This window comes from Giraffa tippelskirchi, chromosome Y, assembly GCF_054371585.1.
Source record: "Giraffa tippelskirchi isolate mGirTip1 chromosome Y, T2T-mGirTip1v1.2.pri, whole genome shotgun sequence".
Lineage (NCBI taxonomy): Eukaryota > Metazoa > Chordata > Mammalia > Artiodactyla > Giraffidae > Giraffa > Giraffa tippelskirchi.
In genome coordinates this window covers 17,802,973-17,947,151 of record NC_137290.1, presented here as the reverse complement: position 1 = coordinate 17,947,151, position 144,179 = coordinate 17,802,973, and positions in this window count along the sequence as shown.

Here is a 144,179-nt window from a genome sequence, read left to right as displayed (position 1 = left end):
CAGGCTCTGGCGTGTCCTTGCTGTCGTCTGGGATGCATCCACAACTCCCTCCTGACTCCTGGGCATCAGCACCCTCCCTGTCACTGGACACTTGGTTGCAGAGGTAATGGTTTCCTCTCCATTTCTCTACTGTTGGCCCTCAGCAGCCTCACTTTGGTGACTAGACTCTATGGCCTCTCCGTTTGCCTGGTTGGTGGCTCCGGAAGTCCCTTTTCAGACCTCACTTCTCAACCTGCTCCCACAGCTGACATAGAAGGCTCATTAATAATTCTCAGAATAATTTGTGCATGCACATGTGTGTCCTAAATCGCTTCAGTCATGCCCGACTCTGTGTGGCCCTATGCACTGTAGCCCACTTCTGGCTTCCTCTGTCCATAGAATTCTCCAGGCAAAAATACTGCAATGGGTTACCATGTCCTCCTCCAGGGAATCTTCTCCACACAGAGAGAAGATAAACTCACATCTTTTGCATCTCCTGCACGTGGCTTCTTCATCACTAGTACCATACCCCAAACACATGGGCTGGATCTAGCTTCCCTTCTTGGGTGTGACTGATTGTTGTTCAGTCAGTAAGTCTTTCCAATTCTTTCAATCCAGTGGACTGCAGCATCTCAGGCTCCTCTCTCCTCCACTTTCTCCGTGACTTTGTTCAAATTTCCTAGGGCATGAATGATAACGTTATGAGTATTTGCAGACTCACAGGAAGGCTCAGGAAGACACACCGCAGGACTGGGCCCCAAGGGACCACTGCCACAGGATCACGAGGCCCTGCTCCTCTCCCCAGCAATTTTTCCTTTCTTAACTTTGCATAAGTGCAGTTGTCTCATGGACACAGCTGATGAGTGGACCCTTAAAGGCTTCAGATCCCTGGCTGCAAGGGAGTCTGGGAAATGGAATTTTCATCGCTCCAGCCTCTTCAATTCAGGAGGGTGAGCAGCAAGAGGAATGCATGTTGAAAAGCCATTTCTCACACAGAGATATGCCTGGGGATCGAATCTTTGACGTTACCATCTGGCCCAGGGTTTCCTTGTCAGGCCATGATGGTAGTGGAAGATCTTTGCCTCCCCAGCCCTGCAGATAATCCAAGGCCAGGCTAACTGGTCACCAGACTCGTTAATATGAACCAGTACTCACCTTGGTTCACCTTGATGAAATGAAGGAGGAGACGTGAACTTTATTTACCCAGCGTTATTCACATTCCTGGTCACTTATGTACATAGCGCCTCATCCCAGGCATTTTGTAGCTGAGGACGCATCAGACCCAAAGAGACTGAGGAAACTACCTCAGGTCACACAGCTAGTTATGGCAGAAGCTGGACCTGAGCCATCCTGTGGACCAAAGAATGCCTGCTCCTCACCATTACTGTATGCCTGCTGATATTGGGAGAAGCTTTTGTATAAAAGCCGTTCATTCTAATTAGGCACTTTTTCTTGGCTGAGCAGTTTCAGGTGCTGGGGACATGATGGTGGGCAAAACAGGTGGCGGTAGATAAAGGGTATTGGTTGAGATGGGGTTTGTAAATGCTCAACAAGTCAGGGACTAGAAACAGATTTGGGGTTAAGTTGATATTGATGTGGTTTCTTTGTATTTAAATATGTGAGACAAGATTTGTGCATCTACTTTTTTTGTTTTGAAATGTAGGTCCCTTGGTTTAGCTTTTGTTTTTCCTTTTTTGGAAAATATATTTATTTTGGACTGTGCCAGATCTTCGTTGCCAAGAGAGAGCTTTCTCTAGTTGCGGTGCATGGGCCTCTCCTTGTGGTGGCTTCTCTTGTTCCAGGGTATGGGCTCTAGAATGCAAGTTCAGTAGTTTTCATGGGCTTAGTTGTCCCACAGCATGTGAAATCTTCCAGATCAATGGTCGAACCTGTGTCCTCTATACTGGCAGGCAGATTCTTAACCACTCGACCACCAGGAAAGTCCTGTCTTTCCTTCTTGAAAAATATTTCTCCCGTCTGAAAAAAACACAGACTATGGCAATTGATGGTTTGTCTCAGTGTCTGGGACACAAAATGGCATCGTGATTGTTGTTTTTTAGTTGCTAAGTTGTGTCCGACTCTTTGAGATGCCATGGACTGAAACTTGCCAGGACCCTCTGTCCATGCACGGTGGGGACTGTGGCAAAGTAATGAACCTGGAGAGCAGCTGGAAGTGGCAGTTTGGGTGTGGCTCCTGCTGGTCACGTGCATACATAGGTCCACGTGTTGCCAGATTGCCCACTTTCAATGATAAGTTGAAAATTCATATTTTGAGTTATGTCTTCCAATGATACATTTTATATAGTTGTAACAAAACTTGCAAACCTATTGTGAAAATTAGGCCAACGTCTCTGTGGGTCAGATCTGGCCTGTGAGCTGTCAGTTTGCATCTTGTGTGAAAGAGCCTTAATTCAGGCATCAGAGATGCTGGGTTGCAGTCTGGGCTCTGCTGCCTTCCAGTAGCTGGGGTCAGAGGCAAGCCACAACACTTTCTGGACCTCAGTTTCCCATTCTGTAAAATGGGACTTCTGAGAACCACATGGTCTGCCGAACCCTTTACTAAACCAATATTTTCTAAACGGTGTGTCGTAGAGTCAATTTAGTAGATTGTTACTTGCATCTTTTAAATAGAAAAGAGGACAGGATGGAAACTAAGTGGATATATCATGGTATTATAGCTTAGCATTGCCTTGTGGAACATATTTTAGCTTACACACATAATATGCACACACATGTATCTATATCATACTGGGTCTTGATGTAATATTCATTTCTTATGCAGAGGGACTGAAAGGGAAGCTTTCAAACAAAGTGTTGTTCATGTCTTAATGCGCTCAATGCTGGCAACATTTCTGTGAGGTGGGTTTTCACCTCAACCCCATTTTACAGGTGAGAACGCTGAAGTGCAGGGAGTGAAGTTCCCACAAACAGGAAAAGGAATAGCTGGGACTTGACCCCAGGCCACATCTGAACCATGTGCTATCTGACCTCTCCAGACAGCAACTGTGTGATCACGATGAAGGAGTTAACGCAAGTCAAGGGCTTAGCTGGGTGCCTGGGACAGAGCAGGTGTTGAATAAATGTAGAAGCCAGACTTGTGTGAGCAGCTCCTTATTCAGCCACACCATGTGGTGTATAGGAACCCATGGGCTATGAGAGAGAGGGGGGCTGGGCTTCTGCGGTCCTGATACCCGTCGGGCGGTGAAGAGGGTATAAGGGCAAAGAGACACCCCCACCCTGTAGTCCGAGTTCCCCCAATACACATTGTTGCCCAAACACTTGATGGTTACGTTTTAAAATCACTATTTGGTTGCAGCTGGCTTATCCGTCATCCTTGAATGAACTGCTACATATTTTACTATCTTGAATTTATGGATTACCCCCACACACACACACACACCATTTTGTCAAACAATTTAAACTATCACGGCGACGGTGGTATTAAACATTAGAGCAGTTATGTTTTATAGTCGGGCTGAGTGTGGCAAGAAGTGCTTCCGGGGTCGTGGCTGCTGATGGCTCTTGAGGCACCACAGCAGGTCACTTAATCCTTAACTTTGGGGCCTGAACAGATCCTCGAAGGTGCTGCAATATCAGGGAAGCACTCCCGCAAAGCAGGCGCGCAGCCCAAGAACATACTTCTGGAATCCTTGCAGTCCTATTTCCATGCCTAACTTTGGGTGGCCCCTGCGGGCAGTTCGGGCCGATGGCGGGGTCGCACTGCCCTCTGGTGGTCACTGGCGAGCACAGCTTCACGGGTGCTGATCCGGCCCCATCGTCGGTGCTGTGGGCGCTGCAGCAGAATGGCGGAGCGCTCTGAGCTCAGATTTCCCTTTACCCAGAAAGAATTGTCTGTCTATCCCCATCCTAGGAGTTTCCCCAAATCCCTGTGAGTAAAAATGGCAGGCTGTATTGTCTATGGGTCCCTTTATAAGGGCTTGGAGATCTGGGGTGACAGAAATCAAAAGCAAGGTGGAAGGCACGGGAGAAGCTAGGAAGGACCACGAGGGGCCCTTTACGGGACCTGGGGACGTCGTCCGTCCTCATCTGTGTCGGGAGAGAATGGTTTCCAGCGGGAAGGATGGAAGCACGGTGTCTGGTCAAAAACAGCTGGTTATGGGCTGTCTCAGGAACGTGAAGGCATTTTCTCATTTGATACCCTACACACAGTGTACTGAACCAAGCTCAAGTGGTTATCATCATGATATTTTCTTACAGATGATTAAACTTGGGTACCCATCCCCCAGATCAGGATGATTCTTCAAGATAGAAGTCGGATTATGCCCGTCTCCTCCTTTAAACTCTCTGGCGTCTTCTCACTGGATTTGGAAGAAGATCCAAACTCCAACCGAATAAAAAGTCCCACAGCCAATAAATATCAGTCCACTGCTGGTGGATATTCCGCTTGTTTTCATTCTTTGCTATTACAGACGGTGTTGTAGAAAAGAACTCTATACAGAATATGCATGCTCACTTAAATATATCTGTCGATAGATACTCAGAAGTGGAATTACTGAGTCGAACTTACAAATTGCATAGATATTGCCAACTTTTCTCCTTAGGAGTTGTACCAGTTTCAGCTTCCACAAGCAATGCACGAAGCCCCACAGCTCAACCAGCACTGTGAGTCATTAAACATTCAAACGTTTGTCAATCCGATGCGAAAAGTTGTATCTCAGTATATTTGCGTTTCTCTTACGATGAGCGAACTTGGACATCTTTGTATAAGTTTAAGGAACAGTTGCACTTTTAACAAATATATTAAAATGTATGTACATGCCCTAGGATCTTTTTTTTTTATTTGGGTTGCTGGTTTACTCTTTATTTGTAAGAGATTTTTATATATCAAGGGGGGTTAACACTTGCTGTTGTCTGTGATTTGAATTTCAATTTGACTTTTGTCTCATATCTTTATTTGTATAATAGTATCTATTTATGGTTGTGCTGGGTCTCATTGCTGCCAGGGCTTACCTCTAGTTGGGGAATGCAGGCCTCCTCTCTAGTTGTGGTGCACAGGCTTCTCATTGCAGTGGCTTCTCTTGTTGTGGAGCACAGGCTGTAGGGCAAGTGGGCTTCAGTAGCTGGGGCTCCTGGGCTCTGAGCACAGGATCAGTAAGTTGTAGTGCATGGGTCTAGTTGCCCCTGGACATGTAGTAACTTCCCAAGCCTGATATCGAACTGGCATTTCCTGCATTGGCAGGTGGATTCTTTGCCACTGAGGCACCAGGGAAGCTTTACTTATGTAGTTTAGTAACTTTTTTAAGGTGTCAAATGTCTCAACTTTGTTTTGTTTTGTTTTAAAGCACCATGTCTTATTCAAATATGCGTCTATTGTTCTTGGGACACTGCCGGTGCATTGTAGATGCTCAATTAATATCTGATGGAGTAAAAATATCTTCTCCACTTGAATGATTGGTTTTGTAAGTAGACATCTGAGTCCATGAGATATAATACTACTATTTATTATGTGTTATATATACTGGGATGCTTTTGGCTGCAAATAACTAAGGAAGAAGAGACTCAAAATATTTCAACCATAAGGACATTTTAATCTCACAGCATAAATTTAACCTATCTTTCCTAAGCACTTGTCCTTCGAAGAATTAACCAATGTTCAATTAATAGAAATCTTTGTTTAATCATTTCTGCCACATCTTTTACCTCATGTAGATTATTGTCTACAAATGAAGCCAAGTTAGAGGAAACAGTGTCCAGGGATAGAGACAAAGAGACTGAATTTAAAAGAATTTAAAGATACTCCTTGAATTCTGCATTTGGGGTGTTGGTGGTCATGGGGTCTGAGATCACACATTCCTCAACCTTTCAGCCAAGTAGGCCAATTTCTTTTAAAGTCACTTTGATGGTACTTATGCTATTTGCCATTGAAAAATTCCCATGTTAGCTCTCTGACTTCTAACTCCCTTGTGAAACAAACACCTTCATCCCTGGAGTTTGACCTGAAAACTTCTTTGATTTTCTGTCCTTCTGCTGAGCTAGCCAGGAAGTTCTGGTGTCATGCTCACACTTCTAGAAAGCCAAGGGTTTTTGTTTGGGAGTTTTGCATAGTGCAGCTCCTCTACTTCTAAGAGGATTCCAGAGGCCCGCAAGATACTGTTGGATAAAGAGTGAAGGCAAGAAGCCTGGGACCACTGAATCTTAGCTACCCATCCATTCATCCATCCATCCATCCATCCATCCTTCCATCCATCTACCCAACACCCTCCAATCCATCCATCATCCATTCATCCATCCATCTATCATCCAACATTCATTAATTGCTATCTCTCTTATACATTGAGAAAGATAGTGCCTTTGTCCCCTGAGAGCTCTGAGTCATCCCAGAATTCAGAATGAAACATTTACAGACTGTGGACTGTCAGCACCAGCCTTTAACATTCAATCATCACAATAGAAAAGTAGGTGACCACCTAGGCAGTTAATTTCAGAAATAAAGAACAGGTCTGTTTCACCCCAAACCTCTCTCTGTGTGGAGAGCTTCAAGAGTCTACTATTCGTGACACTAATGGAAGCCTTTTAAAATACAATTTCTTTTTTTATTAAGTGATTTAGTCTTTGTTAATTTTCAACAGAATTTTTCTTGAAAGAATTTGTTTCTTTTTTTTTGTTTCTCTTTTATCAGTAGGGCTGAAAAAAGGTAGGAGAACTTTATTCTTGGTTTGTTTTTTTTTTTCAATTTGTTAAAATATTCTTGATTTACACTGCCGTGTCAGTCTGCAAATCAGCAAAGTGTCTCAGTTATACACATGTACACATTCTTTTTCTACATTCTTTTCCATTACGGTTTATCACAGGATACTGAATATTGTCCCCTGTGCTATCCATTAGGACCTTGTTGTGTATCCACTGTAAACGTAGTAGTTTGCATCTACCAACCCCAGATTCCCAGCCCATCCCTATCCCCTCCATCCTTGGCAACTACAACTCTGTTCTCTATCTGACAGCAGGTGTGATGGTGGCTGGAAGGGACGAGTGGATAGCACGTGGTTAAAAGTGGGTACCGAGGTGCCTAGGTTATCAAACAATGAGAAAACAGGGAGGATCCAGGAGCACATGACTGATTCCCTGGATGGTTCTGCTGCAGTCTCTTTCTTCTCGAGCCAGAAGTCAATTCATTCAGTACAACATTTACACTCATTAGAAGAAACTAATTCAGCAGATTACAGTGAGGTTGATCCGTGTTTTTGCCAGCTAACTCGAGGGATTCTTTACCTTCATTTAACTATCTGTCTGTCTAACCATTATACCATTCTTGCAACTACATATCCAACCATCGCAGTATTACTATCAATCACCCATCAACCATTAGTCATTCTATCCACCTACCCATTCCATTACTCATCCATCCATTTAGCCACTCATTCATCCACTTAAGCATCTATCCAACTTTCCATCTCACCATACAACCACTCACACATCCAGACAAGCATCCATCCGTCCACCTCACCGTATCACCATTTAGTCATCAATACACTTCAGTCACTCTGTGTTATATGATGAATTAAGACACTGTGAACCACAGCACACCAGGTCTCCCTGTCCATCACCAACTCCCGGAGTCCACCCAAGCCAATGTCCATAGAGTCAGTAATGCCATCCAACCAGGTCATCCTCTGTCGACCCCTTCTCCTCCCGCCCTCAATCTTTCTCAGCATCAGGGTCTTTTCTAGTGAATCAGCTCTTCGCCTGAGATGGCCAAAGTATTGGAGTTTCAGCTTCAACATCCGTCCTTCCAGTGAACACCCAGGACTGATCTCCTTTAGGATGGACTGGTTGGATTTCCTTGCAGACCACGGGACTCTCAAGAGGCTTCTGCAACACCACAGTTCAAAAGCATCAATTCTTCTGCGCTCGGCCCTCTTTATACTCCAACTCTCACTTGTTTACACGACCCCTGGAAAAACCATAGCCTTGACTGAACAGAACTTTGTTGGCAAAATAACTTCACTGCTTTTTAATATGCTGTCTAGGTTGGTCATAACTTTCCTTCCAAGGAGGAAGCGTTTTTTAATCTCATGGCTGCGGTCACCATCTTCAGTGATTTTGGAGTCCAGCAAAAGAAAGTCAGCCAATGTTTCTACGGTTTCCACATCTGTTTGCCATAAAGTGATAGGACCAGATGCCATGATCTAAGGCTTCTGAATGTTGAGCTTTAAGCCAACTGTTTCACTCTCCTCTTTCACTTTCATCAAGAAGCTCTTAGGTTCTTCTTCAGGTTCTGCCATATAGGGGGTGTCATCTGCGTATCTGAGGCTATTGATATTTCTCCCGGTAATTTTGATTCCATCTTGTGCTTCCTTCAGCCCAGCGTTTCTCTTGATGTACTCTGCATACAAGTTAAATAAGTAGGGGGACAAATTAAAGCCTTGACGTACTCCTTTTCCTATTTGGAACCAGTCTGATATTCCATGTCCATTTCTAACTGTTGCTTCCTGACCTGTATACAGATTCCTCAAGAGGCAGGACAGGAGGTCTGGCGGATAGGGATGCTTGATGAATTTTTGGACCAACTGAAACAACACTGCAGATGGTGATGGCAGCCATGAAATTAAAAAACACTTAGTCCTGGGAATGAGTGTTATGAGCAGCCTAGGCAGCATATTAAAAGACAGAGATGTTACTTTGTCAACAAACGTCCGTCTGGTCTGCTGCTGCTGCTGCTCAGTCGCATCGGGCATGCCCGACTCTGTGCGACCCCATAGACGGCAGCCGACCAGGCTCTGCCGTCCCTGGGATTCTGCAGGCAAGCACACTGTAGTGGATTGCCATTACTTTCTCCAGTGCATGGGAGTGAAAGGTGAGAGTTCGCTCATCCGTGTCGAACTCTTTGCAACCCTATGGACCGAAGCCTACCAGGCTCCTCCATCCGTGGGATTTTCCAGGCAAGAGTACTGGAGTAGGGTGCCACCTCCTTCTCCACCATCTAGTCAAGGCTATGGTTTTTCCAGTGGTCATGCATGGATGTGGATGGCATCATTGACTCTTTGTACCTGGGTTTGGGTGGACTCTGGGAGTTGGTGATGGGCAGGGAGGCCTGGTGTGCTGTGCTTCATTGGGTTGCAAAGAATCGGATATGACTGAGCGACTGAACGGAACTGAACTCAACTGAATCAACCTAAGGTACACCTAGGTCTAATCTTGTTAGGTGAGCAAGTGTTTACGTCTTCATTACAGCTAAAAGATACTCAAGGCCAGCTCAAGATAGTCACCGGCCTTCAATTTTTTACTGAGTGGATAGAGGGTGCTTGATGAATATACATGAATGCCCCCAGTTCCGTGCATTGTGAGGTTATATGCCTACAGGGTAGAAACTATACAAGTGTCCTTTTGGTTCCAGGAGCACCATACACACTTTCCTGCCTCTGGGGGCTCTACACTTTTGATAGCTGGGTCAGGACAGCCTCTCTGGAGGGGTGACATTTAAGTAAGTGCCAGAGAAGGGGAAGGCTGGGGCCATGCAAATAGAAGGGTAGGTAGTCAAAGCTGGAAGAAGCACAAGCTGGAGTCAAGATTGCCGGGAGAAATATCAATAACCTCAGATATGCATACGACACAACCCTCATGGCAGGAAGTGAAGAAGAACTAAAGAGCCTCTTGATGAAAGTGAAAGAAGAGAGTGAAAAAGTCGGCTTAAAGCTCTACAAGTTTAGAAAACTAAGATCATGGCATCTGGTCCCATCACTTCATGGGGAAAAATGGGGAAACAGCGGAAATTGTGTCATACTTTGGGGGTGGGGGAGCTTCAAAATCACTGCTGATGGTGATGGCAGCCATGCAATTAAAAGAAGCTTACTCCTTGGAAGGAAGGTGATGACCAAACTAAATAGCATAGTTAAAAGCAGAGACATTACTTTGCCAACAAAGGTGCATCTAGTCAAGGCTATGGTTTCTCCAGTGGTCATGTAAGGACGTGAGAGTTGGATGGGGAAGAAAGGTGAGCTCCGAAGACTTGATGCTTTTAAACTGTGGTGCTGGAGAAGACTCTTGAGAGTCCCTTGGACTGCAAGCAGATCCAACCAGTCCATCCTAAAGGAGATCAGTCCTGAGTGTTCATTGGAAGGACTGATGTTGAAGCTGAAACTCCAATACTTTGGCCACCTAATGTGAAGGGTTGACTCAATGGAAAAGACAATCGTGCTGGAAATGAAGCAAAAAGTGATCCATCATGGGCAACAGATGCCCTCTCTTTAATGCCTTTCAGCTCCCCCACTCTCCTCCCCTCAGCCTGGCTGAGCCTTTCATTCTCTGCAAAGATGGATGTTGGTGGCTGCATGGCCAATCCAGTCCCTGTTTAAACTATGTAATTTATTTTTCCTGGAGGAAATGAGCAAAGGGGAAGAGACTATCTCAGCAGCCTCCCTGCCAGGCCTGGTGGCTGCAGAACCCAGGTGGATTTGCAACTGGTGGAGAGGTGGAGACAAATAACCTGCTAAAATGGAGATATTAACAATACCGTCAGCCGGAACAGCCAAAGCCCCCTGTCCTGTCACCGTGTTTCACACGGCTCAGGTGCCCATGGCCTGGGCTAATGAGGCCCATCCATCAGGCTGGGAGAGCTGCTGGCACACAGACTTTCTCATTAGCGGGCTGAAGCTGCTGCTTGAGACACTGGTGGGAATTTTCAGGGGAGCTTGTCATATGGGGGTGCTGTATCCTAGTTTTCTTTGGTGGACTCCACTCTCTTCTAACCAGCTCAGGGGTGCAGAACAACAGTGTTTGATATTCCTAAGTCCACCTCCTTCCTACCAGGTGTATGCAGCAAAACACATAGCAGTTTACCTGTACCAGCTGTGTGACTTTAAAGAAATTAATTAATCTTTCTGAATCTCAAACATGTCCTTTATAAAATGAAGTGGGATGGTGCCCACTTTGTCAGGGGAGGGATTGGAGGATTAAATAAATAAATATTTATTCGTAAATAAAGAGTAATGGGTAAGGCCTGGGATTAGGTAGGGTGGCAATTACAACCCCCCCACCCCCCGCTGGCTGTGATGGAGCCTACTGGCTGGCTCCCTACATTCGTTCTCCCCTTCTCTCTCAGAAAATGCTCCCGTATTTGTTTGTTTCCTCGCTAGGCAGGAGTGGCTGAGAATAAAGGCTACATCTTCCAGCTCCTTTTGTGGTAAGGTGTGATTTTCTGATGCACAAATCTGGCCATTGGTATTTGAGCAACAGCAATGTTGAACTGTGTCAGCTGTGCTCTTAAAGGGAAGAAGAGTCCGTCCCTCTCCCGTCCCCCTTTACTTTCCTGGTGCAGGGGGAGTGCACAACTTGAGGGCTGAGAAGCCACCTTGGACTGTGTGGTAAGAACAGTACTTGGATTGGCAGAGCATCAAGACAGAGGGCGCCTGTTTCCCTGGTGCTGTTCCAGCTCTATAGGCAGCTAATGAGACAAAGAGACAGCTCTCGATTTTTTAAGCTACTGGCTGGCATCTCTGGCAACACAAAGTCAATTTGACAGAAACTGGCCCTGTTGGGGACTACCTCATCCACCCCCTCAGCCTGCATTCAGTGACACACTGCTCCTGTGGACTTTGCACAAACAAGACGTTGAGGTGAGTTTTCGTTATGAGGGCAGATTTTTTTTTCTTCTTATTTAATTATTCAGTTCAGTTCAGTCGCTCAGTCGTGTCCAACTCTTTGCAACCCCATGAATTGCAGCACGCCAGGCCTCCCTGTTCATCACCAACTCCTGGAGTCCACCCAAACCCATGTTCATTGAGTCAGTGATGCCACCCAACCATGTCATCCTCTGTGGTCCCCTTCTCCTCCCGCCCCCAACCCTACCCAGCATTAGGGTCTTTTCCAATGAGTCAACCCTTCGCATGAGGTGCCAAAAGTATTGGAGTTTCAGCTTCAACATCAGACCTTCAAATGAACGCCCAGGGCTGATCTCTTTTAGGATGGATTGATTGGATCTCCTTGCAGTCCAAGGGACTCTCAAGAGTCTTCTCCAACACCACAGTTCAAAAGCATCAATTCTGTGGTGCTCAGCTTTCTTCACCGTGCAACTCTCACATTCATACATGACCAGTGGAAAAACCGTAGCCTTGACTAGATGGATTTTTGTTGGCCAAGTAATGTCTCTGCTTTTAAATATGCTTTCTAGGTTGGCCATAACCTTCCTTCCAAGGAGTAAGCGTCTTTTAATTTCAGTCACCATCAGCAGTGATTCTGGAGCCCAGAAAATAAAGTCTGACACTGTTTCCACTGTTTCCCCATCTATTTCCCATGAAGTGATGGGACCAGATGCCATGATCTTAGTTTTCTGAACGTTGAGCCTTAAGCCAACTTTTTCACTCTCCTCCTCCACCTTCATCAAGAGGCTCTTTACTTCTTCTTCACTCTCTGCCATAGGGTAGTGTCATCCGCATATCTGAGGTTATTAATATTTCTCCTGGAAATCTTGATTCCAGCTTGTGTTTCTTGCAGCCCATCATTTCTCATGATCTACTCTGCATGTAAGTTAAATAAGCAGGGGGACAATATACAGCCTTGATGTACTCCTTTTCCTATTTGGAATCAGTCTGTTGTTCCATGTCCAGTTCTAACTGTTGCTTCCTGACCGGCATACAGGTTTCTCAAGAGACACGTCAGATGGTCTGGTACACCCATCTCTTTCAGAATTTTCCACAGTTTATTGTAATCCACACAGTCAAAGGTTTTGGCATAGTCAATAAAGCAGCAATATATGTTTTTCTGGAACTTTCTTGCTTTTTCCATGATCCAGCGGATATTGGCAATTTGATCTCTGGTTCATCTGCCTTTTCTAAAACCAGCTTGAAGATCTGGAATTTCACGGTTCAGGTATTGCTGAAGCCTGGCTTGGAGAATTTTGAGCATTTCTTTACTAGCATGTGAGATAAGTGCAATTGTGCTGTAGTTTGAGCATTCTTTGACATTGCCTTTCTTTGGGATTGGAACGAAAACTGACCTTTTCCAGTCCTATGGCCACTGCTGAGTTTTCCAAATGTGCTGGCATATCGAGTGCAGCACTTTCACAGCGTCACCTTTGAGGATTTGAAATAGCTCAACTGGAATTCCATCACCTCCACTAGCTTTGTTTATAGTTATGCTTTCTAAGGCCCACTTGATTTCACATTCCAGGATGTCTGGCTCTAGGTCAGTGATCACACCATCATGATTATCTGGGTCGTGAAGATCTTTTTTTGTACAGTTCTTCTGTGTATTCTTGCCACCTCTTCTAAATATCTTATGCCTCTGTTAGGTCCGTACCATTGCTGTCCTTTATCGAACCTATCTTTGCATGAAATGTTCCTTTGGTATCTCTAATTTTCTTGAAGATATCTCTAGTCTTTCCCAATCTGTTGTTTTCCTCTATTTCTTTGCACTGATCGCTTTCTTATCTCTCCTTGCTATTCTTTGGAACTCTGCATTGAGATGGGAATATCCTTCCTTTTCTCCTTTGCTTTTTGCTTCTCTTCTCTTCTCTTCCCAGCTATCTGTAAGGCCTCCTCAAACAGCCATTTTGCTTTTTTGTGTTTCTTTTCCATGGGGATTTTCTTGATCCCTGTCTCCTGCACAATGACACGAACCTGTGTCCGTAGTTCATCAGGCACTCTGTCTATCAGGTCTAGTCCCTTAAATATATTTGTCACTTCCACTGTATACTCATAAGGGATTTGATCTAGGTCATACCTGAATGGTCTAGTGGTTTTCCCTGCTTTCTTTAATTTAAGTCTGAATTTGGCAATAAGCAGTTCATGATCTGAGCCACAGTCTGCTCCCGGTCTTGTTTTTGCTGACTGTATAGGTACTTGCAAATTTAGCTCAAATGAATCCTTTTATACTTCTAAATTTTAGTAATGCTTTTTCACCTTAAAATCCATTTGCTTGACAGTAATAAACTGGGGAAAATTCTGAAAGAGATGGGAATACCAGACCATCTGGCCTGTCTCTTGAGAAACCTGTATGCATGTCAGGAAGCAACAGTTAGAACTGGACATGGAACAACAGACTGGTTCCAAATAGCAAAAGGTGTACGTCAAGGCTGCCTATTGTCACCCTGTATATTTAAGTTATATGCAGAGTAGATCATGAGAAACGCTGGGCTGGAAGAAACACAAGCTGGAATCAAGATTGCCAGGAGAAATATCAATGACCTCAGATATGCAGATGACACCACCCTTATGGCAGAAAGTGAAGAAGAGCTAAAGAGGCTCTTGATGAACGTGAAAGAGGAGAGTGAAAAAGTTGGCTTAAAACTCAACATTCAGAAAATCAAGATCATGGCATCTGGTCCCATCACTTCATGGGAAATAGATGGGGAAACAGTGGAAACAGTGTCAGACTTTATTTGGGGGGGGCTCAAATATTACTGCTGATGGTGATGGCCCCCATGAAATTAAAAGACGCTTACTCATTGGAAGGAAGCTTATGTCCAATTTAGATAGCATATTTAAAAGCAGAAACATTTCTTTGCCAACAAAGTTCCATCTAGTCAAGGCTATGGTTTTCCCAGTGGTCATGTATGGATTGAGAGTTGGACGGTGAAGAAAGCTGAGAGCGGAAGAATTGATGTCTTTGTACAGTGGTGCTGGAGAAGACTCTTGAGAGTCCCTTGGACTGCAAGGAGATCCAACCAGTCCATGCTAAAAGAAACCAGTCCTAAGTGTTCATTGAAAGGTCTGATGTTGAAGGTGAAACTCCAATACTTTGGCCTCCTCATGTGAGAGTTGACTCATTGGAAAAGACCCTAATGCTGCGTAGGATTTGGGACAGGATAAGAAGACGAAGACAGATGATGAGATGTTTGGATGGCATGACCGACTCGATGGAGATGTGTTTCGGTAAACTCCGACAGTTGGTGATGGACAGGGAGGCCTGGTGTGCTGCGATTCATGGGGTCACAAAGAGTCAGAGATGATTGAGCAACTAAACGATACTGAGTACAGCTGCATTGGCTTTCATTGTCAGTATATATATATATATATTCTTATTGTGTATTTTTCAACTGTTGTATATATTAGGAATCTTTCATATTTAGCCAGCTTTAAACAAACAAAGAAAAAAGAAACTGTCAGAAAATCTCTTGCGTTGAAACTTTGCCTTATTCCCATTTATTGTGATGAAATTTGGCTTTTTTGGATATCAGTTTACTTTGTGTCTTCTATTTGTCAGACTTCCCTTGTTTCCTTGTATCACTTCTTTGCCATATTTTAAAAATGTATTTATCTTTGCATGTGTTGGTTTTCATTTCCATGAGGGCTTTCTCTAGCTTAAGGTGGCAGGGGCTACTCTTTAGTTGTGGCGTTGAGGCTTCTCATTGCAGTGGCTTCTGTTGTTGTCCAGCATTGGCTCAGGTCAAGTGGACTCAGTAATTAAGCCTCCCGTGCTCTAGAACACAGACTCAGTAGTTGGAATGCATGAGCTCAGCTGCTCCATGGCATATGGGATTCTCCTGGATCAGGGATGGAACCAGTGATTCCTGCATTGGCAGGTGGATTTTTTACCACTGAGCCCCCAAGGAATTCCCCTCTTCTTTGCTTTATTTTTAATTACATTCTTTGCTCATTCAGTCTTTCCCCTTGGTTATGTGCAAAGTCAGGTTCCTGTTTTCTTTCTCTGCTGACTCCCCTGGAGAGAGACCCTCCTCTGAGTTTCTGCAGATGGATGTAGCTTTCTCCCCCACACCCACAGGCCCAGGGAGTATTAATGACACCCTCTTTGGGTTCCTGAGGGCTAACTCTGCACAGGTCCTCTGCTGGCCCCCTTGGCATCTGTTCTCTGTAGGTGTGACAGAGAAAAAGGCAGTTCAGAGAGGGTTGCCACTGGCTGAAGGCCACACAGCTAACAATGGCAGAGCAGGGATTCAGGGCAAAATGCGCTCTCCTTGTCACCTGTTTCTGTGAGAGGCAGGTGGCTGTAGGGTGAAGTGAGGGAGAGACCTGGGACACAGAATTGAAAGAAGCACCTTCAGGACTTCCCTGGGTGTCCAGGGGTTAAGACTCTGTGCTTTCACTGCAGGGGGCATGGGTTCAAGCTCTGCTTGGAGAACTAAGGTCTCAAAAAAAAAAAAAGTGAACTATTTTATTCATCTTTCCTCATAACTCTGTTGGTAAAGAATCTGCCTGCAATGCAGGAGACCCCAGTTCCTGGGTTGGGAAGATCCCCCGGAGAAGGGATAGGCTACCTAATCCAGGATTCTTGGGCTTCCCTGGTGGCTCAGCTCGTAAGGAAACTGCCTGCCATGCAGAAGACCTGGGTTTGGTCCCTGGGTCAGGAAATCCCCTGGAGAAGAGAAAGGACACCCCCTCTAGTATTCTGGCATGCAGAATTCCATGAACAATATAGCCTAAGGGGTCACAAAGAGTTCGATATGACTGAGCGAATCCACTTCACTTCACTTCAGTTTATAAAGCGGCATCTCTGTCAGCTCTACCTCTTCGTGGCTCACTAAGGGAGGGCGGCCTTAGACCAGCAGTTCTTGAAGAAGGAGGAGTGACTGTGACAAATTCTAGGGGTGTGGTTTTTGACTGTTGTCATGATATGGGGGGGCCACTACACATGGGGGCAGGTGCCTGCTTCATGGCATACACGTTAGATGTGAATGATTCTCAAATGTCCTGCCAGATATTTAGGTAAGTCCAAACCCATTCATAATACCCCGAGTGGAGGCCCTTATCTGCACTTTGTCCCATAAGTTTAATAAAAGATTTCCAGGGCTGCAATTATGGTGCAAACTGGAGAAGTCAATATTTTGTTTTATTCAGAGCCTAACCATGGGTTGCTTTGCAGTTTGTGGCAATCACATGATGGCCACAGTACCTCGATGGCTTTGTGAATGGCCGAGACTGCACACTTGTGTCCTCCTGCATTTGCCAGGCTGAATCCTCAGTGAGGGCACATTTGGGTGCAAGTGTGAGTGCTCAAACATTTACCTACGGGAGCATGCATTGTTGTGAGTATAAATACATGTGTGTGCTCAGTTGTGTTCAACTCTTCGTGATACTATAGACCCCAGGCTCTTTTGTCCTAGGATTCTCCAGGCAAGAATACTGGAGTGGGTTGCCATGGCCTCCTTCAGGGGACCTTCCTGACCCAGGGATCAAACCTGTGTCTCTTATGTCTGCTACATAAGGTCTGCCTAAGTAGACCTTATGTCTACTGCATAAGGTGGAATCTTTACCACTACCGCCACCTGAGGAACTGAATCCTTGAGTATAAATCCTTGAGTATAATCCCGCACCTACTCTTAGTTCTTAAAAAAAAAAAAAATATGTGGACCATTTTTAAGCTCTGTATTTAATTTGTTATCACTTCCTTTATGTTTATGATAACATAAACACTTGTTTTATGTTTCGGTCTTGAGACACGTGGGATCTTAGCTCCATGTGGATAGAAGCTGCACCCGCTGCATTGGAAGGTAAAGTCTTAAGCACTGGACCACCAGGCAGTTCACTCCCTATTTCACTTTGTGTTACTGGATGTTGATCTCCGGGACAGTTTTTTTTTTTCTCTTTTTTAATTTCCTGGGACAGAACATTTTGGTTTTAAGATGGTTTTATTATCCATCAGTATTTCATTTCAGGATAGTAAATGATCATTTCAAAACATCTGCTACACCACCCTAGGAAACCCCCTTTAATGTGAGAAGGCAAGTGAATAGCAGTGACAGCTCTATGGACTTCTCTGTCATTCTCCAGCTAAGAATGAGAGGGCAGGTAGTGGGGTGTCCACCACCAGGAGCCTAAGCAGGTCCTCAATCTAACTGATAGAAGCAAAGTTTCTTTTGATCACTCTCACATGCTCAGGGTAGAGTTTCTTCTCAATTAGATCTGTACTTGGAAAAGGGGCTCTAGACTCCCCCTCCTACCCCAGCAGAGGGCATCACATAGGCTCACCTGAGACCAGCTCTCGACCCGGTACACCAGTTCTGGAACCATGTGGTAATTCATTAGGGTCGCACCACTGATTTGTTCAGACCCTGGTATATCACCCTTATCAGTCAGTTCACTCTCTTAGTCATGTCTGATTCTCTGCGACCCCATGGAATGCAGTACGCCCTTCTGTACACTTCCCTGTCCATCACCAAGTCCCAGAGGTTGCTGAAACGCCTGTCCATTGAGTCAGTGACACCATCCCACCAGCTCATCCTCTGTCGTCCCCTTCTCCTCCTGCCTTCAATCTTTCCCAGCATCAGAGTCTTTTCCAATCAGTCACTACTTCCCATCACGTGGCCTAGGTATTGGAGCTTCAGCATCAGTCCTTCCAATGAATATTCCAAATGGATTACCTTTAAAATGGACTGGTTGGATCACATTGCAGTCCAAGGGAGTCTCAACAGTCTTCTCCAGCAACACAGTTCACAAGCATCAATTGTTCGGTGCTCAGCTTTTCTCATGGTCATCCTTATAGCTATTATTAATATTGTCTCCTCCAAACTGAATATATGCCATGCCATATCATGTGGCATGCAGAATCTCAGTTCCCCAAGCAGGCGTCAAACCTGTGCCCCTGCATTGGGGTCCCTGAACCACCAGTGTTAAGGACAGACAGGTAACAAAATTCCTCTATATCAATTCACTGTTAAAGTTAAAGAAATCTTCTTTAAAAAGAAGTGCTTGGACAAAAAGTTGAAGTGCCTGTGAAGGCCCCAGGCACCTCCATGACCCCACCATCCCCACCCCACCCCTTGCCTTTTGCTTGGTGCATCCTTGAGGGCACTCTGGCTCTCCACAGGAAGCTCCAGCCTTTGGACCTTTGAACTCCTTGCTTCCTCTCAGGAAATTCCGTCCTTCTTATGCTCACTGGGCTTACTTCCTCTCCTCCCACCTGTGTCCTGCTGTCACCTCGAAACCAGGCCGGCCTTGATCATCACCTACCCTCCCATCCCGACCACCCCTAGACACTCCTCTGTTCTCCATTCTCCACTTTATTTTTCTCCAAAGATCTGGTGGTCAATTGACACACTTGTTACACTTAGGTGCTGACTGCTTGTAGCCAGGCTGTGAGCTTAGTGAAGAATGAGATGGCCTGTGTGTTCTGCTCACTGCCCATGCACAGTGACTGTGCATGAGAGGCCAGCACACAGTAGGTGCTCAGCTAATGGAACTTACATTCCACATGGAGGGTCGTTGATGAAACCATGTGTCACAAAGGTAAATGTTTCTTGACAAGAGAGGAGGAGAAATATTGGGAGCTGGTGGAGGGAATTGCAGGCAGGCCTGGCTGAGCTGTAGGGTGGGAGTGCGAGCTGGGAGGGAATGCTTCCTCTAGAGTGAGCCGGAGCTGGAAAAGGATGAGTCCAAAGAGCTGGGCAAGGGGAGGAGCCTTCCAGGAGGCTGGAACGGTATATGTATTTTTATCCCCATTTCACCGACTTAGAAACTAAGGCTTGGGGAGTAAGAAAGTGGCAGCATTGGGACTAGAAATGGGTTTTATCCAGTCAGAGGCCCGAAGTTCTTCCTGGGACTTTACTCTTTCTGAGAACGGGGTCAAGGTGTAGATGGCACATTTTATTATCCGCCTACTCAAATTGTATTCCCTTTACCAGCCAGTAGCTGCTTAGAGTCATCATGATAATCAAAAACATCCCCATGTGCCTCCTGGGGGAGAAGCAGCCTCACCTGTAAAGAGTCAAAGACTTAGAGAACTCCAGAAATAGTGATCAAGGGTCATTGGTGAATCAACCCTGCCTCCAGCACCTTCCAGGTTTCTTGTACAATATGATAAACCAATCCTCTCCTGACACTGAAGCTGGTGGCTTTCATAACTTGTCCACACATTAGAATCCCCCAGGGAACTCAGTAAGTCCCAATGCCAAGCAGCAGCTAGGCCAAAAAAGCAGAACGGTAAATTCATCAGGGGATCCCAATAGGAGTCAAGCTTGAGAACCAATGTTTTCACGAATCACCTGGGAGTCTTGTTAAAGACACAGATCTGACCCAGATGCCTTGGGAGGGGCTTGGAGTCCACATTTCTAACAAGCTCCCAGGAGATGAACTCGTGTGGCTGCTCCAGGGACCACAGTCTGAGTAGTCAGGGCGAAGCCCGAAGTCCTCAACTTCCAACAAGCATCAGAATCACCTGGAGGTCCAGTTAAGATTCAGAGGGCCAAATCCCACCCCAGAGCTGTCAATCTGACACGTTTGAGATGGGGACCAAAGAATCTGCATTTCCAAGACCCTGCATGTGACCCTGATGCTGCTGGTCCAAGGACCACATGTGGAGCACCACGGTGGGGCTGGAGGCATAATCATGGACGGGCAACACAAGTCATCTCTCCGTCAGCTTCCCCAGACCCAAAGTGGGGATGATGAGATCCTCTCCCAGAGGGTGTCATGAGGGCAACACTGAGTGAGCTAGGATTTGTAAGCCTCTTGGAAGCTGGCACCGAGCAGGTGGGATATGAATGATAGCATCCATTCTTAATGAATTTCCCTTGGTCCCGGGGTGCTCCTGGAGCCCAGGCAGACAGACCCTTCAACCACCATGGATGGCCCTCTCCCTGGCCCACTCACTGCCGACACTGTTTCTGTAGGCATTGTATATCTCCTTCACCCAATGGTCGCAGAAGGCCAGCTTTCTGATCCAGTCCACAGCATAGTGCACACTGGAACCTAGGCACAAGCTGGCTCCCGGGGCGGAACCGTGGAAGCCATCAGTGGAGAAGTTGCAAGTGCTGGGGAGACGGAAGAGGGCAGGGGGATGGAGAAGAGACAGTGTCACTGTGGGGAGCTGGGAGCTTTTTACCAGGAGACCCATGGGTGGGCTTAGGGCTGTGTTTCACTCTGTCCCCGAGTGCGTGAGAGTACTGTGAGTATCTGTCTTCTGGGAGAAGCAGGATCAGAGCTTCCATTAACTTCCCTAACAACAGTGGCTCCCTGTGCTCATGCCCAGTCAGCCTCCATTCTCTTTTCTTCCGGTATCAAAGAACATCTTTGGTTTTTTGAGGGGCAGTCATCCAGTCCCCTGCATGCACTGAGTGACCAAGCCAAAGAAAATCCCTCTATCTCCCACTTTGGGCTTTGGGGCACGAACACAATTACAAAATGTGGTTGGCCTTAGTTCACCCCAAGAGTAGGGTGCAGAAGAAAATACCAGTGGGCTCTTGATATTTTGATCCCCAAATTTGCTTGTTTCACATGCCTTGAAAGGCCTGGCTGCTAACCCTTTCTTCCTATTTTGTGAGCACCTCCGTATCTTTCTATAGGCATTCCTCATGTTAATTTTATCTTTTCAATTAGGCGGAGTCAGACTTCTCTGCTGGCCCAGTGGTTGGGAATCCAGTTGGCAATGCAGGGGGACACAGGTTCAATCCCTGGCCCCAGGAGATTTCACATGCTATAGAGTAGTTAAGCCCCCAGGCCACAACTACTGACAACATATTCTAGAGCCTTTGCTCCGCAACAGGAGAAGCTACCTCAATGAGAAGACTGCACTCTGCAATGAGGAGTAGCTCCTGCTTGCTCTAACTATAGAAAGCCTGTTCACAGTGTTGAGGCAAAAAAGAAAAAAAAGTAATAATAATAATAACAATAATAATAATCAGGCAGAGTCAATTGCATACGTACAGAGTACTTTGCATACAGTACCCTCCTTCAGCATGAAGCATGCCCTGGGAACACATCCGAGTGTCATGGGAAGTTAATGACAGGAGTGGCAGCTGAGAGCCAGAAAGGGAGTTGTGGGAAATTTGTCACCAATAGCAGCTAGAGTATGAAAATGAAAATCCCAGCTCTCATGGAACACCGGTGATTTTCTTTCCCTCCACCAGAAGCCTGGTATAGGTCTGCAAAATCACTGGATATCCCAAGGCAATGTGTAGACCAAAAACTTCAAAAAAACTTTTCAGAGAGTAAAAGCCTGGGTGGGGAGCAGTCAGCATGGTACACCAGGGCCTCTTAATGGGTGGATTTGGCTGACACTTTTCTTTTTCTCTTATTTTGCTGTTTCTGGATTTTCTGTGATGAGTTTAAGGGTAGAGATATGATGTACTAGGAATGAAAAAAAATGCTTGGGAATTGTACCTAAGGTATTCCCAGATTAATGCCAGTGCTGCCACAGAGAAAATGAATTTGGAAATGGGAAGCACAGGATCATTCTCTCCTGTGCTTTAGGCTCAGCTTGAATATCAAACCGGAGACAACAAAATCCCTGCAGGATCCACAGAGATGCCTTGAGTGATACCTCAACTTCGAAAGCAAATTTCACCACTGGGGCAGGCAGACCAGAAGAACGCTGACTTAATCTGAAATGGCTCAGTGGCAGACTCTAGCGTTCTCTCCAGGAGAGGCTGGAAAGACAATCACAGAGATACCAACGGGCTGACAGAAGCTGTTCTTCAGATATCTTCAAATTCTTGCCAATATGCCCAGTAAACATACACTCAAGCACATACACTTTCACTTTAGTCGTTTTTCACAGACATTTGTGAGTGTGTACAAGATTGGAAGCAAGAAAGTGATAATGTCAGGAAGCGGTGTTTTGGAGATGGTGGGAATAGGGGTGATCACAGTCTCTGCTCTGCTCTTTACCGAATTACTCAGATTTAAAAAGATGAGGAATTCTCTGGTAATCCAGTGGTTAGGATTCCGTGCGTTCCCTGCTGAGGGTGTGGGTTCATTCTCTGGTCAGGGTACAGGGAGCCCATAAGCTCAGTAGCATGACAAAAAAAAAAAAAAAAGAATAATCAAACAAAAATCGTGTGCAATTAACTTGATAGACCACTAGCTTAATATCATGGTATTGAACATCCTAACTTCTGAGATCTTGAGAAGATCACCAAAAAATGTTTTCTGCATGAAGATAAGTTGTGGCTGTTCTAATAACTTGCCGGTATGACTCTGTTCCCAGAGCTGACCGCCTGTGTCTCCCAGAGACACTTGGGTTAACACGCCCACTGCTGTTCTGTGTGCAGACTCTCCTCCCCACCATCCATGCACCACAAGGGAGCCTCCACAGTGGATCTGATGTAGTGGATGCTGGCCAGGAAGCCCTGCCTATGCTGGGACCATCTTCCTTGAGTACTAGAAAGTGAAATTATGAAATCCTTCTTCTTCTCCACGAAAGATACCAGTGGGTTTATTACACAGAGGTGTTGCTGTCACTTTTTTCTCATCCCCTCCCTTGGGTGGCAGTAATCTGGGGCTAAAGAGAAAGAAAATACCCCCAACTACTGAAAGGGAGCAGACAACATCTAATCAGAAAGACAGAGAGCCATTTAGTGAGGATTACTCACTGTGCTTGTCACTTTTTGAGCACATTCTTAACTTTATGAGGAAGGGGTTATGTGACTTTATCCCATCAGGGCTTCTCTTTTCCAGAACCTATGAGTTTTCTTTTCACCTGAGAATTTTGATTTATTGGATGTTTTGAAAAATATAAGGTTACTTCTCATTAGAGTGACCACCACTATGACTAACGTAAAATGGAAATCATCACCTAGCTTCTTGTATATAGACAACTACAAGGCCTCTTACTCTTTTTTTTTCACTTTTAACTCATTATTTTATCAAGTAAAGGGAATTTTATGTTTTTGTATCCGTTGATACAGTAAGGGAAAGTTTTTGGATATTTCATGATGCTTTATAAAAATATTAAAACCCTTTTTCCTGAAATTTAATATTTTCCGTTTTGAAATAGTATTTAAAACCATGGATATGACTAACCTAATGAGTGAGATTTGACTAGAATTTTTTGCATATGTTGTAAAAATTCATACTTTTTATGAAAGTCAGTGGATTTTGATAAATTACAATACAAGGACCATGTCCCTAGGAAGATACATTATAAGACGCCACGTTCCTAAGTTTTGAAATGCAAATGTCGTTACTAAGGACAATCCTATTCCCCAAGAACCTATGCTTTTTGCCACATGCTCCTCCTTCTCTACTGTCAAGGTCCTCATCTTGCTACATGACTTTGTTTTTTTTTAATTTCTTTCAACCTCTTTTCTGTGGATTTTTTTTTTTTTTAAGAGACTGTGGAAGAGTAGCTTCAGATCATTTCCCATCCAGTGGTCTGAGCACTGATGTCTCTGGTAGGGAGCCGCTGGGCAGGCATAGACGATATCTGTGTGCCTCTAGACCACAAGATATTAAGAAGAGGTGGCAAGAATACACAGAAAAACTGTACAAAAAGATGTTCACGATGCAGATAATCACAATGGTGTGATCACTCTCCTAGAACCAGACATTCTGGAATATGAATTCAAGTGGGCCTTACGAAGCATTACTAGGAACAAAGCTAGTGGAGGTGCTGGAATTCCAGTAGAGCTATTTTGAAATCCTGAAAGATGATGCTATGAACGTGCTGAACTCAATATGCCAACAAATCAGGAGAACTCCGCAGTGGCCACAGGATTGGAAAAGTTCAGTTTTCATTCCAATCCCAAAGAAAGGCAGTTGCAAAGAATGCTCAAACTACCGCACAATTGCACTCATCTCCCACACGAGTAAATTAATGCTCAAAATTATCCAAGCCATGCTCCAGCAATATGTGAACCATGAACTTCCAGATGTTCAAGCTGGTTTTACAAAAGGCAGAGGAATAGCATAGTCGAAGCTATGGTTTTTCCAGTAGTCATGTATGGATGTCAGAGCTGGAGTAGTAAGAAAGTTGAGAACCAAAAGAATTCATGCTGTGAAACTGTGGTATTGGAGAAGACTCTCGAGAATCCCTTGGACTGCAAGGAGATTCAACCAGTTCACCCTAAAAGACATCAGTCCTGAATATTCATTGGAAGGACTGATGCTGAGCTGAAACTCCAATAGTTTGGCCATCTGACATGAAGGACTGACTGATTCGAAAGACCCTGATGCTGGGAAAGATCGAAGGTGGGAGGAGAAGGGGACAACAGAAGACGAGTTGGTTGGATGGCATCACCAACTCAATGGACACGAGTTTGAGTAAACTGCGGGGTGTTGATGATGGACAGGGAGGCCTGACTTGAAGCAGTCCATTGGCTCGCAAAGAAATGGACACAACTACGCCACTGAACAGACTGACTGAACTCAAAATCAAAGAAAGGGATTCTAGGAAATGTAGAACTAGCCTAGACAAATTAACACAGCAGAGCACAGACCACTTGACTTACTAAACCCTTCCGCTTTACTTAGTAGGATGAATTGAGCTTTGAAAAGCTGACCTGACTGATAAAGAGACTGTGGACAAGTCTGCAGGGAGGAGACTTTTTAGTCAATGCTTTAATTGTCCATCTTACAAATCTGCACTAGAAACAGTCAGAATCTCATTTTTGCCACCTCCTTTGCAGTCAGAATGCAACCATGTGATATAGGCTCAATCAATTAGATGCACCTAGATGGTACCCAGGCTCAGCCAATCAAATACATCCAGATGGCACCTAAGACTCAATTACTACAGCCACATGGAATGCAGGCTTAACCAATGGATACACCTACAGGTGAAAGCAATGCAAGTGGATTCTGATGCATGGAATTCAATCTAGCAGAGGTGCAAGAGACATAAGCCATCTCACTAGTGACAGCCGCTGTGTCTGAAGCCAGTGGTAGTGACAGTTCAGTTCAGTTCAGTCACTCAGTCGAGTCCGACTCTCTGCGACCCCATGAACTGCAGCATGCCAGGCCTCCCTGTCCAACACCAACTCCCAAAGTCCACCCAAACCCATGTCCATTGAGTTGACGATGCCAACCCACCTTCTTATCCTCTGCCATGCCCTTCTTCTCCTGCCCTCAATCTTTCCCAACGTCAGGGTCTTTTCCAATGAGTGACAGAAGATCCTGCAATTAATTTCTACATTGTCATGGCTGCCTCTCCAGCCTTCCCTCCCAGAAATCTGTGTCACTTAATATTCTTAATAAGTTTCTTTCCTGCTCAAAGTTACCTGTAATGGATTTTATTCTTTTCAAGTAGAAAGCTGACACCCCTCTAACTTCATTTAACCATCAAGCCTCTTTGCAAAACTAGACTAAGTAAGGAACAATGTCCAACCCCATGGGCAGTGGAGTCAGGGAGAGGCATTTTGTCAAATTATTATAGTGCCACAGACTCTGGGCCAGTGTCCCTCTGAGGGGGTCACTGACCTGGGTTGTGAGTCGGGTAGACCCATTTGAATCCAGGCTGTGCTGACTGACCTGTTGTGTGACATGGAGCATATCACTTTCCTCATCTTGACAGTGGACTATGATTAGTACTTGCCTCCTCGGGTTGTCATGGAGACCAAAAGATTCCTGTACGGAGCAATCTCTCAACCACACAGCTCAGCACGTGGGATACACCCACACCAGTGATGCTAGAAGGAATGAGAGTCACCTTTCTTTTGCTGGATTAAAAAAAAAATCAGTAATAATAGAGGTGGTGTCCTCATGTAGTCCAAGATGAAGATGGTCTGTGAACACTGCAGTTTAGAAAACAGTTACATGTTTTTCGTTTTGAATTTTTTAGTTTTCTTTCTTTTTTTAATTTATTTATTTTAATTGGAGGCTAATTAGTCTACAATATTGTAGTAGTTTTGCCACACATTGACATGAATCAGCCACGGTTGTGCATGTGTTTCCCATCCTGAACCCCTCACCCATCCAATCCTATCCCTCAGGGTCACCCCAGTGCCACAGCCCTGAACACTCTATCTCATGCATCGGACTTGGACTGGAGGTCTGTTTCATATATGGAAATATACATGTTTCAACACTATTCTCCGAATCCACCCCACACTTGCCTTCTCTCACAGAGTCCAAAACACTGTTCTATACATCTGTATCTCTTTTCCTGTCTTGCATATAGGGTTATCATTACCATCTTTCTGAAGCCCATATATATATATATACATATGGCATAGGTATGTGTGTGTGTGTGTGTGTGTGTGTGTGTGTGTGTGTGTGTGTGTGTTATTGGTGCTTTTCTTTCTGGCTTACTTCACTCTGTATAATAGGGTCCAGTTTCATCCACCTCGTTAACACTGATTCAAATGCATTCTTTTGGATATATGAGTAATATTCCATTGTCTATATATACCACAGCTTTCTTATCCATTCTTCTGCTGATGGACATCTGGGTTGCTTCCGTGTCCTGGCTATTATAAACAGTGCTGCGATGAACATTGGGGCACATGTGTCTCTTTCAGTTCTGGTTCCCTTGGGGCTTACGTCCAGGAGTAGGACTGCTGTTACATATGGCTGTTCCATTTCCAGTTTTTTTTTTAAGGAATCTCCACACTGTTCTCCATAGTAGCTCTGCTAGTTTGTATTCCCAACAACAGTGTAAGAGGGTTCCCTTTTCTCCACACCCTCTCCAGGATTTATTGTTTGTAGACGTTTGGATAGCAGCCTTTCTGCCTGGTGTGAGATGGTACCTCATTATGGTTTTGATTTGCATTTGCCTGATAATGAGTGATTTGAGCATCTTTTCATGTGTTTGTTAGCCATCTGTATGTCTTCTTTGGAGAAATGTCTGTTTAGTTCTTTAGCCCATTTTTTGAATGGCTCGCTTATTTTTCTGGAATTGAGCTGCAGGCATTGCTTGTATAGTTTTGAGATTTATTCATTGTCAGTTGCTTTGTTTGCTATTATTTTCGCCCATTGTGAAAGCCATCTTTTCCCCTTGCTTAGAGTTTCCTTCTTTGGGCAAAAGCTTTTAAGTTTAATGAGGTCCCATTTGTGTATTTTTGCTTCTATTTCCATTACTCTGGGATATGGGTCATAGAGGATCCTGCTGTGATTTCTGTCAGAAAGTATTTTGCCTGTGTTTTCCTCTAGGAGTTTTATAGTTTGTGGTCTTACGTTTAGATCTTTAATCTATTTTGAATTTATTTTTGAGTACGGTGTTAGAAAGTGTTCTAGTTTCATTCTTTAACAAGTGGTTGACCAGTTTTCCCGGCATGCTTGTTAAAGGGATTGTCTTGTCTTCATTGGACATTCTTGCCTCCTCTGTCAAAGATAAAGTATCCATAGGTGCGTGCATTTATCTCTGGGCTTGCTATTTTGATTCATTTATCTATATATCTTTTTTGTGTGTGTGCCAGGACCACGCTGTCTCGATGACTGTAGCTTTGTAGTATAGCCTGAAATCAGGCAGGGCATTTCCTCCAGGTCCATTCTTCTTTCTCAAGATTGCTTTGACTATTAGAGGTTTTTTGTAATTCCATACAAATTGTGAAAGTATTTCTTCTAGTTCCCTGAAAAATACCGTCGGTAGCTTGATAGGGATTGCATTGAATCTATAGTTTGCTTTGGGTAGTATAGCTATTTTCAGTATATTGATTCTTTCAATGCATGTACATGGTCTATTTCTCCATCTCTTTGTGTCCTGTTTGATTTCTTTCACCAGTGTTTTCTAGTTTTCTATATGTAGGACTTTTCTTTCTCTAGGTAAATATAGTCCTCACTATTTTATTCTTTTCGGTGCAATGGTGAATGGAATTGTTTCTTTAATATTTCTTTCAGTTTTCTCCTTGTTAGTGTACAGGAATGCAAGGGATTTCTGCGTGTTCATTTTGTATCCTGCAACTTTACTATATTCGTTGATTAGCTCTAGTAATTTTCTGGTGGAGTGTTTCGGGTTTTCTATGTAGAGGATCATGGCATCTGCAAACGGTGAGAGTTTTACTTTTTCTTTTCCAATCCGGATTCCTTGTATTTGTTTTTCTGCTCTGATCCCTCTTGGCCAAAACTTCCAAAACTATGTTGAATAGTAGTGGTGAGAGTGCACATCCTTATCTTGATCCTGACTTTCGGGGCAATGCTTTCAATTTTTCATCATTGAGGATAATGTTTGCTGTGGGTTTGCCATATATAGCTTTAATTATGTTTAGGTATGTTCTTTCTATGCCTGCTTTCTGGAGTGTTTTGATGATAAATGGATGTTGAATTTCGTTCAAGACTTTCTCTGCAGCTATTGTGATAACCATATGTTTTTTTATCTTTCAATTTGCTAATGTGGTGTATTATGTTGATTGATTTGTAGATATTGAAGAACCCTTGTATCCCTGGGATAAAGCCCACTTGGTCATGATATATGATCGTTTTAATATGCTGTTGGATTCTGCTTGCTAGAATTTTGTTAAGGATTTTGCGTCTATGTTCATCAGTGATATTGGCCTGTAGTTATCTCTTTTTTTGTGGCATCTTTGTCTGGCGTTGGTAGTAGGGTAATGGTGGCTTCATAGAATGAGTTTGGAAGTCTGCATTCCTCTGCAACTGGAAGAGTTTGAGTACTATAGATATTAGCTCTTCTCTCAATTTTTGGTATAATCCAGCTGTGAAGCCGTCTGGTCCTGGGCTTCTGTTTGCTGGAAGATTACTGATTACACTTTCCATTTCCGTGCTTGTGGTGGGTCTGTAAAGATTTTCTGTTTCTTTCTGACTCCGTTTTCGAAAGTTGTACTTTTCTAAGAATTTGTCCACTTCTTCCAAGTTGTCCATTTTATTGGCATATAATTACTGATAGTAGTCTCTTATAATCATTTGTATTTCTGTGTTGTCTGTTGTGGTCTCTCCATTTTCATTTTTAATTTGTTGATTAGATTCTTCTCCCTTTGCCTCTTGATGAGTCCGGCTAATGGTTTGTCAATTTTATTTATCTTCTCAAAGAATCAGCTTTTAGCTTTGTTGATTTTTGCTCTAGTCTTTTTTGTTTCTTTTACATTTATTTGTGCCCTATTTTATGATTTCTTTGCTTCTATTAACCCTGGGGTTCTTCATTTCTTACTTTTCTAGTTGCTTTAGGCAGAGGGTTAGGTTATTTGTTTAACTTTTTTCTTGTTTCTTGAGGTAAGGCTGTTTTGCTCTGAACCTTCGCCTTAGCAGTGATTTTACAATGCCGCATAGGTTTTGGCTTGTTGTGTTTTCATTTTCAATTGCTTCCATGCATGTTTTGATGTCTTTTTGATTTCCTCTGTGATTTGTTGGTTATTTACCAGCGTGACATTCAGCCTCCATATGTTTGAATTTTTAACAGTTTTTCTCCTGCAGTTGACATCTAGTCTTACTGCATTGTGATCAGAAAATATGCCTGGAATGATTTCAAGGTTTTTTGAATTTATCAAGGCTGGACTTATGGCCAAGGATGTGATCTCTTCTGGAGAAGTTTCCATGTGTACTTGAGAAAAAATGTGAAATTCATTGTTCGGTGTAAAATTAGTATAGATATCAATTATGTTTCTCTGTTCTAATGTATCATTTAAAGTTTGTGTTTCCTTGTTGATTTTCTGTTTACTTGATCCATCCATAGGTGTGAGTGTGGTATTAAAATCTTCCACTATTATTGTGTGATTGTTAATCTTCCCTTTCATGCTTGTTAGCATTTTCCTTACATATTGCTGTTCTCTTATGTTGGGTGTTTATGTATTTTTAATCATTACATTTTCTTCTCGGTTTGATGTTTTGATCATTATATAGTGTATTTCTTTGTCTCTTCCACAGGCTTTATTTTAAAGTGCATTTTATATGATATGAGTATTGCTACCCCTGCTTTCTTCTGTTTTTTTTCCCCCCAACCTTTCACTTTCAGTCTGTATGTGTCCCATGTTTTGAGGTGGGCCTTTTGTAGACAACATAAGTAGCGGTCTTGTTTTTGTATCCATGCAGCTAGACTCTGTCTTTTGATTGCGGCATTCAACCCATTTACATGTAAGGTAATTATTGACAGGTATGATCCTGTTGCCATTTGCTTTACTATTTTCGGTTCAGGTTTATGCAGCCATTCTGTTTTTCCTGCCTAGAGAAGATCTTTAGTATTTGTTGAAGAGCTAGTTTGGTGGTGCTGAATTCTCTCCGCTTTTACTTGTCTGTAAAGCTTTTGATTTCTCCTTCATATTTGAATGTGATCCTTGCAGGGTACAGTAATCTGGGTTGAAAGTTTTTCTCTTTCATCACTGGAAGCATGTCCTGCAATTCCCTTCTGGCCTGAAGAGTTTCTGTTGAAAGATCAGCTGTTATTCTTATGAGAATCCCTTTGAGTGTAATGTGTTGTTTTTCCCTGGCTGCTTTTAATATTTGTTCTTTGTGTTTGATCTTTGTTAATTTGATTAATATGTGTCTTGGGGTGTTTCACTTTATGTTTATCCAGCCTGGGACTTTCTGGGTTTCTTGCATGTGGGTGACTATTTCCTTTCCCTTTTTAGGGAATTTTTCAACTATTATCTTCTCAAGTATTTTCTCATGGCATTTCTTTTTCTCTTCTCCTTCTGGGACTCCTCTGATTCAAATGTTGGGGCCTTTAACATTGTCCCAGAGGTTTCTGAGGTTGTTCTCTATTCTTTTAATTCTTTTTTTTTCTATTTTCCTCTCTGCTTCATTTATTTCTACCATTCAATTCTACCTCAGTTATCCTATCTTCTGCCTCTGTTATTCTACTTTTCTTTCCCTCCAGAGAGTTTTTGATCTCATATATTCCATTATCCATTATTGATTGGCTCTTTTTTTTTTCCCATCTAGGTCCCTGTTCAATGATTCACCATCATCTCAATCCTTGTCTGCAGGCTATTTATCTGTAACTCCATTTTGTCTTCCAGATCTTGGATCTTTTTTAACCTCCTTATTCTGAATTCTTTTTCCGGAAGACTCTCTATCTCCTCCTCTTTTGCTTGGTTTGGTGCACATTTATCATGTTCCTTTCCTGCTGATTTACATGTTTAAACCCCAACCTTGACTAACACACTTAAAAAATGATGAAAAGGACAAATTTTGTTACATCTCATTTACCATATTTAAAAAAAAATGTGAAATACCCAAAGCAATTATACACTTTAAATGCTATCTCAATAAATCCGTTTTAAAATGTCAACCAACCTGGCTTCCCAGTTCCTTCTGATCATAATTCAGCCCCCATACCCCTTGATTTCTTTTCATTCTCTGATCTCATCAGCTCCATCTCCAATGCTGAATCCCTCATTCTGGCCCCCTCAACTTTCTCCTATTCTGAGAAGATCCAGAAGCCCCCTCAGGTTTTTTTAGTTGCTCTCCCTTCTACCTTGGGTGTTCTTCCAATAAAGGTACAGGCTCTGAGATCTAGCTGCCCAGCAGAATCACCTGAAGAACTTATGAATGCCCCAACCCCACCTGAGAGAGTCAGATATCGTTACTTGGGGAAAGAGGGTGGCACCTGAACATTTATTGTTGTTTTAATACTTGCCAGGCACTTCTAACATTCAGCCGGCACTACTAAATCACTGCTGAAGACATCGTGCTCAGTTCCCACATAAAGGTTTCAGTTCAAAGGCCAGTTCTACAAGAGGCCATCCCCAATCACACCAACTACTTCCCTTCCATATGCTACATATTTGATTCTGTCCCACCTAAGATTCTATCATATACAGATCTGCTTCCCAGTGAGAATGTCAGATGGATGAAGGCAGAGCCTGTGTCCTCAGTGCTTGGTTCCCCACAGATGCTCAGCACACAACTGTTTCATGAATGACCCTCCACCGGTGCCCTCCTGGGTCTAGCTTCCGCTCTAAGGGCTGCAGTTCTCCATGACGACCATTAGGTGGCGATAGTGCCTGGCTGCATTAAAGGTCATCTCTAGACCCACCAATGGAGAAGACAATGGCAACCCAATCCAGTGCTCTTGTCTGGAAGATCCCATGGATGGAGGAGCCTGGTAGGCTGCAGTCCATGGAGTCGTGAAGAGTCAGACACGACTGGGCAACTTCATGTTCACTTTTCGCTTTCATGCATTGGAGAAGGAAATGGCAACCCACGTCAGTGTTCTTGTCTGGAGATTTCCAGGGACAGGGGAGCCTGGTGGGCTGCCATCGATGGGGTCCCACAGACTCAGGCACAGCTGAAGGGACTTAGCAGCAGCAGGAGACCTACCAGGCCAACTGTGCAGGTCGGGGCAGTGGTAGAAGGGGGTAGGTGGTGGGGCCCATCCTGCCCTGTGCTTAGCCATTGCTCAGAGAAAGGAGAAAGGACCACGGCAGACAGTTGGTGGCCTCCCTCTCCTCCTCATTTCTAGACTCTGAGCCACTGAGCCCTGAAAACAGCCCACTCAGACTAAAGTAAGAGGCAGAAGGTCCTGCTTCCCTGTCTGGAACCTCCAAGTCCTGGCCAGTCCCCGAGCCCCGGATGTAACCTCCTGAGATGAATTCCATAGGTCCCTCACCTAGCTGATGACTTGCACACAAGGCTGGTCTGCTGGCCATGGCTGGTATCAGCAGACAACCTGAATATCCATCAACTGGGAGTTGTGACACACACTGCCACCTTCCACGTGGCAGGCTCCCATACCCCGAGAGAAGAATAAGGAAGCTCTTGTAAGGTCTTCTCTAAACCAGTTCCATTCCATTCCTTTCACAACACCAGCCAGGGATGGCTTGAGGGGCCAAACATGCCCTGCTTTTGTCTAGCCATGGAGCTGAGGAGTGTTCCCATGTTTAAATGATGGGAAAAAAAATACTTATGTGACCCATGAAGATGAAATGACCAGGATGTGCCTGGGCAGAGTCAAGGTCACACGTTGCCCGCAGAGCTCCTTGTAGCTCAGGTTGCCATCTTGGCTACTGAAAGGCAAATTCATTCCCTGCCAGTGTTCTTCTGAGACTGACCCCAGATTTCCCTTCTGTCTCCATCTCTGTCAGTAAATTCTCTAGAACTGAACTTCCCAGGAAAGCTGCAAGTGGGGACATTTATTTATAATGTGGAGAGAAACCTTCCTGACCTCATGTGACCCCGTCTCCGTCTTTGGCCCAAACCTGATACATCCATCCTGACCAAATGGAAAACTGTCAGTTCGAGGAAGAGCAAGGCATATTTTTTCCAAAACAGCTTCATTTAAAAAAGGTGAAGATTCTGAAAAAATTAGGGGGTGGGGAGAACCCATAAGAACATACCTCGTGAATCTACTGGTTCAGTCACAAAGAAACACCCTCATCAGAGAAGATATTTAAGTTTCATACAAATGTTATACAAAGAAATTGTGAAAAAAATACTTCCGTATGCGAAAAGCAATTATGCTTCACAAATAAGGCTAGGTTTTTGTTTCTTTTGACAACTGCAATTGACAAATGTTCTTTCTTGTTTTCCTCTAGTACCCTCTTTTTTATTTCTTTTTATTATGAGTAACTAGCTGGAAACTATACAGTTCACATCCTCTTATCAATAATGAAGAGAAAGGAAGCAAGATTAAAGTGTACAACAAAATGTACTGAAATGAAACCGTACAATTAATTTTTATCCTATACATACATCACCTTTTTGCTTTGTTCAATGCTTCTTGAACATACATACAAAATGGTACTATAGCATACAGAGTATAACGGCAGAGTGGTGTCCTGTTTCCCCTCAAACTGCTTTTGTTTCATATTGACATATAAACCTAAAATTCCATCGTATAAATATTACCTACATGCTTCATCTCAGGCTCAAATGTCCTCCGAGTGTGTCTCGCCTTTGACTTTTCACTTCTATGAAGCATGGCCATCTCTTACCAAGAAGGTGTGAGTGTCTTTAAAGGAACCACAAAGCAAAGAAAATCTCTGTTTTGGAGCTTCGGACTTGAATGCTTTCTACGGTCTTCTCTTCTGCAAACTGCGGTGAGCGGGGTTGTTTCTAGTTAATCATCTGTAAACAAAGATATGGGTTTTTCCTTTTTTTCTTTTGTCCCTTTTATTGGAGTAGAGTCATCATGGAAATCACATCAGATTAATGAGCACATCTATGTGCTCGTCTGGTCCAGAGAGCTTCCCTTTTAAAACATGGTAAAATAGCACTTGAAATGGGCCAGTGGGTGCATGTGATGTGTCCATAGCAGCACTAAACTCCGTGCTGGAAATTCCTGATCCCAATGTGCTGTGTACAGACATAAAATGGAAACAGCTCACAGGGTGTCACAGAGAAGGAGCTGTGCACCGTAAAGCAACCCCTGTCCCCTCTCTGTACCCCTGTGACAGACTGGCTGGGTGACCATCCTTTCTCCAGCATCCAAACAGTCTTTTTGTTGTTGTGTGTGTCTTTTGTTTTGTTTTGTTTTGCTTTTCTCTTTCGCTCTCTCTCTCTCTCTCTCTCTCTCTCTTTTAAAGAAGTTAAAGTTAGTACAAGTGTGAAAAGGGGAAGGTACTCTAGGCTTGATGACAGTCACAAATTGTATATTATTTACATCTAAAGCAAAGATTTCATGTGGGTGGAACATTCCACAGTGAAGGGTAATGCCAGACATGATATAATGTGCCCTGCCCTCCATGCCAGTTGCAGAGGCCAAGTCAGAGGGTGGCAGTCCTCCTGTCTCATGTTTCTTTGCCATTTCTGGTTTCCCTGGTGTCTGGATTTTTTCCCTCTATGGAGTGGGTGGTGTGTGTCCTAGCATGTCCCTAGGCACAGAAGGTGTCCAGGTGGGACTCTTTCAGGATGAGGCTCCTTGAACTGGTACGAGTGTTCTGCTCAGAGCGGGCTGAGCCTCGCTTCTCCTCACTGCCGCTCCAGCAAGGGGATTTACAGCTCTGGGAATGGTCTTGGAGGGGGAAAGCCAAGGGGAAAGGGAGATTTAGCTTTCCTGCCCATCCCTGGCCATTCCTGCCCACCCCCTTCTACTTGATCTGCACCTGCTTCCCCAGGAAGCCACCTTCCCCTCCCAACTCTCCAACACACAGGGGGGAAATCCTGCCACTGTTTACTGATCTGGATTTTTGGGTCTTTAAGGATTTAACAAGAGCTGGTTGGAAAAACAGAAGGGCTTTGTGCTCAGAAAAAATAAAGATGAGGGGGGAAACGTACTAACGTATCGAGAAAGGGGTTTCTTATGCAGTAATTGGGACCAGACACTCTTACTGCATGTGTAGACACAAAGAACCCCAAGCTCTTGTTATATTTAACCTTGGGCACCAAGAAAGGCACTGAGATTTGGTGTTCAGTCTACTTAATCCTGTTAACGGAGTTTCTTTCATCACTGTATACACAACTTGAAAGCAGACTTATACCTCAACCAGCCAAAGGAAAAAGAGTGAAGACCAGAATGGTTAAGCCCACCTGGGCTTAACGGTTAACCCCAACTGGCTCCGAGTATGGACAAGCTAATGGGTCAACAGAGGATGAAAGAACCACAGTAAGGGCTAAGGGAGTTTCAAGGACACGTGCACCATAAGGAGCTTACTCATCGTGGATGAGTAAGACATGAGGACACTGAAGGAAGAGCCAAATGAGGTGTCTGTCCAGCGGGGAGACACCCAGCCTGCAGGCTCAGTGGGATGGCCCACTCTGAGAGACCCACCAGCACATCACTGAGATCTCATCATATATTAGATCGTTTACCAAGTTCAGACAGATTGGGACAAAACTTTTTTTTTAACTTCTTGAGGTGGGATGATAATATATGAACACAAGAGGTCGACTATCAAGCTTAGAGACAGAATCAGAGTGGGGGAGCAAGGGACCAGATCATCACCTAGAAGGGTAAGTACTCTTATCATCGCCTAGTGATAGGCAGAATGTGTGTGGTTCTGAGCTCTGGTTTGAGAAGAGAAGCAGCAAAGACAGTGATAAGGATCTCCCAAGTCACATATTCACTCAGGAGAGAACACATTCTCGTCACTTGTATCTATGACCCAAAGGGAGCGCTATTGTGGTGGGCAGAGCTGGGTTCCAGGGTGGAGCTATCTTAGGGTTCTTGAGTCCAAATCCACCCCTTCTTAGACATTCTTCCCTACTCGTGACACCTACATTGTTAGTCCTCTGGAAAGTCGGTGATTGAGCTGGTCATCACGACACGGAAACTCTGACAACAATGTACTCAAGTCACATCGAATCTCCCCAGCTCTGCTGAAGGCAGAGAACAGCTAGGCAGCGGGGCTAGGCTTACTTAGCACAGGAGCCACATCCCAGAGCCAGGCCACCTGAGTAAGTGCAGAGCCTGACCTCTCCCATGGACAGGACAGGGCACGCTGGCTGATTCAGCCAATCACTGCAGAGGAAATGGGTGTTACTTCAGCACTCACCATGAAAATAGCAAGGATGAAGCCCCTTCAAGAAGCCAGATCGGGAATTCCCTGGCAGTTCGGTGGTTAGGACCTCGTGCTTTCACTGCCAAGGGTACAGGTTCAATCTCTGCTTGGGGAACTAAGATCTCATGAGCTGGTTAGCATGGTCAAAAAATAAATAAATAAATAAATAAAATAAAAGCAGGAGAGAGAGAGAGAAGCCAGACCATCCATCCTCTCTCTCTCATATCCTCCTGCTGTTTCCAATGGCCATCAGGAGCACAGTGAGGAAGAAACCAGGCAAAGCCAAGACCCATCACTCAGAAACATACATGCTCACAAAGAAAACACACACACACACACACATTCACTCAGGAGACGAGCACACTGCCTGCTGGGAAAAGATCCCCGTTGGCTGTCATGAAGTTGGTTCATACTTCCACTTCTGCACTGGGTAGTTTGTGTGAGGCTGGTGCTCTGTGATGTTTGGGGGCAGAGGCAGGTGGTTTGTCACACCTGTTGCTAACTGAAGATACAGCAAGGCAACGTCAGAGACTGGCGGAGAGCTAGAGTCTGGAAGAGAGCTCAAGTCCGTACAAACCCACCAGCTCTCTATCCTGCTGTCCAACAGGCTACTGATCTTAGAACTGGAGAGCTTCTGAGTCAGTGTTGCCATTTTCCAAATTGAGGCAGTCATAGAAGACTAAGGCTTTTACAAATGTATATTAAACCATGAACTAAGATCACTGGACGCTGAACGAGATTACAGGTGGAAATAAGGCATACCATGATGTAAAAGCCATAAATTCCCAGAAGTTTGAAAGCAAATTTCCTTCAGAACCACTCTGCCAAGAGCTTAGTTCATCCAGGGAAACTGTAGGCGCTGGCTCCACCACACTTAGGTGGCAAGGCTCCATCAAAGGAACCTAGATTATTTAGGCTAAGTATAATCATGAATCTACTGCCAAGGCTGATGAGAGATCAGGAAAGAGAGTGTGATGGAGGTACATGGAGTGACAAGGGATGAGGAAGGAGCCACAGGTGAGATTTTACTGGACCATACCTCAGCCATGATGGTAGGACTCAGACACATACTTATTTGAAATGGAAGAGCCCAAAATGTGCGCCATGAAGTGTCTCAAGAAAACAACCCTTATGGCAAAGAATTTGGCAGGGAAATGGTTGAAGATATGCGAGTGGTGAGCGGGGAGAAAAAACACCCAGGGAAAAGTAAGGCTATACAGAGATGGAAATGTAATCACAGTGCACTAGTTGACTCTGAGACCAACAGCACGACCATAATGATGGACACACAGATGGTCATCTGGCAACGTTTATGACTCAGCCAACAGCCGGAACTGAGGTGGACCATCTGCAGTTATAGAATAGAATGCACAAGATCTCTCCACCTTGGTGATGGGAACTCAGAGCAGGAAAATGGAAAAGTCTGAAAATGACAGTGGAGGAGAGGTGAGGGAATAAATGTGCACCAAGAGAGGGGTCCAGAGACAGTTTCCTCCAGCTGGGAGAACAAGGACTAAGGAATAAGTGTTGTACTGGAGCAAGGAAGCCTACAGAGCACGTCAAACAGTGACAGAGTGGTCTTGGAGAGAGGGGAGAAGAGAGGTGATAAGTGACCCCAATTCTCATCTTCAAAAGTCACAAGTCAACACACAACGTCTAGATAAAGTCAAGAAACAGCAATATGAGGAAATAAGTTATCTATAAATAAGTACAGGATGCAAAAAATAGCCATGAAGACTGGGGCAAGGAATTGTTTTTCCCTATGTGATTTTACTTTCTCTGACTACACACATCCCGTCGTATCAGGGATGGTACAGGGGATTCATCCCACGACCCACCATGGACACCAGATTGCATGGAAACTTAATCTCATGGCCAGCCCTCCATAGCCACATCCACAGATTCAACCAGCTACAGATTGTGTAGAAATTCATTCATTACAGGAACGTAATTCCGCTCAGATTTGGACTGCATAATCCAAACCCATGTTGTTCAAGGGTCAACTCGATATGCATGCATCACTTTAAAATCTTAAGATGAAGAGACAAGTGAACAGGAGAGTGGTATGGACACCCAAAGGAAGTTCCTAACTCCTGTTTAACCTTTCTTTCTCTCAACTAGACCCTCATCTTAACCAGCCTGGTTCCAGAGGTTGATAAAGAGCACAGGAACCTCCATGTTTGTAACGCTCAGCTTTCCTCCAGCTTCCACCTACACTATCAGCAAGCAGTGAGCACATACAGAAGTCGTCAGGCATATGAGGAATGAGAAAATGAGCTGGTCTGTCTGCTTTGACACAAGCCTTCAGCCAGAAGGCTGCGGAGTGGAAAAAAAGGGGGAAATGAACAGGCGTGAGCTCACAGTCCTGATCAGGCATCCAGGAACCTCCAGCTAAGCTCACACTCTAGAATAATCCTGAAACACTCCCTAATAAATGCTGACAATTGAGGCTCCTTCCCTCTGTCCCCTCTAGTCATCAGGCTCCCTGAGATGTTCTTCTCCTACTCCAGCCTCTGCACCAACTCACCAGCATCTCTAGACCCTTACCTCTTCTCTCCACCCTCCCTTTTCATCCCCTCACACACTAGGGTGCTTCAGGTCAGGTGGTCAACCAATGATGGTCCACAGCAAAATCCAGCCCAATGCCTGCTTTCCCAAGTGCAAGTTCACTGCAGCACAGGAACGTCTCTTTATGTGCCATCTCTGGCTGCTTTCATCTGACAACAGCAGTTCTGATAAAAACTGGTGGTCCACCAACCCCTAGGCCAGGAAACACCTCATTCACCTCACAACTGCCAGATGCTGTATCTCCCAACCACGTTTGTACATGCAAGCCTCCTTGTCACACCAGATTCTGTACCCCACAGCATCACCAATCCTCCTCTTCCCATGTGGATGACACCACTGTGCTGCTCCAAATCCCCAACAGGGCTCCCTGCCTGCAGCAGTGTTTTCCCAACTTGAACCCTTCCACCGACCAACCACCTCCACGGCTTTGACACATCCAAAGTCCCCCTACTTATGGCTCAGCTAATGTTTCTAAACTCACTTTCCACTTAAGTCAAACAAAAACTCTTCTATCAACACCAAAAGCAGGAAATCAGAATACCTGCCCTACACAGACGGCAACTCTACAAATCAACATAACGAAAACCCAACTGTAGCAGAAAACTCGAGGTGGGTGCTGTGCTGCTGTTGAAGTCTCAAGTCTCCTCTGCCATTGTTAAAAAAGAGAAGCTAGAAGAAGGGATGAGGAAGACACCTCAGCTCCAAACTCAACGTGTCCTCCAGATGCAGTCACAAGACCCGAGTGAGAGTGAGAAGGAAATTGACAGGCGGTTCAGTCATACTTCCATGCCTATTCATCTTCATATTCCCCTGAAAATCAGCTCATGCCACTCTCTCATCATGTCTCCTGGATCTAAACCCCGCTTCCAGTGCCACTGGGAAACCTCCAGCCACTCTAACAAGATACATCATTTCTTGCTCTAAGTACTCAATATGCAGAAACTAACTAACAAACAAAAGTTTGGTTTTCAGCTGAAGACAATGATCTGGGAGAGAGAAAGACCCTGGAGCTGAAGGACCCTGAAAGAAGCAGAACTGTTCTCACTGAGGATGAACCATTTTAGAATGCCCTAAAACTTACTTGAGAGGTTGCAGGGGAAAGCCTAAAGAACACAGCTCAAACTCCACAGAAGAGAACTAGAAAAGTTAGTGCCAGATAATCTACCCAAAACAGCCTGCCAGGTTATTCCTCGATAAGAAATATTTCTACAGAAAGATCACTTCCGTAGAAATGCTTTTCTCCTCTGAAGGACTCCACGGAATGTGGATGCTGGGACCTCAGGGACAAGTTCACACAGTTTAATTTACTATGGTCATTTCTGAGGGCAGAAGAACTGTCCAAACCAAATGTATCTTCTGCCCCACCTCAGTTCAGCAATAGAAACTCTCTCTGTCTTTGATTCAGAACTGAAAAAAACAAAACAAAACACAGCAAAAAAAAAAAAAAAACTGACACAAATAAGGTAAATTCTCAACTTGGAGAAATGCCTCAAAGCTGCTTGCTAAGCCATCCTTCACCTCTACTGACCAGCCCAGGGTTCCCTCAAAGATCCCTAAGGAACCACAGTTTGCAAACCACTTCCCTGAACCCTTCAGACTCCCCTGGAGGAGACGGCTCCCCTGCCCCTGCGGAACATGAGAGTACATACAACCATCAGGGGGCCATGTACCAGAGTCTAGCTTGGAGCATAAGAGAAAGGAGAGGGTATTTCCTTGGACCCAGAGAGGTCAAGGATCTAGAAACACAGAAAAAGACAGATGGAGCCAAGGCACTGTTTTAAACAGGGCCTCCCCAGTACCCCGCCCCAGGGAAGCCCGGGGATCCATAGGGGTGCTCATCATGGCCCCGACAACACCTTAACGCCCTCTGCCTGGCATGCTCAGGGAGGGAAGGCCAGGCCAGTCAGTGTGGCCTAAGCCCTGTGCCCTTTTCTGCTCCATCTCCCTGGACACAGAACTAGGGAGGCCCCTTGCTCAATGCTAGAGCCTCAGCTTCAAGAACACTGTTTGTCAACTCCCCCCTCTCTGACCTATTCTACTTTCTGGATTTCTATCCTATCCCCAAAGGATGTACAGCCATCCCCCAGTACCCAAGGTGGAATGGTTCCAGGACCCCTCAAGGATACTAAAATCCAAGGACGTGCAAGTTCCTTATATAAAATGGCCTAGAAGGATGAATACAACTGTGCCTTTGTATCCAGCGGTTCCACATTCATGTATTCAACCAAACAGAGGTGGAATTTTGGTTGTTTGCATGTACACATGAGAAATCCATGGATAGAGAAGGCTACCTATATACTAAATCATATTATATCAATTCACTTTTATTCCACAATAACCTCTTCCAAGGCAATGATATCAATAAAGTCAAAGAGGTTTGACTTCTGGGATGAATTGATGTTTTTCCCTGATACACACGAATTAAAATCATAATGACTACAAATGTAAAAAATGACCAATGTGTCCTGTAAAATAACATCTGCATGCAATCAATATGGCACCCCCTGGGAAAATCAGAAATTTGATGTCTGTGTCCAATATGGCAATCACCAGCCACCCATGGCTATTGTATCTACATTCATTATCATTAAATTAACCTGAAATCCAGGTTTTGGTCACACTAGCCCCAGTTCAAGTGTTCATTGTTCAAGTGCCATATGAGGCTGGTCGCAGGTTTTCACAATGGGCAAAGGGGATGTAGAACATTCCCATCATCACAGAAGGTTCTACTAGACAACACTTGTCCTCTACATGCAGCCTAAAGACAGACAACTTCCCACATCATGGGAATCACCATGGTATTGGGAGGGGGCTGCTCTGAGATTCTGTTTGGCCCTAGGTGTGTGCGATGGATACTCACCGAGCCACTGTCCTTGCATTTCTCAGCTGGCGTCCCCTTCGCTTTCAAGGCGCTGGTTTACAGGGGGGCTGCCTGAGTTTCGGAGGAAGTGCCCTGGGATAACTTATTTAGTGTTTCCGTGTTCACATCGGGGTCTACTTCCTGCTGAGGGGTGGTAGTTGAGTGCAGAGGGGGACAGAAGTCACATATACGCTGAGCATAGTAGTTCCCAGGACTGCAGGGAACCCTGCTCTGTGCAAACCACCATGTGTTAAGACATGCCAACCAGCTCCACCCAGGTTACAGTGTGGTCCCTGAATAGCTGGATCGAAGCCTTCCCAGACACAGGAATTCCAGACTGTGTTTGAAGATATGTTCATTTTTAAGAGTGAGAGAGAAGAGTGAAATGGTTGACTGAAAGCTCAACGTTCAGAAAATTAAGATCACGGCAACTGGTCCCATCACTTCATAGGAAATGGATGGGGAAACAGTGTCAAACTTTTTTTTTTTTTTTTGTGGAGCTCCAAAATTACTGAAGATGGTGATTGCAGCCATGAAATTAAAAGACACTTATTCCTTGGAAGGAAATTTAGGACCAACCTAGATAGCATATTAAAAAGCAGAGACATTACTTTGCCAACCAAAGTCCATCTAGTCAAGGCTATGGTTTTTCCAGTAGTCAGGAATGAATGGGAGAGTTGGACTGTGAAGAAACCTGAGCCCCGAAGAATTGATGCTTCAGAACTGTAGTGCTGGAGAAGACTCTTGAGAGTCCCTTGGACTGCAAGGAGATCCAACCAGTCCATCCTAAAAATCAGCCCTGGGTGTTCAATGAAATTATTGATGTTGTAGCTGAAACTCCAATTCTTTGGCCACCTGATACTAACGGTTGACTCACCAGAAAAGACCCTAACGCTGGAATAACTGGGAGCAGGAGGAGAAGGGGACAACAGGAGATGAGGATGGCATCACCACCATCCAGCAGAGTTTGGGTAAACTCTGGGAGTTGCTGAACGACAGGGAGTCCTGGTGTGGTGCCGTTCTAGGGGTCGCAAAGAGTGGGACATGACAGATTGACTGAACTGAAAGTCGCTCATTCGTGTCTGACTCTCTGCGACCCCATGAATTGCAGCACGCCAGGCCTCCCTGTCCATCACCAACTCCCGGAGTCCACCCAAACCCATGTTTATCGAGTAGGTGATGCCATACAACCATCTCATCCTCTGTCGTCCCCTTCTCCTCCCGCCCCCAATCCTACCCAGCATTAGGGTCTTTTCCAATGAGTCAACACTTCGCATGAGGTGGCCAAAGTATTGGAGTTTCAGCTACAACATCAGACCTTCCAATGAACACCCAGGATTCATCTCTTTTAGGATGGATTGATTGGATCTCCTTGCAGTCCAAGGGACTCTCAAGAGTCTTCTCCAACACCACAGTTCAAAAGCATCAATTCTGTGGCACTCAGCTTTCTTCACCATCCAACTCTCACATCCATACATGACCACTGCAAAAACCATAGCCTTGATTAGACGGACTTTTGTTGGCAAAGTAATGTCTCTGCTTTTAAATATGCTATCTAGGTTGACCATAACCTTCCTTCCAAAGAGTAAGTGTCTTTTAATTTCATGGCTGCAGTCACCATCAGTTTTATGAAATCATTCTGGAGATATAAGCATGTTCGTGAAGCAAATAGTACGACTGTTCCAATTTCATAATTTCCTTTTTTAGACGAGTGTGCACCCCCATGCACTTGCTATCACCCTGTTACAGCATAGTTGAAAGGTTTTCACAGACCACATGGACCACAAATCCTAAAACGTTTATTCTCTAGACCTTCTTAAAAAAAGCTTACGAACCCCTGCCTAAGCGTCTCAAACTTGGGTCATTTATCTACCACCCTTGAAAAATTTAGCAATCCACTGACACATTTCCTTGTCACATTATTTATGTTATTTGTGTTTAAATATATTCTTTGAAGTGGAGACTTCTTCTAAACACAGAAATCTAGTATTGGCCATAAATGAGCACTAAGTATAAAATATTACTAATACATATTATTAATCACGTCTTACTAGGTGGTGTCTCCAGCTAGAGTTTCTTGGCCTGGGATCTGCTTGCTGTGTTTTGGAAAGAGATTTAAAAGGCAGATTAGTTCCAAAGCAGCACTTTGTCCTTCACATAAGCACTAGTGATTGTTATAGCCTTGAGTCCAAGATGGGCTCCATGGTGGGGGCTGTCTAGTATATTGTACATTGTGCATTGCAGAATGGGGTAGAAGATGTGTTTGATTTGTGTGTGTGTGTGTGTGTGTGTCTGCTTAGTCACTCACATTTCCGATGCTTTGCAACCCCAAGAAATGAAGCCTGCCAGACTCCTCTGTCTGTGGCCTTCTCCAGGCAAGAATACTGGAGTGTGTTGCCATTTCGTTCTTCAAGGGATGTTCTCGACCCAGGGATCAAATCCAGGTCTCCTGCATTGCAGGCAGTTTCTTTACCACCTTAGCTACCAGGGATGACCACATTGCTTGGGGCAGAGACAAATATTGCCCCAAGCAGGGAACCACAGCAAACCACATGAAGCTAAAGTCATCTGGGCTGTCATTACAAGCTCCATTCACACAAGTGAATGCATCCAAGTAAACTGGAGGGTGGAGACAATGGTGCCTGGAGACTCGGCTATGTGTCTGCCTGCTACTCTCGTGTATGTAGGAGTCATTTGTGGTGAGTGAGCGTGGCAAGCGCCCTGTGATCCAGGAGGAGCCAAGGACCCGTCCACCACAGTCGGGTCCAGGGGACACTCTTAGTCCCACCTGACTGGGTGCAAGACTTCATGTGCTCGGGCCAGTGGGCCTTCTGGCAGGGGTAGTCAGAGTAGCTGATATTCCACAGCAGTAGAAAACATCCTCCTTCTTGCAGTTGGTACAACACAGCTTCCTCCTGGTCTCGGCCACTGCCTGCTGCTTCTCCAGCTCCAGTTGCTTCTTCACCTCAGCAATGAGCTGGTCCTGCTCCTGTTCTAGGCTCTGCCGCATCTCTGCCTTTTTCAACTCTGCCAGAGGAGGGGAGGGGAGAGGATACTAACTTCATCGCCCATCCCAAGCCATGGGTTCATTCACACCAGGTCAGAAGGTGAATCCTAACAGGTGTGAAACCTTGGGTCGGGGATGCCCTGGTCATATGAGCCCGTGCAGAGAATCACCCAGCTTCCCTGAGCTCCAATGTCTTCATCTGTAAAATGGGCATCCACCACGCTGACCACGAATGTAAGCATGATCATGAACGTCAGGTCCTGAGGATACTGAAAATGGGGCCCTGCGGTGATTCTGTAGGAAGTACTCACATAAAACCTCTGAAAAATGTCCACTCAATTCACTTTGAAATTTATCATTTGTATAAGCTTTTTTCTCTATCAAATACAGAGTACCTATGATCTGTAGGCACTGTTGTAAACACTTTATAAATGTGAACTCTTTTAATCCTTACTCCAACCTTAAGGAGGTGTATACTCCTACAATACCCATTTCACAGATGAGGAAACTGAGGCACACAGCTAAGATGAGCAGAGCTGGGGCTACAACTTGGATATATTTCTTTTCTGATGTGTTTAGTGGCAGCAGATCTAATCTTCCAGACAGGGCATCAGGACTGATCATTGGGCTGACAGGACAATGATCAAACTGCTCAGGCTACTGAGATTTCTCTCAGTTTTACAACAGGTCAGAGCTCACAAGCAGGAGAAGCTACCACAGTTGTTGTCATGAATTTGTTGCTGATGTTGGTATTTGGAAGAGAGGAAAACGGGTTTCTGCCAGCTCCTGCTTCATACCTGGTTTCTCCAGGTTAGACTCCCTAAGATGCTGTGTTCTCCCTAAGATTGGTAAGGCGGCCTGGACTACTTTTGACTGAGTGCACATTTGGGCCTAACTCTAGACATGCCAAGAAGTTCCTATCCAAACCTTTGTCAGTGGAGGCCAGGTCAGCAGCACTTACCCAAGTTGCATTTCATGTCCAAGAGCTCCTTTTGGTGCAGCCACTGGATATCCCCCCCCCATGCAGTTATATATTTATTCCTCATTCAAATTCTCCATGATTATATTTTTTAATTTTTTTAAATATAAATTTATTTATTTTATTTGGAGGCTAATAACTTTCCAATATTGTAGTGGTTTTGACATACATAGAGATGAATCTGCCACGGGTGTACATGTGTTCCTCATCCTGAACCCACCCCACACCTCACTTCCCATCCCATCCCTCTGGGTCATCCCAGTGCACCAGCCCCGAGCACCCTGTCTCATGCATCAAAAATGGACTGGTGATTCATTTTGCATGCAATGATATACATGTTTCAATTCCATTCTCCCAAATCATCCCACACTTTCCCTCTCCCAAAGAGTCTAAAATACTCTTCTATACCTTTGTGTCTCTTTCCCTGTCTGTCTCGCATTTAGGGTTATCATTACCATCTTTCTGAATCATATATATATATATGCATTAGTATGCTGTATTTGTGTTTTTATTTCTGGCTTACTTTACTCTGTATAATAGGCTCCAGTTTCATTCACCTCATTAGACCTGATTTAAATGTTTTTTTGTTGTTGTTGTTTTTTAATAAATTTATTTATTTTAGTTGGGGGCTAATTACTTTACAATATTGTAATAGTTTTTGCCATACATTGACATGAATCAGCCATGGGTTTACATGTGTTCCCCTTCCTGGACCCCCCACCCACCTCACTCCCCATCCCATCCCTCTGGGTCATCCCATTGCCCCGGCCCTGAGCCCTTGTCACATGCATCGAACATGGAATGGTGTTCTGTTTCACATATGATAATATACATGTTTCAATGCTATTCTCCCAGAACGTCCCACCCTCACCTTCTCCCTCAGAGTCCATAAAATTGTTCTATGCATCTGTGTCTCTTATTCTGTCTTGCATATAGGGTTATCGTTACCATCTTTCAAATTCCATATATATGCATTAGTATACTGTATTGTTGTTTTTCTTTCTGGCTTACTTCACTCTGTATAATGGGCTCCAGTTTCATCCATCTCAGTAGAACCGATTCAAATGTATTTTTTTTAATGGCCGAGTAATATTCCATTGTGTACATGTACCACAGCTTCCTTATCCATTCGTCTGCTGATGGACATCGAGGTTGTTTCCATGTCCTGGCTATTGTAAACAGTGCTGCGATGAACATTGGGGTACACGCGTCTCTTTCAATTCTGGTTTCCTCGGTGTATATGCCCAGCAGTGGGATTGCTGGGTCATATGGCAGTTCTATTCCCAGTTTTTTAAGGAATCTCCACACTGTTCTCCATAGTGGCTGTACTAGTTTGCATTCCCACCAACAGTGCAAGAGGGTTCCCTTTTCTCCACACCCTCTCCAGCATTTATTGCTTGTAGACTTTTGGATAGCAGCCATTCTGACTGGTGTGAAATGATACCTCATTGTGGTCTTGATTTGCATTTCTCTAATAGTGAGTAATGTTGAGCATCTTTTCATGTGTTTGTTAGCCATCTGTATGTCTTCTTTGGAGAAATGTCTGTTTAGTTCTTTGGCCCATTTTTTGATTGGGTCATTTATTTTTCTGGAATTCAGCTGCAGAAGTTGCTTGTATATTTTTGAGACTAATTGTTTGTCTGTTGCTTCGTTTGCTATTATTTTCTCCCATTCTGAAGGCTGTCTTTTCACCTTGCTTATAGTTTCCTTTGTTGTGCAAAAGCTTTTCATTTTAATTAGGTCCCATTTGTTTATTTTTGCTTTTATTTCCAATATTCTGGGAGGTGGGTCATGGAGGATCCTGCTGTGATTTATGTCGGAGAGTGTTTTGCCTATGTTTTCCTCTAGGAGTTTTATAGTTTCTGGTCTTACGTTTAGATCTTTAATCCTTTTTGAGTTTATTTTTGTGTACGGTGTTAGGAAGTGTTCTAGTTTCATTCTTTTACAAGTGGTTGACCAGTTTTCCCAGCACCACTTGTTAAAGAGATTGTCTTTTCTCCATTGTATGTTCTTGCCTCCTTTGTCAAAGATAAGGTGTCCATATGTGCGTGGGTTTATCTCTGGGCTTTCTATTTTGTTCCATTGATCTATATTTCTATCTTTGTGCCAGTACCATACTGTCGTGATGACTGTGGCTTTGTAGTACAGTCTGAAGTCAGGCAGGTTGATTCCTCCAGTTCCATTAAGCAAACATTATCCTCAATGGTGAAAAACTGAAAGCATTTCCCCTAAAGTCAGGAACAAGGCAAGGATGCCCACTTTCACCACTACTATTCAACATAGTTTTGGAAGTTTTGGCCACAGCAATCAGAGCAGGAAAAGAAATAAAAGGAATACAGATAGGAAAAGAAGAAGTAAAACTCTCACTGTTTGCAGATGACATGATCCTCTACATAGAAAACCATAAAGATTCTACTAGAAAATTACTAGAGTTAATCAATGAATATAGTAAAGTTGCAGGATATAAAATTAACACACAGAAATCCTTTGCATTCCTATACTCCAATAATGAGAAAACAGAAAGAGAAATTAAGGAAACAATACCATTCACCATTGCAACAAAAAGAATAAAATACTTAGGAATATATCTACCTAAAGAAACAAAAGACTTATATATAGAAAACTATAAAACACTGATGAAAGAAATCAAAGAGGACACAAACAGATGGAGAAATATACCGTGGTCATGGATTGGAAGAATTAATATAGTGAAAATGAGTATACTACCCAAAGCAATCTATAGATTCAATGCAATCCCTATCAAGCTACCAATGGTATTGTTCACAGAACTAGAACAAATCATCTCATAGTTTGTATGGAAATATAAGAAACCTCGAATAGCCAAAGCAATCTTGAGGTAAATGTATTCTTTTTAATGGCTGAGTAATATTCCATTGTGTATATGTACCACAGCTTTCCTATCCATTTGTCTACTCATTGACATCTAGATTGCTTCCATATCCTGGCTATTATGAACAGGGCTGCAATGAACACTGAGGTATACGTGTCTCTTTCAATTCTGGTTTCCCCTTTGTATCTCAATCCTCAGCCTGTGGATCTGTATGGAGACAGAAAGACTTATAAAGTGCATCTGGGCGTTTGCTGTCAATAGGGCTTGGAAGCTCCAGCTATCACGATAGGGTTAATGTCATGTGTTGAGTCAAAGAGCGGGAAGCCTGGTCTCTGCTCGCCTCCCCCAGATGGTTGTCAGTTGGTTAATTCAAATTCATGAGAAATTCTGCTTAAAAAAACAACAAACAAATAAAAAACAAATACCAGTGGTCCATCTTTTCTAAGAGATGCTCCAGTAAAAGCCATTTAAAGTCAAAAAGACCAGATTTTCAAAATAAATAGTACAGTGAGTGACCTACTTATGAACAGGTTCCATTCCTAGAGCATGTTCCTAAGTCCAATTTCTTTGTAGAAGTCCAACAAAGTTAGCCTAAGCAACCAACTAACACAATCAGCTAGATAGTACAATACCAGGTACATCACTGCTGCTTTTATGCTTTCTTATGGACATCCTGGGCTTGAAATAAAGATACTGTAATACTGCACTCTGTACAGTAAAGCACACAAAGCACAACGACTTGTAGAGGATGTGTGCGGGTGACAATGTACGCCAGGGAGGTGAACTAACTTACAGAATTAAACATGCAAACATTCATGTCTTTCAAAATTCCCAACTTGAAGGTTCACACATAAGACACTTCAGTTCCATTCAGCCCCTCAGTCATGTCCAGCGCTCTGCGACTCCGTGAACTGCAGCACGCCAGTCCTCCCTGTCCATCACCAACTCCCGAAGTCCACCCAAACCCATGTTCTTTGAGTCGGTGATGCCATCCAACCATCTCATCCTCTGCCGTCCCCTTCTTCTCCTGCCTTCAATCCTTCCCAGCACTAGGGTCTTTGCAAATGAGTCAGCTCTTTGCATCCAGTGGCCAAAGTATTGGACTTTCAGCTTCAGCATCAGTCCTTCCAATGTACGCCCAGGACTGATCTCTTTAGCATGGGCTGGTCGGATCTCCTGCAGTCCAAGGGCCTCTTAAGCGTCTTTTCCAACACTACAGCTCAAAAGCTTAAATTCTTCTGTTCTCAGCCCTCTTGTTATCCCAATTCTCACATCCACACACGCCCACTGAAGAAACCATAGCCTTAACTAGACTGACCTCTGTTGACAAAGTGATGTCTCTGTTTTTTAATATGCTGTCAAGCTTGGTCATAACTTTCCTTTCAAGGTGCTGGGAAAGCTGGTCAACCACTTGTAAAAGAATGAAACTAGAACACTTCCTAACACCATACACAAAAATAAACTCAAAAAGGAGTAAGCATCTTTTAATTTCATGTCTGCAAACAGCATCTGCAGTGATTTTGGAGCCCAGAAAATTTAAGTCAGCCACTGTTTCCACTCTTTCCCCATCCATTTGCCAAGAAGTGATGCGAGCAGATGGCATGATCTTAGTTTTCTGAATGTTGAGCTTTAAGCCAACTTACAGAAAAATACATATGCATACGTGAATGAGAAAAAGACCTTATGGTTAACAATACCTCTGAGAAAGGGTGGAGAATGAAATATGCATTCAATCAAGACTGTAGATTTTTGTGTGTCTAGGCATCCATTTCACTTCGTTCTAAGAAGACATGTATGCACTGTTTGTAAAATGAGAAAAGAAAAAAGGAAAGTAAAACAGCAAGCTGCAAATTAATTTTTAAAAATAATGCCAAATGGAACGTGTCAGACCTCTAGGATACAATGGCCAGGCAACCAAGGGGAAGTAAACAAATAAATCAAGGACTATTTTTCTCCTGTCCATGTGGCAAAAAAAGAGCTGTTGCCATGGAGTGCAGAGTAGGGAGGCTCGGTACATTTCACAGCCTGTCTGTTCTGATATGTCGTCCTCTTGGAAGACTGAGGCTGCTGCTGCTAGCTTTGCTGCTGCTTCTGCTGGTGCTGCATCTTCTGCATGTGCCTCTTTTGGGAGGACGTTTGAAACTTACTTGATGAGTTCCACACAACCTGCTGCATGGCCAGGGCAGTCTCCTTTGGTAAAACTGGTCTCTGCTTTTTCACTGGGTTTCTCATGCTGCTGCTGCTGCTGCTGGTGGTGGTGGTTGCTGGGCCATGACTGTGCAGACGGTGCCGTTGGTGGGCGTGACCCCAGCCGTGGAAGTTTGGGAGGATGAGTGGGTGAGGACCAGCATTTTGGGGGGAGACTGGCTGCCCACTGTTGTGGATGATGGAGCTTCACCTACGACGGAAGCCAACACATGAAAAAACAAAACAGAAAGTAGACGCGACTCAGGCTGACCTGCAGGGTCTCCAGGTCAGTGAGTTCTAGGTGACCATCCCAGGCTGTCATGCCAAGGGCCTCCCCATGAATGGGCATATTCTTGCTTTATATGCTTAGGCCACTTCTTCAGCATGTGCAACTTCAAGTATCAGACTCCTTGGGTTACTCAAATGTGGGCTTGCTCACATTTGAGAAACTTGTCAAGGCCTCTGAGGGACTGAGGCCAACATGACCCACCCCTTGGCCTGGAGTTGCCCACCTGTTAGTCGATGACCCACTGGCTAAACAGAATCGCTGCAAGTACCTTGTTTCACAGTTAGAGTTCAGTAAGCACTTTGAGAAAGACTTAGCCAAAGTCCCTCTGGTCATTAACAGGAATCCTTTGCTTGGACAGGAAACCTACAGAGCATGTACCCCAAGGAACCAGACAGCCTCCCAGTGGCCAAAGCACTGAATACCAATGAATCACCCAGAATGAAGAGTGTTCCCTTTCATCTCTTCTAATTCCTTCCCGAAGAGTCTCAGTGTGGTCCTGGCAGTCTTGACACCTACCACCCAAGGGAACTCCACACCAAGGACAGAACCATCCCCAGCACAATGGTATTTATGGAGACTTTAGAAGCCTTGCTTTCGTTTTGACTGTAGTTCTCCATTTTGCATCTTTTATGCACAGCACAAAATACTGTTTTCCCTACTGTGTGCTAGTTAAGTTTCAGTTCCAAATTGAGTTCATTTTTTTTTAAACAGCTGCTGATTCAGATAAAAAATATATACTAGGGCAATAAGTGAACAAGCAGGTTTTGGGAATGACAAAAATAATGACTACGAGTGGCTGAGTTTGAAAAATGCTGCCTTTTGGAGTGCATCTACTGGGAGAAAATGAGCTATGAGAGTGGAGGGCAGGATTTCAACAGACAGCAGGGAAAATTTGGAAGAGAACAGTTTTAGCCAAGACATGCCCAGGAATAGGCAGAATTTTGGAGGGTGAGGTCAGGCAGTGAGAAGGGCTGGTCCGGGGGTGACCACAGGAGTGTTCATCTGTAAGCAAAGGGGTCCGTTACGACTGCAGGGGCCCCAGGCACTGGACAGATGAACATCCATCCCCAGAGAGGATTCCCTCGGGTTCACACAAAAAAACACGGATGCAAGTCAGCATCCTTGGTCTCAGACGATGTGCCTGGACATAAAACTAGGTTTAATAAGGACTGAAAGTGCGTTCGCTCCGTCGTGTCCAACTCTTTTGCAACCTCATGGACTGTAGCCCTCCAGGCTCCTCTGTCCATGGGATTTCGCAGGCAAGAATACTGGAGTGGGTTGTTATTTCTTTCCCCAGGGTATCTAACCAACCCAGCGAAAGAAACCTGGGCCTCCAGGATTGCATGCAGATTCTTTATTATCTGAGTCACCAAGCAAGCCCTTAATGACAACACCTTTTTTGGGGGGCTCAGCATGCTTCCACTGCATGACTCCATGCCTGTCATTTTTAGATTTCTGTCACCCAGAAAAGACGTGAGTTCTTGATTATTCTAGGGGAAATTTTCAGTTAACTGTTGTTCTGGGAAAACCAAGGAGTGTGAAAGGAGAAGAGTGCTGACAGGCTGACTTTTCCACCCGAGGGGGGAGGGGGTCTTGGTGGTTACACAACTGACTGGCCCTCTTGCTCCTCCGGGGAAGAATTCAGCCCAAGTCCTGGGCCAGAACACAGGGTGGGACTGAGAGAAGATCTCTACCTAGAGTGAGGTTGCCCCCACCCGTTCCCAGGACAACCTTTCAGATATCGGTCACAGCCTCAGCCCCTTCCCCTTGCAGGGGCAGAAGTGGCTTTGAGCTTGCCCCTTTTAAAAGGCAGAGATCCCACAGGCAAGGCTTCTAACTTGCAAAAGCAACGTTAGTGCCTCTCTTTTCTGCCATGTGGTTAAGAAATATACTGTCCTTGTGGATAAGCTAGTCTGATACCTTCTTGGGCAAAGGGCAACCACAAAAAGGCCCTTTCTCTCTCTCATCTTGCAAAAGCAAACAACTGGTTTTGTAGAGTGGTAACTTCTCTGAAAGAGTCCCATTCGGGCTCTTTTTCAAATTAAAATAACAAACAAACAAACAACAACAACAAAGCAGGAGTATGCAATCTGAAAACTTTCCAGGCTTGACACACTTTGGGGGAGTTTTCATTTAGTCACTAAAACGCTTTAATTTCTAAAGGATATGGAAGGTTTACTGGGACGGTGGGGAGGAAGAGGAAAGGCCATGGAAAATTCCATTTGTCCTAAAAATTTTGGAGTATATACTCACCTGCAGTCTCAAAAAGAAGTGACTTTCTTAAAAGTCAACACTCCAAAGGCGACCCCACCCAACTAGCCTACTTATATCAGACTTAGCTTACTGTCTTGTACATTAAAAAAGGACTTTTTCAGAGAAGGCTGGAAATGACTGATATGACACATGTAAGTGGAGTCAAGGTCCTGAAGCGAGCTCCATTAGCCTCTGCTCTGGCATCTCTAGCTAGAAAAGCCATCTTTCGATCTGAGGATTCAGTTTCTCTGTATAAGCTGCACTTCTAACTGAAGATCACTTGGAGGTCACCAAGCACTCTTCAAAGCACCAGTCACTTAATAAACACATAAGTGAAATCACACCTTTGAAAAGATGCTCAACTGCAGAGTCTGACAGGAAGCCAATTCTTCAAGACCGAAATCATCCTCAGGTGGCTCTGGATTTCAACTTCTGTGAAGTTCCTCTAACTGACCTATTGTTTCAGAATCATCCTCTACATAAAATTCCCACCACGTTCAGAGGATCCTAGAGAAACTTCCTTCCGACACCAGTGAGAGGAACAGCTCAGCTTCATTTTATCACCTGGAGTGCCTTGTATTTGGGGGGGGGGGGAAGAGCTCTTTTAAAGCACTCATATGTTTTTTCCCTTTTCATTTCAACTGCAGGAAGCTCAGGGCCAAAAGGGAAGAGTGACTTTGCTAATTCTGAAGGCTGACATAGTTATTTCTGTATGTAAAATTTCCCTACATCTCTCACTATTTCATGTTCATTTTTCTCGGTGTCTTGATTTCCATTTTATCAGTATATCTGAAATCCTTTCTGGAAGCAGTGAAAAAATCCACAACTAAACAAACAGTCGACTTCAGAAAGAAAGGAATAGTTTAAATCTATCACTCATAGGAACACTGCCATCTGGGACCCAACAATTCCACAAACTTCATGGAAAAAATGCTACTCCTGTTGCTTTCTGCAGCATCAGAAGTGGTCCCTCAAACCGCAATCCACACAGAATTGGATGTTTCAGATGCCACTCATAATTTTAAGGGATGAGGTGGTGATCCATCCTTCCTGACCGACTCAACTGCTCTCTATCATCCTATCCTGCATCACTGAGAGATATTCCATCCTCTTTCAATGAATTCCAGGAACTGAGGTTCAGCAACAGTTCACAATGATACAAACACAGAGGATAAAAGCTCAAAACCCATCCCCCCTCCTGCTTTAAGCAGTGAGACTAAGAAAACCCCAGGGCACACACAACTGAGAAGATGGGTCCTATCAGAAGCTGCCCGTTGTCTGTTTTGTCACTAAGTCGTGTCCAGCTCTTTTGTGATCCCATGGACTATATAGACCACCAGACTCCTCTGTCCATGTAATTCTCCAGGGAAGACTACTGGAGTAGGTTGTCACTGCCTTCTGGGGATCTTCCCAATCCAAGGATCAAATTTGCGTCTCCTGCATTGGCAAGCAGATTCTTTACCACTGAGCTACATAATTAAAACTGGCTATCCGTGTATGTAACTCACAAAGTACAAGAGGTTTTATGGCTACAATCTCCAACTTGTTCTTAGGCCATGTTTCTCCTGGGCTCTTAATTAATTCTTATCTTTCTTGGGCATATCAACAGCCACTTGCCAAGCCAGCGGAGAAATTCACTGACTGCTTCACCAACGGGCCAAATATCTTTTAAATCATTCCTATGTTCCACTGGTATGGATCTAACAGAAGCAGAAGATATTAAGAAGAGGTGGCAAGAATACACAGAAGAACTGTACAAAAAAGATCTTCACGACCCAGATAATCATGATGGTGTGATCACTCACCTAGAGCCAGACATCCTGGAATGTGAAATCAAGTGGGCCTTAGAAAGCATCACTATGAACAAAGCTATTGGAGGTGACGGAATTTCAGTTGAGCTATCTCAAATCCTCAAAGGTGATGCTGTGAAAGCGCTGCACTCGATATGCCAGAAAATTTGGAAAACTCAGCAGTGGCCACAGGACTGGAGGAGGTCAGTTTTCGTTTCAATCCCAAAGAAAGGCAATGGCAAATAATGCTCAAACTACCGCACAATTGCACTCATCTCACAGGCTAGTAATATAATGCTCAAAATTCTCCAAGCCAGGCTTCAGCAATACGTGAACTGTGAACTTCCAGATGTTCAAGCTGGTTTTAGAAAAGGCAGAGGAACCAGAGATCAAATTGCCAATATCTGCTGGATCATCGAAAAAGCAAGAGAGTTCCAGAAAAACATCTATTTCTGCTTTATTGACTATGCCAAAGCCTCTGACTGTGTGGATCTCAATAAAGTGTGCAAAATTCTGAAAGAGGTAGGAATACCAGACCATCTGACCTGTCTCTTGAGAAACCTGTATGCAGGTCAGGAAGCAACGGTTAGAACTGGACATGGAACAACAGACTGGTGCCAAATAGGAAAAGGAGTACGTCAAGGCTGTATATTGTCCCCCTGTTTATTTAACTTCTCTGCAGAGTACATCATGAGAAACGCTGGGCTGGAAGAAACACAAGCTGGAATCAAGATTGCTGCGAGAAATATCAATAAACTCAGATATGTGGATGACACCACCCTTATGGCAGAAAGTAAAGAAGAACTAAAGAGCCTCTTGATGAATTTGAAAGAGGACAGTGAAAAAGTTTGCTTAAGGCTCAACGTTCAGAAAACTAAGATCATGGCATCTGGTCCCATCACTTCATGGGAAATTAATGGGGAAACAGTGGAAAGAGTGTCAGACTTTATTTTTTGGGCTCCAAAATCACTGCTGCTGGTGATTGCAGCCATGAAATTAAAAGACGCTTACTCCTTGGAAGGAAGGTTATGGCCAACCTAGATAGCATATTTAAAAGCAGAGACATTACTTTGCCAACAAAAGTCCGTCTAGTCAAGGCTATGGTTTTTCCAGTGGTCGTGTATGGATGTGAGTGTTGGACGGTGAAGAAAGCTGAGCGCCGAAGAATTGATGCTTTTGAACTATGGTGTTGGAAAAGACTCTTGAGAGTCCCTTGGACTACAGGAGATCCAATCAATCCATCCTAAAAGAGATGAATCCTGGGTGTTCATTGGAAGGTCTGATGTTGTAGCTGAAACTCCAATACTTTGGCCACCTCATGCGAAGTGTTGACTCATTGGAAAAGACCCTAATGCTGGGTAGGATTGGGGGCGGGAGGAGAAGGGGACGACAGAGGGTGAGATGGGTGGATGGCATAGCCGATTCGATGGACATGGGTTTGGGTAGACTCCGGGAGTTAGTGATGGACAGAGAGGCCTGGCGTGCTGCAATTCATGGGGTCACAAAGAGTCAGACACGAATGAGCAACTGAACTGAACTGGACTGATGTTCCACTGTAGGGTCTACCAACATGTCTGGGGTGTCTCAAGTTTGAAAGAAGCCACTGCTGGTTCAGTCCCTAACAGCAGTAAAGGGAGAACTGCTAAGACTCAGGCAGCAGTTCACAACTAGGTGAGATTTAGCTTTGTCAAGACACTTTTGAAGTCCTCCACTGGGTAGATGCTACTGACATCCAGTTGGTAAAGACCAGGGATACTGCTAAACATCCTTCAATAAACAGGACAAAGAACTGTCCAGCATAAAATGTCAATAGCGCCAAGGTTGAGAGGCCTTGGGCCCATGTCAGCTAAATGCAAATATGGCAGAAAACAGGCTCTGGTGCGCATCATACAATGCCCCTTGGATTTCTACAGACCTGAAGAAGAACTCAGCAGTCTGGTGCCGCTCACCCGGAAAACCTTATACTCTAGTAAGAAAATGTATTTTGAGATGCCTGGACAGTGTGAGGGGAGGTAAGGGAGAATAAACTCATCAAGGTCTTTGAACTGAACGCTTTTCTCCATTTCAGCCCTGTCCAACGTCTTAGCATTGATAACCACTTGAGGCATGTAAGTGAATATATTGGAAAGGAAACTGCTTAGGTTCAAAATGACCTGACTGCTGGAAGCACCTATTACTTTCTAAGAGACTTCTTCTCCTGTGCTCAAAATCAACCACATTGGGTATCAAGAAGGTTAAAGGTAGGCAGGCCCAGCTCAAGTCCTTGTCCTGCTCAGTAACTAGCTAGGTGACTTGGAGATACCCCAAGCTTTGTTGTGCACACTTCATGGTGTCTGAGGGTGACATGACATATGATAGTATAAATGGCAATGTGGCATTCTAAAACCAAATCAAGAAAGCAGAAACTGATACAGTCACTTACCCTCCTGCTTGGGAGATGTTTCTTTGGGTTCCTTCCTAGGTTTTCGACTCTCCAGTGCAGAAAGGTCTGCTCTTAAATCTGTGACAAATCTGCTCTCTGAATCAGAATCCAGGCCCAAATGCACTCTTGGAGATCAGTCTCACCTTTTCCCTTCAGCTTATCCTTTGTGGGATGAGGAAAGAATTTTGCTTTGTCTGAAAAGTCCTTCTCAAGCTGGGGGCTCATCTTCTCCTTGACTGATCTTGGCTTTCTCACTGGCTGGTGACATGCTTTCAGCTCCTCTTCTATCTCTACTGGTTTTGCCAATTTGGACTTTCTTCTTTTCTTTTTTTTTTTTTGAAAGCAGATGGCTCTTTTCCCATCTGAGACAACTCTGTGTCTTCAGCAACTTCTGGCTCATTCTTGGACCTCTGCTCCTCATCACTGATAGGGTCACTTTCGCTACTATCTGATTTTTCTGTATTCCTGGAATCGCTGGGCTTGACAGTCATATAAACACCTTCTGAGATTTCATTTATGCCTACATTAAAAAAAAGAAAGAAAGAAAACAGGATGTAGCATGCTCACAGAAAAAGGAGCAGGACCAGAAAACCACAAATATTTAACATGCTCAATGCTGAAATTAAAAAAAAAAAAAAATCGCATTGCCTCACACTGGCCTGGTGGCGTTAGCAGTAGACTTAAGTTGCCGGTGAATACAAGTGACAAATGGAACTTGCCTGGAGAGTGTTTCAGTTACTGACATTCAAAAATGACATCGGACCAAACCACGTGCATTTCTAATTTATACAGAGCTCAATCTTGGCAGCATAGGTAAGTACTGGGAAACATAGAATGGGAGGAATGGAAGGGAACACTACACCGGATTTGTTAAAACTGATCAATTTTCAGTTCAGTTGAGTTCAGTTGCTCAGTCTCGTCTGACTCTTTGCGACCACATTAATAGCAGCACTCAAGGCCTCCCTGTCCACCACATCTCCCGGAGTGCACCTAAACTCATGTCCATTGAGTCGGTGATGCCATCAAACCATCTCATTCTCTGTTGTCCCCTTCTCCTCCTGCCCTCAATCCTTCCCAGCATCAGGGTCTTTTCTAATGAGTCAGCTCTTCGCATCAGGTGGCCAAATATTGGAGTTTCAGCTACAACATCAGTCCTTCCAACGAACACTCAGGACTGATCTCCTTTAGCATGGACTGTTTGGATCTCCTTGCAGCCCAAGGGACTCTCAAGAGTCTTCTCCAACACCACAGTTCAAAAGCATCAATTCTTCAGCTCTCAGCTTTCTTTATAGTTCAACTCTAGCATTCACACATGACAACTGCAAAAGCCATAACCTTGACTAGACAGACCTTTGTTGACAAAGTAATGTCTCTGTTTTTAATATGCTGTCTAGCTTCATCATAACTTTCCTTCCAAGGAGTAAGTGTCTTTTAATGACATGGCTGCAACCAGCATCTGCAGTGATTTTGGAACCCAGAAATATAAAGTCAGCCACTGTTTCCTCATTTATTTGCCATGAAGTGACGTGACCGGATGTCATGATCTTAGTTTTCTGAATGTTGAACTTTAAGCCAACATTTTCACTCTCCCCTTTCACTTTCATCAAGAGGCTTTTTAGTTCTTCTTCACTTTCTGGCATAAGGGTGGGGTCATCTGCCTATCTGAGGTTATTGATATTTCTCCCAGCCACCTTGATTCCAGCTTGTGCTTCTATTTTACAGATTAGAAATAAAAGAGGGCCTGAGAAATCCCTTGTCCTGGGACACAAAGAAAACCAAGACAGAGAGGCGAGGCTAGAGACATGGATTCTTGAGTCACCACTTGGGCTCTTCCCACATATTCCCAAAGTGTTAAGTCTTTTACTCTTTCTGTCCATGACTCAAAGAAATAAGCCAAGCCTTAAAGCAGGGATTGCAAACTCACAGCGCAAGAGCCACGTGGGGCAAGCAGACGTGTTATTTAGGAAGCAATGATTTGACCCAATGCTTTCCAATCTTTCGTTATTTGTCGCTTTTAACTTAGAATGTGCTGGCCAATTCAGAAACCCGGAAGTTTCACACAGAAATTAAGATTTTAGGCTTGCCTGAAAGAGCAGAAGACCTGGCCATTCTCGGTCACAGGGCTTCAAGCCTGGCTGGGGCTGAGAACTACTGTCCCATTTCGGTTGGGGGAGCACTGTCTCCAGGTCACCCAGCTGCCCAGCCCCCATCTTGCTCCCTGCCCTGAAGCAGAGTCAACCATCATTGTGCTTCTACTGTTTTTCTACTGGTAACTGAGTCCAGAGGAAAGGCACCCATTTCCATGTCTCAAGCAAAAGGAAAAACGATAAAACAACAGGAGTTTCCTACATATACAAGCAAAAATTGGCAAAAGTCTATTTCTAACAATAATTTCATTTAACCTCTTTGTATTTCCTACTCCCAATAGTGAGCGTCATCCATCTGTAGGTAAATAATCCGTTACCCTACAAGCTTGAAAAGAGGAAGTCCCCATCAACTCTGTATTGTCTTCATTCTAGAGCAATGGTTACCATGAGTGGGATCACGGAAGAGAAAATCGTAAAAGGGCAAGAGCCACAAACAGCCCAGCAGGATCAGGAGTGAACTATATCCACCTCCTCCAGGGCTCAAAGGGAAAGAATCAAAAAACCCAATCTGGTTTGATTTCTGGATCTCAGGGCTGGTGCAGTTGGTAACTAATGTTCGGACCCAAGAATGACAAGCATGACCACATTTGCTTGGATACTGGAGCCCAAAGGCGGTGAATTCAGATCCTGCTCCTCTGCTTCTATTAGTTGTGTGACCCTGAACGGGTGAACTACCTCTCTGAGCCTCAGTTTCTTCCCCTGGACAATGGGTTTGATAACATTATCAACCTTCCAGGACAATCTTTGCACAGTGCCGGGGGGATAGGAAGTCCTCCGTAACTCCTTATTGACAATAACAAATCGAGGAGCTAGACTAGCTGCCTGGAAGAACCCAAGAAAGATATGGACTGCATAGTTCATCCACGTCACTCAATGTCCTAACCAAATGGGCAATCCAGCAAGGAGTGCTTTGGTTAGACAGCCTAGGTGACATCCAACAACAGCTCCTTTCTCACCCAAAGGTCCAGAGCACCCAGTGACAAAGAAATCTGAAGATTCCTTTAAAAACTGTAAATAGAATGGCCACACGACCCAGCAATCCCATTGCTGGACTTACACACCGAGGAAACCAGAACCGAAAGCGACTCGTGTACCCCAATGTTCATCGCAGCCGTGTTTACAATAACTAGCACATGGAAGCAACCTAGATGTCCATCGGCAGATGAATGGAGACGAAGGCTCTGACCCATACACACAATGGAATTTTACTCAGCCATTAAAAAGAATGCATTGGAATCAGTTCTAATGAGGTGGATGAAACTGGAGCCTATTATACAGAGCGAAGTAAGCCAGAAAGATAAAACACCAATAGAGTAAATTAACGCATATATATATGGAACTTAGAAAGATGGTAATGATGACCCTATATGTGAGACAGCAAAAGAGACACAGATGTAAAGAAGAGACTGCTGGACTCGGCGGGAAAAGGCGAGGGTGGGATGATTTGCGAGAATAGCATTGAAACATGTATAGTATGTGAAATAGATCACCAGTCCAGGTTTGATGCGTGAGACAAGGTGCTCAGGGCTGGTGCACTGGGATGAATGACTCTGAGGGATGGGATGGGGAGGGAGATGGGAGGGTCGGGATGGGGAACGCATGTACACCCAGGGCTGTATCATGTGAATGTATGGCAAAAGCCACTACACTATTGTAAAGTAATTAGCCTCCAATTGCTATAAATTTTTAAAAAGAGGTAAAAAATAAAAAGAAAGATTAGAAAATATTTTAACTAAGTGATAATAAAAACACAGCGTATCAGAATTCATGAGATGCATGTCTAGAAGTGTTCACAATTTTAAATGCTTCTATTAAAAATGAATAAAAGCCTAAGGCAATGGAAAAAAGAAAAAACAAAAACAAAAACCTCCCTCAAAGTGTTCAGCAAAGGCTATGTATAGGAAAGGTGAGGGATAGGTGTGATTAGCTCTTGCAAATTTCTTGCTGTCAGATCTTATGTTCTTGAAGTAAGGTGGTGGTCAGCTAACTGTGTTCCTGTAATCCTTGAGGGAAGCAAATATTATTCCCTATTCCCTATTTCCTGAAAAGATAGGTCCCAAGCTTGACGTTCACCCTCCATGGTCCTGGTTGGGGGGGAGGGGTCCCTGTGCAGGCTGGTTTTTCTAGTCATGGAGCATTCATCTAGCACCCACTCTTGTTACTTCCAGCAGTGCTCAGTACTAGGTGGAAGAGGTAATTCTCAGTTCTCTGTGCCCTCCTCTTACCAAGGCCCCCATACACTGCCCAGCCACCTTCAATGAGGGAGCCAGGTACCCAGCATGTAGCTGACCCTCAGCCTCCTCAGTCTACCCAGTTGGAGAGCTGGGTCCTGTAGACTGTGACCCATGCAGATTGCCACAACCATTCGGTCATGGAGGTGGGGATGGAACACGTTGGCCATTGCTTTCAAACCTGGTCCAGACCAGTCAGTGGCTTCAGCAAGGGCTCTGGGACTCTGCAAGACACAGCCTGTTCCCAAGCTCCACAGTTCATTCCCCATCCCAAGGCCCAAGGGCCTAGAGGGCTCTATGGGAAGGCTGTAATATATCTCACTACACTCTGCTCAGAGGCTTTCTGTTGGTGGTATTGGGGTTTCTAACACCACTGAAGGTCTTGGGCTGAGGTCTGCAGCACCGTTTTCCACCCTGCCTCTATTACAGTATCTTCCTTGATGAGCTTATTCAACCTGGGACTAAAAGTTGGTAACTTGGACCATCACGGACCATTTCCAGTAGCCCAAGGACCACATTCTACTCTGTTTCTATAATGAAGGGATTTCAACTTCACAATGTCATGTGATGTAAAAGATTTCTTCTTCCTCTAACTGAAATATTTAACTTAGAATAATGTCTCAATGGATATATATTGCAAATGAGGCTACCATTTATTTATTCACTGCTGGAATTATACTTGATGTGTAAGGTGTTTGAAACAATTATCATTGGGGTATAGTTGCATTACAATGATGCTTTAGTTTCTGAGTACGTATGTCCAAGTGAATCCATTTTAGGTGTACACATATCCCCTCGTTTTTGGATTTCCTTCCCATTTAGGTCACCGCAGAGCAGAGTCGAGTCCCCTTGTTCTTTCACTTTTCTCATACTGTAACATTTTCGTAAATGTTAACTGGAGGTTAATTACTATACAATATCGTGATGGTTTCTGCCATGCATCAACATTAAGAAGCCGTAAGTATATCGGGGTCCCACCCATCCTGGAGCCTCTCCCACATCCCCTCCTATGCTATTTTTCTGGGTTGTTCCAGAGCACTGCTTTGCATTCCCTGCTTCGTGCCAAGGAAAATCTGAAAGATGATTTTTCTGTATGAAACATGTAATTTTCTTTATCTCACATGTGAGAACATGGGTGCAGATTTTTCTACGTGAAATAGGAAATGTGTACTTCATGTTTGAAAATCTACTTGTATAATTTTTTCATCATATATGGAATCTTGTCTGTTTCACATGTGGATATCTGTGCACACTTTTTCCTACATGAATGGGGAATTCCAGATATTTCAGATATGAAAAGTTGAGCATATGCTTTCCTGTCTGACCTCTGAAGTTGTATCCATTTCCTATGTAAAAATCTCAATGAAATTTTACTGACATGAAGTATGCAATTAAGATATGGGAACCAACAGGAAATTGGAATTCTATTTCATAAAAGAAATTCTGGGCACCACTGTTTCTTCATGAAATACTTAATTCTTTGTATTTCTTACATAGAAAACAATGACTGTCCACCATGAAATAGGGAGATCTCTGTATTAACTGCATCAAAATCTAGGCACTAATTTTCCTTCATGAAACTTGAACTTCTCTATATTTCACATCTGATAATCAGAATGAACATTTCCCTATGAGAAATAAGGAAATCTCTGCATTTCATGTAAACCATTGGTTCTTCAGTCTCTGAAACACCTGTTTGCATTTGTGTCCCTGTGTGTTACATGTGTGTGTGTACACATATGTGCTTGTGTCACCTGTTCCTGTGTGTGTGTGTGTGTGTGTGTGGCCTAATGTAGGTGCTCAGTGTGAAACACCAGACATCCTAGGAGGCAGAGTGTGAGCATTGCATCTATCCAGGCACTTAACGTGAGTGTGCCCACGTTAGCTATGTGGCCGAGAGGAAGAGAGTAAGCAATGGTCAGGAGGAGCACTTTACTCCACTTGAAACACTTGCAGGAGGAGCTCTGCTTCTCTTGGAACTGCATCCGCAGGAGCACATCCTTAGCCGCTGGGGTGCCTGCTTTAAGCCGTGGGCCAGGGGAAAGGCCAAGAGCTGACAGACAGCAGGCCAGGGGCTCCAGGGTGGTTTGGCTTGGGGCTGCATTGTGGGGCCCAAAGAGCGAGCCAAGGAAAGTGTGCTGCTTCATCCTCAGAGTATGGCTGCATTCCTGACACTGCTCAAGCCTAAGGCACACGGTTAGGGACGGACTCTGCAGGCGGTGAACTTTGGTGAGGTCAGCGGTAACAGCGCCTCCCCCGCCGATCCCCACCCCCCACCAAACCTACCCACGCTCTGCCCGTGGCTTGCCGTTTAGATCCAAGGTGAGCACCTGTGTCCCTGACGTACCCACGAACCTTGTGTCACCTGTGTGAACCCCTGAGCACACAGAGTCGCCCGCTTCCCCAGTGGCAATTTCAAGCTTGACGGTGGCTGCAGTGTCACCTTCAGATTCCTTGCCTTCGACTCCAGCTGGCCTGGCTTGCCCAGTCGCTGGTCTGGCACATCTATACTGTTGGTCAGGCAAACGGCTTGTGTGGACCGGCGCACTGTGCACTGAGCCAAGTTGGGCCCCTGCGTGCCCAGAATTCCAAGGGGTGTGTCTGTCCCGTGAATGAACGCCTTTTGACTCCATTTGATTGGTTCTGTGATGAGGTCTGGAGGTCAGGGTATAGAGTTCAGCTCCTTCCCGCCACCATATTACCCGTGCATGGTGGCACACGGTTCTGCGCATGCCTGTCTCCCTTTCCCTGCTCATTGGCTGTGGGCAAGTAACCAGTTGGTTGTGCCACGTAGACTGCGGCTGGTTGGCGGGCTTTGCCGGCCGCCAGCTGTGCTCTCACGTCCAGCTTCTTTGTGGCTCTGGGCTACGGCCAGAACACCATGGAGACTGAGACGGGGCCAGAGGAAGGCGGCAGCACCCCGGGATCCTGGGTCTTAGTTGTGAGCCCGGGTCTTCTCGAGGGAGGGACCCTGGGGCCTACCAGCGCGGTGGGGGCGGCAGAGGCAATGCAGGCCGCAGGTAGTGCACCAGGCGAAGAGGCCGCCCTCTTCTGGGTGGAGGCGGTAGAGAAAGGTGCAGCCCTGGAGGAGGGAGAGTTGGCGGGATTCGGGCAGGAGTTCCAGCTGCTGGTGTTAGACATCATGGAGGAGGTGGAGGTGGTGGCCTACGAGGAGCAGGAGCAGGTGTCCTCGCAGGAGCAGGGCCAGGAACATCCAAGCCCCAGAGCCCCCAGGGATCAGCCCGCACTGGAGGCCCTGCCGGCCCTGCAGCTGGAGCTGGATTTCGTGAATAAGAAAGCCCAAAGGGCCCGCGCTCGCCTGAAACACAAGAACTGCCAGAGGCGGAAGCTGCGTCTAGAACACAGAAGTGCCATCATCGAGGGAATCCGTGGATTCTGGGTCGAAGTTGTATCCCTTGGTGTGGTGCTTGTGAATTTTTTTTTTTTTTTCAATCTGGGTAATTGCAGAAGCAGTTTAGAGATCTGGCAGTTCTGGTACAAAATGTATTTTTTGGATGCTGAGTATTGGTTACCGTTCTGTGTATCTGTTCCCGATATAAGGTGTGATGTCCTTGCTGTTCTGGGTAGCACAAATTGCTACTTGGGCTTTATTTGCAGACGTCCCAATCAGAATTGTCATTAGCACCAGGGACTCTTCAGAGAAAAGGCTTGTCTGGGATCCAGGTCTTCTCTGAAAAGCTGCGTGAATTTGGCGGTGAGGTTGGGATGTGTAAATGCTCATGCTGCTTGTACGTAGGAGTGCCTGTTTTCCAGAAGTAAGCTAAGTTTTAGGAGGCTGAGATGGAGCTTAGGGCCTTTCCTCTTAGGAACAGAACCTGCTCTGGTAGTGCATTTATAGGCACAGCCTTGGGGCTTGTCATGCCTTCATACAGTCTGCGTTAACAGAAATGTGACGAGTTAACTCGTCGCAAGATGAAGTCAGACAGCGCCATTCTACACTTTAGGCTAGATTTGTCCTTCCAGCACTTTTTTCCTCTAGCATCTAGAGGCTCCTTGACCTAAAGCAGTTTATGAACCACCCTCAAATGTCAGCTATGATGGCTGACCAAGATGAAGACATACTTCACTTCATGACCAACTTAAAGGTCAGGCAGGGGACACTGATAATTGTGGGGGGAAGGTGACTGTGGAGGGGAGAGGACATGCTTTACCCCTGAAAACAGGAAAGGACAGCTCTTCTGTAAAGGGGTTTCACACCCATCCACCCCTACCCTACTCCCCACACTTTGTCCTGGCAGGTGGAGGAACTCAGGCATCCCTCTCATCACTGCAAGATCACATTGTCCTTCTGGAAGAATAGGTATTTCCAGAATGAAGTGATTGTTAAGGATTATCTCATTAATGTCACTGGTAAGAGGCAGCTCCTTGGATTTGGTGGGTGGGGGCAGAAAAGTGTAGGTTGAATTGGAAAGTGATTTAGGTCTTTCTCCCATACTCCTTTTCCTGCAGGATATCGAGCATCTCATTCCACCCTAATTCACTGGAACCAGGGATTTGAACGCAAGGCATACAGCCGCAGGCACCATGACAGCAGCGTTAACTTCTTCAACTGGTCCTTTGACCACAATTTCACAGGATCTGACCGGATTGCTGAGGTAGGGTCCCACGCGGCCACTGGGCCAGAACTGGTGATGTATGTTGGAATTCTTGGCGGTGTACAGGAGGGCTCAGGGTCTGGCCAGCCCCGTGCTGACCTAGCTCATTGCCCTGAGAGTTCATCATAAAGGATCTCTGGCCCAATCCCGTGTGGTACTATATGAGGAGGAAGGCTCTGACACGAGAGGTACTGGGAGGATGAGAGGCGAGGAGCCCAGGGATTGGGCACTGGCATAAGTGTTTTCCAGAAACTTGGGCCATTTATTTCACTTGTGGAGAAAGTGAGACTCTGTGGAATGCAGAGTAACACCATGGAATGAGGGAATCAGCAAGAGACAGCAGAAGTAGAGAACCGTAGTGAAAAACAGGTTCTAAGTAGAGAAGCTTGAGGTAGATGAAGTGTCCTGGTCAGGGCAATGTCACTCCAATTTATATCTGGCTCAGCTGCACATCTCTGAACTGGCATTCCATGGCCAACAAGGCAACCCTCAGGCTCCTCTTAAATTGGGGCCCACCTACTATTGAAATCCCCTTTCTACAACGGTCTGCGAGTCTCCTTTCTGCTAGGCTGTTCCCCACTGACCATCATTTGATTCCATTTTCATCATCACACTTGTTTCTATTTTTGTTTTCTTTTACATTTTTTCCACATGCCACTCTCATTCTGAGAATACTGACCACTGTGTAGGATTATGGAGAATAGTCTTTTAACTTATTTATTTTACCTGGAGGATGATTACTTTACAAAACCATGATGGTTTTTTTCATACATTGGCCAACACGAATCACCCATAGATATACACGTGTCCCCCCAAATGCTGAACCCAACCCCCACCGCCCTCCCCTACCTGTCTTTCTGGGTTGTCCCACAACATGACTTTGGTTGCCTTGCTTCACGCATCAAATTTGCGCTGGTCGTCTATTTTGCATAAGGTAATGTAAATGTTTGAGGGCTATTTTCTCAAATTAACCCAGACTCACATTCCACCACGGAGTCCAAATTCTGTTCTTTATATGTCTGTGTCTTATTTGCTGTTCTGCATGTTCGATGTCCGGTACCACCTACGTGGTCCTAAACTCCATATAGTTGTACTAACATGCAGTGTTTGCTTTTTCTCTTTCTGACTTTCTTCACACTCTTAATAGGCTCCATATTCATTCCAACTCATTAGGACTGAGTTCAAGGCATTCCTTTTTAGAGCTGAGAAACATACCATTGTGTATACGTACCCCAACTCCCTTAACCCGTCATCTGCCGATGGCCATATAGGTTGCTTGCATATCCTAGCTCTTGTAAATAGTTGTACAGTGAAGATTTGGGTGCGTGGTTTAAAAACCTGTATGCAGATCAGGAAGCAACAGTTCGAACTGGACATGGAAAAACAGACTGGTTCCAAATAGGAAAAGGAGTACATCAAGGCTCTACGTTGTCACCCTGCCTGTTTAACTCTCTATGCAAAGTGCATCATGAGAAACGCTAGGCTGGAAGAAACACAAGCTAGAATCAAGTTTGCCAGGAGAAATATCAATAACCTCAGATATGCAGATGACACCACCCTTATGGCAGAAAGTGAAGAAGAACTAAAGAGCCTCTTGATGAAAGTGAAAGAGGAGAGTGAAAAAGTTGGCTTAAAGCTCAACGTTCAGAAAACTAAGATCATGGCATCTGGTCCCATCACTTCATGGGAAATAGATGGGGAAACATTGGAAACGGTGTCTGACTTTATTTTAGGGGGGTCCAAAATCACTGCTGACGATGATTGCAGCCGTGAAATTAAAAGACACTTACTCCTTGGAAGGAAGGTTATGGCCAACCTAGATAGCATATTTAAAAGCAGAGACATTACTTTGCCAACAAAAGTCCGTCTAGTCAAGGCTATGGTTTTTTCAATGGTCATGTATGGATGTGAGAGGTGGACGGTGAAGAAAGCTGAGCGCCGAAGAATTGATGCTTTTGAACTGTGGTGTTGGAGAAGACTCTTGAGAGTCCATTGGACTGCAAGGAGATGCCATCAGTCCATCCTAAAGGAAATCAATCCTGGGTGTTCATTGGAAGGATTGATGTTGAAGCTGAAACTCCAATACTTTGGTCACTTCATGCAAAGTGTTGACTCATTGGAAAAGACCCTAATGCTGAGTAGGATTGGCGGGAGGAGGACAAGGGGACTACCGAGGATGAGATGGTTGGATGGCATCACTGACTCGATGGACATAGGTTTGGGTAGACTCCTGGAGCTGGTGATGGACAGAGAGGCCTGGAGTGCTGCAATTCATGGGGTCACAAAGAGTCAGACACGACTGTCCGACTGAACTGAACTGAACCGAACTGAGAGAGGAAATGTAAAAGTTCACAGACTCTCTCTCCTGGAAACTGACTTGAAAGGTTAAAGCTGTCTTTAGTGTTGTTCCGGGAGGCTAGGTTGACATATATGTATCTGTTTCTCTGTCCGTTTTGAAAGGAAACCCCCGATTTTGAGAAACTTATGTTGGAGTGTCCCCCTTTACCTAAAATAGAAAACCTAAGAAGGTGCTTCACATGAAGATCAATGGCCAACTAGTCCTCTCTGACATGAAAGTAATGAAGAGTGGTCTGCTGGTGAAACAGATCGAGAGGGAGAAACCAGTAAACATGAAATAATTCTGAAGGATAAATAGAAAGCATCAACCATAGGTGTCTGTGTATTGTTTGGCCAGGTCCTCAGGACAGATACTTCAACTCCATGTAGGATTCTCACTTTAACGCGTGGGAATTACCAGACCATGGAGAGTTATAGAGGGGGTTAAGTCATATGTTGGGGTTGTGTCAGGGGACAAGTTCTTCCTGCGGGGTGGGGTTGGGGAGGAAGGAGAAGGAAGAGGAGGGGCCATTAACTGTGGGTCTGGCAACTTGACAAGGGAAATGTGGATGTTCATGGAAAGGGTCTGGTGAACAAGAGCCAGAGATTGAAATAGTGGGACACAACTTTGTTGGAAGGTGGTGCCCCAGGTATCATCACTGTTGGATATCATCAGGCATTTTAAGAGTACAGGACAAGGAAAAAGCCTTAACATTCAACTCACTATGAACCACATAGCCTCCTTGTGTATATGACTGCACAGTTCACCTTTTCTCAGAGTCAGCTTCCCAGGCCTAGGGTTCCAGGTAACATCTTAGGGGATGGGGGCATAAAGTATATGGAGGGGCTGTGGCCCAGAGCAAAAGCGAGGGGGTGGGAAGGCAGTAAGGATATTAATTTCTGGCAAAAGTGACCAGGGGAAAAGATAAATCACCAGGAAACAGACAAACAAAAACAGATCCCATCGTGTATGTTTGAGCTCATGTGAACTCTGTTCTTTTTTCCAAGAACTCAGTTTAGGTACAAAGTCTGCAGGGGCAGAAGTCAGGGGGATGGGGATGTTAAACAGGCAAAGTCCAGCCTACGCAGCCGTGCACTCTGTGTCGCATGATGGCTCAGTGCTTAATATCCTTTTTTCCAGGAAGGCTTACGCTCTGTGCCCAAGGCCCTCTGTCAGGCCTAGGTGTAGAAATAACATTTTTCCACAAACCCTCTGGTGACAGTGTCTATTCCTTGCTGAATGGCTCAGCACAGGCTGTATAAAACCACAAGTGGCCTTCTTCTGGGCTTTGTCGCTACTCTGTGGGCCAAGGGCCAATGGGAACACCTGGAGAATACAGAGCTTACGGAGGGACTGGTCGAACTTAGGGTGGCCCTTTCCAGGTAGATGGCTGCTTTCCGGAATCACGTCCACCTCTGGATTGGGCAAAGGACAGACTGGCACAAAGGGAGTAGGGAGAGGTCAACGTTTGTCCTCTCACCCCAGATACAATGGCTCCAACGTGGGCATTCCTGTGGGTGATATTTCTGTCTCACATGGAGTTCTCACTCCAAAAATTGTCTCCCGACAGCAGCATCTCTTTGGAGGGCAAAGGGTAAAGGATGAACGTCAAAGTTCATGGGTTTATGGATGCCCCCTTCAAGGTGCACTGAATGAGATCTCCTGCTCAGGGCCAACTTTTGCATTTGAATATCTTCAGCCTAGTATGCCCCTTCTACAGAGGAGCATCTACAGTTCCAGAAGGCAAGGCTTGTCCTTCTCTGGGTGCTTTCTGTACAAGCAGCGCAGCAAACAATGGAAACATGTCTTCTTACTTTCTTAATCTGTAATCTTCAAAGGATCCTGGGGGCTCCGGCAGGCTGGTACCTGTCTTTCTCAGCGCCAGTTCAAAACAAAACAACACAAAGCAGAAACTATGCTGTAATAAGTCTGCTGTGGGTGTGGGATGGTGTATTGGTGCATGTTTGGGGGGACCTTAGACTGGGCTCATTCTAGGGGCTGCATGGTAGTTATCCACATTCAGAAGTTTTAGTAAGGCATTTCAAAGAAGTTAAAGACAAGAAACGTTAAGGACAGGGTTCCCCAACACCTACTATCTCCTGTCTTCAGTACCAGTGCTTCAGTACCAGGGGTGGCTTTAGCTCTAACCTGTCGTGGAGTGAAGAGTGCAGAGATAGTCATGGATCGGTTAGTAAACCTGAACTATGCATGGTTGACTTGATGGTCATTCTCTGGAAACTTGCCATGACATGTGTCCCCATGTCTTTCGGGCTTTCACTTGGGCCCTAAGGTCTAGGTGCTATTAGATTTGACTGCACACTTGGACGTGTTGTGTAAGGTTTTCTTCCACTGTATATCAATGCGTGTGAGACTTGGCGGATTACTGATAATTTCTTGAGCATTCTGGCTCAATCACCCTGAGCTGCATTTGTTTCCTGTTCCCTGGATATGTTCATGTTTTCCTCTGTTTAGAATGAAGATTGGGTGTCTCTGTTGTGCCTGCCCATGAATGTGAGTTGATGTTTCTTCCCGTGGGTCTGCCTATGACTCCTGTCTTCTTTGATGTGGCACCGATGCCTGTGCCATTATACACAGCACTGCTGCAATAGCTATGTCAGTTCTTGCATGGCCCTATTCAACATACATGAATTGTGTTGCTTGCATTCACTTTTGTTTTTTAAGTTTGTGTGTCTTTGTCAGATTGTGTGTGAATTGGATGATTTCTTTCATTCCTGGATCAAATGTTTCCAACATCTTGAATTGTGACTTTTTTTTTTTTAAAGAGATACACGATATTTGTGAACAGCAAGAAATGCTTTATCGCAGGAATAGTTAACAGTGACCCACGTTTGGAAACAGCAATACCCACATACTTACAGAAATGCCCGTTGGGCAAGAATATCACTCGTTGAAATGAGAATATGAATCAGGATCACAAAAGGCAAAGATGTTGCAGGAATGCATCTGTCAGAAAATTTTTCGTCTCTCAGGAGAGATTTGGGGTTGATTGTTAAGTGTTCTATAAACACTGCTGCAGAAAAGAAGGACATTGACTATTACCACTTCTTGCAGTGATCGTTAACCTGACATTACCCATGCAGAATTTCTTCATGATTTTAAGTGAAGCATCACTCAGGCAGTAAGAGTTGGGGCTTGCCTTTCTGTGAATAGGAATTTGTTAAAGAATTCTTGTCCTCAGTGACCTTCTATAGCCTGGGGAAAGGGGCTTGCATGATCAAGTACAAGTTCAAAGCCCCTTGCTATTTCTGTGCTTTTTCTGGAAGGAAAGCACAGGGAATGGAATGATGCCAACGTGATTGGCACTGTGAACCAGCCTGTTGTGATGGGAGTAGAGATCAGAGGCACACGTCACACAACCGTCCACAGTGAGGACTTCCAGCCCTGCCAAACTCTTTCAATGTCAGTCCCCCTCATGAGAAAATCCCATTCACCTTCCAGGATTATCATAGAAGTAGAATAGGATGCTGATTTGATCAACTAGTGAGGGAAAAAAATAATAATAACTGGGCCAAAAAAAGAGGGGTGCTTACCAAAGTCCATTAGACTGGACAAGTAAGCAATTAGTTGCACATCTGTGCAAGTTTCTTTTCAGGATTGTTTGTGTGTGTATGTGGGTAGGTGGGTGGGTGAGCATGCAGACACATGTGCGCTGACACAAATGTGTGTGTGAGCTGTCTGAACTGGTCTGGCTGGGGGATGGAAGAATGGACACTGAAAACGCGAAAGAGCTTGTGTAAGATGTAAAGATCATAGGGCAGCAGAAGCACGGACGCCATGGAAAAAAGCCCAGGGATCTCACCGACAGAGCAAGCTAGAAGTGTAAACAGGCTTGTAAGTGTAAACATGGATCCCTGAGCAGAAAGGAGAGGCAAGAACAAAGCACCTGGGTGCAGTCAGGGAGGATGCGAAGGAGCAGAGAAACGCAGTGGGCCAGATTCCCAGGCACAGAAGAGGGGCTATGCACAGCCCCTAGGACACCCAGCTACAAAGGGTTTTCTGTCCTTCTCAAGTGCAGGACCATTCTATCCTCGACATGACCAGGCATCTGAGCACAGCTTGCCCTTTTCTGTAAGGTTTGGGAGACTGGTGGCACTGTAGCATAAGCACCTGCTACATGCAGTTTGTCAGTTTGAAACATCACTCCTTAAAAGGGTGTCTTGGGTTGATCCTCTCACCCCTCCCAGTCCCACAGGCCTGGGCTGATGGTGTAGGCTGGGCTGTGTTCTCACGGGGAGGCTGGATGAGAACAGAACCACTTTGAAAGGGCCTCTGTACAATAAATGGACAGACTTCAATTCCTCTGGCAATGGAGAGCCGTGGCCCTTGGTGGGGCGCTATCCTTAGCATCTCTGTATAAATTTCTCTCAACAGAGAGAATTCCATGTCTGTATCACATTTAGACATGAGGGCAAAAGTGTTCTATGTGAAGCATGGAAGTTGGTATTTCACGTCTGAATACATGCATGTAGATTTCCTGAATGAAATACAGAATTCGCTGCATTTCGCCTGTGAATATCTCACCACAAACTTTCCAAATTGAGAATGGAATTCCCTATATTTTACAGTATGAAAATGTATGCACATATTAAAACATAATGTGACACACATGACAAGCAAACTACTAAACGATGGAAAAGATAAAAGATATACTCGCTCTATATATCCTAGCAAATCAGCTCATGACAAAGTTTCCAAAATAATGAGTAGTCCTCAAGTAAGACCTGATGAAAACCTTTGTCACACTTTGTCCTAAATTCACCTGGTAACTAGGAGAGCTCTCAGTGTCTGTTAACTTGCTTCACACACAAGAAAAAAACTGCTCATCCTTTTATGAGTGTATGTGGTTTTGAAGTGAGACATTATCTCAAGAGATTCTGTTAACCTCCATAGACTTAAGAGATAAGGTGTTACTGTAACTAAATACCCCTGTACCCAACAACCTTGGGCCAAGCAATATCAAAACATTAAAGTTTAAAGCAGAGTATGTTTTACTGCAGAGCCATGCAAGAAGTGTGGCTTATGCCTTTAAAAACCTCAATCTACCTAAAGAGAAAAAAGAGCTACATATAGAAAAGTATAAAGCACTGATGAAAGAAATCAAACAGTACACAAATAGATGGATAAATATACCGTGTTCATGGATCAGAAGAATCAATATAGTGAAAACGAGTATACCACCCAAAGCAATCTATAGATTCAATGCAATCCCTATCAAGCTACCAGCGGTATTTTTCAGAGAACTAGAAAAAATAATTTCACAATTTGTATGGAAATACAAAAAACCTCGAATAGCCAAAGAAATCTTGAGAATGAAGAATGGAATAGGAGGAATCAACCTGCCTGACTTCAGGCTATGCTACAAAGTAACAGTCATCAAGATAGTATGGTACTGGCACGGAGACAGAAACATAGATCAATGGAACGCAATAGCAAGCCCAGAGATAAATTCATGCACCTATGGACACCTTATCTGTGACAAAGGAGGAAAGAATATAAAATGGAGAAAAGACAATTTCCTTAATACGTGGAGCTGGGAAAACTGGTCAACCACTTGTAAAAGAATGAAACTAGAACACTTTCTAACACCGTACACAAAAATAAACTCAAAATGGATTGAAGATCTGAATGTAAGACCACAAACTATAAAACTATAAGAGTCCTAGAGGAAAACATAGGCAAAACACTATCCGACACAATTCACAGCAGGATCCTCTATGACCCACCTCCAAGAATAATGGAAATAAAAGCAAAAATAAACAAATGGGACCTAATGAAACTTAAAAGCTTTTGCACAACAAAGGAGACTAGAAGCAAGGGGAAAAGCCTGCCTTCAGAATGGGAGAGACTAATAGCAAACGAACCAACTGACAAAGAATTAATATCAAAAGTATGCAAGCAACACCTGCAGCTCAAGTCCAGAAAAATAAGCGAACCAATCAAAAATTGGGCCAAAGAACTAAACAGACATTTCTCCAAAGAAGACATACAGATGGCTAACAAACACATGAAAAGATGCTCAACATCACTCATTATCAGAGAAATGCAAATCAAAACCTCAACGAGGTAGCATCTCACACTGGTCAGAATGCCTGCCATCCAATAATCTACAAACAATAAATGCTGGAGAGGGTACGGAGAAAAAGGAACCCTCTTACACTCTCAGTGGGAATGCAAACTAGTACAGCCACTATGGAGAACAGTGTGGAGGTTCTGCCATATAACACAGTGAACCCACTGATGGGCATATACACCGAGGAAGCCAGAACTGAAAGAGACATGCTGCTGCTGCTGCTGCTAAGTCGCTTCAGTCGTGTCCGACTCTTAGCGACACCATGGACTGTAGCCTACCACGCTCCTCCGTCCAGGGGATTTTCCAGGCAAGAGTACTGGGGTAGGGTGCCATTGCCTTCTCCGGAAAGAGACATGTGTACCCCAATATTCATCGAAGCCCTGTTTATAATAGCCAGGACACAGAAGCAACCCAAATGGCCATCAGCAGACGAATGGATAAGAAATCTGTGATACATATACACAATGGAATATTACTCAGCCATTAAAATGAATGCATTTGAATCCCTTCTAACGAGGTGGATTAAACCGGAGCCTATTATACAGAGTGAAGTAAATCAGAAAGCAAAACACCAATACAGTATACTAACACATATATATGGAATTTAGAAAGATGCTAGCGATAACCCTATATGCAGGACAGCAAAACAGACACAGATGTATAGAACAGATTTTTGGACTCTGTGGGAGATTGCAAGGGTGGAATGATTTGGGAGAATGACCTTGAAACATGTATATTATCATATGTCAACCCAGATCATATGCCATATCATATCATATGCCAGGCCAGATTTGATGCATGAGACAAGGTGCTCGGGGCTGGTGCACTGGGAGGACCCAGAAGGATGGGATGGGGAGGGAGGAGTGAAGGGGCCTCAGGATGGGGAACACATGTGCACCCGTGGCGGATTCATGTCAATGTATTCAGAAACCACTTAGATATTGTAAAGTAATTAGCGCCCAATTAAAATAAATAAATTTATATTAAAAAAATAAAAGTTACCTGAAAATAAACTACTTACATTTTCGTCAAAAAGAAAAAAAAAAAGAATGCTCTAGAACTAACAAGTCTTGGGAACTGAACTTCGTGCCATTCTGCCCCTTCAGTTTGGACTAGGCATCAGGTTTTTTTTGTTTGTTTCTTTGTTTGTTTGTTTTTTGACTACTGAAAAGATGGAGTAGATTTCCTTCCAGTCTTTACATCTACTTAGACATAATCTTTCACATTTTTTTAATGAAACAATGCATCTGTTTCTGTTAAAATGTTTATTGTGAGCAAAAACCAACCAAACAAACAACAAAAAAGAAATTGGTGCCCAGATTTTCACATGAGAAACAGAGATAATGCCATCATTCATGCAGGAAAATCTGCACCCTGATTTTCAGATGTGAAATATAAATAAGTCCCTATTTTATGTAATGAAAACTGTGCTGTGATGTAGATGTTGGAAAATTTGTGAAATTCATATTTAATATAGGAAAATGGATGCCCAGATTTTCTGATGTGAAATACACAGAATTTCAAAACTTCTTGTAGTAATACAGACATGCAGATATTCATAAATAAAATACAGAGAATTTCATATATTACGCTGAAAAAAAAAATGGCTTCCAGAGTCTCATATGTGACATATACAGAGGTGCATTTTTCATATGGGAAAATCAAAACCTAGAAATACAAATGTCACTCCAGTTATTTACGCAATTCATGTAGAAATATTGGCACCCAGATTCTCATGTGTGAAATATAGATTATTCCATATATCATGCAAGGCAGCCTTCACCCAGATTTTCAGAAGTGAAATCCAGAGAATTCCAAACTTCAATAGGGAAATCTGTGGCCAGATTTTCATATATGAAATATAGTTGATTCTATATTTGACTGCCTGGCCCAGATATCAATTTCTGAATCACGGAAAATTGCATATTTTATATGTCAAAATCTGACACAAATATTCACATGTGAATAACTGACATTTTGTATCTCACATGAGAAAATATGTCCCCAGATTTTCCAATGCAAAATATACAGAATTCCATATTTCATACTGAAGAGCTTCATGCAAGTTTTCTTGGGTGAAATACAGAGAGTTTCACACCTCAAGCATGAAAACCACTTCATATATGAAATAGAAATTTCTACATTTCTTTAGGAAAATCGATGCCAAGTGTTTCAATTGTTAAATATACAGTATTTTGTAGCTCATGAAGCAAAGCCAATATCCGCTGGATCATCGAAAAAGCAAGAGAGTTCCAGAAAAACATCTATTTCTGCTTTATTGACTATGCCAAAGCCTTTGACTGTGTGGATCACAATAAACTGTGCAACATTCTGAAAGAGATGGGAATACCAGACCATCTGACCTGTCTCTTGAGAAACCTGTATGCAGGTCAGGAAGCAACGGTTAGAACTGGACATGGAACAACAGACTGGTTCCAAATAGGAAAAGGAGTACGTCAAGGCTGTATATTGTCCCCCTGCTTATTTAACTTCTCTGCAGAGTACATCATGAGAAATGCTGGGCTGGAAGAAACACAAGCTGGAATCAAGATTGCCGGGAGAAATATCAATAACCTCAGATATGCAGATGACACCACCCTTATGGCAGAAAGTGAAGAAGAACTAAAGAGCCTCTTGATGAAGGTGAAGGAGGAGAGTGAAAAAGTTGGTTTAAAGCTCAACGTTCAGAAAACTAAGATCATGGCATCTGGTCCCATCACTTCATGGGAAATAGATGGGGAAACAGTGGAAACAGTGTCAGACTTTACTTTTTTTGGCTCCAGAATCACTGCTGCTGGTGACTGCAGCCATGAAATTAAAAGACGCTTACTCCTTGGAAGGAAGGTTATGGCCAACCTAGATAGCATGTTTAAAAGCAGAGACATTACTTTGCCAACAAAAGTCCGTCTAGTCAAGGCTATGGTTTTTCCAGTGGTCATGTATGGTTGTGAGAGTTGGACGGTGAAGAAAGCTGAGCACCGCAGAATTGATGCTTTTGAACTGTGGTGTTGGAGAAGACTCTTGAGAGTCCCTTGGACTGCAAGGAGATCCAATCAATCCATCCTAAAAGACATCAATCCTGGGTGTTCATTGGAAGGTCTGATGTTGAAGCTGAAACTCCAATACTTTGGCCACCTCATGCAAAGGGTTGACTCGTTGGAAAAGACCCTAATGCTGGGTAGGATTGGGGGCGGGAGGAGAAGGGGACGACAGAGGATGAGATGGTTGGATGGTATCACCGACTCGATGAACATGGGTTTGGGTAGACTCCGGGAGTTGGTGATGGACAGAGAGGCCTGGCGTGCTGCAATTCATGGGGTCGCAGAGAGTCGGACACGACTGAGCGACTGAACTGAACTGAACTGATGATGATAAGGATCTCTTTCATTTGATGTTAGTTCCACAAGGTCTTGTAAGTTTTCTTGAGAACTGATTATTTCAGCTTCTTCAGCATCTGCATTTGTGGGATAGACTTTTATATTTCACGTAAAAAAAAAACATCTTGGCAGAGACCTAATCCATGAGATAATGAACTTTTTATATCTCATTTAGGAAAATCTGGGTCACGATTTTTCTACATGAGATATTCAGTTCTTTATATTTCATGAATGACAATCTAGGCACTGATTTTCCTACAGGAAATCATTTTCCTACAGGAAATATGGATTTCTCTACTGAACTGAACTGAAGCGAAGCAAAGTCAGCACACAGGTTTTCAGATGAGAAATATGAAACATTCCATATTTCATGTTACAAAACGTGACCTTATTTATTGCCAATTCTATGTGAAATACAAGAATTTCATATTTCAGGGGAAAGTGCTCTGTGCCTCAAGTTTCAAATGCGAAAGTAGAGAAATCCATATTTCCTGTAGGAAAATGATTTCCTGTAGGAAAATCAGTGCCTAGATTGTCATTCATGAAATATAAAGAACTGAATATCTCATGTAGAAAAATCGTGACCCAGATTTTCCTAAATGAGATATAAAAAGTTCATTATCTCATGGATTAGGTCTCTGCCAAGATGTTTTTTTTTTACGTGAAATATAAAAGTCTATCCCACAAATGCAGATGCTGAAGAAGCTGAAATAATCAGTTCTCAAGAAAACTTACAAGACCTTGTGGAACTAACATCAAATGAAAGAGATCCTTATCATCATCAGTTCAGTTCAGTTCAGTCGCTCAGTCGTGTCCGACTCTCTGCGACCCCATGAATTGCAGCACGCCAGGCCTCTCTGTCCATCACCAACTCCCGGAGTCTACCCAAACCCATGTTCATCGAGTCGGTGATACCATCCAACCATCTCATCCTCTGTCGTCCCCTTCTCCTCCCGCCCCCAATCCTACCCAGCATTAGGGTCTTTTCCAACGAGTCAACCCTTTGCATGAGGTGGCCAAAGTATTGGAGTTTCAGCTTCAACATCAGACCTTCCAATGAACACCCAGGATTGATGTCTTTTAGGATGGATTGATTGGATCTCCTTGCAGTCCAAGGGACTCTCAAGAGTCTTCTCCAACACCACAGTTCAAAAGCATCAATTCTGCGGTGCTCAGCTTTCTTCACCGTCCAACTCTCACAACCATACATGACCACTGGAAAAACCATAGCCTTGACTAGACGGACTTTTGTTGGCAAAGTAATGTCTCTGCTTTTAAACATGCTATCTAGGTTGGCCATAACCTTCCTTCCAAGGAGTAAGCGTCTTTTAATTTCATGGCTGCAGTCACCAGCAGCAGTGATTCTGGAGCCAAAAAAAGTAAAGTCTGACACTGTTTCCACTGTTTCCCCATCTATTTCCCATGAAGTGATGGGACCAGATGCCATGATCTTAGTTTTCTGAACGTTGAGCTTTAAACCAACTTTTTCACTCTCCTCCTTCACCTTCATCAAGAGGCTCTTTAGTTCTTCTTCACTTTCTGCCATAAGGGTGGTGTCATCTGCATATCTGAGGTTATTGATATTTCTCCCGGCAATCTTGATTCCAGCTTGTGTTTCTTCCAGCCCAGCATTTCTCATGATGTACTCTGCAGAGAAGTTAAATAAGCAGGGGGACAATATACAGCCTTGACGTACTCCTTTTCCTATTTGGAACCAGTCTGTTGTTCCATGTCCAGTTCTAACCGTTGCTTCCTGACCTGCATACAGGTTTCTCAAGAGACAGGTCAGATGGTCTGGTATTCCCATCTCTTTCAGAATGTTGCACAGTTTATTGTGATCCACACAGTCAAAGGCTTTGGCATAGTCAATAAAGCAGAAATAGATGTTTTTCTGGAACTCTCTTGCTTTTTCGATGATCCAGCGGATATTGGCTTTGCTTCATGAGCTACAAAATACTGTATATTTAACAATTGAAACACTTGGCATCGATTTTCCTAAAGAAATGTAGAAATTTCTATTTCATATATGAAGTGGTTTTCATGCTTGAGGTGTGAAACTCTCTGTATTTCACCCAAGAAAACTTGCATGAAGCTCTTCAGTATGAAATATGGAATTCTGTATATTTTGCATTGGAAAATCTGGGGACATATTTTCTCATGTGAGATACAAAATGTCAGTTATTCACATGTGAATATTTGTGTCAGATTTTGACATATAAAATATGCAATTTTCCGTGATTCAGAAATTGATATCTGGGCCAGGCAGTCAAATATAGAATCAACTATATTTCATATATGAAAATCTGGCCACAGATTTCCCTATTGAAGTTTGGAATTCTCTGGATTTCACTTCTGAAAATCTGGGTGAAGGCTGCCTTGCATGATATATGGAATAATCTATATTTCACACATGAGAATCTGGGTGCCAATATTTCTACATGAATTGCGTAAATAACTGGAGTGACATTTGTATTTCTAGGTTTTGATTTTCCCATATGAAAAATGCACCTCTGTATATGTCACATATGAGACTCTGGAAGCCATTTTTTTTTTCAGCGTAATATATGAAATTCTCTGTATTTTATTTATGAATATCTGCATGTCTGTATTACTACAAGAAGTTTTGAAATTCTGTGTATTTCACATCAGAAAATCTGGGCATCCATTTTCCTATATTAAATATGAATTTCACAAATTTTCCAACATCTACATCACAGCACAGTTTTCATTACATAAAATAGGGACTTATTTATATTTCACATCTGAAAATCAGGGTGCAGATTTTCCTGCATGAATGATGGCATTATCTCTGTTTCTCATGTGAAAATCTGGGCACCAATTTCTTTTTTGTTGTTTGTTTGGTTGGTTTTTGCTCACAATAAACATTTTAACAGAAACAGATGCATTGTTTCATTAAAAAAATGTGAAAGATTATGTCTAAGTAGATGTAAAGACTGGAAGGAAATCTACTCCATCTTTTCAGTAGTCAAAAAACAAACAAACAAAGAAACAAACAAAAAAAACCTGATGCCTAGTCCAAACTGAAGGGGCAGAATGGCACGAAGTTCAGTTCCCAAGACTTGTTAGTTCTAGAGCATTCTTTTTTTTTTTCTTTTTGACGAAAATGTAAGTAGTTTATTTTCAGGTAACTTTTATTTTTTTTAATATAAATTTATTTATTTTAATTGGGCGCTAATTACTTTACAATATCTAAGTGGTTTCTGAATACATTGACATGAATCCGCCACGGGTGCACATGTGTTCCCCATCCTGAGGCCCCTTCACTCCTCCCTCCCCATCCCATCCTTCTGGGTCCTCCCAGTGCACCAGCCCCGAGCACCTTGTCTCATGCATCAAATCTGGCCTGGCATATGATATGATATGGCATATGATCTGGGTTGACATATGATAATATACATGTTTCAAGGTCATTCTCCCAAATCATTCCACCCTTGCAATCTCCCACAGAGTCCAAAAATCTGTTCTATACATCTGTGTCTGTTTTGCTGTCCTGCATATAGGGTTATCGCTAGCATCTTTCTAAATTCCATATATATGTGTTAGTATACTGTATTGGTGTTTTGCTTTCTGATTTACTTCACTCTGTATAATAGGCTCCGGTTTAATCCACCTCGTTAGAAGGGATTCAAATGCATTCATTTTAATGGCTGAGTAATATTCCATTGTGTATATGTATCACAGATTTCTTATCCATTCGTCTGCTGATGGCCATTTGGGTTGCTTCTGTGTCCTGGCTATTATAAACAGGGCTTCGATGAATATTGGGGTACACATGTCTCTTTCCGGAGAAGGCAATGGCACCCTACCCCAGTACTCTTGCCTGGAAAATCCCCTGGACGGAGGAGCGTGGTAGGCTACAGTCCATGGTGTCGCTAAGAGTCGGACACGACTGAAGCGACTTAGCAGCAGCAGCAGCAGCATGTCTCTTTCAGTTCTGGCTTCCTCGGTGTATATGCCCATCAGTGGGTTCACTGTGTTATATGGCAGAACCTCCACACTGTTCTCCATAGTGGCTGTACTAGTTTGCATTCCCACTGAGAGTGTAAGAGGGTTCCTTTTTCTCCGTACCCTCTCCAGCATTTATTGTTTGTAGATTATTGGATGGCAGGCATTCTGACCAGTGTGAGATGCTACCTCGTTGAGGTTTTGATTTGCATTTCTCTGATAATGAGTGATGTTGAGCATCTTTTCATGTGTTTGTTAGCCATCTGTATGTCTTCTTTGGAGAAATGTCTGTTTAGTTCTTTGGCCCAATTTTTGATTGGTTCGCTTATTTTTCTGGACTTGAGCTGCAGGTGTTGCTTGCATACTTTTGATATTAATTCTTTGTCAGTTGGTTCGTTTGCTATTAGTCTCTCCCATTCTGAAGGCAGGCTTTTCCCCTTGCTTCTAGTCTCCTTTGTTGTGCAAAAGCTTTTAAGTTTCATTAGGTCCCATTTGTTTATTTTTGCTTTTATTTCCATTATTCTTGGAGGTGGGTCATAGAGGATCCTGCTGTGAATTGTGTCGGATAGTGTTTTGCCTATGTTTTCCTCTAGGACTCTTATAGTTTTATAGTTTGTGGTCTTACATTCAGATCTTCAATCCATTTTGAGTTTATTTTTGTGTACGGTGTTAGAAAGTGTTCTAGTTTCATTCTTTTACAAGTGGTTGACCAGTTTTCCCAGCTCCACGTATTAAGGAAATTGTCTTTTCTCCATTTTATATTCTTTCCTCCTTTGTCACAGATAAGGTGTCCATAGGTGCATGAATTTATCTCTGGGCTTGCTATTGCGTTCCATTGATCTATGTTTCTGTCTCCGTGCCAGTACCATACTATCTTGATGACTGTTACTTTGTAGCATAGCCTGAAGTCAGGCAGGTTGATTCCTCCTATTCCATTCTTCATTCTCAAGATTTCTTTGGCTATTCGAGGTTTTTTGTATTTCCATACAAATTGTGAAATTATTTTTTCTAGTTCTCTGAAAAATACCGCTGGTAGCTTGATAGGGATTGCATTGAATCTATAGATTGCTTTGGGTGGTATACTCGTTTTCACTATATTGATTCTTCTGATCCATGAACACGGTATATTTATCCATCTATTTGTGTACTGTTTGATTTCTTTCATCAGTGCTTTATACTTTTCTATATGTAGCTCTTTTTTCTCTTTAGGTAGATTGAGGTTTTTAAAGGCATAAGCCACACTTCTTGCATGGCTCTGCAGTAAAACATACTCTGCTTTAAACTTTAATGTTTTGATATTGCTTGGCCCAAGGTTGTTGGGTACAGGGGTATTTAGTTACAGTAACACCTTATCTCTTAAGTCTATGGAGGTTAACAGAATCTCTTGAGATAATGTCTCACTTCAAAACCACATACACTCATAAAAGGATGAGCAGTTTTTTTCTTGTGTGTGAAGCAAGTTAACAGACACTGAGAGCTCTCCTAGTTACCAGGTGAATTTAGGACAAAGTGTGACAAAGGTTTTCATCAGGTCTTACTTGAGGACTACTCATTATTTTGGAAACTTTGTCATGAGCTGATTTGCTAGGATATATAGAGCGAGTATATCTTTTATCTTTTCCATCGTTTAGTAGTTTGCTTGTCATGTGTGTCACATTATGTTTTAATATGTGCATACATTTTCATACTGTAAAATATAGGGAATTCCATTCTCAATTTGGAAAGTTTGTGGTGAGATATTCACAGGCGAAATGCAGCGAATTCTGTATTTCATTCAGGAAATCTACATGCATGTATTCAGACGTGAAATACCAACTTCCATGCTTCACATAGAACACTTTTGCCCTCATGTCTAAATGTGATACAGACATGGAATTCTCTCTGTTGAGAGAAATTTATACAGAGATGCTAAGGATAGCGCCCCACCAAGGGCCACGGCTCTCCATTGCCAGAGGAATTGAAGTCTGTCCATTTATTGTACAGAGGCCCTTTCAAAGTGGTTCTGTTCTCATCCAGCCTCCCCGTGAGAACACAGCCCAGCCTACACCATCAGCCCAGGCCTGTGGGACTGGGAGGGGTGAGAGGATCAACCCAAGACACCCTTTTAAGGAGTGATGTTTCAAACTGACAAACTGCATGTAGCAGGTGCTTATGCTACAGTGCCACCAGTCTCCCAAACCTTACAGAAAAGGGCAAGCTGTGCTCAGATGCCTGGTCATGTCGAGGATAGAATGGTCCTGCACTTGAGAAGGACAGAAAACCCTTTGTAGCTGGGTGTCCTAGGGGCTGTGCATAGCCCCTCTTCTGTGCCTGGGAATCTGGCCCACTGCGTTTCTCTGCTCCTTCGCATCCTCCCTGACTGCACCCAGGTGCTTTGTTCTTGCCTCTCCTTTCTGCTCAGGGATCCATGTTTACACTTACAAGCCTGTTTACACTTCTAGCTTGCTCTGTCGGTGAGATCCCTGGGCTTTTTTCCATGGCGTCCGTGCTTCTGCTGCCCTATGATCTTTACATCTTACACAAGCTCTTTCGCGTTTTCAGTGTCCATTCTTCCATCCCCCAGCCAGACCAGTTCAGACAGCTCACACACACATTTGTGTCAGCGCACATGTGTCTGCATGCTCACCCACCCACCTACCCACATACACACACAAACAATCCTGAAAAGAAACTTGCACAGATGTGCAACTAATTGCTTACTTGTCCAGTCTAATGGACTTTGGTAAGCACCCCTCTTTTTTTGGCCCAGTTATTATTATTTTTTTCCCTCACTAGTTGATCAAATCAGCATCCTATTCTACTTCTATGATAATCCTGGAAGGTGAATGGGATTTTCTCATGAGGGGGACTGACATTGAAAGAGTTTGGCAGGGCTGGAAGTCCTCACTGTGGACGGTTGTGTGACGTGTGCCTCTGATCTCTACTCCCATCACAACAGGCTGGTTCACAGTGCCAATCACGTTGGCATCATTCCATTCCCTGTGCTTTCCTTCCAGAAAAAGCACAGAAATAGCAAGGGGCTTTGAACTTGTACTTGATCATGCAAGCCCCTTTCCCCAGGCTATAGAAGGTCACTGAGGACAAGAATTCTTTAACAAATTCCTATTCACAGAAAGGCAAGCCCCAACTCTTACTGCCTGAGTGATGCTTCACTTAAAATCATGAAGAAATTCTGCATGGGTAATGTCAGGTTAACGATCACTGCAAGAAGTGGTAATAGTCAATGTCCTTCTTTTCTGCAGCAGTGTTTATAGAACACTTAACAATCAACCCCAAATCTCTCCTGAGAGACGAAAAATTTTCTGACAGATGCATTCCTGCAACATCTTTGCCTTTTGTGATCCTGATTCATATTCTCATTTCAACGAGTGATATTCTTGCCCAACGGGCATTTCTGTAAGTATGTGGGTATTGCTGTTTCCAAACGTGGGTCACTGTTAACTATTCCTGCGATAAAGCATTTCTTGCTGTTCACAAATATCGTGTATCTCTTTAAAAAAAAAAAAGTCACAATTCAAGATGTTGGAAACATTTGATCCAGGAATGAAAGAAATCATCCAATTCACACACAATCTGACAAAGACACACAAACTTAAAAAACAAAAGTGAATGCAAGCAACACAATTCATGTATGTTGAATAGGGCCATGCAAGAACTGACATAGCTATTGCAGCAGTGCTGTGTATAATGGCACAGGCATCGGTGCCACATCAAAGAAGACAGGAGTCATAGGCAGACCCACGGGAAGAAACATCAACTCACATTCATGGGCAGGCACAACAGAGACACCCAATCTTCATTCTAAACAGAGGAAAACATGAACATATCCAGGGAACAGGAAACAAATGCAGCTCAGGGTGATTGAGCCAGAATGCTCAAGAAATTATCAGTAATCCGCCAAGTCTCACACGCATTGATATACAGTGGAAGAAAACCTTACACAACACGTCCAAGTGTGCAGTCAAATCTAATAGCACCTAGACCTTAGGGCCCAAGTGAAAGCCCGAAAGACATGGGGACACATGTCATGGCAAGTTTCCAGAGAATGACCATCAAGTCAACCATGCATAGTTCAGGTTTACTAACCGATCCATGACTATCTCTGCACTCTTCACTCCACGACAGGTTAGAGCTAAAGCCACCCCTGGTACTGAAGCACTGGTACTGAAGACAGGAGATAGTAGGTGTTGGGGAACCCTGTCCTTAACGTTTCTTGTCTTTAACTTCTTTGAAATGCCTTACTAAAACTTCTGAATGTGGATAACTACCATGCAGCCCCTAGAATGAGCCCAGTCTAAGGTCCCCCCAAACATGCACCAATACACCATCCCACACCCACAGCAGACTTATTACAGCATAGTTTCTGCTTTGTGTTGTTTTGTTTTGAACTGGCGCTGAGAAAGACAGGTACCAGCCTGCCGGAGCCCCCAGGATCCTTTGAAGATTACAGATTAAGAAAGTAAGAAGACATGTTTCCATTGTTTGCTGCGCTGCTTGTACAGAAAGCACCCAGAGAAGGACAAGCCTTGCCTTCTGGAACTGTAGATGCTCCTCTGTAGAAGGGGCATACTAGGCTGAAGATATTCAAATGCAAAAGTTGGCCCTGAGCAGGAGATCTCATTCAGTGCACCTTGAAGGGGGCATCCATAAACCCATGAACTTTGACGTTCATCCTTTACCCTTTGCCCTCCAAAGAGATGCTGCTGTCGGGAGACAATTTTTGGAGTGAGAACTCCATGTGAGACAGAAATATCACCCACAGGAATGCCCACGTTGGAGCCATTGTATCTGGGGTGAGAGGACAAACGTTGACCTCTCCCTACTCCCTTTGTGCCAGTCTGTCCTTTGCCCAATCCAGAGGTGGACGTGATTCCGGAAAGCAGCCATCTACCTGGAAAGGGCCACCCTAAGTTCGACCAGTCCCTCCGTAAGCTCTGTATTCTCCAGGTGTTCCCATTGGCCCTTGGCCCACAGAGTAGCGACAAAGCCCAGAAGAAGGCCACTTGTGGTTTTATACAGCCTGTGCTGAGCCATTCAGCAAGGAATAGACACTGTCACCAGAGGGTTTGTGGAAAAATGTTATTTCTACACCTAGGCCTGACAGAGGGCCTTGGGCACAGAGCGTAAGCCTTCCTGGAAAAAAGGATATTAAGCACTGAGCCATCATGCGACACAGAGTGCACGGCTGCGTAGGCTGGACTTTGCCTGTTTAACATCCCCATCCCCCTGACTTCTGCCCCTGCAGACTTTGTACCTAAACTGAGTTCTTGGAAAAAAGAACAGAGTTCACATGAGCTCAAACATACACGATGGGATCTGTTTTTGTTTGTCTGTTTCCTGGTGATTTATCTTTTCCCCTGGTCACTTTTGCCAGAAATTAATATCCTTACTGCCTTCCCACCCCCTCGCTTTTGCTCTGGGCCACAGCCCCTCCATATACTTTATGCCCCCATCCCCTAAGATGTTACCTGGAACCCTAGGCCTGGGAAGCTGACTCTGAGAAAAGGTGAACTGTGCAGTCATATACACAAGGAGGCTATGTGGTTCATAGTGAGTTGAATGTTAAGGCTTTTTCCTTGTCCTGTACTCTTAAAATGCCTGATGATATCCAACAGTGATGATACCTGGGGCACCACCTTCCAACAAAGTTGTGTCCCACTATTTCAATCTCTGGCTCTTGTTCACCAGACCCTTTCCATGAACATCCACATTTCCCTTGTCAAGTTGCCAGACCCACAGTTAATGGCCCCTCCTCTTCCTTCTCCTTCCTCCCCAACCCCACCCCGCAGGAAGAACTTGTCCCCTGACACAACCCCAACATATGACTTAACCCCCTCTATAACTCTCCATGGTCTGGTAATTCCCACGCGTTAAAGTGAGAATCCTACATGGAGTTGAAGTATCTGTCCTGAGGACCTGGCCAAACAATACACAGACACCTATGGTTGATGCTTTCTATTTATCCTTCAGAATTATTTCATGTTTACTGGTTTCTCCCTCTCGATCTGTTTCACCAGCAGACCACTCTTCATTACTTTCATGTCAGAGAGGACTAGTTGGCCATTGATCTTCATGTGAAGCACCTTCTTAGGTTTTCTATTTTAGGTAAAGGGGGACACTCCAACATAAGTTTCTCAAAATCGGGGGTTTCCTTTCAAAACGGACAGAGAAACAGATACATATATGTCAACCTAGCCTCCCGGAACAACACTAAAGACAGCTTTAACCTTTCAAGTCAGTTTCCAGGAGAGAGAGTCTGTGAACTTTTACATTTCCTCTCTCAGTTCGGTTCAGTTCAGTTCAGTCGGACAGTCGTGTCTGACTCTTTGTGACCCCATGAATTGCAGCACTCCAGGCCTCTCTGTCCATCACCAGCTCCAGGAGTCTACCCAAACCTATGTCCATCGAGTCAGTGATGCCATCCAACCATCTCATCCTCGGTAGTCCCCTTGTCCTCCTCCCGCCAATCCTACTCAGCATTAGGGTCTTTTCCAATGAGTCAACACTTTGCATGAAGTGACCAAAGTATTGGAGTTTCAGCTTCAACATCAATCCTTCCAATGAACACCCAGGATTGATTTCCTTTAGGATGGACTGATGGCATCTCCTTGCAGTCCAATGGACTCTCAAGAGTCTTCTCCAACACCACAGTTCAAAAGCATCAATTCTTCGGCGCTCAGCTTTCTTCACCGTCCACCTCTCACATCCATACATGACCATTGAAAAAACCATAGCCTTGACTAGACGGACTTTTGTTGGCAAAGTAATGTCTCTGCTTTTAAATATGCTATCTAGGTTGGCCATAACCTTCCTTCCAAGGAGTAAGTGTCTTTTAATTTCACGGCTGCAATCATCGTCAGCAGTGATTTTGGACCCCCCTAAAATAAAGTCAGACACCGTTTCCAATGTTTCCCCATCTATTTCCCATGAAGTGATGGGACCAGATGCCATGATCTTAGTTTTCTGAACGTTGAGCTTTAAGCCAACTTTTTCACTCTCCTCTTTCACTTTCATCAAGAGGCTCTTTAGTTCTTCTTCACTTTCTGCCATAAGGGTGGTGTCATCTGCATATCTGAGGTTATTGATATTTCTCCTGGCAAACTTGATTCTAGCTTGTGTTTCTTCCAGCCTAGCGTTTCTCATGATGCACTTTGCATAGAGAGTTAAACAGGCAGGGTGACAACGTAGAGCCTTGATGTACTCCTTTTCCTATTTGGAACCAGTCTGTTTTTCCATGTCCAGTTCGAACTGTTGCTTCCTGATCTGCATACAGGTTTTTAAACCACGCACCCAAATCTTCACTGTACAACTATTTACAAGAGCTAGGATATGCAAGCAACCTATATGGCCATCGGCAGATGACGGGTTAAGGGAGTTGGGGTACGTATACACAATGGTATGTTTCTCAGCTCTAAAAAGGAATGCCTTGAACTCAGTCCTAATGAGTTGGAATGAATATGGAGCCTATTAAGAGTGTGAAGAAAGTCAGAAAGAGAAAAAGCAAACACTGCATGTTAGTACAACTATATGGAGTTTAGGACCACGTAGGTGGTACCGGACATCGAACATGCAGAACAGCAAATAAGACACAGACATATAAAGAACAGAATTTGGACTCCGTGGTGGAATGTGAGTCTGGGTTAATTTGAGAAAATAGCCCTCAAACATTTACATTACCTTATGCAAAATAGACGACCAGCGCAAATTTGATGCGTGAAGCAAGGCAACCAAAGTCATGTTGTGGGACAACCCAGAAAGACAGGTAGGGGAGGGCGGTGGGGGTTGGGTTCAGCATTTGGGGGGACACGTGTATATCTATGGGTGATTCGTGTTGGCCAATGTATGAAAAAAACCATCATGGTTTTGTAAAGTAATCATCCTCCAGGTAAAATAAATAAGTTAAAAGACTATTCTCCATAATCCTACACAGTGGTCAGTATTCTCAGAATGAGAGTGGCATGTGGAAAAAATGTAAAAGAAAACAAAAATAGAAACAAGTGTGATGATGAAAATGGAATCAAATGATGGTCAGTGGGGAACAGCCTAGCAGAAAGGAGACTCGCAGACCGTTGTAGAAAGGGGATTTCAATAGTAGGTGGGCCCCAATTTAAGAGGAGCCTGAGGGTTGCCTTGTTGGCCATGGAATGCCAGTTCAGAGATGTGCAGCTGAGCCAGATATAAATTGGAGTGACATTGCCCTGACCAGGACACTTCATCTACCTCAAGCTTCTCTACTTAGAACCTGTTTTTCACTACGGTTCTCTACTTCTGCTGTCTCTTGCTGATTCCCTCATTCCATGGTGTTACTCTGCATTCCACAGAGTCTCACTTTCTCCACAAGTGAAATAAATGGCCCAAGTTTCTGGAAAACACTTATGCCAGTGCCCAATCCCTGGGCTCCTCGCCTCTCATCCTCCCAGTACCTCTCGTGTCAGAGCCTTCCTCCTCATATAGTACCACACGGGATTGGGCCAGAGATCCTTTATGATGAACTCTCAGGGCAATGAGCTAGGTCAGCACGGGGCTGGCCAGACCCTGAGCCCTCCTGTACACCGCCAAGAATTCCAACATACATCACCAGTTCTGGCCCAGTGGCCGCGTGGGACCCTACCTCAGCAATCCGGTCAGATCCTGTGAAATTGTGGTCAAAGGACCAGTTGAAGAAGTTAACGCTGCTGTCATGGTGCCTGCGGCTGTATGCCTTGCGTTCAAATCCCTGGTTCCAGTGAATTAGGGTGGAATGAGATGCTCGATATCCTGCAGGAAAAGGAGTATGGGAGAAAGACCTAAATCACTTTCCAATTCAACCTACACTTTTCTGCCCCCACCCACCAAATCCAAGGAGCTGCCTCTTACCAGTGACATTAATGAGATAATCCTTAACAATCACTTCATTCTGGAAATACCTATTCTTCCAGAAGGACAATGTGATCTTGCAGTGATGAGAGGGATGCCTGAGTTCCTCCACCTGCCAGGACAAAGTGTGGGGAGTAGGGTAGGGGTGGATGGGTGTGAAACCCCTTTACAGAAGAGCTGTCCTTTCCTGTTGTCAGGGGTAAAGCATGTCCTCTCCCCTCCACAGTCACCTTCCCCCCACAATTATCAGTGTCCCCTGCCTGACCTTTAAGTTGGTCATGAAGTGAAGTATGTCTTCATCTTGGTCAGCCATCATAGCTGACATTTGAGGGTGGTTCATAAACTGCTTTAGGTCAAGGAGCCTCTAGATGCTAGAGGAAAAAAGTGCTGGAAGGACAAATCTAGCCTAAAGTGTAGAATGGCGCTGTCTGACTTCATCTTGCGACGAGTTAACTCGTCACATTTCTGTTAACGCAGACTGTATGAAGGCATGACAAGCCCCAAGGCTGTGCCTATAAATGCACTACCAGAGCAGGTTCTGTTCCTAAGAGGAAAGGCCCTAAGCTCCATCTCAGCCTCCTAAAACTTAGCTTACTTCTGGAAAACAGGCACTCCTACGTACAAGCAGCATGAGCATTTACACATCCCAACCTCACCGCCAAATTCACGCAGCTTTTCAGAGAAGACCTGGATCCCAGACAAGCCTTTTCTCTGAAGAGTCCCTGGTGCTAATGACAATTCTGATTGGGACGTCTGCAAATAAAGCCCAAGTAGCAATTTGTGCTACCCAGAACAGCAAGGACATCACACCTTATATCGGGAACAGATACACAGAACGGTAACCAATACTCAGCATCCAAAAAATACATTTTGTACCAGAACTGCCAGATCTCTAAACTGCTTCTGCAATTACCCAGATTGAAAAAAAAAAAAAAATTCACAAGCACCACACCAAGGGATACAACTTCGACCCAGAATCCACGGATTCCCTCGATGATGGCACTTCTGTGTTCTAGACGCAGCTTCCGCCTCTGGCAGTTCTTGTGTTTCAGGCGAGCGCGGGCCCTTTGGGCTTTCTTATTCACGAAATCCAGCTCCAGCTGCAGGGCCGGCAGGGCCTCCAGTGCGGGCTGATCCCTGGGGGCTCTGGGGCTTGGATGTTCCTGGCCCTGCTCCTGCGAGGACACCTGCTCCTGCTCCTCGTAGGCCACCACCTCCACCTCCTCCATGATGTCTAACACCAGCAGCTGGAACTCCTGCCCGAATCCCGCCAACTCTCCCTCCTCCAGGGCTGCACCTTTCTCTACCGCCTCCACCCAGAAGAGGGCGGCCTCTTCGCCTGGTGCACTACCTGCGGCCTGCATTGCCTCTGCCGCCCCCACCGCGCTGGTAGGCCCCAGGGTCCCTCCCTCGAGAAGACCCGGGCTCACAACTAAGACCCAGGATCCCGGGGTGCTGCCGCCTTCCTCTGGCCCCGTCTCAGTCTCCATGGTGTTCTGGCCGTAGCCCAGAGCCACAAAGAAGCTGGACGTGAGAGCACAGCTGGCGGCCGGCAAAGCCCGCCAACCAGCCGCAGTCTACGTGGCACAACCAACTGGTTACTTGCCCACAGCCAATGAGCAGGGAAAGGGAGACAGGCATGCGCAGAACCGTGTGCCACCATGCACGGGTAATATGGTGGCGGGAAGGAGCTGAACTCTATACCCTGACCTCCAGACCTCATCACAGAACCAATCAAATGGAGTCAAAAGGCGTTCATTCACGGGACAGACACACCCCTTGGAATTCTGGGCACGCAGGGGCCCAACTTGGCTCAGTGCACAGTGCGCCGGTCCACACAAGCCGTTTGCCTGACCAACAGTATAGATGTGCCAGACCAGCGACTGGGCAAGCCAGGCCAGCTGGAGTCGAAGGCAAGGAATCTGAAGGTGACACTGCAGCCACCGTCAAGCTTGAAATTGCCACTGGGGAAGCGGGCGACTCTGTGTGCTCAGGGGTTCACACAGGTGACACAAGGTTCGTGGGTACGTCAGGGACACAGGTGCTCACCTTGGATCTAAACGGCAAGCCACGGGCAGAGCGTGGGTAGGTTTGGTGGGGGGTGGGGATCGGCGGGGGAGGCGCTGTTACCGCTGACCTCACCAAAGTTCACCGCCTGCAGAGTCCGTCCCTAACCGTGTGCCTTAGGCTTGAGCAGTGTCAGGAATGCAGCCATACTCTGAGGATGAAGCAGCACACTTTCCTTGGCTCGCTCTTTGGGCCCCACAATGCAGCCCCAAGCCAAACCACCCTGGAGCCCCTGGCCTGCTGTCTGTCAGCTCTTGGCCTTTCCCCTGGCCCACGGCTTAAAGCAGGCACCCCAGCGGCTAAGGATGTGCTCCTGCGGATGCAGTTCCAAGAGAAGCAGAGCTCCTCCTGCAAGTGTTTCAAGTGGAGTAAAGTGCTCCTCCTGACCATTGCTTACTCTCTTCCTCTCGGCCACATAGCTAACGTGGGCACACTCACGTTAAGTGCCTGGATAGATGCAATGCTCACACTCTGCCTCCTAGGATGTCTGGTGTTTCACACTGAGCACCTACATTAGGCCACACACACACACACACACACACAGGAACAGGTGACACAAGCACATATGTGTACACACACACATGTAACACACAGGGACACAAATGCAAACAGGTGTTTCAGAGACTGAAGAACCAATGGTTTACATGAAATGCAGAGATTTCCTTATTTCTCATAGGGAAATGTTCATTCTGATTATCAGATGTGAAATATAGAGAAGTTCAAGTTTCATGAAGGAAAATTAGTGCCTAGATTTTGATGCAGTTAATACAGAGATCTCCCTATTTCATGGTGGACAGTCATTGTTTTCTATGTAAGAAATACAAAGAATTAAGTATTTCATGAAGAAACAGTGGTGCCCAGAATTTCTTTTATGAAATAGAATTCCAATTTCCTGTTGGTTCCCATATCTTAATTGCATACTTCATGTCAGTAAAATTTCATTGAGATTTTTACATAGGAAATGGATACAACTTCAGAGGTCAGACAGGAAAGCATATGCTCAACTTTTCATATCTGAAATATCTGGAATTCCCCATTCATGTAGGAAAAAGTGTGCACAGATATCCACATGTGAAACAGACAAGATTCCATATATGATGAAAAAATTATACAAGTAGATTTTCAAACATGAAGTACACATTTCCTATTTCACGTAGAAAAATCTGCACCCATGTTCTCACATGTGAGATAAAGAAAATTACATGTTTCATACAGAAAAATCATCTTTCAGATTTTCCTTGGCACGAAGCAGGGAATGCAAAGCAGTGCTCTGGAACAACCCAGAAAAATAGCATAGGAGGGGATGTGGGAGAGGCTCCAGGATGGGTGGGACCCCGATATACTTACGGCTTCTTAATGTTGATGCATGGCAGAAACCATCACGATATTGTATAGTAATTAACCTCCAGTTAACATTTACGAAAATGTTACAGTATGAGAAAAGTGAAAGAACAAGGGGACTCGACTCTGCTCTGCGGTGACCTAAATGGGAAGGAAATCCAAAAACGAGGGGATATGTGTACACCTAAAATGGATTCACTTGGACATACGTACTCAGAAACTAAAGCATCATTGTAATGCAACTATACCCCAATGATAATTGTTTCAAACACCTTACACATCAAGTATAATTCCAGCAGTGAATAAATAAATGGTAGCCTCATTTGCAATATATATCCATTGAGACATTATTCTAAGTTAAATATTTCAGTTAGAGGAAGAAGAAATCTTTTACATCACATGACATTGTGAAGTTGAAATCCCTTCATTATAGAAACAGAGTAGAATGTGGTCCTTGGGCTACTGGAAATGGTCCGTGATGGTCCAAGTTACCAACTTTTAGTCCCAGGTTGAATAAGCTCATCAAGGAAGATACTGTAATAGAGGCAGGGTGGAAAACGGTGCTGCAGACCTCAGCCCAAGACCTTCAGTGACGTTAGAAACCCCAATACCACCAACAGAAAGCCTCTGAGCAGAGTGTAGTGAGATATATTACAGCCTTCCCATAGAGCCCTCTAGGCCCTTGGGCCTTGGGATGGGGAATGAACTGTGGAGCTTGGGAACAGGCTGTGTCTTGCAGAGTCCCAGAGCCCTTGCTGAAGCCACTGACTGGTCTGGACCAGGTTTGAAAGCAATGGCCAACGTGTTCCATCCCCACCTCCATGACCGAATGGTTGTGGCAATCTGCATGGGTCACAGTCTACAGGACCCAGCTCTCCAACTGGGTAGACTGAGGAGGCTGAGGGTCAGCTACATGCTGGGTACCTGGCTCCCTCATTGAAGGTGGCTGGGCAGTGTATGGGGGCCTTGGTAAGAGGAGGGCACAGAGAACTGAGAATTACCTCTTCCACCTAGTACTGAGCACTGCTGGAAGTAACAAGAGTGGGTGCTAGATGAATGCTCCATGACTAGAAAAACCAGCCTGCACAGGGACCCCTCCCCCCCAACCAGGACCATGGAGGGTGAACGTCAAGCTTGGGACCTATCTTTTCAGGAAATAGGGAATAGGGAATAATATTTGCTTCCCTCAAGGATTACAGGAACACAGTTAGCTGACCACCACCTTACTTCAAGAACATAAGATCTGACAGCAAGAAATTTGCAAGAGCTAATCACACCTATCCCTCACCTTTCCTATACATAGCCTTTGCTGAACACTTTGAGGGAGGTTTTTGTTTTTGTTTTTTCTTTTTTCCATTGCCTTAGGCTTTTATTCATTTTTAATAGAAGCATTTAAAATTGTGAACACTTCTAGACATGCATCTCATGAATTCTGATACGCTGTGTTTTTATTATCACTTAGTTAAAATATTTTCTAATCTTTCTTTTTATTTTTTACCTCTTTTTAAAAATTTATAGCAATTGGAGGCTAATTACTTTACAATAGTGTAGTGGCTTTTGCCATACATTCACATGATACAGCCCTGGGTGTACATGCGTTCCCCATCCCGACCCTCCCATCTCCCTCCCCATCCCATCCCTCAGAGTCATTCATCCCAGTGCACCAGCCCTGAGCACCTTGTCTCACGCATCAAACCTGGACTGGTGATCTATTTCACATACTATACATGTTTCAATGCTATTCTCGCAAATCATCCCACCCTCGCCTTTTCCCGCCGAGTCCAGCAGTCTCTTCTTTACATCTGTGTCTCTTTTGCTGTCTCACATATAGGGTCATCATTACCATCTTTCTAAGTTCCATATATATATGCGTTAATTTACTCTATTGGTGTTTTATCTTTCTGGCTTACTTCGCTCTGTATAATAGGCTCCAGTTTCATCCACCTCATTAGAACTGATTCCAATGCATTCTTTTTAATGGCTGAGTAAAATTCCATTGTGTGTATGGGTCAGAGCCTTCGTCTCCATTCATCTGCCGATGGACATCTAGGTTGCTTCCATGTGCTAGTTATTGTAAACACGGCTGCGATGAACATTGGGGTACACGAGTCGCTTTCGGTTCTGGTTTCCTCGGTGTGTAAGTCCAGCAATGGGATTGCTGGGTCGTGTGGCCATTCTATTTACAGTTTTTAAAGGAATCTTCAGATTTCTTTGTCACTGGGTGCTCTGGACCTTTGGGTGAGAAAGGAGCTGTTGTTGGATGTCACCTAGGCTGTCTAACCAAAGCACTCCTTGCTGGATTGCCCATTTGGTTAGGACATTGAGTGACGTGGATGAACTATGCAGTCCATATCTTTCTTGGGTTCTTCCAGGCAGCTAGTCTAGCTCCTCGATTTGTTATTGTCAATAAGGAGTTACGGAGGACTTCCTATCCCCCCGGCACTGTGCAAAGATTGTCCTGGAAGGTTGATAATGTTATCAAACCCATTGTCCAGGGGAAGAAACTGAGGCTCAGAGAGGTAGTTCACCCGTTCAGGGTCACACAACTAATAGAAGCAGAGGAGCAGGATCTGAATTCACCGCCTTTGGGCTCCAGTATCCAAGCAAATGTGGTCATGCTTGTCATTCTTGGGTCCGAACATTAGTTACCAACTGCACCAGCCCTGAGATCCAGAAATCAAACCAGATTGGGTTTTTTGATTCTTTCCCTTTGAGCCCTGGAGGAGGTGGATATAGTTCACTCCTGATCCTGCTGGGCTGTTTGTGGCTCTTGCCCTTTTACGATTTTCTCTTCCGTGATCCCACTCATGGTAACCATTGCTCTAGAATGAAGACAATACAGAGTTGATGGGGACTTCCTCTTTTCAAGCTTGTAGGGTAACGGATTATTTACCTACAGATGGATGACGCTCACTATTGGGAGTAGGAAATACAAAGAGGTTAAATGAAATTATTGTTAGAAATAGACTTTTGCCAATTTTTGCTTGTATATGTAGGAAACTCCTGTTGTTTTATCGTTTTTCCTTTTGCTTGAGACATGGAAATGGGTGCCTTTCCTCTGGACTCAGTTACCAGTAGAAAAACAGTAGAAGCACAATGATGGTTGACTCTGCTTCAGGGCAGGGAGCAAGATGGGGGCTGGGCAGCTGGGTGACCTGGAGACAGTGCTCCCCCAACCGAAATGGGACAGTAGTTCTCAGCCCCAGCCAGGCTTGAAGCCCTGTGACCGAGAATGGCCAGGTCTTCTGCTCTTTCAGGCAAGCCTAAAATCTTAATTTCTGTGTGAAACTTCCGGGTTTCTGAATTGGCCAGCACATTCTAAGTTAAAAGCGACAAATAACGAAAGATTGGAAAGCATTGGGTCAAATCATTGCTTCCTAAATAACACGTCTGCTTGCCCCACGTGGCTCTTGCGCTGTGAGTTTGCAATCCCTGCTTTAAGGCTTGGCTTATTTCTTTGAGTCATGGACAGAAAGAGTAAAAGACTTAACACTTTGGGAATATGTGGGAAGAGCCCAAGTGGTGACTCAAGAATCCATGTCTCTAGCCTCGCCTCTCTGTCTTGGTTTTCTTTGTGTCCCAGGACAAGGGATTTCTCAGGCCCTCTTTTATTTCTAATCTGTAAAATAGAAGCACAAGCTGGAATCAAGGTGGCTGGGAGAAATATCAATAACCTCAGATAGGCAGATGACCCCACCCTTATGCCAGAAAGTGAAGAAGAACTAAAAAGCCTCTTGATGAAAGTGAAAGGGGAGAGTGAAAATGTTGGCTTAAAGTTCAACATTCAGAAAACTAAGATCATGACATCCGGTCACGTCACTTCATGGCAAATAAATGAGGAAACAGTGGCTGACTTTATATTTCTGGGTTCCAAAATCACTGCAGATGCTGGTTGCAGCCATGTCATTAAAAGACACTTACTCCTTGGAAGGAAAGTTATGATGAAGCTAGACAGCATATTAAAAACAGAGACATTACTTTGTCAACAAAGGTCTGTCTAGTCAAGGTTATGGCTTTTGCAGTTGTCATGTGTGAATGCTAGAGTTGAACTATAAAGAAAGCTGAGAGCTGAAGAATTGATGCTTTTGAACTGTGGTGTTGGAGAAGACTCTTGAGAGTCCCTTGGGCTGCAAGGAGATCCAAACAGTCCATGCTAAAGGAGATCAGTCCTGAGTGTTCGTTGGAAGGACTGATGTTGTAGCTGAAACTCCAATATTTGGCCACCTGATGCGAAGAGCTGACTCATTAGAAAAGACCCTGATGCTGGGAAGGATTGAGGGCAGGAGGAGAAGGGGACAACAGAGAATGAGATGGTTTGATGGCATCACCGACTCAATGGACATGAGTTTAGGTGCACTCCGGGAGATGTGGTGGACAGGGAGGCCTTGAGTGCTGCTATTAATGTGGTCGCAAAGAGTCAGACGAGACTGAGCAACTGAACTCAACTGAACTGAAAATTGATCAGTTTTAACAAATCCGGTGTAGTGTTCCCTTCCATTCCTCCCATTCTATGTTTCCCAGTACTTACCTATGCTGCCAAGATTGAGCTCTGTATAAATTAGAAATGCACGTGGTTTGGTCCGATGTCATTTTTGAATGTCAGTAACTGAAACACTCTCCAGGCAAGTTCCATTTGTCACTTGTATTCACCGGCAACTTAAGTCTACTGCTAACGCCACCAGGCCAGTGTGAGGCAATGCGATTTTTTTTTTTTTTTAATTTCAGCATTGAGCATGTTAAATATTTGTGGTTTTCTGGTCCTGCTCCTTTTTCTGTGAGCATGCTACATCCTGTTTTCTTTCTTTCTTTTTTTTAATGTAGGCATAAATGAAATCTCAGAAGGTGTTTATATGACTGTCAAGCCCAGCGATTCCAGGAATACAGAAAAATCAGATAGTAGCGAAAGTGACCCTATCAGTGATGAGGAGCAGAGGTCCAAGAATGAGCCAGAAGTTGCTGAAGACACAGAGTTGTCTCAGATGGGAAAAGAGCCATCTGCTTTCAAAAAAAAAAAAAGAAAAGAAGAAAGTCCAAATTGGCAAAACCAGTAGAGATAGAAGAGGAGCTGAAAGCATGTCACCAGCCAGTGAGAAAGCCAAGATCAGTCAAGGAGAAGATGAGCCCCCAGCTTGAGAAGGACTTTTCAGACAAAGCAAAATTCTTTCCTCATCCCACAAAGGATAAGCTGAAGGGAAAAGGTGAGACTGATCTCCAAGAGTGCATTTGGGCCTGGATTCTGATTCAGAGAGCAGATTTGTCACAGATTTAAGAGCAGACCTTTCTGCACTGGAGAGTCGAAAACCTAGGAAGGAACCCAAAGAAACATCTCCCAAGCAGGAGGGTAAGTGACTGTATCAGTTTCTGCTTTCTTGATTTGGTTTTAGAATGCCACATTGCCATTTATACTATCATATGTCATGTCACCCTCAGACACCATGAAGTGTGCACAACAAAGCTTGGGGTATCTCCAAGTCACCTAGCTAGTTACTGAGCAGGACAAGGACTTGAGCTGGGCCTGCCTACCTTTAACCTTCTTGATACCCAATGTGGTTGATTTTGAGCACAGGAGAAGAAGTCTCTTAGAAAGTAATAGGTGCTTCCAGCAGTCAGGTCATTTTGAACCTAAGCAGTTTCCTTTCCAATATATTCACTTACATGCCTCAAGTGGTTATCAATGCTAAGACGTTGGACAGGGCTGAAATGGAGAAAAGCGTTCAGTTCAAAGACCTTGATGAGTTTATTCTCCCTTACCTCCCCTCACACTGTCCAGGCATCTCAAAATACATTTTCTTACTAGAGTATAAGGTTTTCCGGGTGAGCGGCACCAGACTGCTGAGTTCTTCTTCAGGTCTGTAGAAATCCAAGGGGCATTGTATGATGCGCACCAGAGCCTGTTTTCTGCCATATTTGCATTTAGCTGACATGGGCCCAAGGCCTCTCAACCTTGGCGCTATTGACATTTTATGCTGGACAGTTCTTTGTCCTGTTTATTGAAGGATGTTTAGCAGTATCCCTGGTCTTTACCAACTGGATGTCAGTAGCATCTACCCAGTGGAGGACTTCAAAAGTGTCTTGACAAAGCTAAATCTCACCTAGTTGTGAACTGCTGCCTGAGTCTTAGCAGTTCTCCCTTTACTGCTGTTAGGGACTGAACCAGCAGTGGCTTCTTTCAAACTTGAGACACCCCAGACATGTTGGTAGACCCTACAGTGGAACATCAGTCCAGTTCAGTTCAGTTGCTCATTCGTGTCTGACTCTTTGTGACCCCATGAATTGCAGCACGCCAGGCCTCTCTGTCCATCACTAACTCCCGGAGTCTACCCAAACCCATGTCCATCGAATCGGCTATGCCATCCACCCATCTCACCCTCTGTCGTCCCCTTCTCCTCCCGCCCCCAATCCTACCCAGCATTAGGGTCTTTTCCAATGAGTCAACACTTCGCATGAGGTGGCCAAAGTATTGGAGTTTCAGCTACAACATCAGACCTTCCAATGAACACCCAGGATTCATCTCTTTTAGGATGGATTGATTGGATCTCCTGTAGTCCAAGGGACTCTCAAGAGTCTTTTCCAACACCATAGTTCAAAAGCATCAATTCTTCGGCGCTCAGCTTTCTTCACCGTCCAACACTCACATCCATACACGACCACTGGAAAAACCATAGCCTTGACTAGACGGACTTTTGTTGGCAAAGTAATGTCTCTGCTTTTAAATATGCTATCTAGGTTGGCCATAACCTTCCTTCCAAGGAGTAAGCGTCTTTTAATTTCATGGCTGCAATCACCAGCAGCAGTGATTTTGGAGCCCAAAAAATAAAGTCTGACACTCTTTCCACTGTTTCCCCATTAATTTCCCATGAAGTGATGGGACCAGATGCCATGATCTTAGTTTTCTGAACGTTGAGCCTTAAGCAAACTTTTTCACTGTCCTCTTTCAAATTCATCAAGAGGCTCTTTAGTTCTTCTTTACTTTCTGCCATAAGGGTGGTGTCATCCACATATCTGAGTTTATTGATATTTCTCCCAGCAATCTTGATTCCAGCTTGTGTTTCTTCCAGCCCAGCGTTTCTCATGATGTACTCTGCAGAGAAGTTAAATAAGCAGGGGGACAATATACAGCCTTGACGTACTCCTTTTCCTATTTGGCACCAGTCTGTTGTTCCATGTCCAGTTCTAACCGTTGCTTCCTGACCTGCATACAGGTTTCTCAAGAGACAGGTCAGATGGTCTGGTATTCCTACCTCTTTCAGAATTTTGCACACTTTATTGAGATCCACACAGTCAGAGGCTTTGGCATAGTCAATAAAGCAGAAATAGATGTTTTTCTGGAACTCTCTTGCTTTTTCGATGATCCAGCAGATATTGGCAATTTGATCTCTGGTTCCTCTGCCTTTTCTAAAACCAGCTTGAACATCTGGAAGTTCACAGTTCACGTATTGCTGAAGCCTGGCTTGGAGAATTTTGAGCATTATATTACTAGCCTGTGAGATGAGTGCAATTGTGCGGTAGTTTGAGCATTATTTGCCATTGCCTTTCTTTGGGATTGAAACGAAAACTGACCTCCTCCAGTCCTGTGGCCACTGCTGAGTTTTCCAAATTTTCTGGCATATCGAGTGCAGCGCTTTCACAGCATCACCTTTGAGGATTTGAGATAGCTCAACTGAAATTCCGTCACCTCCAATAGCTTTGTTCATAGTGATGCTTTCTAAGGCCCACTTGATTTCACATTCCAGGATGTCTGGCTCTAGGTGAGTGATCACACCATCATGATTATCTGGGTCGTGAAGATCTTTTTTGTACAGTTCTTCTGTGTATTCTTGCCACCTCTTCTTAATATCTTCTGCTTCTGTTAGATCCATACCAGTGGAACATAGGAATGATTTAAAAGATATTTGGCCCGTTGGTGAAGCAGTCAGTGAATTTCTCCGCTGGCTTGGCAAGTGGCTGTTGATATGCCCAAGAAAGATAAGAATTAATTAAGAGCCCAGGAGAAACATGGCCTAAGAACAAGTTGGAGATTGTAGCCATAAAACCTCTTGTACTTTGTGAGTTACATACACGGATAGCCAGTTTTAATTATGTAGCTCAGTGGTAAAGAATCTGCTTGCCAATGCAGGAGACGCAAATTTGATCCTTGGATTGGGAAGATCCCCAGAAGGCAGTGACAACCTACTCCAGTAGTCTTCCCTGGAGAATTACATGGACAGAGGAGTCTGGTGGTCTATATAGTCCATGGGATCACAAAAGAGCTGGACACGACTTAGTGACAAAACAGACAACGGGCAGCTTCTGATAGGACCCATCTTCTCAGTTGTGTGTGCCCTGGGGTTTTCTTAGTCTCACTGCTTAAAGCAGGAGGGGGGATGGGTTTTGAGCTTTTATCCTCTGTGTTTGTATCATTGTGAACTGTTGCTGAACCTCAGTTCCTGGAATTCATTGAAAGAGGATGGAATATCTCTCAGTGATGCAGGATAGGATGATAGAGAGCAGTTGAGTCGGTCAGGAAGGATGGATCACCACCTCATCCCTTAAAATTATGAGTGGCATCTGAAACATCCAATTCTGTGTGGATTGCGGTTTGAGGGACCACTTCTGATGCTGCAGAAAGCAACAGGAGTAGCATTTTTTCCATGAAGTTTGTGGAATTGTTGGGTCCCAGATGGCAGTGTTCCTATGAGTGATAGATTTAAACTATTCCTTTCTTTCTGAAGTCGACTGTTTGTTTAGTTGTGGATTTTTTCACTGCTTCCAGAAAGGATTTCAGATATACTGATAAAATGGAAATCAAGACACCGAGAAAAATGAACATGAAATAGTGAGAGATGTAGGGAAATTTTACATACAGAAATAACTATGTCAGCCTTCAGAATTAGCAAAGTCACTCTTCCCTTTTGGCCCTGAGCTTCCTGCAGTTGAAATGAAAAGGGAAAAAACATATGAGTGCTTTAAAAGAGCTCTTCCCCCCCCCCCCCCAAATACAAGGCACTCCAGGTGATAAAATGAAGCTGAGCTGTTCCTCTCACTGGTGTCGGAAGGAAGTTTCTCTAGGATCCTCTGAACGTGGTGGGAATTTTATGTAGAGGATGATTCTGAAACAATAGGTCAGTTAGAGGAACTTCACAGAAGTTGAAATCCAGAGCCACCTGAGGATGATTTCGGTCTTGAAGAATTGGCTTCCTGTCAGACTCTGCAGTTGAGCATCTTTTCAAAGGTGTGATTTCACTTATGTGTTTATTAAGTGACTGGTGCTTTGAAGAGTGCTTGGTGACCTCCAAGTGATCTTCAGTTAGAAGTGCAGCTTATACAGAGAAACTGAATCCTCAGATCGAAAGATGGCTTTTCTAGCTAGAGATGCCAGAGCAGAGGCTAATGGAGCTCGCTTCAGGACCTTGACTCCACTTACATGTGTCATATCAGTCATTTCCAGCCTTCTCTGAAAAAGTCCTTTTTTAATGTACAAGACAGTAAGCTAAGTCTGATATAAGTAGGCTAGTTGGGTGGGGTCGCCTTTGGAGTGTTGACTTTTAAGAAAGTCACTTCTTTTTGAGACTGCAGGTGAGTATATACTCCAAAATTTTTAGGACAAATGGAATTTTCCATGGCCTTTCCTCTTCCTCCCCACCGTCCCAGTAAACCTTCCATATCCTTTAGAAATTAAAGCGTTTTAGTGACTAAATGAAAACTCCCCCAAAGTGTGTCAAGCCTGGAAAGTTTTCAGATTGCATACTCCTGCTTTGTTGTTGTTGTTTGTTTGTTTGTTATTTTAATTTGAAAAAGAGCCCGAATGGGACTCTTTCAGAGAAGTTACCACTCTACAAAACCAGTTGTTTGCTTTTGCAAGATGAGAGAGAGAAAGGGCCTTTTTGTGGTTGCCCTTTGCCCAAGAAGGTATCAGACTAGCTTATCCACAAGGACAGTATATTTCTTAACCACATGGCAGAAAAGAGAGGCACTAACGTTGCTTTTGCAAGTTAGAAGCCTTGCCTGTGGGATCTCTGCCTTTTAAAAGGGGCAAGCTCAAAGCCACTTCTGCCCCTGCAAGGGGAAGGGGCTGAGGCTGTGACCGATATCTGAAAGGTTGTCCTGGGAACGGGTGGGGGCAACCTCACTCTAGGTAGAGATCTTCTCTCAGTCCCACCCTGTGTTCTGGCCCAGGACTTGGGCTGAATTCTTCCCCGGAGGAGCAAGAGGGCCAGTCAGTTGTGTAACCACCAAGACCCCCTCCCCCCTTGGGTGGAAAAGTCAGCCTGTCAGCACTCTTCTCCTTTCACACTCCTTGGTTTTCCCAGAACAACAGTTAACTGAAAATTTCCCCTAGAATAATCAAGAACTCACGTCTTTTCTGGGTGACAGAAATCTAAAAATGACAGGCATGGAGTCATGCAGTGGAAGCATGCTGAGCCCCCCAAAAAAGGTGTTGTCATTAAGGGCTTGCTTGGTGACTCAGATAATAAAGAATCTGCATGCAATCCTGGAGGCCCAGGTTTCTTTCGCTGGGTTGGTTAGATACCCTGGGGAAAGAAATAACAACCCACTCCAGTATTCTTGCCTGCGAAATCCCATGGACAGAGGAGCCTGGAGGGCTACAGTCCATGAGGTTGCAAAAGAGTTGGACACGACGGAGCGAACGCACTTTCAGTCCTTATTAAACCTAGTTTTATGTCCAGGCACATCGTCTGAGACCAAGGATGCTGACTTGCATCCGTGTTTTTTTGTGTGAACCCGAGGGAATCCTCTCTGGGGATGGATGTTCATCTGTCCAGTGCCTGGGGCCCCTGCAGTCATAACGGACCCCTTCGCTTACAGATGAACACTCCTGTGGTCACCCCCGGACCAGCCCTTCTCACTGCCTGACCTCACCCTCCAAAATTCTGCCTATTCCTGGGCATGTCTTGGCTAAAACTGTTCTCTTCCAAATTTTCCCTGCTGTCTGTTGAAATCCTGCCCTCCACTCTCATAGCTCATTTTCTCCCAGTAGATGCACTCCAAAAGGCAGCATTTTTCAAACTCAGCCACTCGTAGTCATTATTTTTGTCATTCCCAAAACCTGCTTGTTCACTTATTGCCCTAGTATATATTTTTTATCTGAATCAGCAGCTGTTTAAAAAAAAATGAACTCAATTTGGAACTGAAACTTAACTAGCACACAGTAGGGAAAACAGTATTTTGTGCTGTGCATAAAAGATGCAAAATGGAGAACTACAGTCAAAACGAAAGCAAGGCTTCTAAAGTCTCCATAAATACCATTGTGCTGGGGATGGTTCTGTCCTTGGTGTGGAGTTCCCTTGGGTGGTAGGTGTCAAGACTGCCAGGACCACACTGAGACTCTTCGGGAAGGAATTAGAAGAGATGAAAGGGAACACTCTTCATTCTGGGTGATTCATTGGTATTCAGTGCTTTGGCCACTGGGAGGCTGTCTGGTTCCTTGGGGTACATGCTCTGTAGGTTTCCTGTCCAAGCAAAGGATTCCTGTTAATGACCAGAGGGACTTTGGCTAAGTCTTTCTCAAAGTGCTTACTGAACTCTAACTGTGAAACAAGGTACTTGCAGCGATTCTGTTTAGCCAGTGGGTCATCGACTAACAGGTGGGCAACTCCAGGCCAAGGGGTGGGTCATGTTGGCCTCAGTCCCTCAGAGGCCTTGACAAGTTTCTCAAATGTGAGCAAGCCCACATTTGAGTAACCCAAGGAGTCTGATACTTGAAGTTGCACATGCTGAAGAAGTGGCCTAAGCATATAAAGCAAGAATATGCCCATTCATGGGGAGGCCCTTGGCATGACAGCCTGGGATGGTCACCTAGAACTCACTGACCTGGAGACCCTGCAGGTCAGCCTGAGTCGCGTCTACTTTCTGTTTTGTTTTTTCATGTGTTGGCTTCCGTCGTAGGTGAAGCTCCATCATCCACAACAGTGGGCAGCCAGTCTCCCCCCAAAATGCTGGTCCTCACCCACTCATCCTCCCAAACTTCCACGGCTGGGGTCACGCCCACCAACGGCACCGTCTGCACAGTCATGGCCCAGCAACCACCACCACCAGCAGCAGCAGCAGCAGCATGAGAAACCCAGTGAAAAAGCAGAGACCAGTTTTACCAAAGGAGACTGCCCTGGCCATGCAGCAGGTTGTGTGGAACTCATCAAGTAAGTTTCAAACGTCCTCCCAAAAGAGGCACATGCAGAAGATGCAGCACCAGCAGAAGCAGCAGCAAAGCTAGCAGCAGCAGCCTCAGTCTTCCAAGAGGACGACATATCAGAACAGACAGGCTGTGAAATGTACCGAGCCTCCCTACTCTGCACTCCATGGCAACAGCTCTTTTTTTGCCACATGGACAGGAGAAAAATAGTCCTTGATTTATTTGTTTACTTCCCCTTGGTTGCCTGGCCATTGTATCCTAGAGGTCTGACACGTTCCATTTGGCATTATTTTTAAAAATTAATTTGCAGCTTGCTGTTTTACTTTCCTTTTTTCTTTTCTCATTTTACAAACAGTGCATACATGTCTTCTTAGAACGAAGTGAAATGGATGCCTAGACACACAAAAATCTACAGTCTTGATTGAATGCATATTTCATTCTCCACCCTTTCTCAGAGGTATTGTTAACCATAAGGTCTTTTTCTCATTCACGTATGCATATGTATTTTTCTGTAAGTTGGCTTAAAGCTCAACATTCAGAAAACTAAGATCATGCCATCTGCTCGCATCACTTCTTGGCAAATGGATGGGGAAAGAGTGGAAACAGTGGCTGACTTAAATTTTCTGGGCTCCAAAATCACTGCAGATGCTGTTTGCAGACATGAAATTAAAAGATGCTTACTCCTTTTTGAGTTTATTTTTGTGTATGGTGTTAGGAAGTGTTCTAGTTTCATTCTTTTACAAGTGGTTGACCAGCTTTCCCAGCACCTTGAAAGGAAAGTTATGACCAAGCTTGACAGCATATTAAAAAACAGAGACATCACTTTGTCAACAGAGGTCAGTCTAGTTAAGGCTATGGTTTCTTCAGTGGGCGTGTGTGGATGTGAGAATTGGGATAACAAGAGGGCTGAGAACAGAAGAATTTAAGCTTTTGAGCTGTAGTGTTGGAAAAGACGCTTAAGAGGCCCTTGGACTGCAGGAGATCCGACCAGCCCATGCTAAAGAGATCAGTCCTGGGCGTACATTGGAAGGACTGATGCTGAAGCTGAAAGTCCAATACTTTGGCCACTGGATGCAAAGAGCTGACTCATTTGCAAAGACCCTAGTGCTGGGAAGGATTGAAGGCAGGAGAAGAAGGGGACGGCAGAGGATGAGATGGTTGGATGGCATCACCGACTCAAAGAACATGGGTTTGGGTGGACTTCGGGAGTTGGTGATGGACAGGGAGGACTGGCGTGCTGCAGTTCACGGAGTCGCAGAGCGCTGGACATGACTGAGGGGCTGAATGGAACTGAAGTGTCTTATGTGTGAACCTTCAAGTTGGGAATTTTGAAAGACATGAATGTTTGCATGTTTAATTCTGTAAGTTAGTTCACCTCCCTGGCGTACATTGTCACCCGCACACATCCTCTACAAGTCGTTGTGCTTTGTGTGCTTTACTGTACAGAGTGCAGTATTACAGTATCTTTATTTCAAGCCCAGGATGTCCATAAGAAAGCATAAAAGCAGCAGTGATGTACCTGGTATTGTACTATCTAGCTGATTGTGTTAGTTGGTTGCTTAGGCTAACTTTGTTGGACTTCTACAAAGAAATTGGACTTAGGAACATGCTCTAGGAATGGAACCTGTTCATAAGTAGGTCACTCACTGTACTATTTATTTTGAAAATCTGGTCTTTTTGACTTTAAATGGCTTTTACTGGAGCATCTCTTAGAAAAGATGGACCACTGGTATTTGTTTTTTATTTGTTTGTTGTTTTTTTAAGCAGAATTTCTCATGAATTTGAATTAACCAACTGACAACCATCTGGGGGAGGCGAGCAGAGACCAGGCTTCCCGCTCTTTGACTCAACACATGACATTAACCCTATCGTGATAGCTGGAGCTTCCAAGCCCTATTGACAGCAAACGCCCAGATGCACTTTATAAGTCTTTCTGTCTCCATACAGATCCACAGGCTGAGGATTGAGATACAAAGGGGAAACCAGAATTGAAAGAGACACGTATACCTCAGTGTTCATTGCAGCCCTGTTCATAATAGCCAGGATATGGAAGCAATCTAGATGTCAATGAGTAGACAAATGGATAGGAAAGCTGTGGTACATATACACAATGGAATATTACTCAGCCATTAAAAAGAATACATTTACCTCAAGATTGCTTTGGCTATTCGAGGTTTCTTATATTTCCATACAAACTATGAGATGATTTGTTCTAGTTCTGTGAACAATACCATTGGTAGCTTGATAGGGATTGCATTGAATCTATAGATTGCTTTGGGTAGTATACTCATTTTCACTATATTAATTCTTCCAATCCATGACCACGGTATATTTCTCCATCTGTTTGTGTCCTCTTTGATTTCTTTCATCAGTGTTTTATAGTTTTCTATATATAAGTCTTTTGTTTCTTTAGGTAGATATATTCCTAAGTATTTTATTCTTTTTGTTGCAATGGTGAATGGTATTGTTTCCTTAATTTCTCTTTCTGTTTTCTCATTATTGGAGTATAGGAATGCAAAGGATTTCTGTGTGTTAATTTTATATCCTGCAACTTTACTATATTCATTGATTAACTCTAGTAATTTTCTAGTAGAATCTTTATGGTTTTCTATGTAGAGGATCATGTCATCTGCAAACAGTGAGAGTTTTACTTCTTCTTTTCCTATCTGTATTCCTTTTATTTCTTTTCCTGCTCTGATTGCTGTGGCCAAAACTTCCAAAACTATGTTGAATAGTAGTGGTGAAAGTGGGCATCCTTGCCTTGTTCCTGACTTTAGGGGAAATGCTTTCAGTTTTTCACCATTGAGGATAATGTTTGCTTAATGGAACTGGAGGAATCAACCTGCCTGACTTCAGACTGTACTACAAAGCCACAGTCATCACGACAGTATGGTACTGGCACAAAGATAGAAATATAGATCAATGGAACAAAATAGAAAGCCCAGAGATAAACCCACGCACATATGGACACCTTATCTTTGACAAAGGAGGCAAGAACATACAATGGAGAAAAGACAATCTCTTTAACAAGTGGTGCTGGGAAAACTGGTCAACCACTTGTAAAAGAATGAAACTAGAACACTTCCTAACACCGTACACAAAAATAAACTCAAAAAGGATTAAAGATCTAAACGTAAGACCAGAAACTATAAAACTCCTAGAGGAAAACATAGGCAAAACACTCTCCGACATAAATCACAGCAGGATCCTCCATGACCCACCTCCCAGAATATTGGAAATAAAAGCAAAAATAAACAAATGGGACCTAATTAAAATGAAAAGCTTTTGCACAACAAAGGAAACTATAAGCAAGGTGAAAAGACAGCCTTCAGAATGGGAGAAAATAATAGCAAACGAAGCAACAGACAAACAATTAGTCTCAAAAATATACAAGCAACTTCTGCAGCTGAATTCCAGAAAAATAAATGACCCAATCAAAAAATGGGCCAAAGAACTAAACAGACATTTCTCCAAAGAAGACATACAGATGGCTAACAAACACATGAAAAGATGCTCAACATTACTCACTATTAGAGAAATGCAAATCAAGACCACAATGAGGTATCATTTCACACCAGTCAGAATGGCTGCTATCCAAAAGTCTACAAGCAATAAATGCTGGAGAGGGTGTGGAGAAAAGGGAACCCTCTTGCACTGTTGGTGGGAATGCAAACTAGTACAGCCACTATGGAGAACAGTGTGGAGATTCCTTAAAAAACTGGGAATAGAACTGCCATATGACCCAGCAATCCCACTGCTGGGCATATACACCGAGGAAACCAGAATTGAAAGAGACGCGTGTACCCCAATGTTCATCGCAGCACTGTTTACAATAGCCAGGACATGGAAACAACCTCGATGTCCATCAGCAGACGAATGGATAAGGAAGCTGTGGTACATGTACACAATGGAATATTACTCGGCCATTAAAAAAAATACATTTGAATCGGTTCTACTGAGATGGATGAAACTGGAGCCCATTATACAGAGTGAAGTAAGCCAGAAAGAAAAACAACAATACAGTATACTAATGCATATATATGGAATTTGAAAGATGGTAACGATAACCCTATATGCAAGACAGAATAAGAGACACAGATGCATAGAACAATTTTATGGACTCTGAGGGAGAAGGTGAGGGTGGGACGTTCTGGGAGAATAGCATTGAAACATGTATATTATCATATGTGAAACAGAACACCATTCCATGTTCGATGCATGTGACAAGGGCTCAGGGCCGGGGCAATGGGATGACCCAGAGGGATGGGATGGGGAGTGAGGTGGGTGGGGGGTCCAGGAAGGGGAACACATGTAAACCCATGGCTGATTCATGTCAATGTATGGCAAAAACTATTACAATATTGTAAAGTAATTAGCCCCCAACTAAAATAAATAAATTTATTAAAAAACAACAACAACAAAAAAAATTTAAATCAGGTCTAATGAGGTGAATGAAACTGGAGCCTATTATACAGAGTAAAGTAAGCCAGAAATAAAAACACAAATACAGCATACTAATGCATATATATATATATATATATATATATATATATGTATATATATATATATGATTCAGAAAGATGGTAATGATAACCCTAAATGCGAGACAGACAGGGAAAGAGACACAAAGGTATAGAAGAGTATTTTAGACTCTTTGGGAGAGGGAAAGTGTGGGATGATTTGGGAGAATGGAATTGAAACATGTATATCATTGCATGCAAAATGAATCACCAGTCCATTTTTGATGCATGAGACAGGGTGCTCGGGGCTGGTGCACTGGGATGACCCAGAGGGATGGGATGGGAAGTGAGGTGTGGGGTGGGTTCAGGATGAGGAACACATGTACACCCGTGGCAGATTCATCTCTATGTATGTCAAAACCACTACAATATTGGAAAGTTATTAGCCTCCAAATAAAATAAATAAATTTATATTTAAAAAAATTAAAAAATATAATCATGGAGAATTTGAATGAGGAATAAATATATAACTGCATGGGGGGGGGGATATCCAGTGGCTGCACCAAAAGGAGCTCTTGGACATGAAATGCAACTTGGGTAAGTGCTGCTGACCTGGCCTCCACTGACAAAGGTTTGGATAGGAACTTCTTGGCATGTCTAGAGTTAGGCCCAAATGTGCACTCAGTCAAAAGTAGTCCAGGCCGCCTTACCAATCTTAGGGAGAACACAGCATCTTAGGGAGTCTAACCTGGAGAAACCAGGTATGAAGCAGGAGCTGGCAGAAACCCGTTTTCCTCTCTTCCAAATACCAACATCAGCAACAAATTCATGACAACAACTGTGGTAGCTTCTCCTGCTTGTGAGCTCTGACCTGTTGTAAAACTGAGAGAAATCTCAGTAGCCTGAGCAGTTTGATCATTGTCCTGTCAGCCCAATGATCAGTCCTGATGCCCTGTCTGGAAGATTAGATCTGCTGCCACTAAACACATCAGAAAAGAAATATATCCAAGTTGTAGCCCCAGCTCTGCTCATCTTAGCTGTGTGCCTCAGTTTCCTCATCTGTGAAATGGGTATTGTAGGAGTATACACCTCCTTAAGGTTGGAGTAAGGATTAAAAGAGTTCACATTTATAAAGTGTTTACAACAGTGCCTACAGATCATAGGTACTCTGTATTTGATAGAGAAAAAAGCTTATACAAATGATAAATTTCAAAGTGAATTGAGTGGACATTTTTCAGAGGTTTTATGTGAGTACTTCCTACAGAATCACCGCAGGGCCCCATTTTCAGTATCCTCAGGACCTGACGTTCATGATCATGCTTACATTCGTGGTCAGCGTGGTGGATGCCCATTTTACAGATGAAGACATTGGAGCTCAGGGAAGCTGGGTGATTCTCTGCACGGGCTCATATGACCAGGGCATCCCCGACCCAAGGTTTCACACCTGTTAGGATTCACCTTCTGACCTGGTGTGAATGAACCCATGGCTTGGGATGGGCGATGAAGTTAGTATCCTCTCCCCTCCCCTCCTCTGGCAGAGTTGAAAAAGGCAGAGATGCGGCAGAGCCTAGAACAGGAGCAGGACCAGCTCATTGCTGAGGTGAAGAAGCAACTGGAGCTGGAGAAGCAGCAGGCAGTGGCCGAGACCAGGAGGAAGCTGTGTTGTACCAACTGCAAGAAGGAGGATGTTTTCTACTGCTGTGGAATATCAGCTACTCTGACTACCCCTGCCAGAAGGCCCACTGGCCCGAGCACATGAAGTCTTGCACCCAGTCAGGTGGGACTAAGAGTGTCCCCTGGACCCGACTGTGGTGGACGGGTCCTTGGCTCCTCCTGGATCACAGGGCGCTTGCCACGCTCACTCACCACAAATGACTCCTACATACACGAGAGTAGCAGGCAGACACATAGCCGAGTCTCCAGGCACCATTGTCTCCACCCTCCAGTTTACTTGGATGCATTCACTTGTGTGAATGGAGCTTGTAATGACAGCCCAGATGACTTTAGCTTCATGTGGTTTGCTGTGGTTCCCTGCTTGGGGCAATATTTGTCTCTGCCCCAAGCAATGTGGTCATCCCTGGTAGCTAAGGTGGTAAAGAAACTGCCTGCAATGCAGGAGACCTGGATTTGATCCCTGGGTCGAGAACATCCCTTGAAGAACGAAATGGCAACACACTCCAGTATTCTTGCCTGGAGAAGGCCACAGACAGAGGAGTCTGGCAGGCTTCATTTCTTGGGGTTGCAAAGCATCGGAAATGTGAGTGACTAAGCAGACACACACACACACACACACACAAATCAAACACATCTTCTACCCCATTCTGCAATGCACAATGTACAATATACTAGACAGCCCCCACCATGGAGCCCATCTTGGACTCAAGGCTATAACAATCACTAGTGCTTATGTGAAGGACAAAGTGCTGCTTTGGAACTAATCTGCCTTTTAAATCTCTTTCCAAAACACAGCAAGCAGATCCCAGGCCAAGAAACTCTAGCTGGAGACACCACCTAGTAAGACGTGATTAATAATATGTATTAGTAATATTTTATACTTAGTGCTCATTTATGGCCAATACTAGATTTCTGTGTTTAGAAGAAGTCTCCACTTCAAAGAATATATTTAAACACAAATAACATAAATAATGTGACAAGGAAATGTGTCAGTGGATTGCTAAATTTTTCAAGGGTGGTAGATAAATGACCCAAGTTTGAGACGCTTAGGCAGGGGTTCGTAAGCTTTTTTTAAGAAGGTCTAGAGAATAAACGTTTTAGGATTTGTGGTCCATGTGGTCTGTGAAAACCTTTCAACTATGCTGTAACAGGGTGATAGCAAGTGCATGGGGGTGCACACTCGTCTAAAAAAGGAAATTATGAAATTGGAACAGTCGTACTATTTGCTTCACGAACATGCTTATATCTCCAGAATGATTTCATAAAACTGATGGTGACTGCAGCCATGAAATTAAAAGACACTTACTCTTTGGAAGGAAGGTTATGGTCAACCTAGATAGCATATTTAAAAGCAGAGACATTACTTTGCCAACAAAAGTCCGTCTAATCAAGGCTATGGTTTTTGCAGTGGTCATGTATGGATGTGAGAGTTGGATGGTGAAGAAAGCTGAGTGCCACAGAATTGATGCTTTTGAACTGTGGTGTTGGAGAAGACTCTTGAGAGTCCCTTGGACTGCAAGGAGATCCAATCAATCCATCCTAAAAGAGATGAATCCTGGGTGTTCATTGGAAGGTCTGATGTTGTAGCTGAAACTCCAATACTTTGGCCACCTCATGCGAAGTGTTGACTCATTGGAAAAGACCCTAATGCTGGGTAGGATTGGGGGCGGGAGGAGAAGGGGACGACAGAGGATGAGATGGTTGTATGGCATCACCTACTCGATAAACATGGGTTTGGGTGGACTCCGGGAGTTGGTGATGGACAGGGAGGCCTGGCGTGCTGCAATTCATGGGGTCGCAGAGAGTCAGACACGAATGAGCGACTTTCAGTTCAGTCAATCTGTCATGTCCCACTCTTTGCGACCCCTAGAACGGCACCACACCAGGACTCCCTGTCGTTCAGCAACTCCCAGAGTTTACCCAAACTCTGCTGGATGGTGGTGATGCCATCCTCATCTCCTGTTGTCCCCTTCTCCTCCTGCTCCCAGTTATTCCAGCGTTAGGGTCTTTTCTGGTGAGTCAACCGTTAGTATCAGGTGGCCAAAGAATTGGAGTTTCAGCTACAACATCAATAATTTCATTGAACACCCAGGGCTGATTTTTAGGATGGACTGGTTGGATCTCCTTGCAGTCCAAGGGACTCTCAAGAGTCTTCTCCAGCACTACAGTTCTGAAGCATCAATTCTTCGGGGCTCAGGTTTCTTCACAGTCCAACTCTCCCATTCATTCCTGACTACTGGAAAAACCATAGCCTTGACTAGATGGACTTTGGTTGGCAAAGTAATGTCTCTGCTTTTTAATATGCTATCTAGGTTGGTCCTAAATTTCCTTCCAAGGAATAAGTGTCTTTTAATTTCATGGCTGCAATCACCATCTTCAGTAATTTTGGAGCTCCACAAAAAAAAAAAAAAAAGTTTGACACTGTTTCCCCATCCATTTCCTATGAAGTGATGGGACCAGTTGCCGTGATCTTAATTTTCTGAACGTTGAGCTTTCAGTCAACCATTTCACTCTTCTCTCTCACTCTTAAAAATGAACATATCTTCAAACACAGTCTGGAATTCCTGTGTCTGGGAAGGCTTCGATCCAGCTATTCAGGGACCACACTGTAACCTGGGTGGAGCTGGTTGGCATGTCTTAACACATGGTGGTTTGCACAGAGCAGGGTTCCCTGCAGTCCTGGGAACTACTATGCTCAGCGTATATGTGACTTCTGTCCCCCTCTGCACTCAACTACCACCCCTCAGCAGGAAGTAGACCCCGATGTGAACACGGAAACACTAAATAAGTTATCCCAGGGCACTTCCTCCGAAACTCAGGCAGCCCCCCTGTAAACCAGCGCCTTGAAAGCGAAGGGGACGCCAGCTGAGAAATGCAAGGACAGTGGCTCGGTGAGTATCCATCGCACACACCTAGGGCCAAACAGAATCTCAGAGCAGCCCCCTCCCAATACCATGGTGATTCCCATGATGTGGGAAGTTGTCTGTCTTTAGGCTGCATGTAGAGGACAAGTGTTGTCTAGTAGAACCTTCTGTGATGATGGGAATGTTCTACATCCCCTTTGCCCATTGTGAAAACCTGCGACCAGCCTCATATGGCACTTGAACAATGAACACTTGAACTGGGGCTAGTGTGACCAAAACCTGGATTTCAGGTTAATTTAATGATAATGAATGTAGATACAATAGCCATGGGTGGCTGGTGATTGCCATATTGGACACAGACATCAAATTTCTGATTTTCCCAGGGGGTGCCATATTGATTGCATGCAGATGTTATTTTACAGGACACATTGGTCATTTTTTACATTTGTAGTCATTATGATTTTAATTCGTGTGTATCAGGGAAAAACATCAATTCATCCCAGAAGTCAAACCTCTTTGACTTTATTGATATCATTGCCTTGGAAGAGGTTATTGTGGAATAAAAGTGAATTGATATAATATGATTTAGTATATAGGTAGCCTTCTCTATCCATGGATTTCTCATGTGTACATGCAAACAACCAAAATTCCACCTCTGTTTGGTTGAATACATGAATGTGGAACCGCTGGATACAAAGGCACAGTTGTATTCATCCTTCTAGGCCATTTTATATAAGGAACTTGCACGTCCTTGGATTTTAGTATCCTTGAGGGGTCCTGGAACCATTCCACCTTGGGTACTGGGGGATGGCTGTACATCCTTTGGGGATAGGATAGAAATCCAGAAAGTAGAATAGGTCAGAGAGGGGGGAGTTGACAAACAGTGTTCTTGAAGCTGAGGCTCTAGCATTGAGCAAGGGGCCTCCCTAGTTCTGTGTCCAGGGAGATGGAGCAGAAAAGGGCACAGGGCTTAGGCCACACTGACTGGCCTGGCCTTCCCTCCCTGAGCATGCCAGGCAGAGGGCGTTAAGGTGTTGTCGGGGCCATGATGAGCACCCCTATGGATCCCCGGGCTTCCCTGGGGCGGGGTACTGGGGAGGCCCTGTTTAAAACAGTGCCTTGGCTCCATCTGTCTTTTTCTGTGTTTCTAGATCCTTGACCTCTCTGGGTCCAAGGAAATACCCTCTCCTTTCTCTTATGCTCCAAGCTAGACTCTGGTACATGGCCCCCTGATGGTTGTATGTACTCTCATGTTCCGCAGGGGCAGGGGAGCCGTCTCCTCCAGGGGAGTCTGAAGGGTTCAGGGAAGTGGTTTGCAAACTGTGGTTCCTTAGGGATCTTTGAGGGAACCCTGGGCTGGTCAGTAGAGGTGAAGGATGGCTTAGCAAGCAGCTTTGAGGCATTTCTCCAAGTTGAGAATTTACCTTATTTGTGTCAGTTTTTTTTTTTTTTTGCTGTGTTTTGTTTTGTTTTTTTCAGTTCTGAATCAAAGACAGAGAGAGTTTCTATTGCTGAACTGAGGTGGGGCAGAAGATACATTTGGTTTGGACAGTTCTTCTGCCCTCAGAAATGACCATAGTAAATTAAACTGTGTGAACTTGTCCCTGAGGTCCCAGCATCCACATTCCGTGGAGTCCTTCAGAGGAGAAAAGCATTTCTACGGAAGTGATCTTTCTGTAGAAATATTTCTTATCGAGGAATAACCTGGCAGGCTGTTTTGGGTAGATTATCTGGCACTAACTTTTCTAGTTCTCTTCTGTGGAGTTTGAGCTGTGTTCTTTAGGCTTTCCCCTGCAACCTCTCAAGTAAGTTTTAGGGCATTCTAAAATGGTTCATCCTCAGTGAGAACAGTTCTGCTTCTTTCAGGGTCCTTCAGCTCCAGGGTCTTTCTCTCTCCCAGATCATTGTCTTCAGCTGAAAACCAAACTTTTGTTTGTTAGTTAGTTTCTGCATATTGAGTACTTAGAGCAAGAAATGATGTATCTTGTTAGAGTGGCTGGAGGTTTCCCAGTGGCACTGGAAGCGGGGTTTAGATCCAGGAGACATGATGAGAGAGTGGCATGAGCTGATTTTCAGGGGAATATGAAGATGAATAGGCATGGAAGTATGACTGAACCGCCTGTCAATTTCCTTCTCACTCTCACTCGGGTCTTGTGACTGCATCTGGAGGACACGTTGAGTTTGGAGCTGAGGTGTCTTCCTCATCCCTTCTTCTAGCTTCTCTTTTTTAACAATGGCAGAGGAGACTTGAGACTTCAACAGCAGCACAGCACCCACCTCGAGTTTTCTGCTACAGTTGGGTTTTCGTTATGTTGATTTGTAGAGTTGCCGTCTGTGTAGGGCAGGTATTCTGATTTCCTGCTTTTGGTGTTGATAGAAGAGTTTTTGTTTGACTTAAGTGGAAAGTGAGTTTAGAAACATTAGCTGAGCCATAAGTAGGGGGACTTTGGATGTGTCAAAGCCGTGGAGGTGGTTGGTCGGTGGAAGGGTTCAAGTTGGGAAAACACTGCTGCAGGCAGGGAGCCCTGTTGGGGATTTGGAGCAGCACAGTGGTGTCATCCACATGGGAAGAGGAGGATTGGTGATGCTGTGGGGTACAGAATCTGGTGTGACAAGGAGGCTTGCATGTACAAACGTGGTTGGGAGATACAGCATCTGGCAGTTGTGAGGTGAATGAGGTGTTTCCTGGCCTAGGGGTTGGTGGACCACCAGTTTTTATCAGAACTGCTGTTGTCAGATGAAAGCAGCCAGAGATGGCACATAAAGAGACGTTCCTGTGCTGCAGTGAACTTGCACTTGGGAAAGCAGGCATTGGGCTGGATTTTGCTGTGGACCATCATTGGTTGACCACCTGACCTGAAGCACCCTAGTGTGTGAGGGGATGAAAAGGGAGGGCGGAGAGAAGAGGTAAGGGTCTAGAGATGCTGGTGAGTTGGTGCAGAGGCTGGAGTAGGAGAAGAACATCTCAGGGAGCCTGATGACTAGAGGGGACAGAGGGAAGGAGCCTCAATTGTCAGCATTTATTAGGGAGTGTTTCAGGATTATTCTAGAGTGTGAGCTTAGCTGGAGGTTTCTGGATGCCTGATCAGGACTGTGAGCTCACGCCTGTTCATTTCCCCCTTTTTTTCCACTCCGCAGCCTTCTGGCTGAAGGCTTGTGTCAAAGCAGACAGACCAGCTCATTTTCTCATTCCTCATATGCCTGACGACTTCTGTATGTGCTCACTGCTTGCTGATAGTGTAGGTGGAAGCTGGAGGAAAGCTGAGCGTTACAAACATGGAGGTTCCTGTGCTCTTTATCAACCTCTGGAACCAGGCTGGTTAAGATGAGGGTCTAGTTGAGAGAAAGAAAGGTTAAACAGGAGTTAGGAACTTCCTTTGGGTGTCCATACCACTCTCCTGTTCACTTGTCTCTTCATCTTAAGATTTTAAAGTGATGCATGCATATCGAGTTGACCCTTGAACAACATGGGTTTGGATTATGCAGTCCAAATCTGAGCGGAATTACGTTCCTGTAATGAATGAATTTCTACACAATCTGTAGCTGGTTGAATCTGTGGATGTGGCTATGGAGGGCTGGCCATGAGATTAAGTTTCCATGCAATCTGGTGTCCATGGTGGGTCGTGGGATGAATCCCCTGTACCATCCCTGATACGACGGGATGTGTGTAGTCAGAGAAAGTAAAATCACATAGGGAAAAACAATTCCTTGCCCCAGTCTTCATGGCTATTTTTTGCATCCTGTACTTATTTATAGATAACTTATTTCCTCATATTGCTGTTTCTTGACTTTATCTAGACGTTGTGTGTTGACTTGTGACTTTTGAAGATGAGAATTGGGGTCACTTATCACCTCTCTTCTCCCCTCTCTCCAAGACCACTCTGTCACTGTTTGACGTGCTCTGTAGGCTTCCTTGCTCCAGTACAACACTTATTCCTTAGTCCTTGTTCTCCCAGCTGGAGGAAACTGTCCCTGGACCCCTCTCTTGGTGCACATTTATTCCCTCACCTCTCCTCCACTGTCATTTTCAGACTTTTCCATTTTCCTGCTCTGAGTTCCCATCACCAAGGTGGAGAGATCTTGTGCATTCTATTCTATAACTGCAGATGGTCCACCTCAGTTCCGGCTGTTGGCTGAGTCATAAACGTTGCCAGATGACCATCTGTGTGTCCATCATTATGGTCGTGCTGTTGGTCTCAGAGTCAACTAGTGCACTGTGATTACATTTCCATCTCTGTATAGCCTTACTTTTCCCTGGGTGTTTTTTCTCCCCGCTCACCACTCGCATATCTTCAACCATTTCCCTGCCAAATTCTTTGCCATAAGGGTTGTTTTCTTGAGACACTTCATGGCGCACATTTTGGGCTCTTCCATTTCAAATAAGTATGTGTCTGAGTCCTACCATCATGGCTGAGGTATGGTCCAGTAAAATCTCACCTGTGGCTCCTTCCTCATCCCTTGTCACTCCATGTACCTCCATCACACTCTCTTTCCTGATCTCTCATCAGCCTTGGCAGTAGATTCATGATTATACTTAGCCTAAATAATCTAGGTTCCTTTGATGGAGCCTTGCCACCTAAGTGTGGTGGAGCCAGCGCCTACAGTTTCCCTGGATGAACTAAGCTCTTGGCAGAGTGGTTCTGAAGGAAATTTGCTTTCAAACTTCTGGGAATTTATGGCTTTTACATCATGGTATGCCTTATTTCCACCTGTAATCTCGTTCAGCGTCCAGTGATCTTAGTTCATGGTTTAATATACATTTGTAAAAGCCTTAGTCTTCTATGACTGCCTCAATTTGGAAAATGGCAACACTGACTCAGAAGCTCTCCAGTTCTAAGATCAGTAGCCTGTTGGACAGCAGGATAGAGAGCTGGTGGGTTTGTACGGACTTGAGCTCTCTTCCAGACTCTAGCTCTCCGCCAGTCTCTGACGTTGCCTTGCTGTATCTTCAGTTAGCAACAGGTGTGACAAACCACCTGCCTCTGCCCCCAAACATCACAGAGCACCAGCCTCACACAAACTACCCAGTGCAGAAGTGGAAGTATGAACCAACTTCATGACAGCCAACGGGGATCTTTTCCCAGCAGGCAGTGTGCTCGTCTCCTGAGTGAATGTGTGTGTGTGTGTGTGTTTTCTTTGTGAGCATGTATGTTTCTGAGTGATGGGTCTTGGCTTTGCCTGGTTTCTTCCTCACTGTGCTCCTGATGGCCATTGGAAACAGCAGGAGGATATGAGAGAGAGAGGATGGATGGTCTGGCTTCTCTCTCTCTCTCCTGCTTTTATTTTATTTATTTATTTATTTATTTTTTGACCATGCTAACCAGCTCATGAGATCTTAGTTCCCCAAGCAGAGATTGAACCTGTACCCTTGGCAGTGAAAGCACGAGGTCCTAACCACCGAACTGCCAGGGAATTCCCGATCTGGCTTCTTGAAGGGGCTTCATCCTTGCTATTTTCATGGTGAGTGCTGAAGTAACACCCATTTCCTCTGCAGTGATTGGCTGAATCAGCCAGCGTGCCCTGTCCTGTCCATGGGAGAGGTCAGGCTCTGCACTTACTCAGGTGGCCTGGCTCTGGGATGTGGCTCCTGTGCTAAGTAAGCCTAGCCCCGCTGCCTAGCTGTTCTCTGCCTTCAGCAGAGCTGGGGAGATTCGATGTGACTTGAGTACATTGTTGTCAGAGTTTCCGTGTCGTGATGACCAGCTCAATCACCGACTTTCCAGAGGACTAACAATGTAGGTGTCACGAGTAGGGAAGAATGTCTAAGAAGGGGTGGATTTGGACTCAAGAACCCTAAGATAGCTCCACCCTGGAACCCAGCTCTGCCCACCACAATAGCGCTCCCTTTGGGTCATAGATACAAGTGACGAGAATGTGTTCTCTCCTGAGTGAATATGTGACTTGGGAGATCCTTATCACTGTCTTTGCTGCTTCTCTTCTCAAACCAGAGCTCAGAACCACACACATTCTGCCTATCACTAGGCGATGATAAGAGTACTTACCCTTCTAGGTGATGATCTGGTCCCTTGCTCCCCCACTCTGATTCTGTCTCTAAGCTTGATAGTCGACCTCTTGTGTTCATATATTATCATCCCACCTCAAGAAGTTAAAAAAAAAAAAAAAGTTTTGTCCCAATCTGTCTGAACTTGGTAAACGATCTAATATATGATGAGATCTCAGTGATGTGCTGGTGGGTCTCTCAGAGTGGGCCATCCCACTGAGCCTGCAGGCTGGGTGTCTCCCCGCTGGACAGACACCTCATTTGGCTCTTCCTTCAGTGTCCTCATGTCTTACTCATCCACGATGTAGCTCCTTATGGTGCACGTGTCCTTGAAACTCCCTTAGCCCTTACTGTGGTTCTTTCATCCTCTGTTGACCCATTAGCTTGTCCATACTCGGAGCCAGTTGGGGTTAACCGTTAAGCCCAGGTGGGCTTAACCATTCTGGTCTTCACTCTTTTTCCTTTGGCTGGTTGAGGTATAAGTCTGCTTTCAAGTTGTGTATACAGTGATGAAAGAAACTCCGTTAACAGGATTAAGTAGACTGAACACCAAATCTCAGTGCCTTTCTTGGTGCCCAAGGTTAAATATAACAAGAGCTTGGGGTTCTTTGTGTCTACACATGCAGTAAGAGTGTCTGGTCCCAATTACTGCATAAGAAACCCCTTTCTCGATACGTTAGTACGTTTCCCCCCTCATCTTTATTTTTTCTGAGCACAAAGCCCTTCTGTTTTTCCAACCAGCTCTTGTTAAATCCTTAAAGACCCAAAAATCCAGATCAGTAAACAGTGGCAGGATTTCCCCCCTGTGTGTTGGAGAGTTGGGAGGGGAAGGTGGCTTCCTGGGGAAGCAGGTGCAGATCAAGTAGAAGGGGGTGGGCAGGAATGGCCAGGGATGGGCAGGAAAGCTAAATCTCCCTTTCCCCTTGGCTTTCCCCCTCCAAGACCATTCCCAGAGCTGTAAATCCCCTTGCTGGAGCGGCAGTGAGGAGAAGCGAGGCTCAGCCCGCTCTGAGCAGAACACTCGTACCAGTTCAAGGAGCCTCATCCTGAAAGAGTCCCACCTGGACACCTTCTGTGCCTAGGGACATGCTAGGACACACACCACCCACTCCATAGAGGGAAAAAATCCAGACACCAGGGAAACCAGAAATGGCAAAGAAACATGAGACAGGAGGACTGCCACCCTCTGACTTGGCCTCTGCAACTGGCATGGAGGGCAGGGCACATTATATCATGTCTGGCATTACCCTTCACTGTGGAATGTTCCACCCACATGAAATCTTTGCTTTAGATGTAAATAATATACAATTTGTGACTGTCATCAAGCCTAGAGTACCTTCCCCTTTTCACACTTGTACTAACTTTAACTTCTTTAAAAGAGAGAGAGAGAGAGAGAGAGAGAAAGAGAAAAGCAAAACAAAACAAAACAAAAGACACACACAACAACAAAAAGACTGTTTGGATGCTGGAGAAAGGATGGTCACCCAGCCAGTCTGTCACAGGGGTACAGAGAGGGGACAGGGGTTGCTTTACGGTGCACAGCTCCTTCTCTGTGACACCCTGTGAGCTGTTTCCATTTTATGTCTGTACACAGCACATTGGGATCAGGAATTTCCAGCACGGAGTTTAGTGCTGCTATGGACACATCACATGCACCCACTGGCCCATTTCAAGTGCTATGTTACCATGTTTTAAAAGGGAAGCTCTCTGGACCAGACGAGCACATAGATGTGCTCATTAATCTGATGTGATTTCCATGATGACTCTACTCCAATAAAAGGGACAAAAGAAAAAAAGGAAAAACCCATATCTTTGTTTACAGATGATTAACTAGAAACAACCCCGCTCACCGCAGTTTGCAGAAGAGAAGACCGTAGAAAGCATTCAAGTCCGAAGCTCCAAAACAGAGATTTTCTTTGCTTTGTGGTTCCTTTAAAGACACTCACACCTTCTTGGTAAGAGATGGCCATGCTTCATAGAAGTGAAAAGTCAAAGGCGAGACACACTCGGAGGACATTTGAGCCTGAGATGAAGCATGTAGGTAATATTTATACGATGGAATTTTAGGTTTATATGTCAATATGAAACAAAAGCAGTTTGAGGGGAAACAGGACACCACTCTGCCGTTATACTCTGTATGCTATAGTACCATTTTGTATGTATGTTCAAGAAGCATTGAACAAAGCAAAAAGGTGATGTATGTATAGGATAAAAATTAATTGTACGGTTTCATTTCAGTACATTTTGTTGTACACTTTAATCTTGCTTCCTTTCTCTTCATTATTGATAAGAGGATGTGAACTGTATAGTTTCCAGCTAGTTACTCATAATAAAAAGAAATAAAAAAGAGGGTACTAGAGGAAAACAAGAAAGAACATTTGTCAATTGCAGTTGTCAAAAGAAACAAAAACCTAGCCTTATTTGTGAAGCATAATTGCTTTTCGCATACGGAAGTATTTTTTTCACAATTTCTTTGTATAACATTTGTATGAAACTTAAATATCTTCTCTGATGAGGGTGTTTCTTTGTGACTGAACCAGTAGATTCACGAGGTATGTTCTTATGGGTTCTCCCCACCCCCTAATTTTTTCAGAATCTTCACCTTTTTTAAATGAAGCTGTTTTGGAAAAAATATGCCTTGCTCTTCCTCGAACTGACAGTTTTCCATTTGGTCAGGATGGATGTATCAGGTTTGGGCCAAAGACGGAGACGGGGTCACATGAGGTCAGGAAGGTTTCTCTCCACATTATAAATAAATGTCCCCACTTGCAGCTTTCCTGGGAAGTTCAGTTCTAGAGAATTTACTGACAGAGATGGAGACAGAAGGGAAATCTGGGGTCAGTCTCAGAAGAACACTGGCAGGGAATGAATTTGTCTTTCAGTAGCCAAGATGGCAACCTGAGCTACAAGGAGCTCTGCGGGCAACGTGTGACCTTGACTCTGCCCAGGCACATCCTGGTCATTTCATCTTCATGGGTCACATAAGTATTTTTTTTCCCATCATTTAAACATGGGAACACTCCTCAGCTCCATGGCTAGACAAAAGCAGGGCATGTTTGGCCCCTCAAGCCATCCCTGGCTGGTGTTGTGAAAGGAATGGAATGGAACTGGTTTAGAGAAGACCTTACAAGAGCTTCCTTATTCTTCTCTCGGGGTATGGGAGCCTGCCACGTGGAAGGTGGCAGTGTGTGTCACAACTCCCAGTTGATGGATATTCAGGTTGTCTGCTGATACCAGCCATGGCCAGCAGACCAGCCTTGTGTGCAAGTCATCAGCTAGGTGAGGGACCTATGGAATTCATCTCAGGAGGTTACATCCGGGGCTCGGGGACTGGCCAGGACTTGGAGGTTCCAGACAGGGAAGCAGGACCTTCTGCCTCTTACTTTAGTCTGAGTGGGCTGTTTTCAGGGCTCAGTGGCTCAGAGTCTAGAAATGAGGAGGAGAGGGAGGCCACCAACTGTCTGCCGTGGTCCTTTCTCCTTTCTCTGAGCAATGGCTAAGCACAGGGCAGGATGGGCCCCACCACCTACCCCCTTCTACCACTGCCCCGACCTGCACAGTTGGCCTGGTAGGTCTCCTGCTACTGCTAAGTCCCTTCAGCTGTGCCTGAGTCTGTGGGACCCCATCGATGGCAGCCCACCAGGCTCCCCTGTCCCTGGAAATCTCCAGACAAGAACACTGACGTGGGTTGCCATTTCCTTCTCCAATGCATGAAAGCGAAAAGTGAACATGAAGTTGCCCAGTCGTGTCTGACTCTTCACGACTCCATGGACTGCAGCCTACCAGGCTCCTCCATCCATGGGATCTTCCAGACAAGAGCACTGGATTGGGTTGCCATTGTCTTCTCCATTGGTGGGTCTAGAGATGACCTTTAATGCAGCCAGGCACTATCGCCACCTAATGGTCGTCATGGAGAACTGCAGCCCTTAGAGCGGAAGCTAGACCCAGGAGGGCACCGGTGGAGGGTCATTCATGAAACAGTTGTGTGCTGAGCATCTGTGGGGAACCAAGCACTGAGGACACAGGCTCTGCCTTCATCCATCTGACATTCTCACTGGGAAGCAGATCTGTATATGATAGAATCTTAGGTGGGACAGAATCAAATATGTAGCATATGGAAGGGAAGTAGTTGGTGTGATTGGGGATGGCCTCTTGTAGAACTGGCCTTTGAACTGAAACCTTTATGTGGGAACTGAGCACGATGTCTTCAGCAGTGATTTAGTAGTGCCGGCTGAATGTTAGAAGTGCCTGGCAAGTATTAAAACAACAATAAATGTTCAGGTGCCACCCTCTTTCCCCAAGTAACGATATCTGACTCTCTCAGGTGGGGTTGGGGCATTCATAAGTTCTTCAGGTGATTCTGCTGGGCAGCTAGATCTCAGAGCCTGTACCTTTATTGGAAGAACACCCAAGGTAGAAGGGAGAGCAACTAAAAAAACCTGAGGGGGCTTCTGGATCTTCTCAGAATAGGAGAAAGTTGAGGGGGCCAGAATGAGGGATTCAGCATTGGAGATGGAGCTGATGAGATCAGAGAATGAAAAGAAATCAAGGGGTATGGGGGCTGAATTATGATCAGAAGGAACTGGGAAGCCAGGTTGGTTGACATTTTAAAACGGATTTATTGAGATAGCATTTAAAGTGTATAATTGCTTTGGGTATTTCACATTTTTTTTTAAATATGGTAAATGAGATGTAACAAAATTTGTCCTTTTCATCATTTTTTAAGTGTGTTAGTCAAGGTTGGGGTTTAAACATGTAAATCAGCAGGAAAGGAACATGATAAATGTGCACCAAACCAAGCAAAAGAGGAGGAGATAGAGAGTCTTCCGGAAAAAGAATTCAGAATAAGGAGGTTAAAAAAGATCCAAGATCTGGAAGACAAAATGGAGTTACAGATAAATAGCCTGCAGACAAGGATTGAGATGATGGTGAATCATTGAACAGGGACCTAGATGGGAAAAAAAAAAGAGCCAATCAATAATGGATAATGGAATATATGAGATCAAAAACTCTCTGGAGGGAAAGAAAAGTAGAATAACAGAGGCAGAAGATAGGATAACTGAGGTAGAATTGAATGGTAGAAATAAATGAAGCAGAGAGGAAAATAGAAAAAAAAAGAATTAAAAGAATAGAGAACAACCTCAGAAACCTCTGGGACAATGTTAAAGGCCCCAACATTTGAATCAGAGGAGTCCCAGAAGGAGAAGAGAAAAAGAAATGCCATGAGAAAATACTTGAGAAGATAATAGTTGAAAAATTCCCTAAAAAGGGAAAGGAAATAGTCACCCACATGCAAGAAACCCAGAAAGTCCCAGGCTGGATAAACATAAAGTGAAACACCCCAAGACACATATTAATCAAATTAACAAAGATCAAACACAAAGAACAAATATTAAAAGCAGCCAGGGAAAAACAACACATTACACTCAAAGGGATTCTCATAAGAATAACAGCTGATCTTTCAACAGAAACTCTTCAGGCCAGAAGGGAATTGCAGGACATGCTTCCAGTGATGAAAGAGAAAAACTTTCAACCCAGATTACTGTACCCTGCAAGGATCACATTCAAATATGAAGGAGAAATCAAAAGCTTTACAGACAAGTAAAAGCGGAGAGAATTCAGCACCACCAAACTAGCTCTTCAACAAATACTAAAGATCTTCTCTAGGCAGGAAAAACAGAATGGCTGCATAAACCTGAACCGAAAATAGTAAAGCAAATGGCAACAGGATCATACCTGTCAATAATTACCTTACATGTAAATGGGTTGAATGCCGCAATCAAAAGACAGAGTCTAGCTGCATGGATACAAAAACAAGACCGCTACTTATGTTGTCTACAAAAGGCCCACCTCAAAACATGGGACACATACAGACTGAAAGTGAAAGGTTGGGGGGAAAAAAAACAGAAGAAAGCAGGGGTAGCAATACTCATATCATATAAAATGCACTTTAAAATAAAGCCTGTGGAAGAGACAAAGAAATACACTATATAATGATCAAAACATCAAACCGAGAAGAAAATGTAATGATTAAAAATACATAAACACCCAACATAAGAGAACAGCAATATGTAAGGAAAATGCTAACAAGCATGAAAGGGAAGATTAACAATCACACAATAATAGTGGAAGATTTTAATACCACACTCACACCTATGGATGGATCAAGTAAACAGAAAATCAACAAGGAAACACAAACTTTAAATGATACATTAGAACAGAGAAACATAATTGATATCTATACTAATTTTACACCGAACAATGAATTTCACATTTTTTCTCAAGTACACATGGAAACTTCTCCAGAAGAGATCACATCCTTGGCCATAAGTCCAGCCTTGATAAATTCAAAAAACCTTGAAATCATTCCAGGCATATTTTCTGATCACAATGCAGTAAGACTAGATGTCAACTGCAGGAGAAAAACTGTTAAAAATTCAAACATATGGAGGCTGAATGTCACGCTGGTAAATAACCAACAAATCACAGAGGAAATCAAAAAGACATCAAAACATGCATGGAAGCAATTGAAAATGAAAACACAACAAGCCAAAACCTATGCGGCATTGTAAAATCACTGCTAAGGCGAAGGTTCAGAGCAAAACAGCCTTACCTCAAGAAACAAGAAAAAAGTTAAACAAATAACCTAACCCTCTGCCTAAAGCAACTAGAAAAGTAAGAAATGAAGAACCCCAGGGTTAATAGAAGCAAAGAAATCATAAAATAGGGCACAAATAAATGTAAAAGAAACAAAAAAGACTAGAGCAAAAATCAACAAAGCTAAAAGCTGATTCTTTGAGAAGATAAATAAAATTGACAAACCATTAGCCGGACTCATCAAGAGGCAAAGGGAGAAGAATCTAATCAACAAATTAAAAATGAAAATGGAGAGACCACAACAGACAACACAGAAATACAAATGATTATAAGAGACTACTATCAGTAATTATATGCCAATAAAATGGACAACTTGGAAGAAGTGGACAAATTCTTAGAAAAGTACAACTTTCGAAAACGGAGTCAGAAAGAAACAGAAAATCTTTACAGACCCACCACAAGCACGGAAATGGAAAGTGTAATCAGTAATCTTCCAGCAAACAGAAGCCCAGGACCAGACGGCTTCACAGCTGGATTATACCAAAAATTGAGAGAAGAGCTAATATCTATAGTACTCAAACTCTTCCAGTTGCAGAGGAATGCAGACTTCCAAACTCATTCTATGAAGCCACCATTACCCTACTACCAACGCCAGACAAAGATGCCACAAAAAAAGAGATAACTACAGGCCAATATCACTGATGAACATAGACGCAAAATCCTTAACAAAATTCTAGCAAGCAGAATCCAACAGCATATTAAAACGATCATATATCATGACCAAGTGGGCTTTATCCCAGGGATACAAGGGTTCTTCAATATCTACAAATCAATCAACATAATACACCACATTAGCAAATTGAAAGATAAAAAAAAATATGGTTATCACAATAGCTGCAGAGAAAGTCTTGAACGAAATTCAACATCCATTTATCATCAAAACACTCCAGAAAGCAGGCATAGAAAGAACATACCTAAACATAATTAAAGCTATATATGGCAAACCCACAGCAAACATTATCCTCAATGATGAAAAATTGAAAGCATTGCCCCGAAAGTCAGGATCAAGATAAGGATGTGCACTCTCACCACTACTATTCAACATAGTTTTGGAAGTTTTGGCCAAGAGGGATCAGAGCAGAAAAACAAATACAAGGAATCCGGATTGGAAAAGAAAAAGTAAAACTCTCACCGTTTGCAGATGCCATGATCCTCTACATAGAAAACCCGAAACACTCCACCAGAAAATTACTAGAGCTAATCAACGAATATAGTAAAGTTGCAGGATACAAAATGAACACGCAGAAATCCCTTGCATTCCTGTACACTAACAAGGAGAAAACTGAAAGAAATATTAAAGAAACAATTCCATTCACCATTGCACCGAAAAGAATAAAATAGTGAGGACTATATTTACCTAGAGAAAGAAAAGTCCTACATATAGAAAACTAGAAAACACTGGTGAAAGAAATCAAACAGGACACAAAGAGATGGAGAAATAGACCATGTACATGCATTGAAAGAATCAATATACTGAAAATAGCTATACTACCCAAAGCAAACTATAGATTCAATGCAATCCCTATCAAGCTACCGACGGTATTTTTCAGGGAACTAGAAGAAATACTTTCACAATTTGTATGGAATTACAAAAAACCTCTAATAGTCAAAGCAATCTTGAGAAAGAAGAATGGACCTGGAGGAAATGCCCTGCCTGATTTCAGGCTATACTACAAAGCTACAGTCATCGAGACAGCGTGGTCCTGGCACACACACAAAAAAGATATATAGATAAATGAATCAAAATAGCAAGCCCAGAGATAAATGCACGCACCTATGGATACTTTATCTTTGACAGAGGAGGCAAGAATGTCCAATGAAGACAAGACAATCCCTTTAACAAGCATGCCGGGAAAACTGGTCAACCACTTGTTAAAGAATGAAACTAGAACACTTTCTAACACCGTACTCAAAAATAAATTCAAAACAGATTAAAGATCTAAACGTAAGACCACAAACTATAAAACTCCTAGAGGAAAACACAGGCAAAATACTTTCTGACAGAAATCACAGCAGGATCCTCTATGACCCATATCCCAGAGTAATGGAAATAGAAGCAAAAATACACAAATGGGACCTCATTAAACTTAAAAGCTTTTGCCCAAAGAAGGAAACTCTAAGCAAGGGGAAAAGATGGCTTTCACAATGGGCGAAAATAATAGCAAACAAAGCAACTGACAATGAATAAATCTCAAAACTATACAAGCAATGCCTGCAGCTCAATTCCAGAAAAATAAGCGAGCCATTCAAAAAATGGGCTAAAGAACTAAACAGACATTTCTCCAAAGAAGACATACAGATGGCTAACAAACACATGAAAAGATGCTCAAATCACTCATTATCAGGCAAATGCAAATCAAAACCATAATGAGGTACCATCTCACACCAGGCAGAAAGGCTGCTATCCAAACGTCTACAAACAATAAATCCTGGAGAGGGTGTGGAGAAAAGGGAACCCTCTTACACTGTTGTTGGGAATACAATCTAGCAGAGCTACTATGGAGAACAGTGTGGAGATTCCTTAAAAAAAAAACTGGAAATGGAACAGCCATATGTAACAGCAGTCCTACTCCTGGACGTAAGCCCCAAGGGAACCAGAACTGAAAGAGACACATGTGCCCCAATGTTCATCGCAGCACTGTTTATAATAGCCAGGACACGGAAGCAACCCAGATGTCCATCAGCAGAAGAATGGATAAGAAAGCTGTGGTATATATAGACAATGGAATATTACTCATATATCCAAAAGAATGCATTTGAATCAGTGTTAACGAGGTGGATGAAACTGGACCCTATTATACAGAGTGAAGTAAGCCAGAAAGAAAAGCACCAATAACACACACACACACACACACACACACACACACACACACACACACATACCTATGCCATATGTATATATATATATATGGGCTTCAGAAAGATGGTAATGATAACCCTATATGCAAGACAGGAAAAGAGATACAGATGTATAGAACAGTGTTTTGGACTCTGTGAGAGAAGGCAAGTGTGGGGTGGATTCGGAGAATAGTGTTGAAACATGTATATTTCCATATATGAAACAGACCTCCAGTCCAAGTCCGATGCATGAGATAGAGTGTTCAGGGCTGTGGCACTGGGGTGACCCTGAGGGATAGGATTGGATGGGTGAGGGGTTCAGGATGGGAAACACATGCACAACCGTGGCTGATTCATGTCAATGTGTGGCAAAACTACTACAATATTGTAGACTAATTAGCCTCCAATTAAAATAAATAAATTAAAAAAAGAAAGAAAACTAAAAAATTCAAAACGAAAAACATGTAACTGTTTTCTAAACTGCAGTGTTCACAGACCATCTTCATCTTGGACTACATGAGGACACCACCTCTATTATTACTGATTTTTTTTTTAATCCAGCAAAAGAAAGGTGACTCTCATTCCTTCTAGCATCACTGGTGTGGGTGTATCCCACGTGCTGAGCTGTGTGGTTGAGAGATTGCTCCGTACAGGAATCTTTTGGTCTCCATGACAACCCGAGGAGGCAAGTACTAATCATAGTCCACTGTCAAGATGAGGAAAGTGATATGCTCCATGTCACACAACAGGTCAGTCAGCACAGCCTGGATTCAAATGGGTCTACCCGACTCACAACCCAGGTCAGTGACCCCCTCAGAGGGACACTGGCCCAGAGTCTGTGGCACTATAATAATTTGACAAAATGCCTCTCCCTGACTCCACTGCCCATGGGGTTGGACATTGTTCCTTACTTAGTCTAGTTTTGCAAAGAGGCTTGATGGTTAAATGAAGTTAGAGGGGTGTCAGCTTTCTACTTGAAAAGAATAAAATCCATTACAGGTAACTTTGAGCAGGAAAGAAACTTATTAAGAATATTAAGTGACACAGATTTCTGGGAGGGAAGGCTGGAGAGGCAGCCATGACAATGTAGAAATTAATTGCAGGATCTTCTGTCACTCATTGGAAAAGACCCTGACGTTGGGAAAGATTGAGGGCAGGAGAAGAAGGGCATGGCAGAGGATAAGAAGGTGGGTTGGCATCGTCAACTCAATGGACATGGGTTTGGGTGGACTTTGGGAGTTGGTGTTGGACAGGGAGGCCTGGCATGCTGCAGTTCATGGGGTCGCAGAGAGTCGGACTCGACTGAGTGACTGAACTGAACTGAACTGTCACTACCACTGGCTTCAGACACAGCGGCTGTCACTAGTGAGATGGCTTATGTCTCTTGCACCTCTGCTAGATTGAATTCCATGCATCAGAATCCACTTGCATTGCTTTCACCTGTAGGTGTATCCATTGGTTAAGCCTGCATTCCATGTGGCTGTAGTAATTGAGTCTTAGGTGCCATCTGGATGTATTTGATTGGCTGAGCCTGGGTACCATCTAGGTGCATCTAATTGATTGAGCCTATATCACATGGTTACATTCTGACTGCAAAGGAGGTGGCAAAAATGAGATTCTGACTGTTTCTAGTGCAGATTTGTAAGATGGACAATTAAAGCATTGACTAAAAAGTCTCCTCCCTGCAGACTTGTCCACAGTCTCTTTATCAGTCAGGTCAGCTTTTCAAAGCTCAATTCATCCTACTAAGTAAAGCGGAAGGGTTTAGTAAGTCAAGTGGTCTGTGCTCTGCTGTGTTAATTTGTCTAGGCTAGTTCTACATTTCCTAGAATCCCTTTCTTTGATTTTGAGTTCAGTCAGTCTGTTCAGTGGCGTAGTTGTGTCCATTTCTTTGCGAGCCAATGGACTGCTTCAAGTCAGGCCTCCCTGTCCATCATCAACACCCCGCAGTTTACTCAAACTCGTGTCCATTGAGTTGGTGATGCCATCCAACCAACTCGTCTTCTGTTGTCCCCTTCTCCTCCCACCTTCGATCTTTCCCAGCATCAGGGTCTTTCGAATCAGTCAGTCCTTCATGTCAGATGGCCAAACTATTGGAGTTTCAGCTCAGCATCAGTCCTTCCAATGAATATTCAGGACTGATGTCTTTTAGGGTGAACTGGTTGAATCTCCTTGCAGTCCAAGGGATTCTCGAGAGTCTTCTCCAATACCACAGTTTCACAGCATGAATTCTTTTGGTTCTCAACTTTCTTACTACTCCAGCTCTGACATCCATACATGACTACTGGAAAAACCATAGCTTCGACTATGCTATTCCTCTGCCTTTTGTAAAACCAGCTTGAACATCTGGAAGTTCATGGTTCACATATTGCTGGAGCATGGCTTGGATAATTTTGAGCATTAATTTACTCGTGTGGGAGATGAGTGCAATTGTGCGGTAGTTTGAGCATTCTTTGCAACTGCCTTTCTTTGGGATTGGAATGAAAACTGAACTTTTCCAATCCTGTGGCCACTGCGGAGTTCTCCTGATTTGTTGGCATATTGAGTTCAGCACGTTCATAGCATCATCTTTCAGGATTTCAAAATAGCTCTACTGGAATTCCAGCACCTCCACTAGCTTTGTTCCTAGTAATGCTTCGTAAGGCCCACTTGAATTCATATTCCAGAATGTCTGGTTCTAGGAGAGTGATCACACCATTGTGATTATCTGCATCGTGAACATCTTTTTGTACAGTTTTTCTGTGTATTCTTGCCACCTCTTCTTAATATCTTGTGGTCTAGAGGCACACAGATATCGTCTATGCCTGCCCAGCGGCTCCCTACCAGAGACATCAGTGCTCAGACCACTGGATGGGAAATGATCTGAAGCTACTCTTCCACAGTCTCTTAAAAAAAAAAAAATCCACAGAAAAGAGGTTGAAAGAAATTAAAACAAAACAAAGTCATGTAGCAAGATGAGGACCTTGACAGTAGAGAAGGAGGAGCATGTGGCAAAAAGCATAGGTTCTTGGGGAATAGGATTGTCCTTAGTAACGACATTTGCATTTCAAAACTTAGGAACGTGGCGTCTTATAATGTATCTTCCTAGGGACATGGTCCTTGTATTGTAATTTATCAAAATCCACTGACTTTCATAAAAAGTATGAATTTTTACAACATATGCAAAAAATTCTAGTCAAATCTCACTCATTAGGTTAGTCATATCCATGGTTTTAAATACTATTTCAAAACGGAAAATATTAAATTTCAGGAAAAAGGGTTTTAATATTTTTATAAAGCATCATGAAATATCCAAAAACTTTCCCTTACTGTATCAACGGATACAAAAACATAAAATTCCCTTTACTTGATAAAATAATGAGTTAAAAGTGAAAAAAAAAGAGTAAGAGGCCTTGTAGTTGTCTATATACAAGAAGCTAGGTGATGATTTCCATTTTACGTTAGTCATAGTGGTGGTCACTCTAATGAGAAGTAACCTTATATTTTTCAAAACATCCAATAAATCAAAATTCTCAGGTGAAAAGAAAACTCATAGGTTCTGGAAAAGAGAAGCCCTGATGGGATAAAGTCACATAACCCCTTCCTCATAAAGTTAAGAATGTGCTCAAAAAGTGACAAGCACAGTGAGTAATCCTCACTAAATGGCTCTCTGTCTTTCTGATTAGATGTTGTCTGCTCCCTTTCAGTAGTTGGGGGTATTTTCTTTCTCTTTAGCCCCAGATTACTGCCACCCAAGGGAGGGGATGAGAAAAAAGTGACAGCAACACCTCTGTGTAATAAACCCACTGGTATCTTTCGTGGAGAAGAAGAAGGATTTCATAATTTCACTTTCTAGTACTCAAGGAAGATGTTCCCAGCATAGGCAGGGCTTCCTGGCCAGCATCCACTACATCAGATCCACTGTGGAGGCTCCCTTGTGGTGCATGGATGGTGGGGAGGAGAGTCTGCACACAGAACAGCAGTGGGCGTGTTAACCCAAGTGTCTCTGGGAGACACAGGCGGTCAGCTCTGGGAACAGAGTCATACCGGCAAGTTATTAGAACAGCCACAACTTATCTTCATGCAGAAAACATTTTTTGGTGATCTTCTCAAGATCTCAGAAGTTAGGATGTTCAATACCATGATATTAAGCTAGTGGTCTATCAAGTTAATTGCACACGATTTTTGTTTGATTATTCTTTTTTTTTTTTTTTTGTCATGCTACTGAGCTTATGGGCTCCCTGTACCCTGACCAGAGAATGAACCCACACCCTCAGCAGGGAACGCACGGAATCCTAACCACTGGATTACCAGAGAATTCCTCATCTTTTTAAATCTGAGTAATTCGGTAAAGAGCAGAGCAGAGACTGTGATCACCCCTATTCCCACCATCTCCAAAACACCGCTTCCTGACATTATCACTTTCTTGCTTCCAATCTTGTACACACTCACAAATGTCTGTGAAAAACGACTAAAGTGAAAGTGTATGTGCTTGAGTGTATGTTTACTGGGCATATTGGCAAGAATTTGAAGATATCTGAAGAACAGCTTCTGTCAGCCCGTTGGTATCTCTGTGATTGTCTTTCCAGCCTCTCCTGGAGAGAACGCTAGAGTCTGCCACTGAGCCATTTCAGATTAAGTCAGCGTTCTTCTGGTCTGCCTGCCCCAGTGGTGAAATTTGCTTTCGAAGTTGAGGTATCACTCAAGGCATCTCTGTGGATCCTGCAGGGATTTTGTTGTCTCCGGTTTGATATTCAAGCTGAGCCTAAAGCACAGGAGAGAATGATCCTGTGCTTCCCATTTCCAAATTCATTTTCTCTGTGGCAGCACTGGCATTAATCTGGGAATACCTTAGGTACAATTCCCAAGCATTTTTTTTCATTCCTAGTACATCATATCTCTACCCTTAAACTCATCACAGAAAATCCAGAAACAGCAAAATAAGAGAAAAAGAAAAGTGTCAGCCAAATCCACCCATTAAGAGGCCCTGGTGTACCATGCTGACTGCTCCCCACCCAGGCTTTTACTCTCTGAAAAGTTTTTTTGAAGTTTTTGGTCTACACATTGCCTTGGGATATCCAGTGATTTTGCAGACCTATACCAGGCTTCTGGTGGAGGGAAAGAAAATCACCGGTGTTCCATGAGAGCTGGGATTTTCATTTTCATACTCTAGCTGCTATTGGTGACAAATTTCCCACAACTCCCTTTCTGGCTCTCAGCTGCCACTCCTGTCATTAACTTCCCATGACACTCGGATGTGTTCCCAGGGCATGCTTCATGCTGAAGGAGGGTACTGTATGCAAAGTACTCTGTACGTATGCAATTGACTCTGCCTGATTATTATTATTGTTATTATTATTATTACTTTTTTTTCTTTTTTGCCTCAACACTGTGAACAGGCTTTCTATAGTTAGAGCAAGCAGGAGCTACTCCTCATTGCAGAGTGCAGTCTTCTCATTGAGGTAGCTTCTCCTGTTGCGGAGCAAAGGCTCTAGAATATGTTGTCAGTAGTTGTGGCCTGGGGGCTTAACTACTCTATAGCATGTGAAATCTCCTGGGGCCAGGGATTGAACCTGTGTCCCCCTGCATTGCCAACTGGATTCCCAACCACTGGGCCAGCAGAGAAGTCTGACTCCGCCTAATTGAAAAGATAAAATTAACATGAGGAATGCCTATAGAAAGATACGGAGGTGCTCACAAAATAGGAAGAAAGGGTTAGCAGCCAGGCCTTTCAAGGCATGTGAAACAAGCAAATTTGGGGATCAAAATATCAAGAGCCCACTGGTATTTTCTTCTGCACCCTACTCTTGGGGTGAACTAAGGCCAACCACATTTTGTAATTGTGTTCGTGCCCCAAAGCCCAAAGTGGGAGATAGAGGGATTTTCTTTGGCTTGGTCACTCAGTGCATGCAGGGGACTGGATGACTGCCCCTCAAAAAACCAAAGATGTTCTTTGATACCGGAAGAAAAGAGAATGGAGGCTGACTGGGCATGAGCACAGGGAGCCACTGTTGTTAGGGAAGTTAATGGAAGCTCTGATCCTGCTTCTCCCAGAAGACAGATACTCACAGTACTCTCACGCACTCGGGGACAGAGTGAAACACAGCCCTAAGCCCACCCATGGGTCTCCTGGTAAAAAGCTCCCAGCTCCCCACAGTGACACTGTCTCTTCTCCATCCCCCTGCCCTCTTCCGTCTCCCCAGCACTTGCAACTTCTCCACTGATGGCTTCCACGGTTCCGCCCCGGGAGCCAGCTTGTGCCTAGGTTCCAGTGTGCACTATGCTGTGGACTGGATCAGAAAGCTGGCCTTCTGCGACCATTGGGTGAAGGAGATATACAATGCCTACAGAAACAGTGTCGGCAGTGAGTGGGCCAGGGAGAGGGCCATCCATGGTGGTTGAAGGGTCTGTCTGCCTGGGCTCCAGGAGCACCCCGGGACCAAGGGAAATTCATTAAGAATGGATGCTATCATTCATATCCCACCTGCTCGGTGCCAGCTTCCAAGAGGCTTACAAATCCTAGCTCACTCAGTGTTGCCCTCATGACACCCTCTGGGAGAGGATCTCATCATCCCCACTTTGGGTCTGGGGAAGCTGACGGAGAGATGACTTGTGTTGCCCGTCCATGATTATGCCTCCAGCCCCACCGTGGTGCTCCACATGTGGTCCTTGGACCAGCAGCATCAGGGTCACATGCAGGGTCTTGGAAATGCAGATTCTTTGGTCCCCATCTCAAACGTGTCAGATTGACAGCTCTGGGGTGGGATTTGGCCCTCTGAATCTTAACTGGACCTCCAGGTGATTCTGATGCTTGTTGGAAGTTGAGGACTTCGGGCTTCGCCCTGACTACTCAGACTGTGGTCCCTGGAGCAGCCACACGAGTTCATCTCCTGGGAGCTTGTTAGAAATGTGGACTCCAAGCCCCTCCCAAGGCATCTGGGTCAGATCTGTGTCTTTAACAAGACTCCCAGGTGATTCGTGAAAACATTGGTTCTCAAGCTTGACTCCTATTGGGATCCCCTGATGAATTTACCGTTCTGCTTTTTTGGCCTAGCTGCTGCTTGGCATTGGGACTTACTGAGTTCCCTGGGGGATTCTAATGTGTGGACAAGTTATGAAAGCCACCAGCTTCAGTGTCAGGAGAGGATTGGTTTATCATATTGTACAAGAAACCTGGAAGGTGCTGGAGGCAGGGTTGATTCACCAATGACCCTTGATCACTATTTCTGGAGTTCTCTAAGTCTTTGACTCTTTACAGGTGAGGCTGCTTCTCCCCCAGGAGGCACATGGGGATGTTTTTGATTATCATGATGACTCTAAGCAGCTACTGGCTGGTAAAGGGAATACAATTTGAGTAGGCGGATAATAAAATGTGCCATCTACACCTTGACCCCGTTCTCAGAAAGAGTAAAGTCCCAGGAAGAACTTCGGGCCTCTGACTGGATAAAACCCATTTCTAGTCCCAATGCTGCCACTTTCTTACTCCCCAAGCCTTAGTTTCTAAGTCGGTGAAATGGGGATAAAAATACATATACCGTTCCAGCCTCCTGGAAGGCTCCTCCCCTTGCCCAGCTCTTTGGACTCATCCTTTTCCAGCTCCGGCTCACTCTAGAGGAAGCATTCCCTCCCAGCTCGCACTCCCACCCTACAGCTCAGCCAGGCCTGCCTGCAATTCCCTCCACCAGCTCCCAATATTTCTCCTCCTCTCTTGTCAAGAAACATTTACCTTTGTGACACATGGTTTCATCAACGACCCTCCATGTGGAATGTAAGTTCCATTAGCTGAGCACCTACTGTGTGCTGGCCTCTCATGCACAGTCACTGTGCATGGGCAGTGAGCAGAACACACAGGCCATCTCATTCTTCACTAAGCTCACAGCCTGGCTACAAGCAGTCAGCACCTAAGTGTAACAAGTGTGTCAATTGACCACCAGATCTTTGGAGAAAAATAAAGTGGAGAATGGAGAACAGAGGAGTGTCTAGGGGTGGTCGGGATGGGAGGGTAGGTGATGATCAAGGCCGGCCTGGTTTCGAGGTGACAGCAGGACACAGGTGGGAGGAGAGGAAGTAAGCCCAGTGAGCATAAGAAGGACGGAATTTCCTGAGAGGAAGCAAGGAGTTCAAAGGTCCAAAGGCTGGAGCTTCCTGTGGAGAGCCAGAGTGCCCTCAAGGATGCACCAAGCAAAAGGCAAGGGGTGGGGTGGGGATGGTGGGGTCATGGAGGTGCCTGGGGCCTTCACAGGCACTTCAACTTTTTGTCCAAGCACTTCTTTTTAAAGAAGATTTCTTTAACTTTAACAGTGAATTGATATAGAGGAATTTTGTTACCTGTCTGTCCTTAACACTGGTGGTTCAGGGACCCCAATGCAGGGGCACAGGTTTGACGCCTGCTTGGGGAACTGAGATTCTGCATGCCACATGATATGGCATGGCATATATTCAGTTTGGAGGAGACAATATTAATAATAGCTATAAGGATGACCATGAGAAAAGCTGAGCACCGAACAATTGATGCTTGTGAACTGTGTTGCTGGAGAAGACTGTTGAGACTCCCTTGGACTGCAATGTGATCCAACCAGTCCATTTTAAAGGTAATCCATTTGGAATATTCATTGGAAGGACTGATGCTGAAGCTCCAATACCTAGGCCACGTGATGGGAAGTAGTGACTGATTGGAAAAGACTCTGATGCTGGGAAAGATTGAAGGCAGGAGGAGAAGGGGACGACAGAGGATGAGCTGGTGGGATGGTGTCACTGACTCAATGGACAGGCGTTTCAGCAACCTCTGGGACTTGGTGATGGACAGGGAAGTGTACAGAAGGGCGTACTGCATTCCATGGGGTCGCAGAGAATCAGACATGACTAAGAGAGTGAACTGACTGATAAGGGTGATATACCAGGGTCTGAACAAATCAGTGGTGCGACCCTAATGAATTACCACATGGTTCCAGAACTGGTGTACCGGGTCGAGAGCTGGTCTCAGGTGAGCCTATGTGATGCCCTCTGCTGGGGTAGGAGGGGGAGTCTAGAGCCCCTTTTCCAAGTACAGATCTAATTGAGAAGAAACTCTACCCTGAGCATGTGAGAGTGATCAAAAGAAACTTTGCTTCTATCAGTTAGATTGAGGACCTGCTTAGGCTCCTGGTGGTGGACACCCCACTACCTGCCCTCTCATTCTTAGCTGGAGAATGACAGAGAAGTCCATAGAGCTGTCACTGCTATTCACTTGCCTTCTCACATTAAAGGGGGTTTCCTAGGGTGGTGTAGCAGATGTTTTGAAATGATCATTTACTATCCTGAAATGAAATACTGATGGATAATAAAACCATCTTAAAACCAAAATGTTCTGTCCCAGGAAATTAAAAAAGAGAAAAAAAAAAACTGTCCCGGAGATCAACATCCAGTAACACAAAGTGAAATAGGGAGTGAACTGCCTGGTGGTCCAGTGCTTAAGACTTTACCTTCCAATGCAGCGGGTGCAGCTTCTATCCACATGGAGCTAAGATCCCACGTGTCTCAAGACCGAAACATAAAACAAGTGTTTATGTTATCATAAACATAAAGGAAGTGATAACAAATTAAATACAGAGCTTAAAAATGGTCCACATATTTTTTTTTTTTTTAAGAACTAAGAGTAGGTGCGGGATTATACTCAAGGATTTATACTCAAGGATTCAGTTCCTCAGGTGGCGGTAGTGGTAAAGATTCCACCTTATGCAGTAGACATAAGGTCTACTTAGGCAGACCTTATGTAGCAGACATAAGAGACACAGGTTTGATCCCTGGGTCAGGAAGGTCCCCTGAAGGAGGCCATGGCAACCCACTCCAGTATTCTTGCCTGGAGAATCCTAGGACAAAAGAGCCTGGGGTCTATAGTATCACGAAGAGTTGAACACAACTGAGCACACACATGTATTTATACTCACAACAATGCATGCTCCCGTAGGTAAATGTTTGAGCACTCACACTTGCACCCAAATGTGCCCTCACTGAGGATTCAGCCTGGCAAATGCAGGAGGACACAAGTGTGCAGTCTCGGCCATTCACAAAGCCATCGAGGTACTGTGGCCATCATGTGATTGCCACAAACTGCAAAGCAACCCATGGTTAGGCTCTGAATAAAACAAAATATTGACTTCTCCAGTTTGCACCATAATTGCAGCCCTGGAAATCTTTTATTAAACTTATGGGACAAAGTGCAGATAAGGGCCTCCACTCGGGGTATTATGAATGGGTTTGGACTTACCTAAATATCTGGCAGGACATTTGAGAATCATTCACATCTAACGTGTATGCCATGAAGCAGGCACCTGCCCCCATGTGTAGTGGCCCCCCCATATCATGACAACAGTCAAAAACCACACCCCTAGAATTTGTCACAGTCACTCCTCCTTCTTCAAGAACTGCTGGTCTAAGGCCGCCCTCCCTTAGTGAGCCACGAAGAGGTAGAGCTGACAGAGATGCCGCTTTATAAACTGAAGTGAAGTGAAGTGGATTCGCTCAGTCATATCGAACTCTTTGTGACCCCTTAGGCTATATTGTTCATGGAATTCTGCATGCCAGAATACTAGAGGGGGTGTCCTTTCTCTTCTCCAGGGGATTTCCTGACCCAGGGACCAAACCCAGGTCTTCTGCATGGCAGGCAGTTTCCTTACGAGCTGAGCCACCAGGGAAGCCCAAGAATCCTGGATTAGGTAGCCTATCCCTTCTCCGGGGGATCTTCCCAACCCAGGAACTGGGGTCTCCTGCATTGCAGGCAGATTCTTTACCAACAGAGTTATGAGGAAAGATGAATAAAATAGTTCACTTTTTTTTTTTTTGAGACCTTAGTTCTCCAAGCAGAGCTTGAACCCATGCCCCCTGCAGTGAAAGCACAGAGTCTTAACCCCTGGACACCCAGGGAAGTCCTGAAGGTGCTTCTTTCAATTCTGTGTCCCAGGTCTCTCCCTCACTTCACCCTACAGCCACCTGCCTCTCACAGAAACAGGTGACAAGGAGAGCGCATTTTGCCCTGAATCCCTGCTCTGCCATTGTTAGCTGTGTGGCCTTCAGCCAGTGGCAACCCTCTCTGAACTGCCTTTTTCTCTGTCACACCTACAGAGAACAGATGCCAAGGGGGCCAGCAGAGGACCTGTGCAGAGTTAGCCCTCAGGAACCCAAAGAGGGTGTCATTAATACTCCCTGGGCCTGTGGGTGTGGGGGAGAAAGCTACATCCATCTGCAGAAACTCAGAGGAGGGTCTCTCTCCAGGGGAGTCAGCAGAGAAAGAAAACAGGAACCTGACTTTGCACATAACCAAGGGGAAAGACTGAATGAGCAAAGAATGTAATTAAAAATAAAGCAAAGAAGAGGGGAATTCCTTGGGGGCTCAGTGGTAAAAAATCCACCTGCCAATGCAGGAATCACTGGTTCCATCCCTGATCCAGGAGAATCCCATATGCCATGGAGCAGCTGAGCTCATGCATTCCAACTACTGAGTCTGTGTTCTAGAGCACGGGAGGCTTAATTACTGAGTCCACTTGACCTGAGCCAATGCTGGACAACAACAGAAGCCACTGCAATGAGAAGCCTCAACGCCACAACTAAAGAGTAGCCCCTGCCACCTTAAGCTAGAGAAAGCCCTCATGGAAATGAAAACCAACACATGCAAAGATAAATACATTTTTAAAATATGGCAAAGAAGTGATACAAGGAAACAAGGGAAGTCTGACAAATAGAAGACACAAAGTAAACTGATATCCAAAAAAGCCAAATTTCATCACAATAAATGGGAATAAGGCAAAGTTTCAACGCAAGAGATTTTCTGACAGTTTCTTTTTTCTTTGTTTGTTTAAAGCTGGCTAAATATGAAAGATTCCTAATATATACAACAGTTGAAAAATACACAATAAGAATATATATATATATATATACTGACAATGAAAGCCAATGCAGCTGTACTCAGTATCGTTTAGTTGCTCAATCATCTCTGACTCTTTGTGACCCCATGAATCGCAGCACACCAGGCCTCCCTGTCCATCACCAACTGTCGGAGTTTACCGAAACACATCTCCATCGAGTCGGTCATGCCATCCAAACATCTCATCATCTGTCTTCGTCTTCTTATCCTGTCCCAAATCCTACGCAGCATTAGGGTCTTTTCCAATGAGTCAACTCTCACATGAGGAGGCCAAAGTATTGGAGTTTCACCTTCAACATCAGACCTTTCAATGAACACTTAGGACTGGTTTCTTTTAGCATGGACTGGTTGGATCTCCTTGCAGTCCAAGGGACTCTCAAGAGTCTTCTCCAGCACCACTGTACAAAGACATCAATTCTTCCGCTCTCAGCTTTCTTCACCGTCCAACTCTCAATCCATACATGACCACTGGGAAAACCATAGCCTTGACTAGATGGAACTTTGTTGGCAAAGAAATGTTTCTGCTTTTAAATATGCTATCTAAATTGGACATAAGCTTCCTTCCAATGA